Genomic DNA, 142764 nt, shown 5'->3' on the forward strand with positions numbered 1-142764 from the left:
ATTAAAGATTAACGTGAATAATTGTAGAAACTACTGGTTTAGATTATTACAAGCTATTAAAAATTAATAGCTTTCTTTTTAAATATTCTTACCCGGAATTCACAGTTAGCACGAATTGGCGGCGAAAATCCGCGCTAAATGTGATTGCAGGGTTACGATTATTTTAATATATAATAATAAAGTGACCAGCAATAGATCCTCTTTTTTGAGTATAGATTTTGAAATATTTTGCAATAATAGCCAGACATTTAAAGGGTGTCTTCAAAAATGAATCTTTGCCAAAAAAACGAATATCTGTCAAATATGACACCTATGGAATATTATTATATCATCCTATTTTATATTAGACACGGTATGTTCGCTTAGATCATCATTTTAACAATTAAAATGCAACAATATCCAATTATAATACCTAAGTATTGATTTCTATAATAAATTATAGAAATATATTTACCTTTATAGGACACACACTAACATAAAATATGAGGTTATGAAATTTAACATACCGCTTAAAAATGAATTTATTCCCAATTTACCAGTAAATTTTCATTATATATAAATTTTGCACTTGTTATAAGCTATTATTTTATATTTGTATAGAATTACATATTCTAATTATTTTATTAAAATCTAAAATAATATTCACTATATTATGCTTATGTTTACATTTTATTTGATATTAAATTTAAAATAATTTATCTTAAATAATATGATATATGGTATTGGTTCATAATTAAAATTATATCTAAAATGATGAATGTTGTAGGCTCAGTGACATATAATATTATGTCATTTAATAAGCTCATAGTTTTAATTTGCAAGTAAAAGTTTTTTAAAAAAAATATAGGCTTATCCTACTAGACTTCTTAGTTTATAAGATAGATGGACTGGCTGGTTAATGGCTTCATGAAATATCTTTTATATGGTCCCCAAGCATTTGGGACTTCACCCCAAGCCCCATTTGGTAGCCTATGGCTTCTTCTGAGTATGATATAATGTTCATAGATTGCTCCATTTAGAGTTCATTATAAATATATGTTACTATTCATATAGTCATTAATTTACATATAGAAATATAACTACTATAGATTTAGGTATATCATTTTTACATTTCATTTATTTAAATCAGTTATATGATACAAAATAAATGGCTGGTTCTGAATATTTTTAAAATAGTAGTTCTAATCTATATTTTGGATAATAGGTCCTGGCTCTTTAATTGGGCCCAGTTATAATTTAATCAATAGGCTTTGATATAAAAATCAACTAATATGTTTCAATATAAATGATCAATTAAAATGTTTATAATATATCATATAATAATAATAAAAAGATAACTAAAACTATAAGGGTCATGAACTATAACAATAATAAAAAACACAGTAAAATTTATATTATTTAGAAAATTAAAATTCAAATATACATTCAACAATTCTATAAAATATAAACATGCAAGAGTTCTAGGTTCAAATTATAATATACCATGCATTTATTTATTGTATTTTCTTTCTATTATTAATAAATAAAAGTATTTACTCATTTTTTTAGAGATCTGGAAAGCTCAAAATATAACTAGTTAAATAATTAATATAGATAAATTTATATTAAGTTGACTTTATTCATTAAAATAAATTTTTGAATATAGTTATATTTAGTAAAATATAGGGTTTATACTTTCACTAGGCCCTAATTAACCTCTAGATTTTTAAAGGTTATGTGACCAGTCCATTATAAATATTTTTGAAGAAAAAAATCATTTATTTAATTTCTTTTCTGAAATAGGTAATCGGCCCATAAATCTTGCAACATGGCTTGTTGACTGGGCTATGCTAAATCTCTAATTTAAAATAAAGCATAAATACTTTATTATGATAAGAAAGAAATCACCTAATAAAAGAACCTATGCCATATGTTTTAGAGTTTTTTTTTACATCTCTATATTTAGGTATAAACATTATTCCCCCAAAAATTTTAAAAATATTGTGATTTGACCGTCTCAATGACTAATTGCTGGCGTTATCCATGGAAAAATCTTCATTTTTATTTTATACAACTATATTTAGGTGTTTTAATATTAATAGTTTTGATAAAATTTTATTATGTAATGATATAACGTTAGTCCACTTGTTAAACAACGATCAAAATTTATTAAAATGCAATAAGACCCAATTATTTTTAATATATATTAACGGAATCACTTGGTCAAGTCCGATCTACTTTATCCTCCCAAGGACGGAACCACCTAGTTGGCTTTAGAGAAAACATGATCCATGCTGGATTCGAACCCAGAACTATCTGATTATGATATACAAACTGAACTGACAAGGCCACAGACGCTACTCAAAAACATTAAATTTTTTTGTAGATAAGGATAAAACTACAATGCTATCTATAATAATAAAACAAAAAATCAATCATGGTCAACTTTACACATCATAACCCAATTTAATATAAATGAATGAGTGCAGCAAAAAGCGACAAATGCCTACCTTATAGAGGTCTTAGCAAGTGGACAATTAATATAAATCTGCTCACTTATCAAGGTAGACAGTTGCCCAATTTTATCAAATCAATTCAGCGAAACTGTAATGTCGTTTATCGCTAAGGGATTTTATAGGGAAGGTATCCTAAACCAATTCCGCGATTTTTTTTCCGCGAAATTTATAGAAGACAATATTGATCGCTAATTTATTTCAGCTAAAACTTAACCGCGAATACTTTAAAAGAATACATTTTAGCGAAACTTTACGCGAACCCATTATAGCAAAACTTTTATCACCAACCATATATAGCGAATTTTCTACCGCGTATGTATTTGTGCAAAATCATTATCGCGAGCGTATGACCACGAAACAATCAATTTATTGCGAATGCTTATATTTAGGGGTGTATCGATATTTTATATCGGATCGGACCGATATTTCACCCATTTTAAAATATCGGTTATCGGCAAATATTATAAAATTTACCTATCCGATCCGATAAAAATGGCGTTTTTAACAAAAATAATATATTATAAAATTTAAAAACCCATTTATTTTTATAAATAAAATCGAAATCCATTTTTATGTTTAATTTTTTTAATAGTAATAATTAGTTAAAACATTCTGCCATATTATTATTTTTTTCGCATTCTGTTTATAAAAGTGTGCAATAATCTTTTCAGAATCTGTTTTTAGTGATGCTAGTGATATTGACAATCCCCATCACCGCAGACTGCTCTCTAATAAATTGGAAATTTTGGTATTTCTAAAAAGAAATCTCCGATATATTAATTTTAAATATTAATTTAAATATTTATTTCAAATTTCATATATATTTGTTTATTACTAATTATGTAAATAGATTAATGGTATTACTTATTATATAAATAAGTGATTTATCAATAAAAATATTTTATATACTTTTAGAATTGCAATTGAATTGAATTAAACTATAACTGATCATTATAATATATTAAATGACATAAGTTATGGTATAGTTAAATTATAGATGTTATACTAATAAAAAGTATATTAAAAATTAAAACCATTGGTATCTTTACAGAATACAAGATCAGATATGATATCGGATCGGTAATCGGCCGATATCAATTTAATATCGGGAATATCGCATCGGCCTCCAACAAGTGGTTTCGGTACACCCTTACATATATTTATAGGAAAATAACATTGATATTAATATACTCACAAAAGTTCCTTTAATCATAAACGCGAAATTTTTATGGATCTTTAGTTACCTATCTATTAAGTAAGCATCTGATATGATAAAAAATAAATTAACAAATATCTTTCTGGGCTCTTCTCATGCATGGATGTAAGTACGGAGAGGATATTTGGTTCAGTTTTTACTCCAATAAATTTACCCCCCCCCCCTCCAATATCAATTTTTAAAATGTGCTTTATGCCATTGAGTGTCAATTTGAGCAAATAATTTGAAATGCTTAGAAATTTTTCCAATCAAGATATAAAAATTATTGAAAGCTAAGGATTTTTGCTGATTTCTTAGATTATTTTTAAAAATTATAGAAAATTTTGCTAAGTAATTTTTTAAAATTTTCTTAGAATTTTTAAATTAAATCTTCCTTATTATTAAGACATAGAGTAATGATTAATTTGAAAACTCAAATAATCATGCTTATGCACTTTAAAAATAAAAGAAATATAAATTTCTGAGTGATATATTATATTTTCTAAGAAATTTTGGGAAATTAAAATGTTTCCTTATCAAAATCATCTTTTGGAAATTCAGTAAAAATTACTTTAAGTTGTTTTAATTCTGACTAATAGAAGAAAAATATATGCTCTAGCACTAACTTAAATGTACTGTAATTAAGAATTACATATTGGTTTAAGTTTCAGAATTAGTGGTTGTCAAAATTTGGCAAACTTCATATAACTTAATATTATATTTAGATTTATATCAAATTTTTGAACTAATATTTTCGATGTTTTAATGGTTTGTACGGGTTTCTCTATAAAAAAATCGCTATATTTTTTTATTGATATTTCTTCGCAGAATAATATTCGCCAATTCGCGATAAAAGTCTCTAAAAAATCCATTCGCGATAAAAGTTCCGCGAAAAAGTATTGCGTGATAAAAGTTTCGCTGAATTGACATGGAACCCAATTTATCAAGCCATTTTTTAATACTAGTTAACAGGAATTTGACGGGACTCAAAATTTTGGTCAAATTAGGGAGTTGCCAAAATTATTGAGAGTCCAAATTATACAGGTTTCTGTATATATAAAAAAAATTAATTTAAAATTGATTAAGATTATAAATTAATTTGAAAATTTTTTTTTGCTTATTTTTTGTTTTTAGAATATATATTTATTATATTTAATTCTACTCTCAAAAAAATTACTGCTTTTAAAAAAATATCGTTTTGCTCGCCACAATTAATTAATTTCGAAATAAAATTTATAAAATGGTAGGGAAAAATTTACAGGCAAAATGAATACGCCGAGGCTGCAGGCGATAAAAAATCACAACCCCGCCCAGAAGAGAACAATGCGGATGGTGGGGAAGAACCAAAATTCGGTGCCGGAAGCTCTTATTCACATTTTATGAGAGGCGATAAGAAACATAAATTTGAAAAGCGAGCTACCACAAAATCAGACGATAAGACTTGGATGATGAATCTTGGGACTGGAAAAAGTTTGAGAAGGTATAAAATATCATCGTTTGTCTTTCTTTTTTTCAAAAAAATATACATTGTGGCAAAAAATGCCGTATTACAAAATATCTGGATAATTTCAAAAAATAATTTAGCTGTCGTGAAGGAAATTTTTTTACCTTAATGAGATTTTCTAAATTTTAAAAAAGAAATATTAAATAAGTAATAAACTAAGCATTTCATATTCCTAACAGTTATATAATTAATCTCATGATAAAGGTTATTCTTAATTTTGTAATATTTTTTCTTCAAATTTCAAAAAAAGTTATAAAGGCACCAAGGAAGGTAACATGGGAGAAAACTCGTCTTATTACGTATTCATGCAATCTGCTGATGGTTCCGCCTTCGAGGCTTACCCCATATCTACTTGGTATTCCTTCACACCAGTACCAAAACATAAAACACTAGATTATGATGAAGCGGAAAACGAATTTCTACGGTTTTTTAAAAAAATTTATGTAACTAGATAATTTATAATGATGATATTTTGGGATAGGGCATTATTTACCCTGACCTGCAAAATCGAAATTTTTAGCCCCTAGCCTGCCTGAGGTCGTGGCATATTTTTAGATCGATGCCCAGTCAGTGGCCAGACCCGGGGCTCAAATTTTTAAAATTTACAGGTAAGACCTCAGACTCAAAATATTGATTTTATTCTCTATTTGATGTTATGCATTAAATTTAATACAATAACTTTGATAATTTAACGAGTTTAATCTCTTTTATTCTATTTATTACAAAATTTGATATGAAAATGAATAGTAATTATTTCCCACGAATCTTTTTAAAACTTTCTTATTTCTTGAATTAATTTTATAATTGTGATAATCAATCATACAAAAAAAAGGAAAATAAGTAGGAAATATAATATTAATATTCGAGACACCAGCCGAGCCTATAAATTAACAATGTACCTTTACGACACTGGGCTGGATTGGACCGATGGGTAGGTATCATACTTTAAAAATCTGCCCCAAAACCTATATGCAGTCATGATCATATTAGCATTTTAACCTAATTTAGCAATTTCAGTTACCGTCTCTTTAATAATTGAACAAATGAGCTACTAATTCGCTTAAAAAAATTTAGTTTTAAAAACACTAAAATATGGCATCGAAATATAGAATAAGATATGAAACGAAAATCTTCCTTTATAGTATTCCCGCTTATTATCCGCTTTTTTAAACTTACATTATCTCCTAAATATATGATAAAAGGAGGGATAAGGTTCTCAACTATTTTTCAATCATGATTCAAAAACGGTTGATGACATCGCAAGGCAAGCAGGATTTGATTAACGAGGAAGAAGAACTTAAAAATTCAGGCTTAAAGAATAATAAAAGGATCGCAGTCGACAAGGATCTTCTTACCATCCGGGACGTGGATCTAACAGAATTCGAGGCGGATGATAGAGAACATGATGGATCCGAATTAGATGGTTATTTTTTATAATCTATGGTTGGTGGTATTTTACTTTCATCTATTTTAACATCATGCTATTTTGGTAAACTTAATATGATAAAAACTATATTATTAATATATAAAAAAGACTATTTATATTTATTATGGGGTTCGAAGGTGGAGGAAACTCCTAAGTTGAAGTTTTTTTTTAGTTTTACCCACGAATTGTGGAGTTAGCTAAAATGATCTTGCGAATAAATATCACCCCCTCAATAATTTTTATTTTTGAGCGTTTATGTTATAATTTGAAGTGCTTTGAACATATGTAAAGAAAACTATACCGGATGGGCTCACTAAATAAAAATTGGACAGTAATAATATATTTTTAAAGAATTAAAATATTGTTCTATTTAGAAATAAGTAATAAATACAGTGTATAATATATATCTTAATAATAAAGATAATTGCTATTCTCTAAAATTCATAATTGTGTTAATATATAAAAGTGTGCCATACCCAGTATAAGTCATAGATAGGAGGGGGGGCATGGAAAATATGATTAGATAAACTTTTATGTTTTCATAATACTTTCATTTTGATATCTAGATGATAATTTGTTTTTATTTCTTTTTTTATAAAACCCTCTCCTTAAATTTATATTTTTATAAAATCAGCTCAAAATTATTTCCCTCTATTAAAAAAAGTGGATGAGAATATTCTAATAACTAAAGTGCTCCAATAAAAGTCAATTTGATTTAAATCACTTAAATTACCCTGATTTTTTTTAAAAAAATTAGTGATTTAAATCAATATTTTTAATAAAATTCTATTTGCTAAGTTTGATGAAAATACTTAATATTAGGAAATACAAAGGCTTAGATCACTAATAATTTTTATATGAAAAATATTAAATTGTACTAGTAATCATTACTTATTAGATAAAAAAAAATACTTGATTTATTTTGTATTTTCCTGTTTCAATTTTTGACATTAATTAATCACAATCTGGTGAGAAATTATTTAATATTCTAATTATTTTTATTAGTTTGTTAAATTTAGGGCTATGAACTCTTCTAAAAAAGGTTCTGGTTCAGGGTTTGCAGTATAGAAAAATAAAGACTTTTATTAGTAAAACAGAAACATCAACTTTATTAAAATTTATTTTACTATATTAGCATTACGATAAAATAAATACAATACAATTTAAAAATAATATTCTATTTATTTTTTAAAATTTCATAATAGAATTATCTTGATATCTTCCAAAATCTAGATGTTAAAATTAAAAGATCGATTTTTTATGCCTATCTTTGACGGTGCATTGCAATTTCATGGACTCGATATGTGTATTTGAATTTAATTGTTTAAAATAAGACTAGTTTTCCTAAAATATTTCTAAGTTTTTGGAATTATGATGAAAATACTTTACTGATGCTGTTGATTGTTCTACTATGAATTAAATGGTCCGGCTAACCATCCGTTATTTTTTATTATTATTTCATCAGAAAACATAATTTTATTAAAAGGATGAGATATAGCTTGGAATTTTACCATGATTTAAAGTATTAAAATAATGTTGATTTTCTGGGTGATGTGTTATAAAAATAACCATATAATAATAATTAAATAATAAACTAATCTAATTTAGATATAATCAAACTTTTTTTATTTTGTCAAATAACCAAACTTAAAAAATTATTAGATTGCTTATTTGATTGGTGTAATATCCTTTATTAACATTTGATTTATCCTCAGGAAAAAGGTTAATTAAACCATTTATCAATATATAATTTAAAAACTACTATCAGAAAAAGAGAGGAGAGGGAGAGTTTTAAATATGTTAATTTTTAGGGCATACTAAACGTGCCACAAACCTAATATCACATCACGATTATTTTAAATTAAGGGTATTAACGAATATTTTAATTTGGCTAATGCATCAGGGAATCCAATTGAGAAATAACGGTATTTGTTTTTGAAAATGAATGATTTTTTCCGAATCATTGTTATCTACTAGGTAAAATTTTTTAAACAGCTTACACATATCATCGAATTTTTGATTGACAGACGGCATTATTTGACATAGTATCAAATTAGGCAATTACTTATCAATGTATATTTTTTCAATAATTTCCTGAACTGTTCTCCTGAAACATTAACTTTTTTACTTAAAAAGAAATATTATACTAAGGTACAAAAAATTATGATGTATATTTTCTAATTTAAATTGTAACTCCTCTAATTGAAATATCTGGTTTAAATATCGCGATTTGACCGATACACGATTTGAAACCGAAATACTGTCTTGTTGGCGTTATACATAAAAAATTCTTCATTTTTGGTTTATACGTGAACAATAACGTGTTAAGCATTATCCTAATTAATTTTTTGAAAATATTATGATTTGACCGAATGCCGAGTCTAAAACCGACCACTTACTAAATATTCGATCGACCAAATTTGGTGTTAATATTATTTGGAAAATAATCATTTTTGGTTTAAATATCTATATATACGTGTAAATCATTATTCCAAAAAATATTTTAAAAATATCGCGATTTGACCGATACACGATTTGAAACCGAAATACTGTCTTGCTGGCGTTATACATAGAAAATTCTTCATTTTTGGTTTATACGTGAACAATAACGTGTTAAGCATTATCCTAATTAATTTTTTGAAAATATTAAGATTTGACCGAATGGCGAGCTCAAAACCGAACACTTACTAAATATTCGATCTACCAAATTTGGTAGTAATATTATTTGGAAAATGTTCATATTTGGTTTATATATCTGTATATACGTGTAAATCATTATCCTAAAAAATATTTTAAAAATATCGTGATTTGACCGATAACCGATTTGAAACCGAAATACTGTCTTGCTGGCGTTATACATAGAAAATTCTTCATTTTTGGTTTATACGTGAACAATAACGTGTTAAGCATTATCCTAATTAATATTTTGAAAATATTATGATTTGACCGAATGGCGAGCTCAAAACCGACCACTTACTAAATATTCGATCTACCAAATTTGGAAGTAATATTATTTGGAAAATGTTCATTTTTGTTTAATTTGAAACCGAAATACTGCGTTGCTGGCACTCTCCATGTAGAATTCTTCATTTTTGGTTTATAAGTTAACAATAAGGTGTTAAACATTATCCTAAATTATTTTTATTTATACCTATAAAATCAAATTTAAATTATATATTCTCTTCCCCAATAAATGATATAAGCAGTAATTATGATAATAAATCTTATAAGGAATCGCATGAATCTACACCTATAAAATCAAATTTGAATAATATAAAATTTTCCCCAATTAATGATAATAAATATACTAATAATCAAAAATTCACTAATTTTTCAATAAAAAACATTTTATCATCAAATTCACAAAATAAAATTTTTTACCATGCGATAGTAGTGATATCATCTTAAAAAAATCATTTATCGAGACTACACAGGTAATACAGCTTTTACTAGATCCTAAAAATATTTTAAATTCTATACCAATAGGTATCAAATATAATAAATATTATATAATTAATAATTCTAATAATATAAAAAATATTGGATATCGCAATGCATATGTTGATGATTGTGGTGCTTGGAGTAGTGTCAATCCAGTTTAAAAAAATATATTTATTTCTTAGATAAAAATAGTATATTAGGCCCATATGTTTTTAATAATAATTGCCTTTGCAAGTATACTAGGAGGAATAATAAACCTATATATGACATAATAATTAAATCACCAGATAAAAGTTACATGTTTATATATAATATATATTATACTTATTAAAGGGATGAAAACTATAAAAGAAAAATTAGTATTTTAAATAAATTTGATAATACCTCTAAACTTAATTTAAAAAACGTGTATTTAGTTGAATATCTAGGTTTTTATCCAGTAAATGTTATAAATGAAGATAAATATGAAAAAGAGTATATACGTACCCATCCAACTATTTTAAGGGAAATTGAGAAAAGTATTAACACTGAAAAAATTCCTAAATTATATAAAAATTTAATTATAAATAATGATTTTAAAACGAGTCCTCATAATATTAAGCAGCTCCGAAATATAAAATATAATATCAATCAAAAAAATAAAATAGTTTGTTCAAATAATTTTTCTGATAATATATTAAATATAATTTCTAATATTGAAAAGCACCCTTTTGTACAAAGTGTAATACATAAAAAAAATAAAATTACTTCTATTATTCTTTATACACCCTTAATGATAAAAAATATAAAATATATGTGTGCAGAAAATAATCCATCAATCCTTGGTTTCGATCGTACATTTAATCTCAGTGATTTATATGTTACGGCTTCAGTTTTTAAGCATAAGTCTATCAAACTTGGGTCTACTAATGACTATCCAATTTTTCTCGGCCCAGTTTATTTGCATGGGAATGTAGATTATCAAACTTATAATAATTTCTTTTCAGATTTAGAGGGAATTTTTTAAAAAAATCTAATTAATAAAAACAATATAATTTTTGGAACAGATGATGAAAAAGCTCTATATACCTCCATAAAACATAATTTTCCGAATTCTGTGCAATTATTATGCACAAGACAAAAGAAAATATTAAAAATTATTTGAGAGATAAAGAGGGAATTCCCGAAGTAATAAGAAATAAAATAATATTTTTAATTTTTGGTAACAATGGCTTGATATTTTCCAATTCTGATGAGATTTTTTTTGATAAACTTAATAATTTACGAAAATTTTGCGAAAATAATCACTACTATTTTTTTATAGAATATATTAACATTTATTTAGAAAAGAATTTGTACAATCATGTGTTTATTCCAATAATAAATAAAATTATAAGTGATTTATGGACTAACAACAATTGTGAGTCCATGAATCATGTATTTAAAAGTTATACAAATTGGCAATCAAGTAATTTAATTAATTTATTGATATAATATATAATAAAGTACAAATACAAGAAAAAGATCTCGAAAGAGCTTTGATAGGAAAAGGAGAATATTATTTGGCTGAGGGTTATAAGTCATTTCAGATAGTATCAATTTGGGAGAAATTTAGTAAGGAAGATAAAAAAAAAGAGGTAGAAAATTTAATAAAAGGAAGTAAAAAACGGGAAAGTGAAAATGTCATGTCATCATGCAGGGAATTAATACTTTTAAAGCCTAAAAATTCTAAAAAACCATGTCAAAAAATTAGAATAAAAAAAAATAGAACAGTATCAATAAAAAAAATTAAAATTGGAAAATAATAAGGCCCTAAACGTCGTACTCTTTTTCATATATATCAAATCAATTTTTTAATTTTACAATAGATTTTTGTATCGAAACAATGCTTCATCCTAATCATAGTTTAAAAAAAAAATTTATTCACATCGCATGCAAATATTAATTATTTTTTTAATTTTTATTCATATCGTCACAAATACCAAATTTTTTAAATATTAATTTTTTGTAACTTTTATTCATTCATATCGTCACAAATACCAAATTTTTTTAAATTTTTTTTATTGACATCGCATACAAATATTAATTATTTTAATTTTTATTCATATCATCACAAATACCAAATTTTTTAAATATATTTTTGTAACTTATATTCATTCATATCGTCACAAATACCAAATTTTTTTAAATTTTTTTTATTGACATCGCATACAAATATTAATTTTTATTCATATCATCACAAATACCAAATTTTTTTAAAATATTTTTTTTTACATAGCATAATTTAATTGATTATTCATAATTTCTATTTTGTTAAATATTTTTTAAAATATATGAGGAAATGATGATATATATAGATGAAAATACTAGGGATATCTGATCCTCGTTTAATTATATTTATTTTTCGCTTTTGTTTTTGGTATAATTATTGTATCAAATGTCTTTTATCGACATTAATTTAATAAAATTATATTTTATTTTTTGGATTAATATAATATTATATAATAGATAAAAAATAAAATATTTATTAAGATAAAGAATTTTCTATGGATAACGCCAGCAAAGCAGTATTTCGGTTTCAAATCGGTTATCGGTCAAATCACGATATTTTTAAAATATTTATTGGGATAATGATTTGCACGTATTTATAGATAAATTAACCAAAAATGAACATTTTCCAAATAATATTACTACCAAATTTGGTAGATCGAATATTTAGTAAGTGGTCGGTTTTAGGCTCGGCATTCGGTCAAATCATAATATTTTCAAAAAATTAATTAGGATAATGCTTAACACATTTTCACGTATAAACCAAAAATGAAGAGATTTTCTATGTATAACGCCAGCAAGACAGTATTTCGGTTTCAAATCGGTTATCGGTCAAATTGCGATATTTTAAAAATATTTTTTGGGTTTATGATTTGCACGTATTTATAGATAAATAAACCAAAAATGATTATTTTCCAAATAATATTAACACCAAATTTGGTCGATCGAATATTTAGTAAGTGGTCGGTTTTAGGCTCGGCATTCGGTCAAATCATAATATTTTCAAAAAATTAATTAGGATAATGCTTAACACGTTATTGTTCACGTATAAACCAAAAATTAAGAATTTTCTATGTATAACGCCAGCAAGACAGTATTTCGGTTTCAAATCGTGTATCGGTCAAATCGCGATATTTTTAAAATATTTTTTGGGATAATGATTTGCACGTATTTATAGATAAATTAACAAAAAATGAACCATTTCCAAATAATAATACTACCAAATTTGGTAGATCGAATATTTAGTAAGTGGTCGGTTTTAGGCTCGGCATTCGGTCAAATCATAATATTTTCAAAAATTAATTAGGATAATGCTTAACACGTTATTATTCACGTATAAACCAAAAATGAAGAATTTTCTATGTATAACGCCAGCAAGACAGTATTTCGGTTTCAAATCGGTTATCTGTCAAATCACGATATTTTTAAAATATTTTTTGGGATAATGATTTGCACGTATTTATAGATAAATTAACGAAAAATGAACATTTTTCAAATAATATTACTACCAAATTTGGTAGATCGAATATTTAGTAAGTGGTCGGGTTTGAGCTCACCATTCGGTCAAATCATAATATTTTCAAAATATTAATTAGGATAATGCTTAACACGTTATTGTTCACGTATAAACCAAAAATAAAGAATTTTCCATGTATAACGCCAGCAAGACAGTATTTAGTCATTGGGCCAGTTTCAAATCGGTTTTCTGTCAAATCACGATATTTTTAAAATATTTTTTGGGATAATGATTTGCACGTATTTATAGATAAATTAACCAAAAATGATTATTTTCCAAATAATATTAACACGAAATTTGGTTGATCGAATATTTAGTAATTGGTCGGTTTTAAGCTCGGCATTATGTCAAATCATAATATTTTCAAAATATTTTTTAGGATAATGTTTAACACCTAAATATAAACGTATAAACCAAAAATGAAGAGATTTTCTATGTATAACACCAGCAAGACAGTATTTCGGTTTCAAATCGGTTATCGGTCAAATCGCGATATTTTTAAAATATTTTTTGGGATAATGATTTGCACGTATTTATAGATAAATTAACCAAAAATGAACATTTTCCAAATAATATACTACCAAATTTGGTAGATCGAATATTTAGTAAGTGGTCGGTTTTGAGTTCGCCATTCGGTCAAATCATAATATTTTCAAAAAATTAATTAGGATAATGCTTAAAACGTTATTGTTCACGTATAAACCAAAAATAAAGAATTTTCCATGTATAACGCCAGCAAGACAGTATTTAGTCATTGGGCCGGTTTCAAATCGGTTTTCTGTCAAATCACGATATTTTTAAAATATTTTTCGGGATAATGATTTGCACTTATTTTTAGATAAATAAACCAAAAATGATTATTTTCCAAATAATATTAACACCAAATTTGGTCCTATCGAATATTTAGTAATTGGTCGGTTTTAAGCCCGGCATTCGGTCAAATCATAATATTTTCAAAATATTTTTTAGGATAATGTTTAACACCTAAATATACACGTATAAACCAAAAATGAAGACATTTTGATCAATAACGCCAGCAATATGTTCCTTACAAACTTTCTACTATTTTTCGCTTCTAAACCTACTCATTAATTAAATCTCAAAGAAACCTCTATTTTTTAAATTTTTTTTAGGTTTTTCACATGTATTTACACCCAAATACAAAAAAAGCACTATCCAATATTTATTCTGGTTTCCTAAGAATATATTTTCATATTTATGTATTTAACGTTCTCTTATGGATATAAATTTGTTAAATTTTGTAATTGAAAAATAAAATATAGGTTGTAATAAGCTAGTAAATATATTTTTTTTCCAATAATATTAAGTAAATATCAATTTTTTAATTAATTAAAAATTGATTTATGTAAAATAAAAAAAATGTTTTTGAAAAATTTTTTATTTAAAGATATTATATCATCAAATTATGATTGATTATGATTAATTGCTTTTTAGCAAGACAGTATTTAGTCATACCCTATAAAACATCAGAATCATAAGGTTAAAAAATATTTTGAATCGGAAAAAAAAGAAACCTTAATGTATATAGTCGTAATTGATTCTTAAAAGCAATTTAAAATCGATATTTTAGATGCAGCCTAAGCTGCCGTTATAGTTTTTATTTGGCTTTAGCTAATTTCTATTTATTAATTGGTAAACCTGATAAATCAGTAAGTACTAATCAGAAATTATATATTGGCGGACCTAGATATATAATTTTTGTTCTAGCATGATACCAATATTGGTAATTTTTTCTTTTGCCAATAATGCGTTTTCCTTTAAATTATCTACCAAGCGGGTTGAAGCACTAAAATATAATAAATACCCAGTATTTATTGATATAATTGTCAATGTTAAGTTAATGCTTCCAAAAGTTTTATAATTCGCTTATTAAAACTTTCATTCTCCATTTTAACTTGATGCCGATTATTGAAATTTTTTTCTAAATTTACTAATAATTTTTTCTCCCTTAAAATCGTCTACCAAACAGGTTAAAGCAATAAAATTTACTAGTTACGTTATGGTTTGATATAAGTTTCAGAATGAGTGTCCCAAAAGCTTGGCTCATTTCACGTTTGGAACTTAATATCTTAATAACTTGATTTCTTTTTTGGTTTGCGGTGATTTGGGAATTAAGCACCAAATATTAGTGTAATTTAGTTTTATATTTTCAATTCTCGGACGCCAATTTTGACAATTTTTTTTTATTTTGCTGATAGCCTCTTTCTTTATATGTTTATCAAACGGACCTAAATAGTATATATTTAAGCACCAAACATTGATAAAATTTGCAGAATAAATGCCTTCAGTCACATTTAATCCTTGGCCCATATATTGTTGTTAATAATTTGTTCCTTTATACTGGTCTAATACTGGTTAAAAGCACTCATATGCACTAATAAAACACTAAAAATTTGCATATATTTTAGAATTAGTGTAATTGTTGAACCAATTTAACGGAGATAATATAATGTGATATTATATATTTTAAAAAATCAAAATAAAAAAATTAATCATTAGTAAAATCAGAGGTAGGACCCAATCAAAGGCTCCGAAAATGAGGGCTGATGGGCGTATCCCCAAAAATATTTCATAACCCCCTGGATAAAGAATTTTTTTTTACACTAAACTACACAAAAATTACCATAAAATAGTAATAGCCAGTCATCATCCTTGATTGCATATTTATCAGATTTGTGTTGCAATAATGGTTCAATTATATTTTGAATATAATTATACGGTGAAATATGCATCCTCTTGAATTCATAGAATTTTATATCATTTATTATTTTAAATGTATTTAGATAACATTCTTTTTTATGTCTAATTAAATGTATTTAATATATTTGAGATCTTTCTTATGAATTATCATGGCTCTCATGAGTTATTATATCTTTTATTTTAATATCACTGTTCTCTATATACATTTTAATTTTGATAGTATATTGTTAAAATCAGAGACCTGCAGGGACCGGGCCTTATTTTAATTTTTTTAAATATACCCAGCCGGTCCTAAAATTTATTAAAAAACTAGGCAATATTTTTTAAAACCGAATATTTTAAATCGCCATTAATAATCTATAAAAAATAAAAATAATCAATTGTGTTTTGATATCTTTATTGTGTATTTTTTAATTGATACACATAAATAACTTTAATTTTTGTTCACCTGGATTAAATATTTTAGTTAAAGACTCATAAAATACAAAGAAATACACATATTGTAATTTATTTTCAAAGATTATTAATAAAATTATTAGATTGAAATTCAAAATAATATATCAAAATTCTAATGCCCAGGATGGCCCATTAAGGTTTTATGATATGTTCTGCTGCCTAGAATTTTCTCTAAAATAGGGAATAATTTTTTTTAATATTTATAAATTTAACTTAGTTAAGCAGATCTTATATAAAATAAGAGGAAATTGGCTCATTATTATTATTTCAAAGAATATTACAGAGATTTGCGAGGCTCAACCCAATTTTTTTATGTCTGAATTTTATGGCCCAAAATTTTTTATATACTAATTGCCCCACTTGTTTAATTTGTTGCCCGACCTGACCCGTTATAATTTTTTAAGGTTTACGGGCCGGGTTTTGCTGAACTTTGATTTCAGGTAAATAGTTAATAATTAAATTCATTTTTTTATAGTTCCATGATTATGTATCAAATTCATTTCAAAAAGTAAACATCAATTTTTTTTTCGCCAATCCATTGAACCCCAAACCTTCAAATTATCAACCCAACAAATCAATACAACTCGACTAGATGGCTATTAAAAAATTGTTTTAATTGCTATATAATATGACAAATGTGAATTGTGTTGTCACTCTACCTAATATACCATTACCATACCAGAGTGTCGTTCAAACACTTCTATATAATAAAAACACAATTCTGAATGTATTTTTTTAAATATTTATAAATTTAACTTAGTTAAGCAGATCTTAGAGGAAATTGGCTCATTATTATTATTTCAAAGAATATTAATCTTCAAAATCAGAGATTTGCGAGGCTCGACCCAATTTTTTTATGTCTGAATTTTATGGCTCAAAATTTTTTTATATACTAATTGCCCCACTTGTTTAATTTGTTGCCCGACCTGACCCGTTATAATTTTTTAAGGTTTACGGGCCGGGTTTTGCTGAACTTTGATTTCAGGTAAATAGTTAATAATTAAATTCATTTTTTTATAGTTCCATGATTATGTATCAAATTTATTTCAAAAAGTAAACATCAATTTTTTTTTCTCCAATCCATTGAACCCCAAACCTTCAAATTATCAACCCAACAAATCAATACAACTCGACTAGATGGCTATTAAAAAATTGTTTTAATTGCTATATAATATGACAAATGTGAATTGTGTTGTCACTCTACCTAATATACCATTACCATACCAGAGTGTCGTTCAAACACTTCTATATAATAAAAACACAATTCTGAATGTTTAAAGATAGCAATTAACTTTATTGCATTCACTATATTATTTCTAAATTGAACAACATTTTGTCTTTTAATTTTATTTACTGCTCATTTTTCACTATATTTAATACGAACATTAAGAACAGTTAGGATACACTCAAATAAATCTTCATTAAAAAAAAGACTAGTTAATATACTTAAACAAACCAAAAAAGTAGTTCATATTCTGAATAGATTGGTCGAAACATAAATTATTTTTAAAAATAAGACGAGCCAGGACACGGCCTTAGTATTTAGTAGTAAAAAATATTATAACTATTTTATAAAATTAAGATTCAGAAACAATTAAGGATGGTTCGAAAAGTAAACCCCGATCAAAGAAATTGCAACACAAAGGCATGAAAAAAAAGGAGGAAGAAGAAAAGGACGAAGAGCACGAACCCCTTGAGGAATCTGACGATGGTGACGTGGAAGGCCAAGAAATGGATTACATGTCATCTACTTCATCCGATTCCTCTTATTCGCCGACTGCCCCTAATAATGCCAACAAAAATATCGCGTAAATTAATGCTTTCATACTTTCATATGTTTTTAGAACGCATAAATGGTAGATTAAAACAATAGAGTTTGTCTGCTATTAATATCAAATATTTAAATTTTACGTTCTTCTAATATTGGAAGATTTGATTTTAAGCCTTCATTCTTATAGTATATCCAACATCATTAATGTTGCTTCCTTATTTTAATGCGAAAACAATAAGTATTTTGAGTAACTACCTGATACTTACCCTATTTTATTATCATCAATATTTTATATATTTTTTTACAATTTTTTATATTTCTTGAATGGATTTTCGCGAAATGTCATATTACCCTGAGTAAAAATGATATTAATACCCGTGTATGTAACCAAACTTTGATTTTACAATTAACTTAATCAACTCACTCCTCTAGTAAACACGATTCGCAAGTACGTAATAAAGATGACCCGAGTTTGACTGAGCCTATGGAAGAGTTGCAAGACTACGAGACCGAACTTATAGGAGTTGCTGATGAACTCGGCTTAAAAGAACTCCACTTCGATTCCGAAGATGATGATGAAGAAAAGGAGGGGATGGAAAATAATCTCGAAAAAGCTTTGTCTAAGAATGAAAATATCGAAAATGTGGGAAACACTGAACTTTTAAAAGTTGCGGAAGGCGTCGACATAATGGTTAAGTGTTTTCCAATATTTGTTTTAATATTTATTGTACATTTATTAGCTTTGGGCTCATAACATGGAAAGAATCGTTAAAATTAGCGAATTAATATCTCATTGCTAGAGGAGTATCATACATAAACTCCCCCTACCTTACAGATAACTTTTTATGGGCTCTTTCATATAATTCGAAGGGCCTTAATCTGCAAATATTTGTCATGCAGGGTTGGCAGGTATGTCTGATATGTCATTGGTTATTGCAGTCATATGTAATTAATTATAATGTCCAATAACGATATTTCATTTTTCTTAGTTAAAAGCAGGAATTCGAACCGAAGATCTAAACCTGTCTTAAAGATTATTATAAATAAAATTTATCGTCTTCTAGTTAATGATAATTCAATATATTTTTTTAAATATTAAATTTTATCAATTTTATATATAATTATAAAAAAAGCGAATTATAAAAATATACTTTAATGAGCTGAAAGTAAATGGAACAAAAAGCCCACAAAATATGAGTTCTTTTTCACCAAGTTATCTATTCACATAAACATACAGTGAGTGAGACGGAATGGCCTAAATTTCTATTTTTTGGTAATAACACCTTCAGCTATCTGACAAATCCTCAAGAATTACGTTAACTCGACAGATTAAAGATGCAGCCTACAACGTTTCTCCCCATCTTCAAGAGTTTAAGGGTCTCATGATTTTTTTAAAAATCTTCTAGTGAATAAAGACAAACTTATTTCAAAGAAAATCGACTATCTAAATATTAAAATATTTCTCAAATTGACTTCTACTTATGATTTACTAACTGACCCTGGTCTATATATAACTCCTTTCACATCTCTCTTCCACTTCAACACAAATCACTCAACAATCTTATTTGTTCTTCGGATTTAACTTCAGACGAAGTAAGGAAAACAATCCTATCTTTCCACCTTCAATCCGTTCATGGTCTTGATGGGATCAAACTCATATTCCTCCAGGATATAACCTACATTGATCAGCTCACAAACATCCATCCTTTCTTGAATCACAAGCTTTTGCCACCTAATCTTATTTGGGAATGTTCCCAGCTTGTCTCACCCATTCTCTTTGGAGCTAGATTTATTGCCTTACAGAAGCCTAACAAAGATATCAGACCAATAGCCATTGGTTCACCATTCCGCCTTTACATCCAGGATTAAGTATGAATTGTTCTTTAAAAAAAAGTACCCATTTATTTTCGTGAGCTAAATGTGATATATAATTATTTTGTTCTATGAATGAATTTATATAGCAATTATGTTCTTGAAATAATCCATCTAATATGATATCCTTAATATAAAAATATATTTAAACCTCGGTCAACTTGTTTTCGAAAAATAAGTTAAATATTGAATTGGGATTTTTTGGGGATAAAAGATAGGATTTAACAGTTTACTAATTTTTGTAAAGTCTTTCGAGAGCCGGTAATAATGATAGTGTTCTTGTTGAAACACTTCATAGAAGTTCTGACTACTCAATATTTTGAAAATCGCCAATTTTTCTTAAAACGGATACCCTACGTTTGTGGATCCAATGAATTCTGAACATTTCATAAAAACTATTTCCATGTCTATAGATAATAAAGCATGCCCCTTTCTTCCTGCATTGTTAATTGTATGACACAAGCAACTAAGGGGGATAATGTATTTATTCAAAATTAATTAATTCGGTCATTACACTTGGCCTTTTACCTAAATTCACACTCGCGTTATTGGCACAAATGGCTGTTACATTTGATAGTGAAAGATTAGAATTTTCAAGGTTCTGCACTAGCTCATGCAATATCCTTCGATTTCTCAGAGTGAGATGGATTTTTTTGTAAAAATTTACTTGAAAGGCCTCTTTCTTTATTTAAAAATAGCGCAGCATTATTGGGAATCTTTTAGTATTTTCATTATTTGATGCATCCACTAATAAAAAGGGATGATTTTCCTTCAAATCATATTAATTTCAGGACCTAGAATATTAACATTATTGAGACTATGTTCTTCCACATTTTATTTTTGCAACAGAGAAAATAGACAATGAATCTGTAGTGCAATCTGTAAATAAATAACTAATCAAATATTTTATCGTGTGATGGAATCGCTTCGGCTATTGCAGTAATATCTCACATAAATTATTTTAATGTATCGGATATTATTTGATGATTCCTTATTTTTTAAATTGGACATATTTTGCCATGTTGAATGTTCTTTTTACATCATGGACTCTTCTATGGCTGATATTAAATATTGTATTGCATATTATACAAATTGCATTTTAATTATTTTCTTTATTCTCTCTAATCCATAAATAAATGAAGTTCCAGGTATTTTTTATTACAATTTAAATTTTTCTTTGTTATTTAATGTTAAACATTTCTTTAAATTAATGGATAAAATTGAAAAAAAAAATGAAATATCTTAGGTTAAAATTTTATTTAACTAATCAATATTAAGATATATAAAATTGGAAAAAATTTTGAATAATATTTTTAAAAAATACAAGAATTGCTATAAACGTCTAAAATATACTTTTATATAAAATACTTTACTCACCTTCATATTAGCCTGCATTATCCTTCTTCAAGGATTTAGGTCTGCAATACTGGCAGCTATTCTTAAAGCTAATTATATAAGCTTCAATGGCAGTTTTCCCTCCATAGAACTTCGCTAGACTTACTTTTCCTTATTTATTCTTTACATTTTATGCAATATTTCATCATTAATTTTTTAAATCTTGGATTGTTTATTTTGTATATGAACTTTTTTAAACATTAATTTAAATATTTATAAATCAAAATTTTTCTTATTATAAAATTTTTTTAATGTTGAATTTTTTTTTAAATTTTAAAACGAATTATTATATAAATCATACTGTCAAAATACGTGTATTGAAAAAGAAAAGTTATTTATAATTTTAAAAATAAGCAGTTAATTTGAATAAAAAATTTGTTAAAATAATTGAAATGTTTAAATTGTAAAGGTAATTGGAAGTTTAAGTTGTAGTCAAATCAAATGACAATTATATGAAATTATCGATGATATGTAAATTTTAGTAGTATAAATAGTGAAATTGAAAATGTAATAATTCAGGAAAAAATAAAAGGGAAAGTTTTATAATTTTTACTTTGATTTATATTTTTACGTTTTATATGTTATTTTAGAATGATTTTGATTAACTATATTATTTTAATAAAGTAATTTGTCATCTTCAATTCTTGTTCATAATTATCACTAATGTTTTAAACAATTGGTGCCTTATTTATTAATTCTCAAAATAGTAAATTCTAAAAAAAGATGGAGAGGAGATTTATGAAATGACCATAGACCTTAAGACAAAGAATAAGAATAATCAAGATAAAGAAACAATTGTATCAATATCCAGGCAAATGGTTTTAGAAGAAACGGAAGAGCAAATTTAGTGGCTATCGTTAGTCTTAGAATAAACGGAAGAGCAAATTTTAGTAGCTATAGTTAGAATTACAAGAGATCGTTATCAGTATAAAAGATCGTTATAGCTAAAAGAAATTCATTATAAGAGATCGTTATCAGTACAAGAGATCGTTATAGCTAAAATAAATTCGTTACAAGAGATCGTTATCATTACAAGAAATCATTATCGGTACAAGAGCGTTAAGATACAAGAAGTAGTTATCGTATAAAAGATCTTTATTACAAGAAATCGTTATCTTAACAAGAAATCATTATCTTTACAAGAAATTGTTATTGTGACAAGAGATTGGTACCGTTAGAGGTCAGAATCGTTATAAGAGAGCGTTATCATTATTAGAGATCTTTTACATATTATGGTAAAGAAGTATTTAGGAGTATGTCTTAGAATCAGTCATCACCTCTATCTAGCTATCCTGTATTGGTAGTTCAGAATGGATTTAGGTGATTTAAGGGAAGGGGTGTCAAATACGTGTATTGAAAAGGAAAAGTTATTTATAATTTTAAAAATAAACAGTTAATTTGAATATAAAATTTGTTAAGATAATTGAAATATTTAAATTGTAAAGATAATTGGAAATTTTAATTGTAATCAAATTAAATAACAATTATATAGATGGTATGTAACTTTTAGCAGTATAAATTGTGCAGGCCATAGCCACGGGGGGGGGGCGGGGAGGCAGGCCCCCGCCAATTTTTGGCCCCCAAACCTGGTCCCCAGGAAAAATCTTTGGCATTTAAACCTGGCCCCCAGGAATCTTTGGCCCCCATAAATTTTTCTGACCCCCCCAAATTTATTTATTCAAAAAACATGTCTAGTTTGTAAATTCCTTTCTCTCCTGTTTTATTTTTATCCAATAATAAATCATCATTCATTCATATTTTATCATTTTCATGTGTGTTTGTGTATGTCATTATGTAGGCGCTTAATTACGTTTAAATTGTACTTATTTCAATGATAATTATTTTATTTATTATGGTTCAATTTCAATCACATTATTATTATTATATAACCAGTTATTTAAAACAGCGGTGAATATTTTAGAATTAGGAAGAAAATACTGAGATAACAACAATTTTGATAAGCCAACAAATTAACCGTAATAAGGTTTCGTTTAATCACAGGTGATCCAAAGCAGGCTTTTACCTTCGACTAAGAATATCAAATGAAATTTATCGATCGAATTGTATATCCATACATGGGTCAGCCCCCCTACCATACCTAAATATATTATTTTAAATTATATTTTTAATTTCTCTTCTTTTAATTATATATAGATACAGTATGTTAATTATAATTTTAATATTCTTTTCAATAGTATTTTCATCATTGTTTTGTTTTATTTTTATAACTGTGCATTGAAGTTTTTAAAAAATAAAAGTGATAATTTAATCTTTATTATCTTAAATCAATATATGATTTGATGCTATTTCTTAGCATACAGAAGCTACCTTTTAGTGGGATTGGTTCAACAAAATTACGGATGCTGCAACTGATGAAAACATAATTTATTCTTCTGGACTATTTATAGCAATGTTTTCATACACCATACAAAAAGATCCTGAATTAAATAAAATTATGAAATTTATACCTAAAAATGCCCAATATACATCACCCCAGATTCAAAAAGAAGTAATATCTATTATGGCAGATATGGTGCTTGAATATATTTCAGATAAATATAACAAAAGTGGGATGGCTTTATTTGTCTTAAGGCTGATGAGACAAAAGATGCATAAGGTTATGAAACTCTGAGCATAATTATTCGCTATATTTTTTTTCTGAGGAAGTCCAAGAAAATTTAATAGGAATTTCTTTCTGCTGAAAGCATTACTAATTGCATTTTAAAGCAACTTAATGAGTTAAATATTAATTCATTGAATATAATAAGCCAGGCTTATGATTTAGCAAACGTTATTTCAGGCCGAGATGAAGGAATGCAAACCCTATTTCAAAAATAATTAATAAAAAAAGTTCATTTTATACATTGCTACAACCACTTGCATCTAGTGGCTCAAAATTGGTATAGTATTATTGTCATTTCTAATTTTTTATATCCAATGCGTTGTATAATTTTTTAAGCGCTTTAACGTATCCTGTAAATATGCAGGCCATACTCTTAAGAGACTTTTAGACCAGAGGTGGACTGGTCATTTAGAAGCATCTTTCATCATTTATTATTTTGAGGCTATTGGTGAAGTATTATTTTACTTTTTTAATAGAACTCTTAATTCAGAGGTTTCCACTCACGATTCAGTCGAAGCCTCTGGTCATTTATCTCAATGCCTTAATATAAATTACGTTATATTAGCCATTATAATTTATGAGATATAATGACAATTGAATCCACTAAATAAGAATCAACAGTAGGTACTAATCTAGTAGATGCTAAAAATTATATTGATTTCACTATCAATATATTAAAAATAAAAGAATAATTCTGATTTGATTAGAATTAAGGCTGAAAAGCATTTAGCATCACTCCGCACAAATCATCAAGGGTACTTAAAACGCCTATAAATTTTCAGGATTTTTTAGTCGAGACCAAATTACAATTTGATTGTGGAAAAGACTCCAATTGGAGTTCTTTAAAATGGAATTATTATGAAATTATTATTTACTTTGTGTTGATGTTTTTTTAGATAAATTTTTACCCCCTTTGACCTTGATTATTTTATATCGGGTAAAATGGCCCGATTAGAATCATTAAACTTAAATATGGAAACGTTACATATGAAATGAAAATAGCTAAAGGATTATGCAGAAGTTAAAGAAACACATAATTTTGGAAATATCCTAAATATAGTGTTGCGTAATCGGCTAAAAACTACGCCTAAGCCTAATAAGTCTAAGCCTAAAAATCGGCTAAGCCTATTAGCCTAAGCCTAAAAATCGGCTAAGCCTAATTAGGTAAGCCTAAAAATCGGCTAAAACTAAAAATCGGCTAAGCCTATTAGCCTAAGCCTAAAAATCGGCTAAGCCTAATTAGGTAAGCCTAAAAATCGGCTAAAACTAAAAAGGGCTAAGCCTAATTAGGTTAAGTCTAAAAATCGGCTAAGCCTATATAAATCTGCTAAAAATTAGTCAAAATTCTGCATCGATGCTTAGTATTAATTATTATTTATTTATTTTAGTAAAATAATTTATTTTATTTATATTTAATGTAAATATTTTATTATTATCAACAAATAAACATGATATGATTTAATATTTTTTATTTATATTATTATATTTTGAAATGAAAATAAATTTATTTATTTGATGTTATTTTAATAAAAAAAATAATATGCTGCTATATTGTAAAATTGTAATATTCTTTTTAATATAATTTATTAGTGATTTTCACAATCTTCTTTATAAATACATCTTTTATTGAGGAATTATATTGTAAATTTTATTAGATAAATAAACAATCTTTTAGGTGAAATCTTTTATAATTTTTTTTATCATTTTTTTAAAATTATCTATTTTTTATTAAATGAGGTGGATTATATGAAACTTTTTTGATGATTTTATATGATCTTTTTAAGGATAATATTTTAATGTGACAATTGTCATAATCGTTATTTTATAAGTTTTTTGAATTTTTTTGAAGAAAATAGGTTAAAATAAGTATTAATAACATGTGTAAATATAAATTTAGTGAAGATGTACCAAAGAAAAGTGACAATTGTCATAATCGTTATTTTATAAGTTTTTTGAATTTTTTTGAAGAAAATATGTTAAAATAAGTATTGATAACATGTTTAAATAAAATTTATTGAAGATGTACCATAGAAAATTGACATTGTCATAATGGTTATTTTTAAAGTTTTTTGAATTTTTTGACGAAAATATGTTAAAATAAGTATTAATAACATGTGTAAATATAAATTTAGTGAAGACAATGAAAAGTGACAATTGTCATATTCGTTATTTTTTGAATTTTTTTGACGAAAATATGTTAAAATAAGTATTAATAACATGTGTAAATATAAATTTAGTGAAGATGTACCAATGAAAAGTGACAATTGTCATAATCGTTATTCTTAAAGTTTTTGGAATTTTTTTGACTAAAATATTTTAAAATATGTATATATAACATGTTTAAATAAAAATTTAGTGAAGATGTATTCTAGATAAGCGACATTTGTCATAATCATTATTTTTTAAGTTTTTTGATTTTTGTTGACGAAAATATGTTAAAATGAGTAATAATAACATGTTTAAATATTTAGTGAAGATGTACTATAGAAAAGTGACAATTGTCATAATCGTTATTTTTAAAATTTCTTTGATGTTTATGGGTAAAAATATAGATTGTAAAATTAAAATTGCCTGAGTATATGCCATAGAAAAACATATGGTAATAATAGATTCTTCCCCAATAACAGGAGCAAATTGGCATTTTACTACATATGTTCATCGGGTCAGAAATTAATATGCAAAATTTATATCATAATATCTAATCCTAAGTTAGAACTTATTATTTTTTTACCAATTTTCACCAGACAATTTTGTTTAAAATTTGGGTAAACTTTTTTTTCTATTTTAAAATCAATATCGATGCAAGTTAACTATTTTCGTCAAAAAAAATCAAAAAACTTTAAAAATAACGATTATGACAATTGTCGCTTATCTAGAGTACATCTTCACTAAATTTTTATTTAAACATGTTATCAATACTTATTTTAAAATATCTTTGTCAATAAAATTCAAAAAACTTTAAAAATAACGATTATGACAATTGTCACTTTTCATTGGTACATCTTCACTAAATTTATATTTACACATGTTATTAATACTTATTTTAACATATTTTCGTCAAAAAAATTCAAAAAACTAAAAATAACGATTATGACAATTGTCACTCATCTTAACTAAATTTTAATTTAAACATGTTTTTAATATTTATTTTAACATATTTTCTTCAAAAAAATTTAAAAAACTTTAAAAATAACAATTATGACAAATGTCCTTTTCATTGGTACATCTTCACTAAATTTATATTTACACATGTTATTTTTTAAGTGTATTCTGGATACCCATAGTTGATATTGAATTGTATTAAACGATAGAATAAGTATAACAAAATACTATTTAAATTATTCAAAATTTCTTTATTTCTTATAATAATCTTTTCCTTTAAAACTTTGACAATTTTTTTTAATGATTTAATTTTACCAAAAAAATATATTTTTTTAAAAAAATATATTATATAATAATTATTATCTTTTTACATTACATAATAATAATTCTTTTTTACCAATCAGATGTCTACAATCCATCTGATTGACATTTGGGGCTTATCTATATATATATATTTTTTTTTTACATACTAAGACATGTCACCCCTTTATGGGTCAGTGACACTCCTTTAACAAAAACGATGACGATACTACAATAATATAAAACAGATTTTACAAGAAATTATTATACTACAATAAGAAATTTTTATAAGAAATTTTTATAAGAAATTTTTATAAGAAATTACTATACTACAATAAGAAATCTTTATAAGAAATTACTATACTACAATAAAAAATCTTTATAAGAAATTACTATACTACAATAAAAAAAAAAATTTACACCTTCTTTCACTTGCTATTTGAGCTAAATTAACAGTAGATCCTCCCATAGTTCTTCCTTCTGATCAGTTGATGCCAGCATTCCGGTCGCTACCGTCAACGGGTTGGATTCAGCTGCTACAGGCGCTACTGGACTCATCAAACTCGCTGCTCGATGCTGTTCCATCACTGTCCGAATATTTACGTAATCCATTCTACTGACACTGGCCTCTTTGTTCACTAACTTTGCCGGCGTAAGCTGAGAATTATCCTTTCTTGGTCCGCTGATCGCACTATCGACGAATTCTCTGGCCAATCTTTTAGTCATCCCTTGTTGTGTGCCCCGAATATTCGTGTCTTGTGCCCCCAACGGTACCCAATTCTTTTTAAACAACGCCGGACATTGATTCTTCAAATGCGTTTCAGACTGGCAATTTAAACACCGCCTTTTCTTAATAAGTAAATTGCTTGATGTGGACGGATTCTCCATTGGGCGAATATCCACATTATTATTCAAATCCATAACATTAGGGATCAACGTGATCTGAAGATAGTGGTCCTGGAGATGTATTAATTTGTGTTGGGTTTGCACGGTTTTTTTATCAGACAACATTTTAAAGAAGAGGAAAAAAATATAATCTTATTCAAAAATGCAAACTAATTTATGTTTCTTTTTCTTTTGTTTCACAATTGGGGAAAAAAAAATGTTATAACCAATATTTATTCTTTATCTTTCCTTTTGTCTTTCACAACAACTCAGGATTTTAACAACAAATAATATAAATACTTATTGATCACAAATCCCAACCTATTTACTACAATTTGTAATTTTTATTTATTTTCCTTTCCTAACTTACAACCATACTCACATCAAAGTGAACCGTTCGTGAAAACAAAAAAAACAACTTTCTTTTTCCACTGACCATCCATCACAAAAATTTACATTTTTTATTAACTTTTTCTTTACTTTCCTTGAAAACAAAAAACATAATCATAAACGATTCCCTCGTTATACCATTTAATTACTTATATTATACTCCCATCACTCTACAATGAGGATACTCGAGTATATAAAATAATAAATAAATTAATAAAATACTTTCCTCCGATGGACTTTAATACCATTTAACCGAAAGCATAAATTACCAAAACACCCCCAGTTGTTCAGTATTCAACTAATTCATTAAGTTATATAATTTTGTTTTGTACTCCACTAATTTTATCAATTACGTGATTATTTAAATAACCAAAGGAATCTCTTCCTTCAAGGGAAAACAAAAAAAAATTGTCTTTGCCCTTCAATACCCCGAGACTCAATTATAATCCCGTATAATTATAGGATGTTGAGTTCTCCCTCCGAAATATAAAAATCCCTTTGTTTTCCAGGCTTTTCAAAGTTTCAATTAAGCATCCTCTAATGGATTCCATTAACACTTAATCACAAAGAAGCCTACCCCTATCTTTATGATAGTATCTTACTCCCAATACTACGCAAGTATCTTTATCAGAGTATCCCAAAAGAATCAATATTTTCATTATTCATATTTAACATATTATGCTATATTACTACAATAAATTTCATTATTCATCTTTAACATATTATGCTATATGATTCCAATAATCTAAGATTCTGGAAAAATAATCAGATAAGATTAATATTTAAGCATTTTCACATTATCTTTATCCTTTCTTACTTTCTCCTAACCTTACGTGATCATTATGTCTGATTACCGTTATTCCATTTATTAGCAAAATTTCATTTAATTTGGAACCAAGGTTTTCTACTATACGACCTTATTCCCTTTGTTATCAAACAAACGGGCCCATACAATTCTTCCCACAGGATATTTTATTACAATCTTATCAACCGAAGGTACACCAGTTCCATCTTTGGATTTTAAGAAATCCAACGGCATTCTGGTCCTTCTTCCCAAAAATAACTCCACCGGAGTAATTCCCTCTCGGTTTCTGGAATTATTATAATATAAATGGGCCATCCAAACATCATTACTTTCTTGTTTGGCCTTTTTAATCCAATTCGATAGCTACCATTCTCTCCGCCTGTCCATTGGAACTGGGATGATATGGTGGAGCTAATACGTGTTTAATTTCCATCGCATTACAAAAATCTTTGAAACTTTCACTTACAAAGGCCGGACCTCCATCAGACACTATTGTCTTTGGAATCCCAAATCTAGCCCATAACCTTTGTAACAATTTGATAACAATTCTAGTGGTTAATCCATGAACCTCTTCATATTCAATCCACTTAGAATATGCATCAACAACTAAAAAATACGACTTCTTGTTTAAGTCAAAGAAATCCACGTGAACACGCTCCCACGGCCTTTCAGGTCTCGGCCAATAACTGCCTATTTCCTTCCGGGGCATAACGGCACACGAATTACATGGAATACAACTCCTTGTAATCTTTTCAATATCATCGCTCATTCCAGGCCACCATACATACTCACGAGCCCAAGATTTCATTTTATCCCGACCCTGATGTCCTGCATGCAACAATCGTACAATTTTACTCCGTAATTTCAACGGAATCACGGCTCTATTACCCCGCATCAAACAATCATCCACTACGGACAATTCCTTTTCAATTTTTCTATAAACTTTACTATTATTTTTCCACGGTTCTTGTCCCGTCAAAAATAATTTTACTCGACCCAATTCCTTATCCCCTAAGGTATTGCTTTTAAGATCCTCCCAATTCGTAGGACCACCCTTTAACATATGTGATAAAAAACAAATTAATACCCTGTCTTCATTCACCATTATACTTTTGTTACCGTCAAGATCCCCTTCACTGGATCCTAACCTAGATAAAATATCAGGCAAACAATTTTCCTTGCCCCTGCGATATCTGATTTGCACATTAAAACTTCCCACCAGTAACAACCAACGTTGCAACCGGGGAGACAGCATTAACTCTTTATTATCTTTTTTAAATAAATGAATTAACGGCTTATGATCCATGTAAATTATAAATCTTTTACCGATCAAATATTCACGACATTTGGTTAATCCAAAGATAACCGCTAGGGCTTCTTGTTCAATAACCGAATATCTAGTTTCCACTTCCCTGAAAACTCTCGAAAAAAATATGATGGGTCTTTCCACATCATCCATTAAATGTAACAATGCACCTCCAACCCCCTTGTTGGATGCATCAACTGCCAATATGATCTCTAAATCATTATTAAAACATACCAAAATCGGTTCCTCACCAATTTTTCCTTTTAAAATATCAAAAGCATTTTTCTGTTCAATTTTCCACACAAAATGAACACCTTTCTTTAATAAACCATACAATGGAGATGCCAATTTTGCAAAATCTTCCACAAAACGATGATAATAATTTACCATTCCCAAAAATGATTGCAACTCCGCTTTATTGGTTGGCGGATTCATATTCGTTATATTTTTTAAATTTTTTTCCAGAGGTTTCACCTCCATTCCATTTATGCGATGTCCTAAGTAGATAACTTCCGTTACCCCAAGAACACTCTTTTCCTTGCTGGCCCTCAGACCCTTATCACGAATCCGCTTGAAAACCTCTTCCAAACGTTGATTATGTTGCTCTGGTGTTATACCAGTCACCAACACATCATCCATATAATAATAAACTCCTTCTAGGCCCTGGAAAACTGATGCCATAGTGCGCTGAAATATCGGCGCTGACACACTTAATCCAAACGGTAGCCTACAAAAGGCAAATAATCCTTTCGGAGTCGTTATTGTAAATAATTTATGAATTTCTTCTTTCAAAGGCAATTGCAAATAAGCCGAAGAAAAATCAACCTTGGAAAAATACTTGGCACCTTTTAAACTGGCCAAAATTTCCTCAATCCTAGGCAATGGATATTTTACCTCCACTACCCATCTATTTAACGTTACACGGAAATCAGCACATAGCCTTAACTTTCCATTCGATTTTCTAACAGGTACCAATGGTGTGGCCCACTCACTATATTCCACAGGAATAATGATGCCATCTCTAACCCATTGATCCAATTCTTCATCGATTTCCCTTTTCCACTCAAAAGGAACTCTTCGACAAGCCAAAAAGATGGGTGAAAAACCCTCTTTAAGTTTAACGTCTACTTGATAATCATTTAAACGTCCTAATTTTTCTTCAAAAATTATACCATATTTTCTAACCAAAACAGGTATAGCCAGATCGATCTTTTTTAATCCATCGATTTCAATTTCCATAAATTGATCCCTATCAATTTTACCATTTATTTCTGTATGATCAGAACTGATCCCTACCCTTTCAGGAGTTTCAATAAAATTATTATTACCGACAATCCTATTTTCATCGTTCAATAATTTAGATATCCCTTCTTTCTGAAGTTCATCTCGGATATTATCCGCCATTAAATCTCCTTTATCACTAGCTAATCCGCTATCAATAATAAATAAATTCCAATAATTATTATAGGGTCCAATTGTGGTAATCCAATCCCACCCCATAATAGTTTCCTCTGCTTTTCCCACTATCCATAAATCTAAACTTATGATAGTATCATTAAAAACCACATACCATTGAGTTTTACCCAAAACCTCAATTTCAGAACCATCGAACTGTTTTAAACACATATTTTCTTTAATAATCACGCCATTAGGCCAATATTTAAGAAAATTTTCACAAGACATTATCGAAATGCTCGCACCAGTGTCAAATAGCATATCAATATACCTGCAGTCAATTCTCAAGTTAACCCTAGGACATTGACCCAGTCTATTTATTCCATCAGTCCTTAAAATTTCACAAGTTTTAAAGGGCTGATCGCTATATATTCCCTCTGAAATATGCATTTCATTAAAATTTAAATTTCCTCCCAAATTCAACTCAGAATTTCGAGGCTTTTTACTAATATAACTATATTTTTTCATAATATCCCGAGGATATTTCTCCCATTTAAAATTATCAACATTTTTTCTATTTGTATATTTCACAATGCTCCCAGGAAATCCTTCCCATTTAAAAGCATTATTTTTCATTATATTCACATTAAAACTATAATCCGTTTTAACTTTATCTTCATGATAACAAACATTTTCATTAAAACCATTAAAATTATGAGAATCCCATCTCTTTTTATTATAATATACTTTCTTAAAATTTTTATTTCCCTGTATTCCAACTGCTATATGATTACATTTGCTATCATATAGTCAGCGTAAAGCACAATTTATAGCTATATGTCCCGTCTCTTTACATTTAAAACATAAACGAGACCCATCCAAATCCGATTTCAACGAATCAACTTTATTTACATCTAGTCCTGAAATCTTCCTTACGTTGGAATTTTCTCCACTAGATTTTTGCAATGGAAAACCCATTCTAAAATTCTGTTCCTTTACAATACAGGTTTTGGCATAATGACCCTTGTAACATCACCGATTACAAATTAGTCAGCAATAATTTTTGGAAAACTCTTTCCATTCGAAATAATTCTATCACCGAATTGTTTCTTATCCCCTTGATTATTCATACTAATCAACCTGGATACATCACTATAAATATCTTTAATAGATTCTTTTATATCTTTTAATTCCTGGAGGATAACCACTGATCTCTCCATAAATTCCAAACGATCATCAATATTATCTTTCATCGTTTCAACCATTCCTGGTTTGCCGTTCTTGATTTCATTTAAAATTCCATTTAAACTACTTTCCAAGTCCGAAATTCTTTTAAAACAATTAACAGACACCAGAGTGTCCTTTTTCCAATTACCATATACCTTGGTCGCAACCAAAGTACATTTTCCACATAAAAATTTCAAAAGTATATATATTAAATATAGAATTATTATTAATCCTAATGTAACTAAGTGATGACCTATATCCAATTCATTAAGGTTCTGATACAAGATTTTATAACCCATATCCTTAAAGATGGCAATTTTATTAAATAAAAGTAGGCTCAGAATACATCGAAATACACAACCATCGCATATTACAAATTTCTACTTTAAAATTACGTTATTACAAAAAGAAAAAATATTTTTCCAAACTACTTTGTTAATTAAAATTCACAAAAAAAAATTTAAACCACAAAAACGTTATTATTGCGTTGTGTCCTAAGGTAACCTATAATATGTAAAATAAAAAAAAGTTTTATTTTTTTACCTTAAAATAATGAATACCCTTGAATTTCCAGGTTCGAATCCTGGTCACGGCACCACTTTTTAAGTGTATTCTGGATACCCATAGTTGATATTGAATTGTATTAAACGATAGAATAAGTATAACATAATACTATTTAAATTATTCAAAATTTCTTTATTTCTTATAATAATCTTTTCCTTTAAAACTTTGACAATTTTTTTTAATGATTTAATTTTACCAAAAAAATATATTATATAATAATTATTATCTTTTTACATTACATAATAATAATTCTTTTTTACCAATCAGATGTCTACAATCCATCTGATTGACATTTGGGGCTTATCTATATATATATATATATCTATTTTTTTTACATACTAAGACAGTTATTAATACTTATTTTAACATATTTTCTTCAAAAAACTTTAAAATTAACGATTATGACAAATGTCACTTTTCATTGGTACATCTTCACTAAATTTATATTTACACATGTTATTAATACTTATTTTAACATATTTTCGTTAAAAAAATTCAAAAAACTTTAAAAATAGGGATTATGACAATTGTCAGTTTTCTATGGTACATCTTCACTAAATTTATATTTACACATGTTATTAATACTTATTTTAACATATTTTCGTCAAAAAACTTTAAAAATAACGATTATGACAATTGTCACTTTTCTATGGTACATCTTCACTAAATTTATATTTACACATGTTATTAATACTTATTTTAACATATTTTCGTCAAAAAACTTTAAAAATAGCGATTATGACAATTGTCACTTTTCATTGGTACATCTTCACTAAATTTATATTTACACATGTTATTAATACTTATTTTAACATATTTTCGTCAAAAAAATTCAAAAAACTTTAAAAAGAACGATTATGACAATTGTCACTTTTCTATGGTACATCTTCACTTAATTTATATTTACACATGTTATTAATACTTATTTTAACAAATTTTCGTCAAAAAAATTCAAAAAACTTTAAAATTAACCATTATGACAATTGTCACTTTTCATTGGTACATCTTCACTAAATTTATATTTACACATGTTATTAATTCTTATTTTAACATATTTTCGTCAAAAAAATTCGAAAAACTTTAAAAATAACGATTATGACAATTGTCACTTTTCATTGGTACATCTTCACTAAATTTGTATTTACACATATTATTAATACTTATTTTAACATACTTTCTTCAAAAAAATTCAAAAAACTTATAAAAGAACGATTATGACAATTTTCACATTAAAATACTATCCTTAAAAAGATCATATAAAATAACATCAAAAAAGTTTCATAAAATCCACCTCATTTAATAATAAATAGATAATTTTAAAAAAATGATAAAAGATTTCACTAAAAGATTGTTTATTTATCTAATAAAATTTACAATATAATTCCTCAATAAAAGATGTATTTACAAAGATGTGAAAATCACTAATAAATTATATTATAAAGAATATTACATTTTTACAATATAGCAGCATATTATTTTTTTTATTAAAAAAACATCTAATAAATAAATTTATTTTCATTTCAAAATATAATAATATAAATAAAAAATATTAAATCATATCATGTTTATTTGTTGATAATAATAAAATATTTACATTAAATATAAATAAAATAAATTATTTTACTAAAATAAATAAATAGTAATTAATGCTATAAGCATCGATGCAGAATTTTGACTAATTTATTTTAGCCAATTTTTAGGCTTAGCCCATTTTTAGGCTTAGCCAATTTTTAGGCTTAGCCGATTTTTAGCCTTAGCCAATTTTTAGGCTTAGCCGATTTTTAGGCTTAGCCTAATTAGGTTTAGCCGATTTTTAGGCTATACCTAATTAGGCTTAGCCGATTTTTCCACCTAAAATCTCGGCTAAGCCGTTTTTAGTCGGCTAAAATTAGCCGATTACGCAACACTACCTAAATATTATATATAAAAAAATATCATCACATTTAAAGAATTGAATAAATGCTACTCAGCAGCCATCTTCATTAGAGTACCAACGGCTTCTTGTGTGGCATCTTTCTCTACAATAAAGAGAGTTCTATCGAGCATTAGAGAGTCGATGAAAGATCAACGTAATCAAAATTTAGTATTGATGGCTTATGAAAAAGATAACATAAAATTTATCCTTTAATACATTTATGTTAAAATTTAAAAATAAAAATCGTCGTATTATATTATAGTATTATTTTGTATATTCATATTATAGTATTATTTTGTATTGAATGCTTAATTATTTGTTTACTTTAAAAAAATAGTAACCCCCTCAATTAAGCAATTGCCCCCCCCCCTCCTAGCTGAAAATTCCTGGATACGCCTCTGAAATAGTGAGTCGAAAATGTAATAATTCTAGAAAAAGAAAAGAGAAAATTATACGTTTTAGTTTTATTTATGTTATTTCAGAATGATTTTATTAGCTATATTATTTTAATAAAGTAATTTGTCATCATTCTTGTTCATAATATTCACGACTTTTTATAAACACATGTAATATTTATTTCTGATTCTGATGATGAAAATGATAAGGTTATGGAGATTATTGGAATAAAGATATGATCTTCTGAAATTTCCCAATATTTGGAGATTTATTTTGTTATTTTTGCTCAAGTACGTTGGAATTTAATTGGATAAGGCTAATGGAGCTATAAATAAATAGTCCCATACTAGAATTAGCCCCGTTTCTATGGAATTAGGGTAATTGCACTAGACCACTTTCCATCGGTCTAAAAAGTCCAGGTGAGGTGGATTTTAAAGCTTGTTGGATCAAGAAATTGCATTGGTTATGCCTGAGGATTCGGCCTTTTCGCGATTCAGTGTAAACTATACCTTCCTTGCTGTCTACAGGAGTTCTGCAGCCAGAGAAGATGTGAAGAAAGGTTATCGTACAATTAAGGCGGATTCCAGTAGCGTGTGTATTCTCATTGTTGGTGAGTTGGAGCTGAAGATTGCTAGAAAGAAATACTTTCAGAAATTCGTGCCCGGATTTATTAATTAAAGTAGATCAAACATTTTTATGGGCTTGTTTGAGCCGGAACGACCTATGCGAACCTCCAGGAATTACTATGATTTCCTCAAATTCTATTCCTCAACTTATGGTTTTTTATACTATTTTGAATAGGATATTAAATACCCTTAAAAATTATGTTATTTTAGATAAAAAAAAATTGAATATTAGAAAATATGATTGAAATTTCTAAACCGAATCTGTAGTTTGCTGAACCAATCTTGAACTGATCGACCAATTTTTTATAATTACTCCAGCGGAACTCGACAAAAAATTTCGTATGAAGCATTGTCAAGTGCTTCCCGCGTTTTGGTCATATACTCATTTATTTAATTTAAAACTTGTAAATCAAAAATAGAAATGATATTTCAAAAAATTCATAAATATAACTAATTTTATTATCATCACCATCACAATAATTCCGTTTATATATTTTTCTAACCTTTTTTAAGGGCGTTGGAAAAGATAAAAAAACAGGTTCAAAGAAAAATAAAAAAGTCAAGAAAGAACGTCCCGTCAAATACGCCAAAAATCAAGCAGAGTCAAATAAATTGTATAACGAAGAAATGATAGGTTTCGATACATTAATTTTTACATAAATAATTTATATATTAGGAATACAACATAATCTTTTGTCCTTTATTGATTCAGGGACGTATTGGGAAGTTTAGGACTCCCGGGCTTAGTGAAGGCTCTTTCACAATTATTTAATGTAAACAATAACTGTAAAAAAAAGCAATGCATTAAATAGGGTTGGCAAAAATCATAATTTTTTTTTATCTATTTGATTAAATCACAATTTTTTATATATTTTATTCAATTATAATAAAATTTAATTAATTTTTAAAATATACCCCAGAGGAAGATAGCCCCTCAGGCAAAGTTATTAAAACTTACATTAAAGATATGTTTAATATTAATTTAATTAACATTTATAGCTGACATATTTAGATTTTTATATTTCCTAAAATTAATTTAATAGGAATTTATTAGACCAAAAAATAATTTCAGGATTACCACAACATAAAATCATTTTTAATAATTAAATTTTTTTTAAAAATATTTAGCCTTCATATTTTTAGATGATTAGCTCCTTTAATATCTTTTTCCATTTTATATGATTCATACAAACATTTTATTCAATTTATATTTTGTGATATTGGCTTAAATTTTAGGGTCCATTGGAATGTTGGTCTTTCACTCTTTAGTTTACCCATCACTTCTAAACTCTTAACCTTGTTTCCTTTAGTTATTAGACCTTCTCATCGTATATCCATAGCACCTAAATCTCTTCACCATGATCTTTGTTTTAATGGGTACATTTCTTATCCTTTTTTGATGCCCCTGCTATCATTCTCAGCATTCTCAATACTGTTGTCTGTAAACTTCTCTCGTCTGATTCTTTGCTTGGCCATGTTTCCGAACTATATAGGATAGTTGACTGTATATTTCCCCTTATAATTTGTAAGGAACTCTTTCGTCAAAGAGCACTCATGATAAATTTCTCCACCTCAGTCATCTTTGGCTCATTTTTAATTTATTTCTCTTTCAATTGTGTCATCACTTTATAAATGGAACCTAAATATTTACAGCTTTCAATTGTCGATACCTGCTATTCATTTATGTCTATGCTGTCTGTTTCATCTCCACCTATTACCATATATTATGTTTTTTTCCTTGTTAACTTTTAACCCAACTCATGAATCTTTCCTTCATTTCTTTCTTTGTTTCAGCAAGTATTGCAATTTAAAATTTTATGTAACCATAGTAAAATGGGGTATAATAAGTTTTTATTTCAAAAGAAGAACTAGTAATTATTTGAAATACCAACAAAAAAGAGAATTGATTAAAATCTTAAAATTATTGATTAAATCGTGATTTAAATTAATTTGATTTAATCATACCAACTTTATTAAATCATAGACACATATCAACATCAAACATTTGCACTTAGCATTGAATTTAGAGATGATCTCCTTAATGTCGAAAGTTTCTTCCTCATTTCCGCCTCCACTTTATATATAATATTCATTTTGACTAGATTTACTATATCCGTATTTTAAGAAGTACATAAATTTTTCTAGTACCTTTTTATGCAACTATCAGAGACCCACGATATTATGATTTTAAAAATCTGGGCTGGGTTTAAATTAAAAAAAAAAATTATAAACCCAAGCCAGTCCGGACTTAAAAATTTTAAGGAAATAAAAATTTGGGCTGGATCTATTTAAAAAATTTGAACAGTTGGAAAGTCATATAATGGAGTGTTTATAATTATTTACTGTTCATATTTTCAATTTCCCATTTAAATAATTTGCATAGTTATTCGAGATGACGAAATTTTAAAAATTCCGGACCAGGCTCAAAAAATAACAATCCGGACTGAGCTAAAATAAAAAATTTCTAAAAAAAATCGCGGGCCAGGCTAAAAATAGATTTTTTTATATCCAGGCCAATCCAAGTCTTAAAATTTTGACTTATACAGGTTTTTGACAACTATTGAACTTTTATGAATTTTTGCAAATGAAGTTAGTTTGCTAAAATCTACCTTTGATAGAAAGGAATTTTTTTTCGTTTTGTTCCTTGATTATTTATTTTTCGGACTGATTATGATACTTACAAAAATAAAATGAGACGCACGACATTTTTTTAATTTTTATTTGATTCAATATAAACTACAGTAATTTTCACTATATAAAAATTCACAATTTTTAAAATAAAATAAAACAAAACGATTCCGAAAGAAAGAAAGAAAAATAACTTTTTTTAACATATATATTCTTTTCACGTCAATTATTTTATATATAATTATAAATAATACAACTATAATCATTCAATCAATACAACATGCTCCTCTTTTCCAGGTAAAATCTAGGGTACCATGTGACAATCTATGCGGAAAAATAACAAGAATCACAAATAATTTTAAAACTGCATATTATAATCGACCTTTAGTGATACCCTCATTGCTGTGCTGTTTAGGATCGTTCATATCCGCATTTGATTAGTCAAATCATCTTTGATAATATATATCTTAATTATTGATTGTTCATTTCAGCTTTTATACTAAGTTTTCCATTCCTCGGACATATATCTTGACATCGAACGACTGCTTATTATTGGACGTAGATATTTTGAATCTGATATTTTATATTGGACTCTATTGATTATCAAACGTATATTCTGCAGGCTTTGCTATCAATATTATTTGCCTTCACATGGAATTTGATTGGATAACGTAGATAATTAGATAGGATTTTTGTTTATACGATATTACATTCTTTACTTGACTACTGTGTTAATATTTTTTATCCTCGATCAACGTAAATTAATTAAATTTTAAATATATTCTTTTTTCTTCTTCCCAATTATTTACCCTTTTCAAAAGAATTAAGTTTTCTCTTATTTTTATACCAAGTAAACTATTAAACACCTTTTTTTAAAAAACTTTAATTTTTATTGAATCACCACAAATTTACACAACAAAATTTTCAAATAACTTTTCATAAACAAAACTACCATTATTTATTTAAACAAATAATTACTCTCTTTTATTATATTATTTATCTTCAACCCTTTTTTTTAAAAATTTCTCTCCTACCGAACAACTTATTAAATCAACGACCCTTATTTATTATTGACCTCTTGGGTTTAGACAGTTCCGAATTTCTACTTAATTCTAACGAAAATTTTAATCTTATTATCAACGGGAAATTACCACATAAACTAGCACCAATAATCTTTGGTGCTCGACAAATTGCGCTTGAAAAAGCTGAAAATCAAGTGCGCCCAATAGCTATTCGAATTTTTTACCGACGAACCATTTCAAAAATTATTTGTAATCGACTCAAATCTACAATAACCTTAAGCTTAGCTCCTTACCAAGTGGGATTTGGAGTAAAAGGAGGCAGCGAAGCCGCAATTCATTGCAGTCGACTAGTTTTATCCAACCTTAAACCTGAAGATTATATTGCAAAACCAGACATATCCAATGCCTTTAATTCAATTAATAGGAATAAAATGATCGATACCTTCTTGGAAACATTCCCTGACTACCACAATTACATCCATCTTAGCTTCTTCCTTACTCAAATTTAACGATTATATTATTAATTCTGCAGAAGGCCTCCAACAGGGTGACTCATTAGGACCACTACTTTTTGCTATACCCTTAAACACCTAATAAGTGATATTGCTCTTTCATGCAAACTCAATCTACACGTTTGGTACCTTGACGATTGTACTATATCGTCGACCATTTCTTCCAGAATTGTCTAGATATAATCAACAAACACTTTGATGAACTTAATTTATCCTTAAATATAAAAAAATGCAAAATTAATCCTTCTCCGCCTCCAATAGACACCATATTAGATAACTTTAGACGGACACCCTTACAAGATTTCAGTATATTAGGAGCCCCATTGGGAGGTGCAGATGGAGTTTTTAATTTTTTAATCACCTTCAATCACTATTCCCCAAATTATTGATATTAAAAAAATTACCCATCCATCAAACATATTACATTCTCAAAAACGCCCTTTTAATACCACAAATCCAGTATTTTTTAAAAACTTCTGGTGCCTTCTCTTTTGAAATTCATAAAAGAATATGAACAAAAGATACTACAAATGATGACAGAGTTATTAAACATCAAACTCGATTCTAACTCATAGCTTCAAGCAACTCTCCCTTGTAAATCCGGAGGACTAGGCCTAAGATCGGCATTAAGTATAGCCCTTGTATCCTTCATCTCATCAACCTTATCAGTAAAAAATATTATCTCGCAAATTATTACCATCAATAAAGATAATTTATTAGATGAAGCCTTACGTTGTTGGAATATACCAAACACCGCCCCACCAGATTCAATGAAACAAAAAGATTGGGATCAAGGATTGGTATCTCGTTCCTTGCTCAACTTGAGCGATGATCACCAATATAAATCCCTCCTAAGATCTTTTAATTTCAACAACTCTGGCCATGAATGGTTAGATTAATACCCCAGCATTTTAAATAACCAGCTAATAGATAACGACGCTTTTTGTTATGCAATCAATTTACTCTTGGGCGTACTTTCCTAAACCATTATATTTGCATTAAATGTATTCAATCGGCAGACGCATATGGGAGACACGATCTCCACTGTAAATTTATATCAAAAATCAGCCGACATGATAAAATAAATGCAATAATAGCTTCTTTTTTAAATAAAGCCAATTTTCCTTGTATTTTAGAACCTACATCCTCTTTAGATAAAAAACGCCCTGATGGCAAAACCGTTGTACCTTTTTTCATGTGAAAGCCTTTAATGTTGGATTTTACCTGCATTGATCCCATGGCTCCATCTAATAATGGAGATGACCCCCTTAACAAAGCCGAATCTCTAAAAAATATAAAATACTCACACCTAATGTGTGATAACCACTTTGTACCCATAGCAGCTACAGCAACCTGCTCTTTTAAACAAGTGGCTTTAGATCTATTTAAAATAATATCCAAATCTATAAAAAAAATCATACCTTTCTCCATTTTACAAACCTAAGCAGAAAATCGCCATATCTATAATTAGATCTAATTATCAAAAATTTAAAACATGGCCCGACCTCGCCATTTGATATTTTTCTTCTTTTTTTTAAAATGTTTTTTTCTTTTTAACTTAAACTGATATATGACATTTCCCTCATCAATTAATTCAAACCCTCTTACTAGCTGGGAAAATAAAAAAATTAATAAATACTCAATACTAAATAACTTTATTTTTCAACCCATAGTCATTTCAACTAATGGCAGTCACAATTAACATTTTTTTTTTTTTAAAATCTAGCACGTAAAATTTTTAACATTACAAACAAAAAACGCGAATCAATTTTTCTTAAACAAAAACTCCAATTATAAATTTTTAAACATAATTATACCTGTTTTTTAGGAAAATTTTTACTATAAGCTCTTTTTAGAGCCATCGATATTTTTAAAATATACATTCACTTTTAATATATATGGTGAATTCCATATCAAATCAACCATGGTTTCAACCCGACCCCCTTCAATTTTTCTTAAATTTTGTATACTGGTAGTATATACTATAACTAAGAAAAAAATGAAATTTTACCTTCCAACACTGTTTACCCGCTAAGATATGGCCGTTTAAAGCGCGGAAAAATGGTACATTTTAAAATGCACCTCATTTATTTTCAAATATCTCGAGAAATAATCATGTTAGAAAAATAATTTAAATTTTATTTTGTAGCTTAATAAAGGTTCTTTAAAATGACATAAAAATAAATATGATGGACATTTTATTAATATCGAAAACCGGATGTGTAAAACCGGAAATGGCCATAGAAAAAAAAGGTATTTTTTTAAAAAAAAATTTTTCTGTAGATATATATCACACTGCTTTATATTTGTACAAAATCCTAGACTGGGATGAACATGGGCTTAGGAGTTATCACTTTTTATATGGCTAAATTTAACATTAATATCATCATATTTTAATTTAATGAATAGTTATGAAATAATGTTAATTTAAAAATTATGTCTAAATGACAGGCCCTTAATTTTTTTTATCTTTATCAAAATTTTTGAGAAGTGGCTGGAATAATGAGCTTTGTTTAACACTTTAGTTAAATTTTGTCTCGAAGTTACTTGACAAAATAATTCTAAACATATTTATAACTTTATTTGCCTCAAATTGCATTACATATAATACAATATATATCATATATTATAATCATCCAAGGAATTTTAATAATATGACTTTTGTTTTCGTCTAGGGGAATAAAAGCTTGGAACTTTGTGTTCCAGAAATTCTCTTTGCTCTCAAAAACCTGCTTTCATGATGACTTTCTATGTTCATATATTCATTATTGCTCACAAATATATAATTTACGCCGTAGATATTATTTCTTGCATAGTTAAATAAATCTATTGTTGTCAATATGTGATGTTCATATGGACATTGCACGCTTGCTAGAGCTGCTAACCGTTTAGTAACGGCCCCCAAAATGTCGCATGGACTTTTACCTTGTGCGGTTTCAAAATGTCACTTAGCCTTTATCCCAGAATCATTTTCATGATTGTAGAGATTAATGAAATCTTTTATTTTTATATTGGTTACTGCTCCATCAGAAAAACAATAAATTTTAATACGATCAATTTTTAAAATAAATAAAATGCACATGCGTTGTGCTTTAAACAATCTGATATAACCACTAAATTTACAAGTTTTATTATGTTGTTCTTACGGTAATAAATTATAAAAGAGTTGATAGTGGCTTGATTATTGGTCTGATTACATCCTTGTGCATGGTTCTGCACTACAAATGCATAGTTTTCTGAAAGTCTACAATAACTAAGAATTCGCCAACGTTTAAATTGAATTTTAAAAAGTTTCGAATTAAAGATTATCGTGAAGCTATAAACAAATGAGGAATTTAATTGTTTAATTATTCAATTAAATAATCCACAAATTCGTCAGCGGATTTTGTCAGTGTTTCAAGGGTAGTTCGATCAACTGCTATCCATTGTTTGAATGTTTTATAATCTAGAATTCTCGTCAAATAATTTATTAAGCCTTTCTTTTAATTTTTAATATATGGGGGAAAATTTATTGTTGAATTTCAATTTTGGTAGATTATTTTATGCTAAATAAAATATTTAAAATTATTTTGTCAAGTAATTTTAATTTCGAGATAAAATTTAACTAAAGTTTTAAACAGCTCATTATCCCAGCCACCTCTCAAATTTTTTTTATAAAGATAAAAAAAAGTAAGGGCCTATCATTTAGACATAATTTTTAAATTAACATTATTTCATAACTATTCATTAAATTAATAATGATAATATTAATGTTAAATTTGTTCAATTTTAGCCATATAAAGAATGATAACTCCTAAACCCATGTTCATCCCAGTTTAGGATTTTGCACAAATATAAAAAGTGTGATATCTATCTACAGAAAAAAATTTTGAAAAAAATGCCCTTTTTTTCTATGGCCATTTCCGGTTTTACACATCCGGTTTTCGATATTAATAAAATGTCTATCATATTTATTATGTCATTTTAAAGAACTTTTATTAAGCTACAAAATAAAATTTAAATTATTTTCCTAACATGATATTTCTCGAGATATTTGAAAATAAATGAGGTGCATTTTATCAAGAATGTACCATTTTTCCGCGCTTTAAACGGCCATATCTTAACGGGTAAACAGTGTTGGAAGGTAAAATTTCATTTTTTTTTAGTTATAGTATATACTACCAGTATACAAAATTTAAGAAAAATTGAAGGGGGTCGGGTTGAAAATCGACTTTTTTTTGTTATATTCATTTTTTATTTTTATATAAAAAAAATATATATATATAATAATCTCCTTAATCAAACATGATCGTTTTCGTATCTTCCTAATGTATTTAAAATTTAAGGAGACTATATAGTGTAATGTTATTTTTTTGCTCTCTACGAGAGTCGTACCACAAACCTCCGCATGTTTTAAGCATGGACCAACTTGAATATAATTAAATTGAAAATATATATATATTAATTAATAGCTGATATTTTTAAAATTCTGCCGTTTATTACCATACTAGCTGACGAGGTTGAAGGGTAATTATTTAGTTTGTATGTATGGTACTAAATATACTTTATTAATAAATTATATATAAATATTAAAATTTAGGAGAAAAAGAGGTAAAATTGTTGCAATGTATACCGTGAGCATGTATTAGAAATATCAAAATTTAAATTTGTGATAGAAATCATATTGGATAAAATTTAAAATAGAGTGCTTTAATATTTTTGAATTTTAAATAGGTTATACATTGGCCTGAAAATTTTTTTTTGCAGACAGAGGCAGGCCTGATCAAAAAACCAAGTCCCATTCAACTTTCATAAAATTTTGCCATATATTTTTATTGAATGTCTTAAATTTAATTTTATATTTAGAATAAAATTTAGATTTGTGATTGAAATCATATTGTGTAAAATATAAAATAGAAATGCTTGAAAATTTTTTAATTTTAAATATGGGCTAGACATTGGCCTGAAAATTTTTTTTTGCAGAAATCGCCAGGTCTGATTAAAAAACCAACCCCATGCAACTTCATATTCTGATTTTATTTTTAAATGAATTATCACTTATTTTATTTCAGTTCTCAACTAACAAAATTATTATAGTCTTTGGCGGGCTTGAGAAAATCTTTCCAACAATATGGTTTTCAGAGATTTACCTATCTCCAGGCTTGGGAAAAAATTACAAAATTAAAATAGAAAAATTTTCAAGCATATCTATTTTAAATTTTACCCAATATCTATCACAAATTTAAATTTTATTCTAAATATAAAATTAAATTTAAGACATTATTATTAAATTACAATAGAAATAAATGGCAAAATTTTGGGAAAGTTGCATAGGAAGTGGTTTTTCGATCAGCCCTAGCTGTGTCTGTAAAACAAAATTTTGAGGCCAATGTCTAGCCCATATTTAAAATTCAAAAATTTTGAAAAATTTCTATTTTTAATTTTACCCAATATGTTTCCTGTCACAAATTTAAATTTTGATATTTCTAATACCCTCAATGCTCACGGGTTACATTGCAACAATTTTACCTCTTTTTCTCCTAAATTTTAATATAAAGCATATTTAGTACCATATACACAAACTAACTAATTACCCCTCAACCCCGTCATTCTTGACGGGTTATTAGCTAGTTTTATTATATTCTCTATATTATAATGTTAATTTTCAAATAATAATATTTTATCGTATTTGTATATGAATTTTAATAAAAAATTGAATTTTAAACACTTTTTTTAAAAAACTTTAATTTTTATTGAATCACCACAAATTTACACAACAAAATTTTCAAATAACTTTTCATAAACAAAACTACCATTATTTATTTAAACAAATAATTACTCTCTTTTATTATATTATTTATCTTCAACCCCTTTTTTTAAAATTTCTCTCCTATCGAACAACTTATTTAATCAAACATTACCAATTGCCTTCATCATGAAACATTTTTTTTAACATTCCTCAAATTTCTCATCATTTCCCCTATCTTTTACTATTTCTTGTTTTATCAATTTCTTTTAATTAATTACTTTTTCTTTTCCTTTAAAACACCATAATTAATTACCTTCACTTTTCCTTTTAACAGAAAATTTATTTCCTAACCCCTTTTTTTTCTTAAAACTTTTACTACTTAATCATTTTTATATTTAAACTTTACTATTTCTTGTTTTACCAATTTACCATAATTAATTACTTTCACTTTTGCTTTAAAAACAAAATTTATTTCCTAACCCCCTTTTTTTACAACTTTTACTACATAATACATTTTACAATTTTACCTCAACCCATGTGTTCACTTTTTTTTTTATATTTTATTAATGTAATATAACATTCTTAAATTCTACAATGTACTAAACATTTTTATTTCAAATGAACACCATTAGCAATTCATAGTTTCAATCTATTCTCTTGAAAATTTTATTTAAATTCAATTGAATTCACAACCATTATATATATTTCTATCCAACTTCCCAAATCATATTATCACGGTACATCATATAAGATATCAACAACCTTAACGTAACACTGAAGTTATTTTGAGCTTTAATACAATTGGCACTTGACCTCCATATCTTATTTAATTTATTCTCCAGATTTTATTTAACATCAATTAAATTTCATACTTTTTTACATATATATTTTCCACTCCTTGACTTACCACATACATTATCAAGGTATAACATAAAATATCAAAATGAACCGAAACGTAACCCAAAAGTACGTTGGTTTTTAACCTAACCTTTCCGCTTTAATTTTCCATAGTTTTTCACTATTCACATTTTTTTTAATTTAAATTTACTTTCATAACTTAAATAATTTTTGCAAAGCTGCCAAATATTGATTTCCTTCAATTTCATCCACTACTATCTTTTCAAATTTTTTTTCTTACTAATTTCGCTGGTATTAAGACAGGCTTGCTCTCTTTCAAATTTTATTTCTTTCGACTGATGATTATCCCAATATTTTCTTGTACCTTAGTTCCCTCTCCAGATATCTTCTCAATCTCTTAAATATTGTTAATTTTTATTAGTTATTTTTTCAATATATTTATTTTCCATTTTCATGTTACCACCAATCAAATTCCCTAATCTCACATTTGTATCATTTATATCCTCCTTATTCAAATTTTCATCTCCACATTTCATTTTTCCCACCGTACTCGCATTAAAATCCTCTTAGTTATACATTTATTCTTTTGGCATTATATTTCCACTTCCAAACTTATTCCCCCAAAATATTCCATAAATTATTAGGCGGTCCAATTTTCACTATCCAATTCCATCCCATTACCGTTTCTACCTCCTCTAAAACCCATAAATCTAAAAATTGAATCGTATCTCTTACCACTACTGGTAGATTGACTTTTCCTAAAACTACCATATCAGATCCATCAAATTGTTTAACCGTCATTCTTTCCTTTATTATACACTCATTTGGCCACAACTTATTCACCAATTTATATCTCATGACTGAGATTGTCGCTCCCGTATCAAGCAACATCACAATCTCTTTATTTCCTACGGTCACATTTACCCCTGGACATGAATCAAAATCCATATTGTTTACCAGTATCAAATTTGCTCATATCATTCAAAATATTTCTTCTAAATCATTTTTTAACAACGCATCTGATTTTTATCCCTTTCCATATTTATTTCATTATTTTCCACAATTACATCTGACATCATAACACATGTCACATTTATTTATTTTATGCAGTTTTCACTAACTTTATATATTAAACTCCTTACTCCTACTTTCTTCCCTTCTTCCCTTTCCACATCATTCTTATTTATAATATTATTTATTTGCCTTTGAGAATTTTCCAAAATGAAATTCCCTAATATTGCACCTTTCCCATCATATAGTTAGTGTTGTTAAACGGCTAAGCCGAGTCGACTTAGCTACGACTCGAGCCTAGTTTCTAGTCGATAAAACGGCTCAGACTCGAGTCGACTAAATGAGCCGCATTAGTCGACTCATTTAGTCGGCTCACTTAGTCGGCTCGCTTAGTCGGCTCACTTAGTCGGCTCGCTTAGTCGGCTCGCTTAGTCGGCTCACTTAGTGGACTCAGAGGTTAGCTTGAGTTTAATTTAAATTTAGAGTCAAAATTTATTTTTATGTTATTAGATATTTTAAATAATAATGTAGAATTTTATTTATTTATTTTTAGTGAAATAATTTATTTTATTTATATTTAATGTTAATATTTTATTATTAGCAAACAAAAAATTTTTTTAAATTTTATTTCAAATATGTTTTGATCTTATAATAAAAATGGATTTATTTATTTGATTTTTTTTAAATAAAAAAAAATTCATATTTTCGAGCTAAAAATTTTAAGCAAAAAATAATTTTTGAACAAAAATATTGAAACATATTTTGTTGATTTTTTTAATAAATTTTTAACTTTTTTAAGAAATACTTTTGTTAATTTTATCATAAATAAATAATCTTTTTAGGTCAAATCTTCTATAGTTTTTTTATTTTTATAAATATATCTATATTTTAAGTTTATTTTATTATAAGAGGTGGTTTTTCTAAATAATTTTTTTATTAATATATCTATATTTTAAGAATATATACTGGTTTTTCTTTTTCTAATTAATTTTTTTTATAAATTATTTTTTTATTAATATTTATGTCAAACTTTTTTTAATGCGACAATTGTCATAATAGTTATTTTTAAAGTTTTTCGAATTTTTTTGACGTAAATTGGCTTAAGCTTTGCTAACATGTTTAAATAAAATTTTAGTGAAGATGTAAGATAGATAAAATTGTCATAATCGTTGTTTTTAAAGTTTTTCGAATTTTTTTGACGTAAATGGGCTAAAATAAGCATTGCTAACATGATTAAATAAAATTTTAGTGGAGATGTACCATAGATAAGTGACAATTGTCATAATCGTTGTTTTTAAAGTTTTTCGAATTTTTTTGACGTAAATGGACTAAAATAAGCATTGCTAACATGATTAAATAAAATTTTAGTGGAGATGTACCATAGATAAGTGACAATTGTCATAATCGTTGTTTTTAAAGTTTTTCGAATTTTTTTGACGTAAATGGGCTAAAATAAGCATTGCTAACATGTTTAAATAAAATTTTAGTGGAGATGTACCATAGATAAGTGACAATTGTCATAATCGTTGTTTTTAAAGTTTTTCGAATTTTTTTGACGTAAATGGGCTAAAATAAGCATTGCTAACATGTTTAAATAAAATTTTAGTGAAGATGTACGATAGATAAGTGACAATTGTCATAATCGTTGTTTTTAAAGTTTTTCGAATTTTTTTGACGTAAATGGGCTGAAATAAGCTTTGCTAACATGTTTAAATAAAATTTTAGTGAAGATGTACGATAGATAAGTGACAATTGTCATAATCGTTGTTTTTAAAGCTTTTCGAATTTTTTTGACGTAAATGGGCTAAAATAAGCATTGCTAACATGATTAAATAAAATTTTAGTGGAGATGTACCATAGATAAGTGACAATTGTCATAATAGTTATTTTTAAAGTTTTTTGACGTAAATAGGCTAAAATAAGTATTGCTAACATGTCTAAATATAATTTCAGTGAAGATGTACCCTAGAAAAGTAACAATTATCATAATAATTATTTTTAAAGTTTTTTTAATTTTTTTGACTTAAATAGGTTAAAATAAGTATTGCTAACATATCTAAATAAACCTTCAGTGAAGATGTACCCTAGATAAGTGACAATTGTCATAATCATTATTTTATAATTTTATTGATGCAAATCGATAAAAATATAGATTTTAATCATGTTAATTTAAGCTCGCGTGTTGTTATTATGGCATTTATATAACAAATTGTTTAATTAATTAAAAAGTAAATGTTCATGAATTATAATTTTATTCATATAAATAAAACTTATATTTTATATATTCGTTTGTTTAAATCAATTTATTTTATATTAACCTATTAAACAATTAATTTAAGAATGTATATAAATTGTTAAAATTTATTAGATAGTGAATGATAAAAGTTATATATTTAAAATAAAATTGTACCTTTATATTATCATCATCTTATGCCTATAGCCTTGCCAGCAATACTTATTTTAGCCTATTTACGTCAAAAAAATTTAAAATTAACTATTATGACAATTGTCATTTATCTAGGGTACATTTTCATTAAATTTTTAATTTATCATCTTAGCAATCTATATTTATGCCCGTTTGCGTCAAAAAAATTTAAAAAACTTTAAAAATAATGATTATGACAATTGTCACTTTTCTAGGGTACATCTTCACTGAAGTATTATTTAAATGTTTGCAATACCTATTTTAGCCTATTTAGGCTAAAAAATTAAAAATATTGAAAATAAAAATAACGATTATGACAATTGTCATTAGAATTTATTTAGGGTACATCTTCATAATTTTTAATTTAACATGTTAGCAATCTATATTTATGCCCATTTGCGTAAAAACTTTAAAAATAACGATTATGACAATTGTCACTTTTTCAGGGAACATCTTCATTGAATTTATAATATAATATCTTTACAATATAAATTATATTATAACCCTTTTGTGTCCAAAAATTTCAAAAATCTTAAAAAATAACGCATATGACAATTGTCGCATTAAAAAAAAGTTTGACATAAATATTAATAAAAAATAGAAATAAATTAAAAAGGTATAACTAAAATAAATAAAAGTTAAAGAAAAATTTAAAAAATATTATGATTTTCTTAGTACATCTTCACTAAATTTTTATTTAAACATGTTAGCAATGCTTATTTTAGCCCAATTACGTCAAAAAAATTCGGAAAACTTTAAAAACAACGATTATGACAATTGTCACTTATCTATGGTACATCTTCACTAAAATTTTATTTAAACATGTTAGCAATGCTTATATTTTAGCCCATTTACGTCAAAAAAATTCGAAAAACTTTAAAAACAACGATTATGACAATTGTCACTTATCAAGGGTACATTTTCACTAAAATTTCATTTAAACATGTTAGCAAAGCTTATTTTAGCCCATTTACGTCAAAAAAATTCGAAAAACTTTAAAAACAACGATTATGACAATTGTCACTTATCTATCGTACATCTTCACTTAAATTTTATTTTAACATGTTAGCAATGCTTATTTTAGCCCATTTACGTCAAAAAAATTCGAAAAACTTTAAAAACAACGATTATGACAATTGTCACTTATCTAGGGTACATCTCCACTAAAATATTATTTAAACATGTTAGCAATGCTTATTTTAGCCCATTTACGTCAAAAAAATTCAAAAAACTTTAAAAACAACGATTATGACAATTGTCACTTATCTAGGGTACATCTTCACTTAATTTTATTTAAACATGTTAGCAATGCTTATTTTAGCCCATTTACGTCAAAAAAATTTGAAAAACTTTAAAAACAACGATTATGACAATTGTCACTTATCTAGGGTACATCTCCACTAAAATATTATTTAAACATGTTAGCAATGCTTATTTTAGCCCATTTACGTCAAAAAAATTCGAAAAACTTTAAAAACAACGATTATGACAATTGTCACTTATCTAGGGTACATCTCCACTAAAATATTATTTAAACATGTTAGCAATGCTTATTTTAGCCCATTTACGTCAAAAAAATTCGAAAAACTTTAAAAACAACGATTATGACAATTGTCACTTATCTAGGGTACATCTTCACTTAAATTTTATTTAAACATGTTAGCAATGCTTATTTTAGCCCATTTACGTCAAAAAAATTCGAAAAACTTTAAAAACAACGATTATGACAATTGTCACTTATCTAGGGTACATCTCCACTAAAATATTATTTAAACATGTTAGCAATGCTTATTTTAGCCCATTTACGTCAAATAAATTCGAAAAACTTTAAAAACAACGATTATGACAATTGTCACTTATCTAGGGTACATCTCCACTAAAATATTATTTAAACATGTTAGCAATGCTTATTTTAGCCCATTTACGTCAAAAAAATTCGAAAAACTTTAAAAACAACGATTATGACAATTGTCACTTATCTAGGGTACATCTTCACTTAAATTTTATTTAAACATGTTAGCAATGCTTATTTTAGCCCATTTACGTCAAAAAAATTCGAAAAACTTTAAAAACAACGATGACAATTGTCACTTATCTAAGGTACATCTTCACTAAAATTTTATTTAAACATGTTAGCAATGTTTATTTTAGCCCATTTACGTCAAAAAAATTCGAAAAACTTTAAAAACAACGATTATGACAATTGTCATCTAGGGTACATCTTCACTAAAGTTTTATTTAGACATGTTAGCAATGTTTATTTTAGCCTATTTACGTCAAAAAAATTTAAAAACAATGATTATGACAATTGTCATTTATCTAGGGTACATCTACATTAAATTTTACCTGTTAAAGAAACATATTTTTGCCCATTAGCGTCACAAAAAAATCTTATATGTTCAAAAATATACCTACCTATTATGATAATTATCATTTTTCCAGGGAACATCTTCATTGAATTTATAATATAATATATTTACAATATAAATTATATTATAACCCTTTTGTGTCCAAAAATTTCAAAAATCTTAAAAAATAACTATTATGACAATTGTCGCATTAAAAAAAGTTTGACATAAATATTAATAAAAAAATAATTTAGAAAAACCACCTCTTTTAATATACTTAAAATATAGATATATTTTAAAAAAAAATTATTTAGAAAAAGAAAAACCACCTCTTTTAATATTCTTAAAATATAAATATATTTATTAAAAAAATATTTAGAAAAAGCCACCTCTAATAATAAACTTAAAATATAGATATATTTATAAAAATAATATAAAAAAACTATAGAAGATTTTACCTAAAAGATTATTTATTTATGATATAATTAAAAAAAGAATAAAATTTTATGATAAAACAAAAGAATAAAATTTCTTCAAAAAATCAGCAAAATATGTTTCAAAAATATTTTTTGCTTAAAATTTTTAGCTCAAAAATATTAATTTTTTTTTATTTAAAAAAAAATCAAATAAATAAATCCATTTTTTTATAATCAAATCAAAACATATTATTTGCATTAAATAAAATATAAATAAAATAAATTATTTTACTAAAAATAAATAAATAAAATTCTACATTATTATTTAAAATTTCTCAATAACATAAAAATAATTTTTGGCTCTAAATTTAAAATAAACTCAAGCTACCCTCTGAGCCCACTAAGTGAGCCGACTAAGCGAGCCGACTAAGTGAGCCGACTCATGCGGCTCCTTGATCGGCTTGAGTCGGAGCCGTTTTTTACGACTACGACTCGAGTCGCAAGTCGTAAGAACTCGACTTTTTAACAACACTACATATAGTCATCCCACTGGACAATCCTTGGCAAAATGTCCAATATCTCGACATTTGAAGTATGTAATATTCCCAACATTCTTTCATCAAATCCTTTTTCGGTACTTCCCTTTCATTTTTACTATGTGAATCAAATCTATTCTATGAACATTTATTTCGCCCTTGTCCCTATTTTCCACATTTTTCACAAACAACCATTCTATGTGTATCCTCCACTAATTTATACGCTGGAATATAGCAACCCTCTATACCATGCCCCTTATTTTCGCATCTTTTAACAGCTGGTAAGGTCTTTTGAACTATCCTTTCATTAAAATCCCTGCTTATGTGGCCAAATTTTTCACAGTTGAAACACGTTTCATTCGATAACGTTTGATTTATTTTTTCCTTACAATTTCTGCTGATGTGGCCATATTTTCCACATGTAGAACACGTTTCATTTGATCCCGTTCCAATGGACCAACCCCTTCTATTCTCCCCCCTTTCTTCTTTATCTATAAATTTACGTTATATCTTTTATTTGCCTCATCCAATTTCTTCAATTTTTCATGCATTTCCATTTTTTCTTTCTCTTTGTTTTCTCTTTCTAAATTTTTCCTTTCAATTTTTTTAATATTTTCAATTTCTATTTCTATTACCATATCATATTTATTATTTCAACTTCATCATTTTCAAATCCCATATTTTTATTTTTCGTATCAATTTATTTTTTTATTTTTCAGTATCTTAAATATTTGGTTTATTAATAATAATTTCAAATTTTCTCTTTTCAAAAACGCTAAAGATATCCGTTTTTAATATTCTATTTTTTTTCATATTACTTTCATTAAATAATTTCTCCATCTCTTTTTTAAATTTATCAAATTTTTCATTCTTTTCTGCTTCCATTTGTTTTAACATTTTTATTTCTTTTTCTATACCAAAAAAAACAACTATACTCCATAATATTAAATTATCGCCACTCCAAAGTAAATACTTAATTGAGAAACATTTCTAATCTCAAAATAGTTATACGTTTTTATACTTTTTTTATTAAACATTTTAGAATTTTATCTTTATTTAAGATTTCTTATACTCAAGATTGATTCTTATATAATTTACAATAAACTGATTAGTAACTTATGATACTTACTAAAATACTAAAATAAAATGAGACGCACTACAGTTTTTTGTTTTATTTTATATAAACTTCAATAATTTTCACTATATAAAAATTCACAATATTTAAAATAAAATAAAACGATATTCCAAAAGAAAAAAATTTTTATTTTTAAGAAATTGTTATGTAAAACTAGAATAAAATTATCTATAATCTCGTAATATATCTTAATGTACTATATTTAATGTAAATATTATCTGGCAGAAGCATTTCTGTCAATTTATTATAAAATCTTTTTGACATTTTATTTAATAATTTAGCATATTTGCTATCTTCAAAACAATTTAATTTTAAACGTCTTGAAACTGGTTCAGCAACTATTCTTACAACTTTGAAATAAATATTCAAAGTTCTTGATTTACAAAGATATGCCAAGATTGTAGGATAACTTTGGCTAAAAAATATATACCTCGTATAGTGACCCTTTTTCAGGTTTACCGGGATAGGCAATTTTCCCTTCTAATCTCCTTTCCATTTTCCGCGATCCTGGGCATCACCACGGTTTAACCTAGTATTACCATCTTCGCTGTTATCTGTTCATCCTTTCTATTTCGACACCCTTGACTGGCTATCGATCATTATCAAATAGTAACCGTTATGTATTAAACCCATTATATCCATATGTGACTCGCTCCATGGGTCTTCCGAATAATAAGGCGCTCTGTTTCTATTGTACTCAGCACAGCTCATGTTAAGATTTTCTATTTTACTTTCCATATCTGGTCAGTAAACATTTACTCCAATATGTCCCTTGTTGAGTTATTGGATTATCATATAACGTAATGTCTCGCAATCACTATCCCTTCCTTCTTAAAATATACGACATCATATACTACATAAACGATTTCATTCTTGAAGAAGAATCTCAATACTACAGAAAGTACAATATCTTTCCTCCCTTTTTTTTATATACCCATGAATACTATTTAATACCCCCTCCCTCGATGTTTCTCCTTTGATGCTTATTATATTGAATGGAGGATCCTTGGTTGTAGTTATTACTATCGCTCCTTCTTTAAAATTCATTAGTTGTAATAGTTTCCTTGAAATATCGGCTATCTTTTCTTCATTTTTCCTATTCACGATTAGATACTCGTACCCTTATTACCCATCGATTGGAGAGCCTTATTCCTGCTTTCTGTTATGTTGTTTAAAAACTTGAACTCATGGTTAGTGATCTGGTAAAAGTTCTTTCATTTATATATTCTTTGAATTTGTTTTTCTCAATCATCGTCAAGGACCTGATCATATAGGCTATCGAGTGCCAATTCCCTATTTCCTTTTCATTGCAAAACTGCTCCACTTGCATATCCCTAGTCATTGATCACGCTTGTCTCTGCCTTATCGCTATAATAACATAATGTCGGATCTTTGGTAGGCCATATTTATGTCCCAAATGTGTTTCGTATTTCTTTATCTCATTACCAAGTCGACCAGTGGGCTACTATCCTTGCATAATCTTTTATAAACTTATTATATTAATTCATCAAACCGATAAATGATCTGACCTCTCCTTTCGTATTCAATGGTTTACATTTTAAACTGCTTCTATCTTGCCTACTCTTTTCTCACTTATAGTGTGTTCTAGGACAATTGGTGTTTTCTCTCAAACTCACTCTTCTCACAGGTTGCTTTTGAGCCCCACCCCTCTATTTTTCTACTTACTTGCTTTATTGGTTCATCATGTTCTAATTCTCCGGGGTTCTATTGATTAATTACATATTTTTAAATCCTTTGGCGTGATAAATAATCGAACATTTCCCTACATCGAATATAAGCGTCTTCTCGTCCTGATCATCTTGTGGGATATATTTCTTTTTAGCTCAGTATTCGAGTTATAATTATATTGAAATTAATTTAATCGTCCATTCTTTTATATGAATCTCAGATGAGTCTATTTAGTAACCCCAAAATGCTTTATCATATGCATCACTTATAAATGCATAATTTAAGCAGGTAATGATAGCACCTGATATAATCTGACCTTTCACTTCTCGTTTTATGTGAAGTGCACGTGCAGTCGAGCAAAAATTTTTTTTAAATATTAAAATATGCAGATATTATATAATCCATGAATGTGAATTGGAGGTCGCCCAATGCCTGAAGCCAATTATTTTCGGGCCGGGACGGATAAATTGTGTGCAAGCTGCGGAACCGAAGTTTTGAAATTTTCTTAAACCAAATAATTAGAAATCTATGTAGTTTTTCTTTATAAAAAATTATTACTGAATGGGCGGAACACTTATAGAGAATATATTTTACGAACCAAGGCGGGCAAGTTTAATCAGGGATTGGGCTGAAAAAGCTGATAAAAAATCCACTGGCTCGTATGGACTGGGTCGGACTGCGCCAACCTCTAATTTGAATAGTAAACAAATATTTTTATAAATTATTTATAATATTACCCAAAAGTTTTCTAAAAATCAAGATCTAATTATATAAGTACACTATTTCCAAATATGGAATTTCAACGAAATAAATAATCATGGGATAACGAAGGGGCTTTGAAATTTTTTGCCTTTATGACCAATTCCAAACAACGTTTTTTCAAAGCGTTCTACGAAGCAAATTTTTCGCAATATTTTTTTTACTTCCAAACAGCAAACGATTTTAATTATGCAGCTGATTTTTTATATTATAAAATATTTTAAAACATTTTTTAATAAATATGTGCATAAAAGTAATATATCTCCAAGAGACCAATGTTACTTAAAGCTAATATTATTTACTTACTCATATTTAAAAACCATTTAAAGTACCTGAAACCAGGACCAAATTATTTTCAAATAGTCTATACAAACAGAATAAGCAATGAAAATTTAGAGGGATGAGTTATCTAAAAAAAAAGATTAAAAGACTTTTATAAATAGAGGGATGAGTTATCTAAAAAAAAGATTAAAAGACTTTTATAAATAGATGGATTTTTATTATAATATTATTCATCAGATAAGTTTATATATTTTTATTATAAAATCTACATTAATCATAAATAATGTAGGCAAAATATCTTAAATATACATGTTTTACATAATTGAAATAAGAGATGCATTTAAGAAAATATAAGAGATAAAGATAGAAAATTTGTTGATGTTGATTTATAAAGAATGAAAATTATACTAAGTGCATTCTTCATAACTTTGTAATAAATAATTTGCAAGATCTTTATTTGTATATGTATAAAGTAATTGTTTATAATATTTCAATAAATACATGCAAATTGTATAAAATTTCTAAAAGTATGTAAAAAAATATTACGAAAACAACATAATATGCATCAAGGTACTGTAATTGTTTTATGATATTCTGGGATAATTATAATATCTGATCTGCTAAATATTCATTTAATTTAAAAAACTGATAAATTAGTAAAAAAAACATTTTTTTGGATTACTAAAATACGCATCTTCGATAAAATAATGATGTTTAATTAATTAAAGTTTATAGACAAAAAGATGTTAAGTAAACTCAACAAGATATGATGTAATATCAAACTATTTTGCCTTTTAGCTTATAAAATTTCTAATATTTTATTTGAATAATTACGTTTTCTGATTTAAAATAATTGCATAATTTAAGAAAAAAGTTCACTTCAATCGTATCAGACGCCATTTAATCGTTCATAAATATCAAAATGGTTAGATATTAGATGAAACTCAATCGTATGCTTTAAAAAATTGTTGTGTTTGGAAGGATAAACATGTATATTTGTTTTTTCTCGCTTTGAAAAAACGCCTTATTTGGAAATGGTATGGTAAGCTAAGCGAACTAACTTCAGTTGCAAGAATATATAAAGATTTAATACTTGGCTAAAAGGATTGAAGATTTGTTTTAAATATTTGTTGCAGATCTTAAAAATGTAGATGATGCTCAAGGTGTTTGCGAAGAAACTGTAGATAAACACATATCTGGATGTTAGATGAATTTATACCGCGTCCTAATACAGCTACTTATTAATCTATATATTGTTTTGTATATATTTTCTTTATCGATTACTCAAATTTTCTGAAAGAACATTCAGTAAGTTAAAAAAATATATTCGAATTTTCGAATCGAGTAATGGTATTATTTTTATTCATACGAATCTAATAATTCCTTTTCTTATTCATATAAATACGATTCATAGAATATTTGGTTCTAAAATTAAAAAAGTATAAAAATGGATCACTAAATTAAAATAATGAAAAGTTCCACTTGGAACATATTGAATATATAATTATTAATTTTTTAAAAAATTTCTACGAATAATTTATTTTTATATAATTTCGAATACTTACTGATAATTTCAAATATTTGTGAATGAATTCTAATATTTTCAAATAATTCGATTGAAGAATGAAGAAGCTAAAAATACGAGTTGAATATAGAATAAATTGTTTTAGGTATATGTAAATCTTAATAATATCGGTTGAGCAATTTTTACAGTTTTATCATAAAATACTGATTATTAAGAAATAACTAAATAGAAAATCAAAACAAATTTATAAATTGAATTGTATGATTTCGATAAAATTTTATATGAAGATTATAAAATAAAAACGAAATGGTCATTAGATTTTATACTACCTGAAGGGGTAAAAAGCGCACGAATCAGCCATGTTTATCCTTATGCAGTTTAAATTGCATTTCTATTATAACCTTATCATATTTAAAGTTCATGATAGTACAATATAGAACAACATGGCTATCATTTACTTAAAACGCTATATAATAATATATATTGCTATAAATAATTTAATGTTGTTACAAATACTAATAGCCACTTTACAACAAAATTTCTACAACCAAAACTACATTGGTTGGAGGGGGGGATTAATTTTCGTATTTCAAATGACTGAAATTTTTTTTTAAAGTTTTTAGTCGATTTAGTTAGTTATTGGACATTCTAAAATTGTCAATAAATATAAAAATACTTTTTACAATTATATTAAAAGATGGTGGCAATGTTTCTTCATCGGATAATAATTCATCTGTTAACTCTAATGGTTCCCTGTCTTCCTCCGGAACGGAAAGTAGTTCTATTTCATCCTCAACAAACGATTCCGACATTGAAATAGACGATAATAACATTCGATCGTCCATATTTTTACAGGTTACACTTATTTCCTAAATTTAATTTGAAATAAAGGTATATAAAAAGTTACAGTTTTGAATATATTTATACCATTTTGCTGATTTATACTTTTATTTTTGGGTGGTAAGATTTGTCGGAATAAATAAAATTTATGGCAAACGACAATAATTGGATTTAAAAAACAATATCAAAACCTTTTTTTATTAATTTTTTTGATTAGAAAAAAACAGACTCCTTTGCTGCAAATATTAATCAGAACCAAAAGGAATTAAACCAAGATGACAGTGCATTAATTTATATTACTATAAAACAAAACTATTCACCATTTATTTTATATTGATAAATCATCTCTTTTCTGTTACTTATTTATTTTTAATATTGCTTTTAAATATCTAGTGAAAAATATGAAATTATAAATGCGCATTGATATTATATTATGTTTAAGACATTGTTTTTAATTAAAATAATATCAAATTATAATCCGTTCCCTTTATTTATATAGTTTTGATTTTGGAACAATTTAATTTATAGTACATTATGTTTTTTGAACTTAGCTGATCATTTTAACGATTGTTCGTTTTAACCTAAATTTTTACATTTATAATATTAATTTTTTATAGCTAATATAAATTTTCCTTTGATCAACATAATTAATAAGAGAACAAAAGTTAAATATGAAAATTAGAGGAAAATTTCATTAATTTTTAAAATGCTACCATTTATATTAATAATTTTTTGCCCATTCATAAAAACCCAGATGTACTATACAAAAGAAAATATCCGTTCGAATTATCTGTCGATGAAATATCCATCTACCCCACTACATCCAATAACAAAGCGATAAAGAGACGCTCAGGTGATTCAGCAAATGATGACTCGTCTAACCTAGTTGATGCTACTTATTCTATCAATAACTTGACCTCTTCTGATTTGGATATAGTTTTGAACGCCGAAAATGTCAAGCGGTATCTGCAAAGAAGACCAATGACAACTAAAGAACTACTCCATAAATTCAAGAGCCGAGTCGGTACTAGAGAGCAATTGGCTGAACGCATGACTCTCATTTTGAAACAGTTAAATCCAGAAAAGAAGTTTATAAAAGGGAAAATGTATCTGTTGTTATGAAAATATCCTGTTTGCATTTTTTTGATAGAAATAAATATATTTTATATAATTTGGGATCATATTTTATAAATAAAATTTTATTGAATCTACACGATATGGTAAAATAAAATTTATTACTAAAAAAAGTATTAAAACATTTAACCCAATTTAGTAGGAAATTAAATTGCGCATAGTGTTTTATTTATTTACTAAGAATATAGCTGGAGATATTATTTCAATATATATGAAGGTAGCGAAGGATTTAATTTTAAAGAAAGTTTTGCTAAAAATATTGAATTATGATATTTTAAATACATTTAACATCTCATATGGCATGGCTGTTAGGGAATATGCCATAGAGGTATGCAAAGCCTGGCCCGTCCAATCCTGCCCGTTAAAACTTTTTTAAAAATTTTCTTGGCTAAAGCCGAAATTTACGAAAAGTCAGACCGGCTCGTTAAAATTTTACAAAGTCCGCAACCCCCCGATTTTTTTATGCTAATTTTCCGGTCATCACATTTATAATATCTGTGTCTTATTTTTTCCCAATCTCAATTAATGCGATTATGTCTTTCCTCTATGACTCTATTTTACAACATTTATAAATCATTGTGTTTGATATCTGTATTGTGTATCTTTATTGGATCATATCATAAATAACTTGTTTAAAATTTTATAAATTTACTCTATTATATATAGATGTATTTTTAGACAGCTTTTAAAATAAAAAGATAAGCAATCGAATATTTCAAAACAAAATTTCTCCGTAATTTCTACCTTTTACATAAAATCCTTCAAGTCCTTCCCTCCCATCAAGCTTTCTTCCTTCTCAAAAACTTTTTATTTATCCCAAAAATCCAACACGCCTTCCGCTCTGCCCCACTTTTCTTATACCCGGAAATTCTCACCCATATTGAATCAACAATCAAAGACTCTTTAGAAGGCATCCTTAATGTAAAATTCAGCCATAATTCTTGGATGCAGGCCTCCTTACACTCGAAATTTGGGGGTCTTGGCTTAAGATCACCCGTGTCACTCAGCCTTGCTGCTTTTTTAGCCTCAGAATCAAGCTCCCGCTTAATTATGCTATCACTTAACAATAATCGCACAGACCCCCACTTTCTCCACGCCCTAGCAATCTGGAAAGAGAATTCCTTCTCCGCTCCAATCCCCACATCACGAAAGCAACATGACTGGGATCTTCCATTAATACGCCACTCCGTTGAATATTTAATATCGAGTGCTGCTTCTAAGGGATCCCCATCAATCCTTTCACATTTATTATATCCCATTACAGTTGATGAATCCTTAACAGTTGATCATCTCTCTCTCTCCCACAACTGCAAGTTCCACAACTTTTGCCTTCCTTATCGGACTATGAATGGTTAGAAGCTTTGCCCAGCTCAAACTTAGGACTTCTCTTAACAAACGAAGAATTACGCATAGCAATAGGTCTCCGTCTTGGTTGTAAAATACTGGCCAACTCCACATGTACATTATGTTCCCAACCCGTTGATTGTTTTGGACACCATCCTCTTCATTGTCGATTCTCTAAAGGTAGACATTCTCGACACAGTGCAGTTAACGGCACCATTCTCCGTGCTCTACGCTCAGCTCAAATTCCAGCAACTCTCGAACCCTGTGGCCTCTCAACCGAGAATAATATACGTCCAGATGGGCTGACATTAATACCATGGAGTAATGGAATTCCATTAGCATGGGACTATACCTGCATCGACCGATTTGCTCTATCCTTTAATAAGAACTCATTCATGCGAGCTGATTACTCGAAAATTAATAAATACACTTCCCTAACAAATTGCAATCTCATACCAATCGTATCCGACACAACCGGGTCTTTTGGCAATCATGCCCTAACCTTCTTCAAAACCCTCGGTAAAAAAATCCGCGCCATCACTGGTGACCCTCAGGAAGGCTTCTATCTCAGACAGCGCATATCTATTGATATATGCAGATCTAACTGCATTGCCATCCATGCCTCTCTTTCTTGACCTCCTCCCACCCAACATACAATTTACTATTCTAATTATTTTATTTTTTTATTATACAGTTTTTTATATAGATTTTATATAAATAGTTTACATGACATTTTTAATATATATATTTTTTTAAATTACGTATATATGTTTTACTTTTAACGTTCAATGTATTAAATATTATAAAGTTCTTAATAAAAAGTTTATACCTTAAAAAAACATATTGTAATTATTTTCAAATAGTAAATCAAAGTATTACTTTAAATTCAAAAAAATATATCAAAATTTTGATTCCCAGGCTATATTCAAAATCTACGAAAAATCAGAGATTTGCGATACACTGCCTGATTGTTTATATATAAATTGTTAAGCCCGGCCTGGCCAAATTTTTGTTACTAATTGCCCGGCCAGAAATTTTTTTGTGTATACCTTGCCCTACACGATCCGTTTTAATTTTTTCAGAATTTTCCCAGCTCGATATTGATCTCAGCATTTTAGATATTATATTTTTTGTAATATTAAAGGTCAAAGTATGAAAAATAATTGATAAAAAAAATTTCTTAACTGTTGGTACAACATCGTTCAACCACATTAGATGAATAAAATGTAAAAAGTTGGTTGATTCCTGGTCTTAATTGCATTAGCCAAGACATACATGCAAAACATGTGGCTATCAATTTATAATTAGTCATAGTCTTACTATAGTATTGAATACCAAACATTTTAGAGCCTGCTAATTTATCATCAGATGAAAGCCGGGGCCATATGGTTTAACTTCAGTACTTTTGTCTTAAGGTAAATCCTTAATCTGGGACTTCACATGCATATTCCTTTCCAAATAATGTTTATTCGAATCCGGTTGATATTGCCTAGACAAAATATAAATATACTAAATTAATTAACAAATCTCTTCCCTTTGTCATAATCAAGCAGCTTTTAAAAAACATAGGAGCAAAATCAGAGCCATTACATCAGATCACGATAATTATTTTTCTAAAACACAAAATATTTAAAATAAATAAAATTATTTTAAACTATAATTATGCATATAATTTATTATGTGACCACACTTCCATTATTATATAGTCACCATTTTTTATATTTTATTTTTTAAATATTTGCTTTACAAGGATTTTAAACTGTAATGTTAAAAAGATCTCCACATAAAAAATGAAAATATAAAAATCACTTTATTTTGATATTAGAATTAGTGATCTATATCGAGTCTAATTTTTAAAGCCTGGCCCGAATTTTTTTAAAAAAAATTTGTCCGGCCCGGTCCGATCCCGAAAGAAATTTATTTATTTATCCCAAAGCCTGACCCGGTTTAGAATTGTGAAATCAATACCCATTGTAGCTTCAATACCGTATTGATAATATCATTGTAGATTCAATACCATAGTGATATTTTGGTATTGTAGAATCAATACCATATTGATTTTTAAGAGATGTTTTTATCGTTTCAAATATATTGGCGGCGATTAAAATTGTAAAATATTTATTCTTATATATTTTTTCATCGTTTTATATATATTGGCGGCATTAAAATTGTAAAATATTTATTCTTATATATTTTTTCATCGTTTTATATATATTGGCGGCATTAAAATTGTAAAATATCTATTCATTATATATTTTTTCATCGTTTCAAATATATTGGCGGCCATTAAAATTGTAAAATATTTATTATTATATTTTTATTCATCGTTTCAAATATATTTTAGATTTTATTCGTAAAAGTTAGGTTCGGTCATAAATTATTAATAGGTATTGATTTTACAATACTACACCGGAATAAAAATTATTTATCCTTCTTGTCCGGTTCGAATTTATTTAAATAGAAATATTTAATATTTCTTTTTATTGTAAAAAAATATTCCACAAATAAAAAAAATTAGCGCCTTGTTTCTTCAAGAATTTATTTGACAAAATGTAATATAATATTTAAAAATTTAAGCTTAGCCCGAAATTTTTAAAAAAAATATTAGATCCTACCCAGCCCGAATCGAAATAATTTTCTTTAAATGGACCCGGGGCTCGTTACGGGCCGGGCCGTGATTTGCAGATCACTAATTAGAAAAACTATTTATTAATCTATAATTTGATTAGAATTTTATTTAAAAAAATAGTTTATTATAAATTGAAATGAAATATTTTTGGAAGAATAAGAAAATTGAAATCAAATTGACATGAACATTAATTCTTTCAATATATTAATGTCAAATGAAATTTAATTTTTATAATAATTCTATATTCATATTTGATGATACAATTCTGGGATTCATATAGATAAGATTATTAAATTTGTAAACATATATATGGCTTGGGTGTAGTTCCCCTCATATACTTCATATCTGGGTTACAAGGTTTGTTGGTATCCTTGAGTAAAGAAATCGGCATAATTATATGGAGGATGGGCCTTCATATAATTCACGTACGCTCACATTTGGGCAGGTCTATGACCAACGTGCAAATAAAGATAAAGATTAGTACATCTATAACACTGTGTGACAAGAAAAATGGGAGAAGAAAATAAAAACAAGTTTTGGTGCAGAATTTGACGCTGAGTTCGAATCCGTTTTCCAAATTTTCCCTACACGTCAAGTTTTAAAAATATTACTGTATAAAGACAACTTTTCGAAATCTCAAAAATGGTAAAATATAGGTCTTTATACGGATATATTTTAAAAAGTATCAAATAAAAATCCCTGAAAATTTTCTTTATAAATTTACTAATTTTTATAATTTTTTATCGATTGGTTTTTGAGAAAAATGGTAAAGAATTTCGTTTTGGGGGTCTTAAGTTTTCAATTTAAATTACTATAAAAATTATTAACTTTAGAAAATAAATTTTATATAATTTTGCTTCAAATATGCTCAAGATTTTATATTAATTCTAATTATGTTTCATGCCATGAAAATTCAACCAAAATCTATAAATTAAAAACGTCGGTACAGATATTTTCGAACTTTTTAATTTGTACACTTTTATTGAATTTTCTCTGCATAAAGCATTTTTAAAGCAAAATTAAGGTAATATTTATCTTTTTTAGTTGTATTTAGTAATATTTTATGCATTTATGATCAATTTATACCAAAATCAGATATCTGTACCCACTTTTTTACTTTGTACTCTTTTTGAATTGTGCATTTTTGAGGCAAAATTCATTTAAAATGCAATAATTGGTAATTTTTTATTAATATTTATCTTTTTTAGATGTATTTAAGAATATTTGTATTTTTAATCAATTTATATCAAAATATATGATTTTCCAATGAAGTACCTTGAACCCGTAGTATGGGCAATAAATAATAATGCCAAATAACGAGTAGGAAGAAAGGAGAAGAATTATTTTTTTTCGCGCTTAATTTTTCATAAACATTTAATTTCTTTCATAAATTTTTTTTTATAATAAATATATTAAATGATATTAAAAAAGATTTTATAAATAAAGGTAAATTAAAAAATATAGGTTGTTTAAAAATTGAGTAAGGATTTTATAAAAAAAAATGTATAATAATAATAAGGAAGGTTTGCTGCAAAAATTAAAATATTTTTTTAGTTGTAGGGATCATTAGAACCGAAATTATAAACCTTCTAAAAGTGCTAAAGATGACCTTTTTGGCCACTTTAACCTAAAATAAATAAAAAACCTGACGTGCTAGAAAAAAACTGACAGCGGATTTAGAATATGCATAAAAAACTGTCTTAAAACATGTTTATTTTAGTTTCTCCCAAAAAATCGTCGAAATTTGTCACACAGTGAGTTAATGACAATCGACAAGCTTAAAAAGAAGTAATTTTTCATACTTTGACCCTTGATATCTCCAAAAATATAAGAGCTAGAATGCTAAAATTGGCCACTACTTAAGTTACCTAAGTTTATTTACAGAAATTTCCCATGGAATGGCCCTCATTTGCATGTCCCGGTTTGAGGTTTAAACTAAAAAAAATACGGACTAGGCAAAAAACTTAGAATAATTAAATTTGTAAATTTTTTCTTAAAAATTATGGGCCGGGCAACTTGTACCCAATTTTATTACGACTAAGCTGAACCTTTTTAAAGATCAGGGCCAGGCCTTGCTGGATCTTTACTAATATATTAAACAAATTTGATTAAAATAGAAAAAATGAAGATAATATCTAGAATATTATTAATTTAAAAAGAATGATTCTTTTTATTATTACAAAGATGAAAATTTAATTCAAGTCTTAATGATCATGGTTGTGAAGATGCGAAGTATTTTTATTGCTTTTTTGGAGTGCATTGTTTTCCACAACTTATTAATTTTGCCTGGGGTAGAATTATTTATAGAAAATAAGAGTATTTTTGATAATTTACAAAATTCATAGAACATAATTAAAAAATTGAAATATTTATTTAAGGAGCGAAATAGATCTTTGAAATTGGAATATTTATTATATATTATTATCACAATTATCAACTATATATATTTTAAAAAGAATAATCAATTAACATTTAAATTTATCTAAACGGGTAGAAAATAAATAAAAAAATTATATAAGAAAATAAAAAATTGAAATATAAACACAACAAAAACATATATTTAAATTAAGATATAAAATAAAATAATTTTTATGATTATAAAACATAACATTCTTTTGTTATACTTAAGTTTTTAAATATTATGAAATTTATGTTGAAAAAAAATATGATTAACCTTAAAATATGAAGATATATGCTAATTTAAAAATAAAAATACAAAGGTTCTAATTGATATTTAAAAATGAGTTTTATGATCGTGGTCGTGCAGATGCGGAGTATTTTTATTGCCTTTTTTGAAGTGATAATTTTTCCAAAATTGATAAATTTTGCTCTTTTCTTGAGGAGTCATGAAGAGACGAGCGAGCTCATCTGAAGTTCTACCTTGAGTCTCTGGCAGGTAGAAATAGGTGTAAAGCCAGAATAATGTCAACAACACTGTAAATACTAGGAAAACGTAATTGTTTAATTCCATCTGTTTAATTATACAAAAATTTGATATAGATTTATAATTATATAAATAATTGTGAAATAAAAAATTATAATTTTTGAAAATGGCTGCAGTATGAAAGCATATGGCTCCTTGATTACTATAGGATCCAATACTGGCTCTGGCCCATTTTTAAATAGAAGTCACATAATTTTGGCGCTCTTTACATAATTAATTTATTTCTATAAATATTGAGTAAAATTCAAGTTAATTTAATAAAAATAATTAATTTTTTATCTACTTTCCCTAAAGGAATAGTTCAACTACTGATTAGCTATTTTCTCAAAAATTATGAAAGCGCTCTATAGCTATATCTATTTTTTATAAATATATCATTACATAAGTAATAAAGGTCTAAAAAAAATATGCCTAGAAATGATTAATTATATATAATTTTATTCAATCTTTTAGAGAATTTCACCTAAGAAAAAATATTATTTTTCACCCAAAAACATTCTTCGCTAAGCAAAGTCGTTTCAATTGGAGAACTGGATAAGATTAAGGTATTATATTTTATTAAAAGGGGGTATTAAAGGAGGAAACTCATTTAGATGTAATAAAGTTTATTGCAAAAAATTAGTTATATAGTCATATTTATAACTGGCTATCTTCGACATATATATCATCAAAAAATTTTAGAATGATAGATGTTTTTATTGGATGATTTTTTTTAATGTTGATACTGATGATGATTAGATACATTTTCATAAGCCAATCTATGAATTAGCATATATTTTATTTTCCTATTCCCTTAGCTTCAACCATATCCAATTTTCTTAAATTAGGCAGATCAGAGGGGAAAATATTTGTCATTAACAGAATATTAGTGTCCTGGTTTCTTTTACCTATAAATGCAAAATATTGTTATAGAATCTATCATCAGATTAAATTTTGGGAACTTGTTTTAAGATTACTATTTTTAAACTTATTTATGATTGTGAATAAGATGTCATTATTTCTATTTCAAGTTTTAATAAATTAATGAATGCAAAAGTCTAAATGATTTGAATAAATTTATTTTTAAAACACCCATTATATTTATTCAAATTATATAGATTTTCTAGTCACATAATATCTTTTTCAAATAGTGTCCTTTTTATAAAACATAGTTTCCTTACTTTCTAATAAGACATGGGAAAGACATTTTTTGAAATTAGTCCCGATACCTACAAAAATACGAATCAAATTATTCGTTTTTCGGATCAAATAATTGTATTATTCATACGAATTGAATAATTCCTCAATCATATGAATTCTAAAAATATTGAACAATTCGCGAAAATTAATTCTTAAGATAATTATAATTTAAAAAAGTGATTTATAGATGTGGAAATAAAGTAAAAATAAGAGATTCCGCAAGAAAGCTAAAATATTAATAGACGAATAATATATTTATTTGAATAGAATAATTTTTTATTATTATTCGTAGAATACGAATCAAATTGAATAACGAAAAATTCGTATTTATAGGTACTCACTATGTTTAAAAAGGACACCATATGACTAAAAGTTATAAATAAAATAATTATATTCATCATTTTAAAATATTAATTAAATTGTTTTTTAAAAATATTAAATAAGTAGTGTTTTAGATAAACTACTCCTAATATAATCTAATACCTATTAAATTAATTAGCTATTTCTTTCTATAGAAAAGTAACGTCATTGCTGATCGTTACTCAAAAAGTTCAGCGCATCATTTTCAATAGTTACTTTATTGATCTAAAAAATTATATTAAATATTCATTTATACTTTATCAAATAAATGAATATGTTAAAGAAACTTAATGCAAACAACAACAAATTTAAAAGTTTTCCAGCAATAAACATAATGTTTAATAAAAGTTGAAACCCATCTCTGTATAGAGATATTTATTTCTATTTTGCATTTGATAATTTCTCATAATATAAATTATTTTAAAAAAGATATTGATATTTAAAAAAATCAAAGATCTTTATTATAATTGTTATTATTCATACTAATAAAATAATAGGAGTATTTAAAATTTTAAAGGAGGGAGGGGGGTGGGGTAGTTGGCTTTTTTACAATAAATTTTATGTATTTTAGATTCGTCTTTTATAAGCTTTTGGCCTGATTACATTTTTTAAATATAATTTTGGCTTGTCAGTTTTTTTGGAAATGATTTTCGAAAATTTCAATTATAGTCATTATTCTAATAAATTAGTTATTTTTTTTAAAATTATAATGACGTACTAATTTTTAGGGGATAGAGTGAGCATGGTAGTATATTTTAAAATTAGTTTTAAAATGATATTTACGAAAACCGATCGTAAGGAAGTGAAAATCCACCCCCCTAAATTGAGTACGCTGATATACCCTTGCAGAGGCGGACTGGCCATATCAAGTGGAAAATTTGCCCACGAAACCACGAGAAAATGTCGATATAGTAGATTAGAAAAAAAGGAGGCCGGGCTGATTAAAATTTATATACTTTTTTTCATAAAAGAAGATGTGAATTATGATTTTTCTCTTATCATATTCATATATTCTAAAGACTAACAATTATTTTTATCATGCTTATTTAGATATCATAATAAGAGATTTATTAAGGAATAGATATTGTATTTTATGGGTTTTTTTTTATTCTTTCAAAAAAGATATGATTCGAATGTCAAGTTTTGATAAATTTTATATATAAAATTTATATAATATTTGTGATAATAAAGTTTTAGATGAACAAAACTTATTCTAAATATAATCAGACCACAATAAATATTTAGCAATGAAAAGGAAAATTTAAATAATAGGAATTTCACTAGACGATACGAATTATATCAAAAATTAATTAAATGCTTAGAGATCATTTAGAGAAGGCTATTATTTTCAGGAAAAAAAAATAGAAAATGACTGAAACTTTCCCATAGATCAAATTTCAAAGGAAGAAGTACTCTATTCACTTTATTGTCAAAGATATGCATTAAAAAAGTTATTAATGCTGTTCCAGATAAAAATTAATTTAAAAAATGAAGTTAGATAGTTAAAGATTTAGTTTGCAAATATATAGTACACAAGACATCTTCGCTTATCTTAGTGAATTAAATAAAAGAATGAATACTATCCTTTTAAATAATTCATCCGGCAAAAGTAAGCCAGGCTCTAAAAAATAGGTGAAACAAGGTTATGGGCACGTGAGAACTTATTCCCGACAGCAGAATTGCGATACAGTAAATAAATGGCTTTAGGTTAAACTTCTACGATAGCTAAATCTTTGATTGAGAATATGTGCAAGCTTAAATAGTTAAATCAGCTATAACTTTTTTGAAATTTTTTAAATATTAGGTATTCTGTTCAAGGAAGATGTCCAGCGATGAATGAAAATATGTGTATAAAAAGATCGATTGGAAGTATTTCATCCTATGATCAAATTATAAAATTGAAAAAACGGACTTTGGCAAACAAAAAGTTATAATGAATATGCAATATTTGTATCCGAAGAAAGATATTTTTGAAAAGCAAGAAAGTTTCACAATTGAAAAAGTATGCAGTGACAAATACAACATGAATTTCAGTAATAATAATTCCAACCAAGTTCAATAACAAGTGGAATCATGCTTAATAAGTGCCTATGAGATTCTTTATCAATATAATTGCACATTACCAGGGTTGGTCACGTATTTGATAATTTAATGGTTACTGTCACTCAAAGAAGAAATTTAACAGATGAGTTACCATTTTTGCCTAAAAAACGGTTGCGTTAGATTTTATATGTGCAATTCTTAAAATAACATATGTGATTATCAGGTCATAATAGTCTTTTTCTTAATACATGTTTTCATCTAAAAAATAAGAAATAACCATGTAGAATAAGAATAAGCCATTAAAGGGAGCCCGGTTGAAGACCGGTTAAAATCGGATAAAATTGGGCATAAGGTTGAACTTCCCTCTCCCCACCTCCTCTTCAGTCCGCTACTACACCCTTGCAATTATAATATGTGAATACCTAGGGCTAAAGTGTTATTTGATGCGAAGATCTAGAAAAATTCATTCAATATATTTTTCTTCTATAATAACTTGATCCATCCTTTAAAATTCGCTAACTAAAATTTTTTATTTTATGATTAGGGCATACACTTCTAGAAACCCTAAAATTTGATTAAATTATATCGTTATTGAGTTATTTTTTAGGGCAGCCACTTTTAAATTTAAGACCAAAATTTTATATCAAAATAATAATGTTTACCATCAAATTTATTTGTTGTACTCATTAAGAAATAAACCATTGTAATAAAGTTAATAAAGATCTACTGTTATTATTATAGTTCCAATTTATGGTTTATTTTAAAATGATAATTCCCTTGAAATGAAGTATTTAATTCATATATTTTATTTAAGGATATTAATATATTATAGTAGTGCTGTAAACATTTCTAAAAAAATGAAACGCGCTCGCGTTTAAGTTCATAGACAAAAATCGAACGCGTTCCCTTTCATTCAAAATTTTATGATAAATTTTTTTTTTAATTTAATCTAATATAAATAAATGTTTTATATTTTTTAACACAATATATTAGCCATATTAGGCTGTGTCCAAAGTATCAAAAAAATTTAATCGCGCAATTTGCGCAAATCTAGCGAAAAAAAAATATAAGCCATTTTTAATGGAAAATTAAAATGTAGTCAAATTTCTATAAATACCAAAAAATGATTTAGGCCAAAATTTTAATTTTCCATTAAAAATGGCTTATATTTTTTTTTTCGCTAGATTTGCGCAAATTGTGCGATTAAATTTTTTTGATACTTTGGACACAGCCTTAAATAATAATATAGTTTTATATTGATAATATAATTATAAATACAATATAATTTATCAAATAAAAAGATATTTTTATTTATAAAAAATTTTTCTTAATAATTTTTAATAACAATTATTTTTCAAAATTTCCAACTGATAGACAGGAACGAATGGCAGTTAATGCAGCATTAGCTATACTAAAAACGCGATCTACAAGGGCGGATGAGGGGATTGCGGTATTACATTTAATAAACACCACTTTTAACGTGGGGAATTTATTAACATTTATTGTTTTGTTATTTGCTTCAATAAATTGAGATAAGTTACCCTCCTCCACCTTTCTCTACTTCATCATCAAAAAAAAGGATATCTCGAAATTAACAATTCTTGCATTATTATTTCTAGGTTTTCAATGCATTTTTTTCAATAAAGCTATAAGTTTATTTTTTATAGGTTCGTTCTGTGGAAGTTGTATCCATGGCCATTGAAGTTTGAATACTGGATGTATAATTGCAGAAATAACATATTGATCTTCATATATATGTTCAAATCTTTAAAAAAATAAAATATATGTAATTAATTTGATAGTGATATGTATAATACCTTTTATTAATCCCATTTAATACTGCGTCTATCAATGGTTGACCATATTTGAGGTCACTAATTTTTTTTAATCATAAAATAACTATCATTTATGTTTGGGTTAAAATAGCCCAAATGCATTTTTTTCTTCAAATTTAATGATTTTACTTAGTTATATTATATTATATAAAATAATTAATATTATATAAGCAAATGTCGTTTTAAATTGGAACTTGAAGATTTTGACACTGGTATAATACTTTTTGGGCACATTACACTGGCTAAGTATTGAATTAGTTCCTTCAATATAGGATGTTACTGTAAAATATTTATCATATTTGACCATGGTAATATTAATTCATCTGATTTTGAATTTTCAGAATCAGATGATGATGATGAAATAATAATATCCATACTTATGCTTCTATTAAATTAAAATATAAACAATAATATTCAGATTAATAAACTATAATAATGATGTGTTAAAAAAATTGAAATGTGAAAAACAGCTGATTATAAAATATAAAACTTTTTTCTTAATAAATTTTTCAAATAAATAAAAATAAAAAGTGTTTTTAAATTGAACGAACGTTAAATTCGAACGCGTTCGTCATAAAAAAAGGAACGTTTTTACGTTCAAAGTTCGTCAAAAATAAAAGGAACGCCGTTCAACATTTTTTTCAAAAACGAACTTCGTTTTGAACACGTTCGTTTACAACACTATATTATATTAGAGCTGATTATTTTAAACAAGATTTCACAAAATTGATTTTGCTTTATTGCAGTGTTACCTATTAATAATAATTTTATACCAGTGAATCAAATATTTAAATATGAGACATTTGATTACAATAAGTTTTAGAAATTCAGATTTATCAGAAATAAAAAATTAGTTATATAAATTCGGATATTATTGTTGATTGCTCTCTAAATAGATACTTGGAGAGGATATTATCAGATTATGAACTTTTAAAAAATGATCAATAGTAGGAACAATATAATATGAATTACGAAGAACATTGTTAATATAAAAAACCAATGAATAACTTAAAAATGATTTAGATAAACGATTAAACCATTCGAATATTAAAGAGCTTAGATTTTATTAAATAAAAATATTTTTAAAATGCATAAATAATTTTGAAAACAAGCTTGAAATTTTAACAAATATTATCAAATCATCTGTATAAGCTTTAATATATTAACATTGTTAGCTATTTAATTTGTAAAAAAATACAGTAAAGATACTTTTTAATTTTTTCAAATATTATATACACAATAAATATAACTCGTGTAACATTTCTTGAAGTGCCTTAAAACTCGAAAAGGGGAAAAATTAATACAATATAAATATTTTGATATATGTTACTTAACTCTTAAAATAAGCCAATTATCTCCAATTTTGAAAAATATATTTTAAAAGCTTCTTATCTAAATATTTTTTTTAAAATTATTTTAAAGTTTATATCTTTTTCAACCCTTTAAATACCATGTTTCTGTATATTAGACAGTAATATTTGAATCATATCTAGATACTTAACTATTGGACTAAAACCAACTTTTTTCGTAAACTTCCTTTAAACCTAGAAATAACGTTAAAAAAATTGACTGTTCATTTAAATTCTATGACCCTTAATCAGATCCTGGGTAAAAGAAAGAAGTAACATTGAAAACGGATTGATGTGTGTAATTAAAATGATAAAAATATAACTAATAATATTGGAAATAACAGCACGGCTATAAAGCTTGAAAGCCAATTAAAACACACGGATAAACTACACCCATGAGGTCTTGCTGCTTGTGTAAAAAGTTCGGTGGCTATAAACCAAGCTATTACGCCTATAAAAAATGAGAATATTTATTTGCATATCAAAAAAAACTTCGTATAAACTTGGTCCTATAGCACAAAATCCTACATAGGTGAATACAAAGAGTATCGCCAGATATGATGCCCAAGATTTGTCAGGTTTACTACCCAAAACTAACATGATAGTCAGAAAAATGCTGCTAAACCACATTCCACCTAATCCTGTTAAATAAAGGGTTCTTCTGCCAGCCCTTTCGATTACTAATGAAGATAGACCGCACAAAAGAAAATAAAGGACTCCTAAACCGATTGTAGCATAGATTGCTGATTGATAAGGGAGATCCGCTTTTAAAAAAAGGCTTGTTGAATATGACATGACCTTAAGGAAATACATAATTTTATTATAATAATTTGTAAATATAATATTACAGCACTTATTCCTGAGAGTTGTTGAGAGATGTGAGTTTCGCTTGCAATAATTAACGGTTTCCTATAAACTTGCTTTTTAATCATATCTGCCCATGTTACCTTGGGTAATCTTCCTTGATCCTCGTATTCTACTTTCATCTGTTCGATTTCATCATCAATTTCTTTACTATTTCTTAATCGATAAAGAGCTATATATTAAAAATATATAGATATATAAAATGATATTCAAAATAACTTCGATTACCCTCAAAAAGTAAAAAATAATTTAAAAAAAATATCTACTACTAACATAAAAGAGAATAAGTTTCCTTAATGAATGACAAAAGAAAAATATAAACGGCAAAAGAATTGACTGCATTTTATCCTTATTACATAAATTAGCAAACTTATTTATTTAAACTCTCAATAAATTTGGAGTTTGGTCATGAGAATATCGATATTATTCAAATTTTTGCAAAATTTGGTTAGCTACCTTTTGTAAAATTTAAAAATAAATAATGGATTGTTGAAAGGTACCTAAAGTTGTGCTGAACCATTTGGTATTTTAAATTTTTTTCGCTTCAATCGTTTTAGCCAAATTGTATTATTTTTTAAAATAAGATAAATTTACTAAATATTTTCTTAGAAAACTATATTGATTCAAACTGGGAATCGAGCTAGGGATCATATGCGCTTCATTCGGGATGTATACTTCTGAGATTCCATGCCATTTAAAAGTTGCATTTTTTTTTGTATATATTATAAACCATATATGCCAGAGTTGTCGGGTCTCGTCCCTCACCCCCACCCATCAGCTTTAGGCTCCCGTAATTTTTTCCACAACACGCACAGAACTTCTCTACCGAAAATCTCCTAATATCTTAAAAATTCTCCGACATTAAATTTTTTTTTACATTTAATCATAATTAAATTATAAATATTAAATTATAAATATTAAATTTAGAAATAGTAGATTTGTTTAATGTTAACTAAAAAGAAATTATCAATAAAAAAATATAGGAACGGTGCTCTCTTTCTATTAGAAGTTAAATATTTAAATTATAATGATAAATATGTTTTAACCAATAACACGATATACGAGCACGACATTTTTCTTAAACTTTGGAGGGTAGCAAAAAATGTTTTGTACTAATTTAAATTCAAGTAAAATTAATAAGTATTACTTTTAAATAAAAATTTTCAAAATTCAATTAAAAATGGCTTATATTTTTTTTTCGCTAGATTCGCACAAATTGCGAGATGCAATTTTTATGCAATTTTTTGATATTTAGGACACAGCCTTATAGATAAGGCAAGACATCTACCCAATATTGCTTATTTGATATTTTTTTAGAAAATATGATATTTTATCGCGAAATATTCCTTTTAACAAAAATCGCTTTAATTCTAGATATCCATCATATAATATATTATTTAAAATAAAATGCAAAAAAACGCTTTAATAAGCTCTATATAATAAATAAAATACTACTGATTTTGTAAAGTATAATAAAGTAACAACTATAAAAAAAAGGGGCAAATAAGCCCTATCTCTTCACCCGTCCAAGATCTGCAAACTTTATCCACTAATTTAAAAATGTTAAGCTGGAAACCCTGTATGTAGCTGTGGCAATCGAAGCAAAGAAATGCAAAATTAAAATAATATCAAATTGTTCTTTATTTTATTTTGTCTTTTTATAAAAAAATTCAATTTACAACTGTTTTAATGTAAATCTTTGGAATATTATTATTTTTGTAAATTAAATTTAATTTTAATTTTTTAGTTGAGAAAAAATACAGAAAAACTTTTAAGTTTTTAGCATAAAATATAATATGTAAGAATAGAAATATCATCAAATTTTTATTAATGGTAATAATTAGTGCGTAAATGTTACTTCAAAAAGAAAGTCGTTACTCATTACGTAATTAAAGAAACGCATTACCGTTACTCGTTACCTTGTGAAAAAAGAACTTAATGGCTATTCAGGAAGTAACACTACTTGTTACTTGAAAACTTAAATATTATATACAAAACTTCCTATATATATATAATAATATAAATAAAATTATAAAAAATAATATATTATAAGATGAGATCTTTGTCATATTATTATTTAAAACTATTTATTTTTAAAAATTATTTTGTTTAATATTTATCAAATTTATTAATATTCACCTGATTTTATATATCACGTGTGGAACTCGTGATCTCTTTATCCCAAGAAAGTATAAAAGGGATTAAATTTTATCATTATCATGACTTTTATGACTTTTTATTTTTTTTAATATATTTTATCAATAAAATTTGGAGTTGAAAATTTATTAATTTTAGTTTTAGAGTTGTGTTGGTTAATTGTTAGAGTTATAAAATGGCGTTGTACTACTAGTAGAATTTATAGTATATAATTTTCACAATAACGGTAGTTTTTTTTATTGTATATAATTATCATAATGATGCCATGACCGAAACTTACGGGGAATGTGATAGCGTTGCATTAATATATATTAAAGCAGTGAATTTTACCTAGAGATATGGGAAAGTTATAGTGTGGTTAGTTTATTGTTGTAAAGGTATTGAAAAAAAAAATATGAAATTTGGGTTTAAAAAAAGTATTGTTGAAATTTTTGAGTTATTAATACATAATTATTGAAAATACAGTGTACAAATGTTTTTGAATTAAAATGGAGAGAACGAAATAAATTGAAAGCGCAAAAAGCGAAAGTGAAATACAATTGTGGGAGAGATTTATATTAATAGAGAAAAGATAAATATATATTTGTGAAATCAATGACGAGGGATGTAATGAGAGTGGAATTATTGGTTTCGAATTTAGAAATGAACGTAATATCTTTTTGTGTGATGAATATAAAATAATGAAAATCATCGTGCGAGACAAATATTTAGAAATTTCAAAGATAGTGCGTTGGTGAATAAAGAGAACGGTATAATAATGCGCTAAGGTAATTAATTTGTGTAGGAGCCTTATAAATTAAAAGCGAGAATCTTAAATTAACGAGTGTGAAAACTAATGTAGCGGCGAAAGTGTAGAATAATATTGCGAAATAAAATAGTGTTGAGTATAAATTAAAAAAGAGAAAATGCAAGTGCTGGAAAACATATTTTAATATGTAGCTGTGTGGCGAAGCTAAAATTTTTTTCAAAATAACAAAGCGATCGAGTTCACAAGAGATAGCAATTTAAAAAAAAAAAAAAGAGGAGTGAGATGAATACTAAAGTTCCATGTCAATTCAGCGAAACATTTATCGCGAAACACTTTTTCGCGAAACTTTTATCGCGTGTTTATCGCGAATGGTTTTTATAGTGTAACTTTTATCGCGAATACATAATAGCGAGTACTATTCCGCGAATGCAATATCGCGAAACAAATATCGCGAATTTTTTAGAGAGAAACCTTTATCGCGAAACCTTTAATGCGAATACATTACCGCGAAACTTTTATCGCGAAACATTTTAAGCGAATACATTACCGGGAAATTTTTATCGCGAATCAATAATCGCGAAAATTTTATAGCGAAATCTTTACCGCGAAACCTTTAAAGCGAATACAATACCGCGAAACTTTAATCGCGAATCAATAATCGCGAAAATATTATAGAGAATTTAATATCGCGATAATTGCTAATAATGACTAATTTATTTTGAATCATTTTTTTATAATTATATTATTTGAATAATATTTTTTTAATTCACATAGTTTGTAATTTTCTTTTAACCTTAAAAAATTTATATAATGATTAATTAACTTAGATCTGGTTTATGAAATTTGTTATTGAAATACACTTTTTCGCTATCCTATCCTTTCCTTCGAACTTCTTATTTTATAATAATCGCGCACAAGGAACTCAGCTTTATCAATATATTAATCATTGAGTTTATTAGTTAAATCTTGATATTTATTGGCGAAATTGATATCTGGGTAGCATTCCTATTTATTGTCTGATGACTTAATATTTATAAATTTATCAATCAATTTTGGCCAGGGTTAGCAAGTCAGTCAAATGACTAGATTTTGACGGGTCAATTAACGGGAGAATATTTGACCTGGTCAAGTGGTCATATATTCTATAAGATCTGAATATAAAAATATGTTTGAAAAAGAAAAAACGATATAAATACATGTGAAATGTGATCACAATGCTTATTGAGTTCCTAATATTAAGGAGAGCATTTTAATCATAGTGAATTTAATGAAGTATGTAATATAATAAAAGAATTAGGCATACAAGGTGGTGATCAAAATATTTCCAGTTATATCATAAATTTCAGAAATAAAAGCGGCTTGTTTAATAGAAAATCATGGGAATAGCAGTAACTTCCATAAGAAACAATCAGATTTCAAACTCAAGCAGTGGAATTAGCTTTGACCACCATGGCCATTAAGAGAAGTGACATTACTAACAATTTCTAGATCTACTTCTTCTTCAGAAAGAAATTGGTCGATTTGTGTCAATAATCTTACTAAAACAGAAATCGATTGAAGATTTAGACAAAAAGAAAATTGATTAAAAAATATTAAAGAAAATGATGATATTCAATATAAAATAATATTTATTTGATTTTAACTATATTTGACCGGTCAAATACACAACCGTGGTTTTGGCAGTCACATTCTTAAACAGTGTAGATGAATAAAGTCTACAACATTATTGTTTAGAATATCAATTTTGAATGGCAATTCAAAAATAAATTACATCTAAGTGAAATAAGGGATTTCCCCAATTTAAAATATTTATTAATTTTATTATTTTACGATCTTTATAGATATCTTTTTATCTTTTCTGTTTATTTGAAGGGGGGGGGGGAGGAGGCGTGATAAAATTTTTAGTATAATAACTCGGCATTAATTTCAATTAATTTGAATATAATATTTTGATATGGGTTCTTATTGAATCTTAAATAATTTTAAAATATAATAAAAAAAATAGCTACACTAAAAATTAACAAATAATTAATGACATATTTGATAAATTATAACTATTTTAAAAAAAAAGTATTGCCGAAATTTCAAAAAAAAATTTTCTCGTCTGGCTGCTGCCATTCCTTTGGTTATAAATTATAAATATTTTCCCCATTCTTTCCTCTTTATTTCGGAGTCTTATAAAATATGTTATCAAGCAAAAATAAGGAGATCTTAACCTTTAAAAATTATTTGTTCCGCCTGGATAAAGTAGTCTCAGATACTAATTATTATAGATGTATCAATCAAAATATTTTTAAATGTCCCGTACGACTTACAAAAAAAAATGGTAAGATAAAAGATAATAAAGAAATACACAATCATCCAGAAAATCCAATCGAAATGGAAACCAAGAAAATAATCAATTCAATTAAGAATGAAGCTTTGAATAATACTATGGAAACTCCAAACTTTATTGTGGCGAAACACGTAATACAATTAAGTGATTCTATATCAATTGCACTACCATCACCGAATCTTATGAAACGTATAATTCACCGAACGCGGAGTTCAAACAGTTTTGCACCTCCGAATCCTAGCAGCCTTATTGAGCTGGTAATTCCGCATGAATATTCAATTACAGATAAATATGAGGATTTCATACTTCATGATGATGGTCCGGTAAGATTTTCTATAAATTTTTTGAACAAATATAACTAAATCCTTCATTTTTATTGTGATAAGCTGCCCGATAAGAAACACTTTATTATAATTGCTTATTTATTTATCATGTGTGTCAGGTTCCCGACCGTGTTATCATATTTGGAACAAGAAAAAATTTGGACTTCTTAGCTTCATGCGAACATTGGTTTTCTGATGGTACATTTAAATCGTTGCCACCTTTATTTATGCAAATTTATACAATTCATGGGATTACATATAATAATGTTTTACCTCTCATATATATATTGACCAATAGAAAGGATTATGAAACTTATAAAAGAATATTTACTATTATAGGTGACAACTTAATATCAACTCCAAAAAAAATTATGACGGATTTTGAAATGGCCAGTTTAAAAGCTTTTAATCAAGTGTTTCCCAATTCGCAACACAAATGTTGCTATTTCCATTTTGGCCAATCCTTTTGGCGAAACATTCAAAAATATCCAGAAATATCGCATAAATATAAAACAGATGTAGAATTTAATATACAACTTAGAATGATGGTTTGTTTGGCGTTTGTGCCACCCTTAAATGTAGTTGAAACATTTGAATTACTAATAAACTCCGAATTTTATTCTAATAATCAATTGTTACTTCAGCCTCTAATTGAAACTTTTGAAAAAGCTTATATTGGTAAAACGTTTGGAAGAGGCAGACTACCTGCTTTGTTTAATATTGAACTCTGGAATTGTTACCAATCAACACTGAACGGGGAAGCGAAAACCAACAACGCGGTTGAAGGGTGGCATAGATGCTTCAGTTCCCTCCTAACAAGTTACCATCCAAACATGTGGAAATTTATATCAAGTTATCTATATATCTATTATTTTAAAATGATTTAAAAAGTATAAAGATTTACTAATAAACTATATAATTTTTTCTAGGCTTAAAAAAACAACAAGGGTTGACAGAGTTAAAAATTGCTCAATATAATTCTGGTGAAACACCCTCTACCCAGAGAAAAAAATATCGAAATCTACATGCGAGGATAGTAACAATTGTTTCTGACTTCGAAAATCGATCAAGATTAGATTATCTTAAAGGAATCGCTATTAATATAACATTGAATGTTTAATTTTTTAAATTCTTATCTACAATAATAAAAATTTTGTTTGTTTTTATATAATAGTCTCAAAATTTTTATATTTTCATTATTTTTTTGTGACAAAAATATAGGATACTTTGGTATAAAATTTAGCTGGTTACATAAGACTCATTCATCAAGATACAGATTTTATGAGGGTATTTACAAATTCTTTTATATGTGTGTGACCAGGGTTGCCATGCCTCCCCCCATCAGTGGGAGTCTCCCACAATTTTTTAGTTTACCCACATACATCTCACTCCCACAAAACTCCCACAATTAGAAATCTCCCACAATCTCCCACAAAAATCTCCCACAATTTTTTAATTTCTCCCACAATTTTTTTTTTAGCATTTTAATGTTTTTAATATATAAATAATAATTTTGAGAGACAGTATTTGATTATTTTTATATTTTTAAAATAAATTTTGAATATTTATTCGAAAAATATGTCTAGTTCTTTTATTTTATTTTTCCGCTAATTTTAAATTCTCCATCCAATCCAATCCATTCGACATTTTCAAAATTTGAAGTTAGAATAGTATGGGAAACTAGTGCTTTTTTTATATTTTTATTTATATATACCATGATAGTTATCTTCTAGGTGAGATTTAGATTGTTTTGAGGTTAAAGCACTAGTTTCCAATACTGATGTTGTTTTTTGGACAATAAAATGTTATAATTAAATATATAAAAAGAAAAATTATTTTCAATATAAATTGCTTATGTACTATTATATATTAAAAAATATATTATTAATATTAGAAGTAATATTTTTAAAAATTAGCAAAGAAAGTGGAACTCATCTTAGAAAATATTATTATCCTAATCATCTTTAATCTAAGCTTAAAAAATCCTAAATATTATACATATTTTATATTTTTATTTATATATACCATGATAGTTATCTTCTAGGTGAGATTTAGATTGTTTTGAGGTTAAAGCACTAGTTTCCAATACTGATGTTGTTTTTTGGACAATAAAATGTTATAATTAAATATATAAAAAGAAAAATTATTTTCAATATAAACTGCTTATGTACTATTATATATTAAAAAATATATTATTAATATTAGAAGTAATATTTTTAAAAATTAGCAATGAAAGTGGAACTCATCTTAGAAAATATTATTATTTTAATCATCTTTAATCTAAGCTTAAGATATCCTAAGAGGCCGAGTTAATGGTTAAACAAAATTATAAAATGTCATGCCAGGATTTTTATAAATATCTTAATAACGACGGTAAACGTTTAGTTCCATTATTTAAATCTCATATAAAATATAATTAACTATAACTATTTGACTTTCTATATTTTATAAAATCTTATTTATACATTTGCATAAAATCAAATAAATTTATTTTTTACATTGTAAAATTAATATTTTGAATATTTTGGCAAATCATAAAAATAAAGAAGCATTACAATCTCCTCAAACATGACATCATATTAAATCTTATTAATAATTATCCGATAATAGTAATATTCTTACTTTGGTATTTCTGTAGCATAATTTAGTGAGCCTTTATTAAATTATATTCTTCTGATTGCAACTGCATATTAACAGCATATAGTAGATTTCCTATATGTAAAATTCCTAAATATACTTCTGCCATTTATTTTTGAAAATTATTTTCAAATACGACAGCTTTTATAATCTATTTATTTTTTAAAGGTTTGTATTTTAAAATTCTACGATGGCGCGTATTAGAAGGAACCTGTCAACCAACATTATGCTGACTCAATTCTGTAAATACACTCTGGTTTTTGCCAAATTCACTGAGGAATTATCAGATCAGAAAGCTACCATGCAATTCATTGGTAATGCCAAATCTGCCATATTTACCATTATATTAGGTTAGCTATGTCTTTGGATATTTCATATCTGGAGAAAATTTTTTTAATAGTTTTATTAAAATGACATTAATTTTGTTGAAATAGGGGGGGATCAAGGGAAATGTTTTGATATCTCCTTATTAGATGCATCTGTTAGAATTGCATATGTTTGCACATCTTTCAAATCGTCAAGAATTGACCTTCTGGATTTATATCCTAAAACATTGTTGATAGCCTTGCTCATTTTGTGTTCTACAAAGTATTCTATTCATTTATATTAGTCGTTAAATATTATGGGGAAAGATTCTACCAACATTGAGATGTTGAGTAACTCTCTGAATGTTGTAGTGCATGATAGGTATTTACCATTTCCGCAACTGTAGTTGCATCTATATTATTTCTTATTTTTGAAGAATATTTTTGTTTTGAAATAGATGTTGATAGAATGCCCTGTACTGATTTATGCTTTGAAGATTTTTGATACCTCAAAATATCATATTCCCTTCCCCCATTTATTTTTTTACATTGTAAAATTACAATTTTTTATAAAATTTTATCTTGTTTACATTCTTTTGTATTTTAAAAAGATCGTTGGTTATTATTTTTAAACAAAATTAATATATTATAATAAATCAATATGTTTTTTTAATAATAAAGATAGTACTCTAAGAAATTTTGTGTCGTACAGTAATTACCTATTTTGAAAAATAGTTGGGTATTTTATTTTGGAAAATAGTTAACTATTTTATTTTGAAAAAGAGTTGGATATTTTATTTTGAAAAATAGTTAGGCTATTTTATTTTGAAAAAGAGTTGGATATTTTATTTTGAAAAATAGTTGGCTATTTTATTTTGAAAAATAGTTGGCTATTTTATTTTGAAAAATAGTTGGCTATTTTATTTTGAAAAATAGTTAACTATTTTATTTTGAAAAATAGTTGGCTATTTTATTTTGAAAAAAAGTTAGCTATTTTATTTTAAAAAAAGTTAGCTATTTTATTTTGAAAAATAATTACCTATTTTATTTTGGAAAATAGATTAGATCTTATATTTATAATAAATAATAAGTGGATAACTAAGTCAATTCTAAACCCAATCCTTTGCAGGCCGAAGGCCTGCAAAAAAATTTTTTTTAGCAATTTCTCCCACAATTTTTATATTTCTCTTACAAAATACCTAATTTCTCCCACAATTTGAAAATTTTGACCTGGCAACCCACACAGTCTTTCTCTACCACATCAATCCCATGATTAATATTTCAAAAATAACTACCTTTCGTCATGCATTATAAAATTATTTTAAAATTCATATCCCTAGCCCTTGAGTCATATAGTTGTTTCCCCTTACAAATATGATCATTTTTGATGAGCAACATTATTAGAAAAGTACTATTTTTTAAGGATATTTATTCTATATGTAAATTAGATATAAAAAAATATGACCTAAAGGGATCTATTAAAATAAGATGATACCTGCTAAACCATTTCCTATTTTAACTTAAGAAAAGGACTGCGGAGAATATAATCAGGGGCTTGTATACATATCTATAAATGATATCAACCCTCTCAAAACTTTTAACCTCCTGCCAAATATAAATAATTTAAAAAAAAAATACCTTTCATCCCTTTCCAATTTTTCAAATAATGATAATTATTTCATAACTAACTATCCCCCCTCTAATTTCAATGATGCTCCTCTAATGAGTTCGCAGTTCAAGTTACGATATTGACCTTGCTATAAAAATTTGGAAAAAAATTGGTTGTATTAATTTTGTTATATAGCTTTAAAATTTCTTAAGGTTATTAATTATTTAAATATTGGAATTTGGTTAACTTTTTTTAATATACTATATTCTCATTTGATTTGATAACAATGTAAATGAGCTTGGGTGGCTTCATGTCATGTCATGAATAATAAAACTAAAATACATCATTTTTTTGGTTATATTTTTTTAAAAATTATTTTCTAAATTTTTTTTATTAATAGTTCAACCTATTCGCGGCTTGATGAAAATAATTAGCTATCCTAATTGTTTTAAATTTTACCATAACCAATCCATCTCATTTTGATATAACATTTTCCAAAGTTGCCGCAAGTTATGTCATCTGTCGGAAAAGTTTCCAAGCTTAATTTTCTTTTGTATAAAATATCGAGTTAGCCTTTTATCTTTATCCTCATATTTTGAAATAAGGAAAAAAGTTGATTTTATAGATAATGATAATTTCATTTAATTTTTTTATTATAATTGCTTTCTTTAGATTCTTTGTTCAATCTAAATTTGATAATTTTTGAAATTCTAATAACTTTTGGTTCATACTCAAAATTTTCAAATTGAGGGAGATGTGGGAGAAACATGAAAATTGCGGTAGAAATATAAAAATTGCTAAAAAAAATTTTTTGCGGGCGGCCTTCGGCCGGGATTTTGAATTGATTTAATTATCCGCCTATTATTTTTTATAATTAGTTATATAAATACAAAGTCGGTAACTATTTTTCAAAATACAATAAAATCTTGATTTATTAAATTATATTAATTTATAAAAAAAACCAACGATCTTTTTTAAATATAAAAAACGATTTTAATTTTACAATTAAAAATATATTTTAAGCGAATGTCCCTCAAAACGACCACAATTGGAAATCTACCGTGTGTGTGTATAACATTATAGGGATAGGCGCTTAATTATCAAGTATCACGTTTAAATACATAATAAGGTACTCCAAAATAAGATATAATACAGATGCAGCTACAGTTGCGGCAATTGTACTTATCTTGTAGTACAACATTCACAGAGATACTTATCATCACAATGTTGGTAGAATCTTTTTTCCATAATATTTAACGACTCTAATAACTATACTTGTAGAACAAATGAGCAAGGCTATCATTAATGTTTTAAGACCTAAATCCAGGAGGTCAATTTTTGACGATTTGAAAGATGGGCATATATATGCAATTCTAACAGATGCATCTAATAAGGGATTTCCCTTGATCTTCCGCTATTTCAACAAAATTAAGGTCATTTCAATAAAACTATTAAATTTTTTCCCCTCAAATAGTGAAAAATCCAAAGACATAGCTAACCATATAATATCAGATTCGAGATGATCAATAAATTGCATGTCAGCTTTCTGATCTTAAATGCCTCAGTGAATTTGGAAAAAACAGAGTGTATTTACAGAAGCGAGTCAGCACAATGTTGGTTGCGATATGTTCCTAATACCGGCCATCGATAAAAATTTAAAATTTTATAAACCTTTAAAAAATATTTCTTATAATGAATGGCAGAGGTATATTTAGGAATGATTTCACATGTAGAATGTGCAGTTGCAATCAGAAGAATCTTAACAAAGATTCACAAAATTATGCTACAGATGTGTCCATCTTTACAGTTAAAAATTGACAATAAATTTTATGGCGCCCTTGCTAAAACATAATTATATTTTATTTGAGATTTAAATAATAGAACTAAATGTTTACCGTCGTTATTGAGATTATAAAATTCCTGGCATGACATATTATACATTATTTAACCATTAGCTCGTTCTCTAATGCTGTTAAATCCGATTTCTCTCCTTTTTTCCAGGCAGTCCTCTTCAGGCTAAAAATGCGCTCGGATGAGGCATTAGAATGAGGTAAGGAGAAGTTTTGGCGAATCATAAAAAATAGAGAGAATTGAAATCTTTTAAAACAAGACATCAATGTCTTTCGGTATTTTTAATATATTTATTAAATTACAAAAACCTTAATTGATGGTTTCTGTTCCAAGGTCATAATATTTATACAATTGTAAATAGAGTTATTAAAATAAAATTTTGATTGTAAATATTCTAAAATTGTCTTAATAAAAATATCTGCTTTATTTAAATATGTATTAATTAGAGTATTATTTGAACATTTTAATATAATATTTTTAGCAATAGCGTCATAAAATTTATTTTCAATTTTTAAATATAGAGATGAACAGAGCTGTAGCATAATTTTGTGAATCATTTTTAATAAAGAATATTCTGATTGCAACTGAATATTAACTGCATGCAGTAGATTTCCTACATGTGAAAAGAATCCCAAATATACTTCTGCCGTTTCATATTATAAATTTTTTTTCAAATTTTAGGACAGCCTTTAAAATCTTTATTTAAGAAGTATTTTTTTAAGGGTTTGTAAAATTTTAAAATTCTATCGACGGCAGGTATTAATGACAACCACCTGATAGGTATATATCGCAACAACTCACACCATTCCAAGTCAGACCACTTCACCAACTCTTTTAATTCATTAACTCTTTTAGTTGAACTAAATTCGTTAAAATATTTCATCACAATTATTTCGACATCCACAGACAGTACATTCATTGCCTTCTTGCAAGAACTATGTAGTATATATGGCATATACAGCCAATTGGTAATAATTCATTTGTGCTGCCTCAATTCGGTAACTTTAGTTTTTGCCAAAATTTACAGAGGCATTATCAGCGCAGAAAGCTGGCATGCAAATCATTGATAACCTTGAATCAGCTATATTTACCCTTATGTGACTAGCTACATCGTTGGATTTTTCACTATTTGAGGAAATTTTTTTAACAGTTTTATTGAAATGTTCTTATTCTTGTTAAAATTGCAAAGGATCGAGGGAAATGTTTTAATATTTCCCTTATTAGATACATTTGTTGAACTACATAATAGATGTATACGATTTCCGCAAATATAGTTTCATTTTGAGAATATTTTTGTATTGCAATCGATGTTGATATACTCCCCTGTACTGACTAATATTAATGAAATAATGTTGATTTATTATTGGATAAAAATAAAACAGGATAGAAAGAAATTTACAAACTAGACATGTTTTTCGAATAAATATTTAAAATTTAATTTAAAAATATAAAAATAATCAATTAATGTCTCAAAATTATTATTTACATATTAAAAACGTTTAAAATACTTTTTAAAAAAATCGCTGGAGAAATTAAATTGCGGTAGATTTTTGCGGGAGATTTCCAATTGTGGTAGTTTTGCGGGAGAGAGATATTTGCGTGTAAACTAAAAAACTGCGGGAGTCCTGCTGATGGGGAGAGACATGACAACCCTGTTCATACTTAAAGGTTGCTATTGTCTATTTCTCTTATTAAAACTAATTTTTGTTTATTGACTAGAAAAACTGATTGATGGAATAGTAAGTACTAATCTGGCATTTCTATGGTATGAGCTCACCCAAAAATATTTGTTTTTTTCGCATGTTGCCAATCGTGGCAATTTTATCTTATTTTGTCGAAAAATTTTCTACCAAATGAATTGAAGAATCAATGTAATAAATTTCAATTATTGATTTAAATTCCAGATTAAATGCTTCCAGAAATTTGGTTGGTTTTACGCTTTAATGGGAGATATAGATTTTATTTCTCTTATAGTACGATTACCTTTTTGTGTGTAAAAAAATGACTATAGAATTAATAAATATTAGCGCAAACCAGCTATTTTCCATTCTATCAATAATGCCAAATTAGGCAATTTTTCTTATTTTGCTAATAAACTTTTTCTTTATACTGTCTATTAAACGAATTAAATTATAATTAATACGGAACATCGATAAAATTTTCTGAATAAATTATTTCCGTCGCTTAAATCATAGATTTGCCAAAATTTTGTTACTAATAGTTTTTTCCTTTTACGAGCTACTATACTCGTTTAAATACTCAATTGGTACAAATAAAGCAAGAAATAATGATATAATTTACAATTAGTTCGTAGAACTATTCAGCAGCCAAATTTAACGGCGCTGATATTAAAATATATAAATCTTGTCTATTCCTCTGTGATACACAAGTTGAAGCATATAAAGTTACTCAGAATTATCAAACTATTATGGTAATTATAGATATAAATAGCTTAAACCTTTGATTTTGAATGATACGATCAAGTTAGAATATTTAGAAAGAATTAAATAAAAATGTAAATATAAGCCTAAAAAATATCTAAAAATTTATTTTTAATTCATGAGTTTAATGAATATGATTAGGCGAAAAAATTTTTCTTCGGTCTCATTTGATTTATTAGAGGCCGAATTAATGGTAAAGCAGAATTTTGACATGAATTGCGAAGAGTTAAAATTTATTTCATATATAATAAACTTTTAAATAAAATAAATTCCTTCCGATAAATATGTAGATTTGGATCTAATTTTTATATATTTTGACTTTATATTCAAATTCAAATTTAAATTTGTAAATTATAATTTGAAAAAAATTATTCACCAATATTTATATATAAAAGGATTGCAGTTGTCGCGCTTTCCCGCTTTTTATCCTTTAGTCATTAAAAATCCCACCTCACTCTTAGAATATGGGAGGTATGGCCGGGCCTAAATATTTTTGCAATTTACAAAATGAGAAAATTGAATAAGACACTTTTATTTAATATAATTAAAATATAGCCACTTTTTATAATTATTTTTTATTATCCTTCATTTATATACTCCTCTCAAAATTTAGAAAATGTTTTTAACAACCCCCCCCCCCCCCCACCCTTGTCGTGGTAAAATATGTAAAAGTAAATAAATAAACACTCCCATTTTGCCCTGATTTCCCGATATTGGAATATCTTTATTTTCTATTTATTTTCAAAAAATCCTGATTTTTTTAATTCCATTTTATTAGAAAAAATGAGTAAAATTGCTTACAAATTGAGTAGAAGCGTTTAGCGATGTTTTCACAAAAACGCTATGATTTAAATTGAACTGGTGTTATTTTAAAAAATGATGAAAACTATTTTACGTTATTTAATTTTTTTTTTATATTGTTTAGTTTGACTTGTGAAATCAGCAAAAATAAAAAACTAAAATAATTGAAGATCTAATGATTTATTTCCATAATTTATTCTTCATAAATATTACAAATTTATGTAATCTAGAATATTTTGAACTTTTTTTTTGATTAATCATAACTTTGCATTTATTTCTATTTATTAAAATGCGAATAGAAGAAAAAGGAAAGGTCATAATATTCAAATGAATTAGTTACTATTATATCAAAGTTATATCGATGCGCATTATCTCAAAATTGTAATTAGGAGGCATTAATTATCAGTAAAATTTTCTATAATTAAAATAATCTGAGAAAATCAATAAAAAATTCTTAGCTTTCAGTTTATTTTTTTTATCTAGATTAGAAATAAAGTATTACTTTAAATGACATAAAGCACACTTTTAAATTTTATGTTGGGGGGGGGGTTAACTTATTCTGCTAAAAACTTAACCCAAAGTGTCCGCTCCATACTTACAACCATGAGTGAGTGAGACAAGGAAGACTAATATTTTTTCTATCACATCAGATAGAGGTTACATGTTATTAAATAAACAATACGTAATAAAATATTCTTAAAACATTCGCGTTTATGATTTAAGAAACTTCGGTTAGTAAATTGATATTGAATATATCAATTTCACTTAAAATGAATTCACAATTTTCGCGGTCATGCGCGTTCGCGGTAGAAAATTCGCTATAAAAGGTTCGCGATTAAAGTTTCGCTATAATGAGTTCGCGATCAAAGTTTCGCTAAAATGTATTCGCTCTAAAGTATTCGCGGTTTAGGTTTCGCGGAAATAAATTCGCGATAATGAGTTCGCGATCAAAGTTTCGCCAAAATGTATTCGCTATAAAGTATTCGCGGTTAAAGTTTCGCGAAAATAAATTCGCTATAAAGAGTTCGCGGTAAAAGTTTCGCTAAAATGTATTCGCTATAAAGTATTCGCGGTTAAGGTTTCGCGGAAATAAATTCGCTATAACGAGTTCGCGATCAAAGTTTCGCTAAAATGTATACGCTATAAAGTATTCGCGGTTAAGGTTTCGCGGAAATAAATTCGCGATAATAAGTTTGCGATATTGTCTTCGCTATAAATGTTTCGCGGAAAAAAATTCGCGGAATTGGTTTCGCTATATTACCTTTGCTATAAAATTCCTTCGCGATAAACGACATTCGCGATAAAAGTTTCGCGAAAAAGTGTTTCGCGATAAAAGTTTCGCTGAATTGACCTGATACGGAATACTAAGGGGTTAAAATAAAAAGTCGAAGGATAAAATAATTTTAAAAAATGAGTTGGCTCCAAATCGGAAAAATATTCACGAAATTAAGATTGGTAATAAATATTATGTGAGGAAAATGTTTCTTTATAAAAGGGGTTTCTTAAAAAGAGTGATGATTTACAAAGAATATAATTAAGATAGAGGAAGATGCTAAAAAAAATTTTTAAAGGAGAAAGATATTGAATATTTTTTTACCTTAAATTTGGAATAAAAATATGAAGGAATAAAAACATGATGGAATATAGAGAAGATTGGGTTGATAAAAAAAATTAATTTTGGTGAAAGAAAAAAAAATTAATTTGGAACGTATTTTTGGTTAATTGAGTAGAATATAACAGTGGGTTGGATAAAAATAATTTTTTTAAAAAAAAGCGGATTGGGGAGTATTCGGGGGGACTCATTGGGGAGTATTTGGGGAACTCTTGGGAAGTATTCGGGGAGGGGGGACTCATTGGGAAATATTCGGGGAACTCATTGGGGAATCGGGAGATTGGACTGAAATATGTGTATGTGCGTTGAATTTTAAAAGGAGAGATACAAAGGAGACGTTTAAAATTTCCGTAAAAGTTTAATATATTGAAATGAATTTTAAAGGGAGAGATACAAAAGAGTTGTTCGAAATTTGTGTAAAAGTTCAATATATTGGAATGAATTTAAAAAGAGGAAGAATACAAAAATGGTGTTTAAAATTTCGGTAAAAATGTTAATAGTATTAATATAGGAAATTTTGACATTAAAATATGTGTAAAGTGCTTGAATATTTTTTAATATATCAACGAATTATTAGACGGTAACACGGTGAAGTAAAAAGGAAAGTGAACGAGTTGATCGAATCAAATAGAGTGAAGGGATGAAGATCGACGATCATATGTGAAGAATTATTTTGTATTACCAAGAAAAAGTAGAAGAGGTATTTTTGAAAATAATAAATAAATAAATCAAGAATGTGCCAATGGTCATAGATTATCAACTCGCAAAAAAAAAATTGGTGAAATATTTGTTCAAACTCAATAAAGACTACGGAGACAAATCGTTAACGTTGGGTGCAAATTGCTAAAATTCGTTCAAACTCGGGTACTACGGAGAATCACTAACGTTTGGTACAAATAACAATATTCGTTCTAACTCGTTGAAGATCACGGAGGCAAATCATTAAAGTTGGTTGAAAATAACTTATATGATATCATAAACTATGCAGCCAATTCTTCAGCGAAACTATTGGGATTGGGAAAAGGAAACCACTATATTATCAAAGATATGGGAAAAGATAAATTCATGGGGTTCTTGTGAAATATTATGGAATTCTATATTATTCAGAATAAGGAATCGAATCGGTTACGTTAAGGAAAAATAAATGTTCTAGAAAATTTTGAATCGTATATGATGGTTAAAATAAAATAATTTAGAATTAATGATAATTAGTAATCGACTCAATATAAAGCTGAATATTTGACACGATTGAAAGAACCTATGATGAATTAGATTTCTAAAGTATGCATATTCTAAAGTCACAAAGGAGCCAACAATATGGGGGTCGAATGAGCTCATTTATGGAGGGCCTGTCATATTATTATATAAAATTATTTTGTTTAATATTTATCAAATTTATAAATAGTCGCCTGATTTTATATATCATGTGTGGAACTCGTGATCTTTTTATCCCAAAAAAGTATAAAAGGGATTAGATTTTATCATTATCATGACTTTTATGACTTTTTGTTTTTTAAATATATTTTATCAATAAAATTTGGAGTTGAAAATTTATTAATTTTAGTTTTAGAGTTCTGTTGGTTAATTGTTAGAGTTATAAAATGGCGTTGTACTAGGTAGAGTTTTTTATAGTATATAATTTTCACAATAACGGTTAGTTTTTTTTATAGTGTATCAGTGGCGTATCCAGGATTTTCTTATAGGGGGGGGGGGAAATTTTTTGGGGGCTTCGCCCCCAAACCCCTTTTACCTGGCCTTCGGCCAGCTTTCCCCGGCCTTCGGCCGGGTCTTATTTAGCTATAATTATATTTCTATTTTTAACTATTATTTACTAATTCGTGCTTATGGATAGGATATTACAAGCCTCTTTTTTATTATTTCAAGTTAGGTATATTATATTTAATAAAGTTTTTTTAAATGTAAAGGTTTATTTATGTGTAAAGTTGAAATAAAGTGTAATGTCATTTTTTTTTTAAATTTGCTTTAAAAACTAGCCTCAGCTTAAATTCTCATACAATATAAGTAGAATATAATTTTTTTTATTGAAAATATTAATAGTAGTTAAAAATATTGACTAGAAAATAATTAAATTAACAAGTTTTTTTTAACTTCTTATCAAATACAAGATTTTTAATTATTTCGTTTGTCTTTGGAACCAAATCTCTGCTAACCCATTTAGCCGAGATTCAGTACTTCGTAAATATGTTTTCAACCTTCTCAAGTTGGAAAAAGTCCTTTCATTCGTACATGTTGTAATAGGCAAACATGCAAGAATATAAAACAACTTCGAAATATTAGGAAATTGAGCCAAGGTTTCTTTACACCGATTGAGCGCATCAATAGCATGCTCAGGTAAAATAGCTAAACGTATAAATATTTATACCACAATTCGAATTCACTGATTAAATTTATTTCATTATCAATCTCATAGGAATAAAATTTTTCTAAATATTTAATTTTACCAATAGTGGCATTAGAAAATGAAGAAGGATCTTTGGGTAATAAAACTTGAAGATTGCTAAAGACTTGTTTTTTATCTAAAACCCGTACTTTTATTTGCTATAAAAAGGTATCTAAGAATGGGATGAAAATGGATATTTTATAATATTCTTCAGTTGAGCCAATATTTATTTTCATCTCAATAATGGCCTAGGTGCTAGACGAGGTTTAATTAGTATTATATCATAAAATTTAGCCTTCGATTCAACGTCTAGATAAATATTATGAAAATATTTATCTACATTCATTCTTATTGTATCTACCTGTTCATGTATATTTTCCAATGTTCCGCCAAATCAATAACTTGAACCAAATCTAAATTTGGTTTTTGTAAATTTCTACAAAGTAGTGAGCTAAAAATAATTTATTGATGCAACTAGCAGCAATGATAAACTCTGATTGATCAATTGAATTCAATAATGATATCGCTGCTAACGACACATTACTTTTTTTCATGCTCAGCCTTATTTATAAATTATCGTTTGATTTTAATCTCTTTGACTAAATATTTTTCCATTTTATTAATATTTTTGAATTATATGTTGGAAAATTGATATTCAAATATTTGTAAAATTTTGATTGGTGGGGGGGGGAGGGAATCTGGGGGTGGGGGTAAAATTTATTAGCTTAAAATGATATTTATGAAAATAGTCAAATTTGCGATGGGGGGGGGGAAATTTCCCCCTTTCCCCCCATTGGTTACGCGCCTGTAGTGTATAATTATCATAATCTTTTTATAATAAAATTTTTTCTATATATAATATAAATAAAATTATACAAAAATAATAAAGATATTTTATAATAATTTATTATTTAATTGTAACAACAATTCATTTTCAAAATTTTGATCAGATAAACAAGAGAGTGCTCAACACATCTTTTACCCTGCTTAACACAGGTTTAACTGGCGCAGAGGTTGAGAGAGTTATATAATTATAATTGGTGTAATATATAAAAATTAAAGAATAATCATTATTTTGAAAGAAGCTTAATAGATTACCTTCAAAGAATCTTCATTCAGATCCTTATCAAATTTTTTTTTATCTTTATCAGAAAATAATATGGTATGTGTGTTGTTTTTAAAGGAATAAAGTCTGCTTTTTCTTTGTTACTATATTTTCTCAAACTGGAAATAATTTAGCTTTCTACCTTCGTTGACATATTTATAGGGCTAATCTAATTTAAATAGCGGGTGAATTATTGCTGACAGATGTGTTCGAATTTATTGAAAACAAATGTAATCAAAATATAAATTATAAACGATATTTCAACGGTATATCTTTTACCTATGTCTTGCAGGATATCATTAATATGTGGCTTACAAAACTTGAAACTATTTTAGCAATTTTTTTAAGTTTTAATATTAAAATAATTATCGTGGGAGTGATATATCCCAAATGCTCTATTATCAAAAGAGCAGTAACAACAGGTTCCATAACATATAAAATCATATATATACATATCATATTTTTTTAATTAACACTAACGGTACTATATATATGAATGACTTGTCATTATCTGAAAATCTCTGCAATTTGGATATATTACAATTCGTCAAATGGGTTATTCCTTAATAAGACTATTAATTTCACGGAGTTCTAAAAAAGAGTTCCATCTTGTTTCAGATATTTTTCCATTTTTTTGTTAAAAATGGCTGCACAGTGTCGATTCATGTTTATTCCACAATTGAGGAAATATTTGATTTGGGAAACAATTTTACAAAATGCAGAATTTGTACTCTTAATTTTTTTCTTGGCCTAAAAAATGTTTCATGTTGGGGCCAGGGCTGGTCAAATCATCTTCATCTGCTACGATTAACATAATATTTTTTTTAATTATAATATTAGAGAATAATAATATAAATTAACAATTGATTGATTCATTATTAATTAGATTAACAATCTTGACTGAAACTTTAACAAAGAAAATAAAATAAAAAGAATTTTATGTTGCTCTGAAAATGTCGGCTAAATTATTTATAAAATTTTAAAAATAAATATAAATAATTTATTTTTCCCATTTTTTTTAAGAAAAAATTTTAAGTAACGAGTAACGTTTTGCGTTATTCAAAAAAAAGAAAGGCGTTACCGTTGCTCGTTACCTCTAGAAGAAGGTAACGAATGGCGTTTCTTTCCTTCAAAAGAGATAACGCTGTTAGTAACGATGTTACTTTTATGACTTTACTTTACAGCACTAGTAATAATAGATACATACCTTTTTTAGCATCTTTTTCTTTCCCTCGATAAATCAATAGATATCTAGGACTTTCTGGCAACAATGGCAATATTATTAATTGCATAATTGCTGGGATCACGGATAAAGCTAAATGATGATTATTATTTAAAAATGTGTAATGCATGGGATAATTATTTAAACCAAATAGTGTAGGCCACCCATGATCAGTTCCCAATGCATGCGGTAAACCTATGATCTGGGATAATAGAATTCCGAAACTGAGTGAAACCTGGTGTGCAGAACACATGGCACCCCTGATATTTACTGGAGAAATTTCTGCTAAATATATCGACACCGCACTAGATGTTATGCCTAATTATTTTATTTTTCAAATGATGTTATTTGGCAAGCAGAAAATAATTCCTCGGAAAAAAAACCGGAAAAAAAATCCCCGAAAATAATTTCCCAGAAATAATCCCCTGGAAAATAATTCCCCAGAAAAAAAATCCCAGGGAAAAATATCCCCTTGAAGATAATTCCTCGGAAAATAATTCCCCGGAAAAAAAATCCTCGTAAAATAATTACTTGGAAAAAAATTCCCATAAAAAATTATTTCCAGAAAAAAATTTGCCCTTTTAGATTTTAAATTAAATTTAGGGGAATGTAAATCCCCGAAAAAAATAGGAAAAAAATTCCTCGAATATTTTTTTTTAAATTATCAAAAATGACCCTTCAGCTAAAATAACGAAAATATTTCTAAAAAATTATATTCAGTATTTTCTGAATGTTGAGTATTTATTCTCGCGTTTTAGGATTTTTTTTTGAGTATTATTTCTATTTTAATTCTAAGACATATAGGGCAATAAAATATGAGAGTTGATAAATCGGTTGGTAGCTTTGATACTTTATAATTTAGTAGATAGCATAAAAAGTATAGATTTGTGACATCTTGGAAAGAAAACATGATAGATTTTTATAGAAATAGATGAAAATTATGGAAGAGGTTTTACAATTTAAAATTGAAAAAAAAGTGAAAACATTGTTTCATATATCATTTTAATTAATTATTTCTTTTCTGTAAATTTTTAAAAAAATTAAGCAAAATAATAATTATAAGATTTTAAATATAAGACTCATTGTCATTGCTGATAATCACCTCTGAAATAGATGTTTATTGATTAAAATGGTCAGTATTTTTCATTACTTTCGGCAGTTATTTAATTTAAATTGGACAGTAAAAAATATAATTTAGCAAGTTTTATATTGATTTTGTATTCAGCCAGTTAAATTCTTATAGTATGCATTAAATACTTCAGTAAAATAATTTTTATCAAATATAAACCAGGTTGAATTGGAAATTTCCTATTTCGTCACAGAATTTATCATTTAATAGCCCTTCATTAGCATTAAAAACAAAAAAGGGCGCTATTAAGAGTTGGTAAAAGTCATGCTATTATTTTTGCCAACTAATGACAAACATCCAATTTGTATCATAGAACACAATATATTTTACATTCTAAAAATTATCAGAAAAAGACTTCATATTGTGCATAACAAAATTACACCAAATGAAAAATTGGCCAAATATTTTTGAAGGCAATTGCGAAAAGCCTCTTAGCTCCTACTGATTTAAATTTTAATGTATTTCTAAAAACTTCATGGAAATGATTACTAATTTGTGCAAAAATAAATATTTTAAAATAAAAATTTGATTTTCAATAAATAACTAAAAGTTGATGAAACTGTGTAAAGGTGAACTAGATTTTAAGTTTTATTATTTAAATCCTCAAATCTTAGAGTGAATTTAAAAAACATTTTGATTTAATTAAAGTAGTGCAAATCCGGGTCAAAAATGGTAAGAATTTATAAATCCGGGCCAAAATAAAAAATCTAGCTGGCCATTATCATTACTTAGTTTATAATAATATTTTGCTTAATATCATAGAGACTAGGTATCCAATTCGTTTATTTTATAAATATTGTTTTGTTTAATTTTCACTATCACCAAACCTGGGTTCGGAATAAGGCCATAACATTATATCTTATATTGGTTAGGGTTAATTAATAATAATTTAAAAATTAGGTTAGGTTTAATATTCATTAGTTATTATTTATAATTTTGTTTAACAATTTAGGAAATTTTTATTTGAAAAAATTTTACAAGAATTTCTTTTATTTTGTTAATCTTCTCAAAAATTTTTAATATTTTATTTTGAGTTTTTTTCCATTTTGTAATTTTCTAAAAATAATTTAATATTTTATAGGATCAAAAAAAAAGGGGGGTAATCATTTTCCGGGGAAATTTCTCCCGTGGAATTATTTTCTGTGAGAATTTTTTTCCGAGGAATTATTTTCCAAGGGATTTTTTTTCGGGGAGTAATCTTATGGGGATTTTTTTCGGGGAAATTATTTTCCTAGTTTCATATTATTTACATTATAATTTCTAATAAATAATTAAAACCACAATTAAATCCTATTAAGAGTCTAGATATAATAACCATTTCAAACGAGGATGCAGTCTTAGCCGTTATTAACAAAATGGCGGCCAAAAATGTGATCGAGTTATTGATGAGAAGTGTCTTTTTGCTAGTGAATAAGAATAAACAAACTTAAAAGATTATATTACCGCCCAAATTTATCACAAAAGTAACCAGATGTCAATCCTCCAAACAAACCGCTGACATTATATATTGAAACAGTTATAGCCCAGAGCACTGTAATTTGTGAAGGCTTCATGGGTGTTTGGTGTCTTTCATAATGCGTTTGGTTATACCAGGCCATTACTATCTTTTTATTTATTAACTAAATTTTGTTAATTATTGATAATTAAACTTTTTGTGGAGCGTTAACAACCCCGATAGCCCATCCATATTGAAAAGAACTTAGTGATATGGCCACAACAGTCAATAAAAGCATGGCGGTTACACCCTAGTTTTTACATTTTAAACGAATAAGATTATATTTAGGTACAACTTTTTTTTATATAATATATTTAATATGAAATTAAATGCTCAATACTTGTAAAAATAAATAAGATGAACATACCTTTTTTTTAACGTGTAATTCGGTGTCTTCGTCTAATTCCTGAGGATTGGTATCCATGATGTTATTGAGGATATAGGTAGGAACCGCCGGTTTATAAGATATTTTCCTTTTTCGGCTCATAGATACATCTAAAGATCCTTCCCGGATTATGTTTTTAATGTATTCGTTTTTTTCTTCCAAATTCTCCATTTTGCTTAAAGCAGGAAGAGCGAGAGCCGAATCTTGTTTCCTCAAAAAACTAGTTTTTTTCTTAATTATATCGCCATCACTGGCCACGTTACTTAATCTTTTTTGTTTAAAGTCCTTATAATTATCATTTACCACTTCGTGTTCCTGGATATCATCTTTGTCCATAAACTATATTTAACAACAAAAAATAGTTTTTCATTTATAATGTAAATTATATCATAAATATGGATAAGTTATATAGGAAGAGATTTACTAATTTGTTTTTTCTTATGTCGATTTACAAATTATATTGTAATTATGACTAAAATCCAAATTTTTTTTATAAATGCACTATATATAACCTTTAAACCTTGCTTATAGCTTTTTAAAACTTTATTATCAAATATTTTTATTTTTTGAATCTTAGTCTTAGGGCTATTTTTCAATAAAATATTTTTATTTATTTATTTAAGAATAGCAAATTATTATTTTAATCAACTGTGTTTTAATTTATCATAAAATTTGAAGAGTTTTCAAGGGTTGATAGCATATTTTATTAAAATAAATATGAAAAACGGATCGGGAAAAACTATAAAAATTGAATGAGAACGTTTAGATATTGATATAAATAGTAAATATTTATTTAATTATTATTATGTTACAACTTACAACTAATTTTTATGATGAATTTGCCAATATTTTTATAATTGTATTTTATCTTTACCTAAAAAATAATAAAATTGATTTTCAAACAAAAGAATGGTATGGGGAGTTTAGGATATTTTAAATCATTTTTTTTATGAATAAAGGAATAGTTGTATTTATATATTAAAAACGTATAGCTATAATTGAAAGGTTTTAAATGTTTTAATATAATCCACAAGATAAAAATAAGTTCAGTTACTTCCTAAAAAAACCTTAAAAAAATGATGAACGCAACAGACGTTCCACACTTTCTAGACGATAACCATGATAATAATAAAAACATTAGCACACGCAAAATTTCTAAATACAATAGGCCAAGACTAGCCACAATAGATGTATCACCTAGGAAGCCCTCCTCGCTTAAAAGTATATCCGATCGATTTGGCACCGATAAAATGAAAAAAAGAGTCACACTGTCCCTAGCCACTCTTAAAGATATCCCAGAACATGAAGTTAATTTGAATCCGTCCCTAGAAAATATTAATGTTAGTAACTTTACCGATCAGGAACCTGATAGTATAAATTCCCAATTCTTAAGACAAAGATCATCAAGAAAATCTATTCCCAAAGCGGTGCTTAATAATTTAATGAACACTACGCCGCAGCAATTGGACGAAAATACACATCTCCATGTTAAAAAAAAGGTAAATTTAATAAAAAAATACCTATTGCATCTCTTTTCTTGCAAGCATTTTTAATATTTGGTTTTGAAATATTATTTTGACTTATAAAAAGGGGGGGGGGATCATAGTAAATTTTTTTATTAAAAAAATACTTATCGCATCTCCTTTCTTGCAAGCATTTTTAATATTTGGGTTTGAAATATTATTTTGACTTATAAAAAAAGGGGGGGGGGATTATAGTTAATTTTTTAATAAAAAAAAATCGTGCTCTTTTAGGTTAGATTGATAGACTGGTAAAAAAACATCTGGACATTCTGTTTGCATATTAATACTAAGCATAAATATTTATAAAAAATATTTAAATAAGGGTGTAACATTTATGCTAGCGATTATGGCTGTTGTAATCACCCTAAGCTCTTTCCAATATGGTTGGGCAATCGGGGTAGTGAACGCACCCCAAAAAGTATTTTTTTTATTAAACAATTATTTTAAATAAATCTTATTGATATAAATTCAAAAAAAATGCAATTATTTCTCTTTGTTATGTATGTATAAAGATAGTCACAAATTGGTACAACCAAACTTACTATAAAAGGTACAACAAGTATATGACGCCATCTCAAATAACAGGATATTGGGCATTAACTGTGGCTATCGCGAATTTGGGGGGGTTATTTGGTGGTCTTTTGTCCGGATTTTTTTGTGATAAGCTTGGAAGGTTTGGTTAAAAAAATTTAAATCATCTTTTATTTCACGTGATGGTAGAATGAACTTAACAAACATTAGGGGAGACCTGGGGAAAGTGGCTGACAAGGTATTAATGTTAATATGAATATCTTAACCCATGAGTTTAAGCCCCTGTGCTTTGTGTGAATGTGTATATTTTTATATGTAATTTCTTACCTATGATTATCTTTTTTTTAATGTTCCTAGTTTGATATAGTTTACCCAAAACCCGTTTTTAATTTAAAAATTATAAAAATCATCTTCTAGTATTTTTTGCCATTAGCAAAATATATTCCTAATAATTAAAAAAATTACAAATGTTCCTTAAAATCTTAACTATAAAGTAAAATTTATTGGAAGTAAATCAGGTTATTAAAAATAATATAATATATATATTTTGGGGTAGAGTTGCTATGGGTAAAAAGATTAGAATGCTTGCTCGAATGAAGCTGCAAAAAATTTCTAAAATATTAAAATCTACTCCTTATAAAAAGAAATTATTGAGCAAAAAAGGCACATTAAGCTTATGTGTTATAAACAATATGAAAAATACGCAGAGGTAAGGATAATTTAATTATACATTGCGTCCAAATTGGGATTATTCCAAATATGTAATTTGAATCATTTCTTTATTTACAATTAAAAATAATCAATTCATGTCAAAATTGTTTAATTAAATTATAAAAAAAGAATATTTTGCTGTTCATTGACTTTATTATTAAAAATAAATTTAAAACAAAGGTCATTTTAAAAACAATTAATGATTATATCATGTTTATAATTTTTTTTAAAGAAAACAACCAAATGAATAAAAAAAATTAATTAAAAAAAGAGATCGCCTGAATAACCATGGCTTGTTTGAAATAGAAGGCTACATTATGATCACCACTTATCTTAATTTTCTCCCTAATTATGTGATAAATTTAAGAAATTTCTCAACAAAAACATCAAGAGTATTAGAGACAATGGGATAAAAGTTAGGAGCGATGTCTGAATATTTGTTTATTTTCAAGATTTTTACCGAACTAATTGCTGAGATATTTCTGTTAGATTGCGCCTAAAATCGATGCTTGTGTAATCCCAAGCTACTGGAAAACCAGAAGACCAAGATTTTCGGCTGATACCGTCGGATCTTCTGTTGGTGTTTGGGCACAACTGATTGGACTCTAGGGTATTTGGAATACTGGCCCTTTAAGAGTGTTTGAGATTAAATTATTTATGTTTGTATGCCGCAAGCAGGGGCCTTTGGAATATCTGCAATGTAAAAATTAGTGTCCTTTGGAATTAAATGGTAAAGAACAATTAAATTTAGAAGCTTGCGTTATACCGTAGCCAAAATCAATCGGAATTGTAAAATTTGTCATATTTAAAGTAAATAATCATAGATCTTAAAAATTATATATGTATAAATCTATACTTTTTTATATATATTAATAAAGGTAATGAATTGAGCTGCACGTTGTGATTTTTAATTTTGTTCTGTTGCTTTTAATTTTTAAATATGGACTGTTATTCACAACATTCCCTATTTTTTGTTTTAAATTATAATATAGAAAGGTCCTAAAATTATGAAAATTTATGTTATTAATATTAGTGGTATATATTTATGTTTTTATAAATAAGGCACTGATATAAGTTATTATAAAAATAAAATAGAAACTAATCTATAAACCTTCGAGGCAGGTAATAAACAGAGGAAACTTGAATTTATTTCTAAACTATCATCATAAAGATGAAAATCGTAACATTATTGGCTAGTAAAAAATTTAAAAAAATATGTATTCTTTGTATTTTTACGAAGGTATGCTTACCAAAAATAACAAAAAATAAATCTAGTTGGTTACCAAAGAAATTTTTTAAATTAATTTTTTTTTATGTATTTACTATTTTATATATCTTATACTTTGGGGATTGAGAATATGTTTTATTGGTCCAGAATGGTTCAAATAGTATGTAACTTATTCAAGTATGAATGAAATGTGTTCCAATCTTTCCTGGTCTTCCCTAACTACTCTACAAATTTCAGACAATTTTTTGTGTATTTTTTGAATTTATGTGGAAAAAAAGAATTATTCATAGAATTTTACCAGCAAGGGTTTCAAATCAAAATTTTTAATAGTATTTTAATATGTTATGCCCATATCTTTCCCCTATAACCTTTTCTTCTTCTTTATATACTTATACATATTGTACATAATGGGGAAATCATAGGGACTCGGAAGGTCCTTATTAATAATTTATTAAGGGTGATACAGTTCCAGCTAAAGTATCCTTACCTACTTGAATTTCAGGCAATATTGCCATAAATTTTCGAACTATACTCTTTATTTATTTAATTTATAAATATAGATTATTAAAAGATACGTAAAGGTTTATAGTAAATTGTCTGAAATTTATAGGTGCTCAGGTTATAATACATTTCAGGTTAAGTCTAATTTTCACATTTAAATATTGTTCTTAGTAATTGATATGAAACAGAGAGATTCAAAATTCCCATGAATTCCATATCCGAACACGACATATATTTGTTTAGTGCTCTTTTCCATTGTAAATTTTTTAAATTAGAGATTCAGTTTTAAGTGTCTAAGTTATTCCAGAAAAGCTTACCACATTACATATTCCCCTGGTTTCATTGATATCTATCCACTTCTATTTTTTTTCGTTAAAATATATAGTTAATTTAAAAAAGAAATCATGAACACTCAAATTTTAATTTTAAACCGTTGTTATTATAATATAGCGATATATAATGGTCATTTTTTATATTAATGATTTAAATGATTAGTAATTAAAATATATATGATTTAAAATATGTAACTCTGCTCAAAATTGTTGCTCTATTTTGCTAAAATATTATTTTTGCCAAGTTTTTTTTAAAGTTTTTACGTCACCATTTCGTAGCTAATATTCTTCATGGCATTAAATTAATAAGATTCGGATATACATTTTTGGCAAGTCGATTTTCATATAAATATAAACTCGAATTATTCTTCAAATATTGTTCTAGGTAGCTACTTTTTATGATTTCGTTTGAGTAAAATTCGATATGTTTTTAATAGGACTGAGATAGGGAGATGATTAACAAATTGATTTTATGCTTCTTGCAAGGTTTTTATAAAGAGCTGTTTGACAAGGATATCTATCTTGCTGAAAGGTATAAATTCCTGGATGTTGTAATAAACAAATATTAGGTCAGTTCTTAGTTAAAGATATCTTGATATTTAAAAGGATTTATTATATAATTTATTAAGAGAATCTATCTTAGACTTTTTGCATTCTTACCACCAAACCATTAACAGTTTTGTGATGATTTAATCATGTTGACGATTAAATTAAAACCCATTCAGATAAAAATATTTTATTTGCAAAAATAATTAAAATAACATATTTACTTTTAAAACTTGAAAGAAAATGTTGAGATAAACATTATAATTTTTAAAAACTTTCAGTAATTTAATTTAAATTAAAATTTCGAATAATTCTTTTTTAAATTTGCGACAATTTTAATTTTAAACTTAATAATTTTTTTTTAAATTTATAAAAATTTTTCCTATTAAAAACTATATTTCTATTTTTTTTAAATGTTAAATTTTACTATCGCTAGTATTTTGAATCTATCTCCATCATTATTTACTAACTTTATATCATAATTTTAGATACACCTAATGCAACTTCATATACTCTCTAGGGGCTATCTGAAATAGATACCAATGTTATTCACCTACCCTATCAATTTCCTTTAGATGTCTAGCATTACAAATAGATGTTAATATTCGAATATTCAATAGCACCCAATTATATATCCTATTCATCTAAGGAAAAAAAAGGTAATTGTAGGGATGAAAAAATGGAAATGGAATTGGCTAAAATATGGCTGAGCAAACCAATTGATGACCAGCCCACTAAATTTATCCACTGGTTCAGTTTACCATTTCGAACGGGAAACATTTCCTGAATATTACGACGACCCTTTATCTGATTATATAATAAAACAACGAGGTCGGAAGAAGAAAGACAACACAGAACTCCAATCGAAGTTAACTAAATTGTTTGGTAATGAAGCGGCTATACTATTAAAAACATAATAGAACATTTACCGCCATGTCTAAGGTTGAGCGAGTCAGCTATATCAAGATGCATCAAATCAATAGGTTGGAAAAGAACCCGATAGACGGAATTCCCCAGATGTTATCAATATTCGTAAAGAATATAAAAATGATGTACATGCCATATTCTATTTAGATGAAACAGGTTATTCCCATGTCATTTCCCACAATGAATGGGCACCTCTGGGTAAGAGGCCATCCGTCAAACTCCCTCCTTCAAAGGAAATGAATAGGTTTGGTGTACCATAGGAATTAATGGTTTCAAAAAATACCATTATAGACAAATTTACTTGGATGAATTATCATTCATTTTGCTGTTGAATTCACACAAATTATGAATAATGCGCCTTTTCATCGTGCCTTTATAATAATAACTCAAAATTACCAAAATATAGCATATCTTCTACCTTATTTCCATCAACTAAACCCAATTAAAAAATTTTTTGGAGTTTTGAAAAATCGATATCAATCTATATATCCCAAACCAAATAGCAGAATCCATATAATCGAGGCAATTACTAGCCTGCTTAATTTCACTAATTATGATTTCATAGTCTTCTACTCACATCGATATATCGAATAGGGAATCCGATCCATTCCTTTGAACGACTAATTTAATAGATAATTACCCTATTTTATTATATAATATATATATTTTTTCGTTATATTAGGTGCAATACAAATAGAAAGATATTATATTTTGATTTTTTATATAAATAAAATAAATATATAAATAAAGATTTCACACGTCATTTTCGAAACTATAATATAAGAAAGGTAAATTTAATAAAAAAAATAAAATAAACAATGAAAAAATATTAAAAATTATCATAATTCTTAAGTTTTACCCAAAAAGAAATTGTGTATTTTTTAACTCATTCAAAAAGTCTTCAAGTTTATAGATAAAAATTAATTTAATAAAAAATAACCTCGGTCATAAAAACAAATTTTAAAGGAAAGAGAAGATTATCTTAAATATTTATTATTTTTGCAAACAAAATATTTTTATCTGGATTTTTTAATTTAATCATCAACATGTTTCATTAAATCATTACAACACTATATTATATGGGAACTAAATCATTGACCGGTAAGATTCCTATCCAACCAAAAATTTATTTAGGACAAATAACTACAAAAATTGTTTATTATCTTTCAGCTTATAACTTTTCCTATTTCATTGAAATATTGTACTTTTTCATCCGTAAAATATAAAATAAATTTGATCGAATTCGGTAGCATTTTTACAATATTGGATTGGACACCCATAAAAAAATATACTCGGATTGGATCGGTTAGATAAAATTGTGAAAATTTTTCTCTATAGGATCGGACCTGAAAAAATAGATAAGATTTTGCGGTCTAATGGGATAAACGATTCTTGTAAGTAATAGGATGTAAAGTGTCTACTTATGCCTTTTCTATTTCATGTACCAAAATCTCTATCAAATTTTGGGTCGCGTGTTCTCCAATTGCTCATTTGTCCAATTTATAAATTTTAAAGCCTAATTTAATTTTTTATTGGTTTATTGATGGCGGATATATTTGTACATATGTAATAATTTATAACAGACTTAGGCTGTGTTTTGGTTTGTCTTACTTTTGGTATTTAATTACTTCTTAGTATAGGCTAAAATGCTTTGTGCTAGGAAACCTATTTTGGGTGGCCGTCTATTAAGTAATAAGTCCTAGGACACGTTATTTAAAAATTAAGCTATAAATAATTAGTTACTTATTAATATCATATATTATGGCGTGTCCCACATCGACTAATTACAAAATAGCCATCTAATTAGCTGGCTTTTAAGTATCGACTAAATAACCAAAAAAAATAGAAGCAATTAAAATTTTAAGTATGCCACTCAAATTTTTTATAATAATTGTACAAGATAGAATACTATCTAAATATTTTATTTATAATTAAATTATATTTTAGATGAGCAAACATGCAAATATACACTAGAGTCATATCCAATCTTTCTTGATTGCATATTGTATATCTTATAGATGATTTATGTTACATAATGGCTCAATCATATTTAGAATATAATTAAAGATTGAAATGCTCATTTATATTATCATTTAATAGTTCATTAAATAAATTTTGAAACCATCCTTTATCATGTCGATCAAAATATATTTCATTAATTTGAGATCTTTCTTGTGAATCAACATAGGCTGCTAGATATAGATATAGATATATATATAACGAAACGGTTCCATGAATATTATTTATTCTATTTTGAGTTATCTGAGAGTAAAGCTAAAGAAATTGAGAGTATACTAGTTATTAAATTACAGATAAAGCAGGTGATAAAATTACACATTAATAATGTGAACTAGAAAATGCAATTGTTTTTAATATTAAGCAATGCTATTTTTACTTTGTATCATTTAACGTTAGGCATACATTACGTGTATGTTATGCTTAAAGTCTATCTTTTTTCAATTTACATTAAAAAAAAATCTAAAAATCTGATGAGTATTATAAATCAAACGTTAGTATAATGAGAAAGAATTTCAAAAAAAATTATAATTGGGATAAAAAAGTTACGATTATGATGGACATATCAAGCAGGTAAAGCATATACTCTTTCCCAATGATATATATATTACCTAGACTGACGATTCATTCATTAAAAGTGTACATCAATGCAAATCAGCTGGAGACGCCATCTTGGTCACACTAATCATTATTAAAATTTTAAACGAGAGTCTTATTTATTCCTATATCTGATGCAAACTTTATTAAAGAATTACCGGATCATCGATATAATAAGGAAGCAAGTTATCAATTTAATAATAAACATGAGAATAATTACTATAAGTGTTACCAAAATGGCGAGTCCAGCTGATTTGCTTTTAACGACGCTTAAAAATGCATTTTAATGAATGAATCGTCAGTCTAGGTATTATATATGTCATTGACACTTTCCCAACCAATAAAGCATCTAAATGAAAATATAATATTTATTTGTACCTAAAAAATACATAAATAACAAATAATATTAATTTTAATTTGTATGTAATAATTTTATTGGAACTTAACTAAAAAATGTGCTCTTTTAATCGAAAAATAAATTAAATATAATTGATTGTAATTTTCAATTTGGGATATCATATAAATTTAATCAATGAAATATATTTAATAAGTAACATAAAGGTAACAAGTTAACTAGGCCGTTATATTTTAAAAATGCAATTAATTATAGTTACATAGCATATTTTATCAAATTCTAAAGTAACTAGTGATAACTAAATTTTAAAAAATTATACAGTTCCAATATTATTTTAATATTTTATATCAAATTCATTTTTTTTAAAAAAAGAAAATTTTTCACCTTACACGATATTTACCCTAAATTTTGGATTGCTAGGCAGACATTAATAGTACGAACTAATTAACTATTATAAATAATAATATGGTTTTAATTTGTATTAATCAAATGAGATTGGTTGTTAATCTACTTATTATATCATTATTATATCAGGATATGGTAACCCTGTATTCACAGTTAGCGCAAATTCGAGTTTAAGTATAAAAAAATTAATATAAAATTATAATATTTATAACATATTTTGCTATTTTGCCGCGAATTCGCGCTAACCGTGAGTGCAGGGTATTGCAGACACTTTAATATTAAAATAAACACAATTATATTTGTTTGTGCATAGAAATTATATTTATTATAAAAATATATTAAATATTGTATATATTTCATATTACTAAGCAGAACTTATTCTATAATTATGTTATTTACTATTCAATTTTCTATCTATTTAGATCTAAAACAAAAATTATGAACAAATAAGATACATGCAAAAAAAAAGATTGGCTTCTCCAAGGCTTTTAAGCAGGGTTATGCATTTGACCGGTCAAATATGGTCAAATTTAAATAAATGTTTCTTAAAACAGTTTAAATATAATAGTAAAAAATGAATCTCTATGTAATATTAAATTATATTTTTTAAATTCTATAATTAATGTTTCGTTCTCCATGGCAGAGTCTTGTTCTTATTTATATTCAATATTATCATTTTCTTTAATATTTTTGATCAATCTTAAATGATATACTCTTACCAATTTTCTAGTTGTATAGATCTTCAATCGATTTCTCTTCTTCACATGAGTATTACCCCAAACAGACCAATTTCTTTCCGAAAAAAAAGTATATATAGGAATTGTTAGTAAGATATTTGACCCTTCTCTTAATGCTCAAGGTGGGCAGCCATGAGCCCAAAATCTGATTGTTTTTAATAAAGTTACTGCTTTCCACATACTTTGGCTCTTATATATTTACTTCTGAAATTTATGATATAACTATAAAATATTTTTATCATCTTCACCTTGTAAAATGCCTAATTCTTGTATTATATCACATGTCTCATCAAACTCCCTACTAGTAAGCTTCCCTTTATATTGGCGATCCAATTAATAATCAGCACTGTGAGCACATGTATTTGTATTTTTTTTTCTTTTTTAAACGTATCTTGATTTTTTTTTCTTCAAGTAGAAAAATTATAAAATCATGACATGATTAAATTATTTTCCAAATTATAACATCACTTTTTTTAAGTGGGGAAAGGTACATTTATCTCTTTGCATTTACAACAATAGACAGATAAATGTTAAAGAATAGTTTAAAATTTTTCGTCCAAAATATTTCTTCATTTAATATATTATTGGTAATTTCTTTCTGACAGAGCTTTCTTGAACATTTGTATTTGCTCCTTATATTTGACGATGCTCATTTTGTTTAGATAAATGTACATAATGGTATATAAATTGGCAATTAGAAATTTTCTCAATATGCTTTAGCAAAATTAATATATATATTTATATATTGAGATCCAATCAAATTAATAATGAGAAACGTTCTTTTATTTTTATATTTCAAAATGAAATTCTAATATTTTAATATGAATTTTATATTTATATATAATTTATATTTAAATCGATACCTTGATGATACAATTATATTTTAAATAAATTGTAACCGTAATTAGATTGATAAACATGCTTTTAATACATACTAGTTATTAAATTAATACATTTATTCACCAATACCGGTCAATTGACATACTTGCCAACCCTGCTTTTAGGTATACTTTTTTTTAAAAAGACGAACTTGTTCTTACTTAAAACAACCCAGAGTGTCCTAATTCAAAAACTTTTTAACCTATATTAAAAAACAATTAAGTATCCAAATTAAGTCCACCCAGGACACAGCCTATTATAATTATTTTTGAATTTGAAAATTATTGTAAACTAAAAATTAAGGGTGGGCGAGTATCAATGGGGAAAAGATAGTAGAGGAGACTGGGTTGGCCTTGGCACACGTTGTGTGTTAATTCAATATTTATAATCTAAACTATTGTTGTAGGAGTATAAATTAAAAACGAATATAGATAATTATGTCATACATCAATTGGCTTAAAAAAATTTAAATATTTCTTATTTTATAATTTTTACAGAGGAATATGCGTTAAGCATACCAAAAGTAACAAATTATAAATGCAAAAATGTATAAGATTTATAATTGAAACTTAATCTTAAATAGATTTTAAGAAATTTTAAACCCTATTTTTTTGATTTGACAATATTTTAAATGTATTTATAATATTAGAGGGTTTGTTCATAGTTGTTCCAAGTAACGTTGGTCCTTTTGATTAATGCATATCTATAATGTAGATAAAAACAAATGCGAATTATTTAAGATGCTATTTATCAATTTAAAATATTGATTTTTAATATAATATACTTTAAATGATTTTTCTTAATTTTTTTTTACCGAAATTTCAAAAAAATTTTAAATTAAATTTAATTTGTTTGATTATTGATTGCATATTATGATATTATCACAGCGTCTACATGAGCGGGAGGGGTAGGAACAATTCGCATCCTATTTTTTGAGGGGGGGGGGTAGGGGGCAGGCTGCTTTAATGGGGGTAAGATAAATTTTTTGGGGGTTATCTATTAATTTTTGAGATGAAATAGGACAAAATTTATTGCTGTAAAAATTAATACTTTTATCATAGAATTATTATAATACAATTCATCGACCAAATCTATATATTGCAAACAATCATTCACTTGTTTTCCAAATAAAACTTTCTTTCTGTTATGCTTTTAAATGTAATTTAAAAGGTTTAGATATTTCAGCAAGCTCATAATGCCATAATAATTAATTCATTGTAAATAATGGAGGTTTTAATTGAATTTATTATCTAAAAAATAAATTCTTTATATTCACAAAATATCGATAGTTGGTAGTAGAGATAGATTAATTAAAGTTATCCTTTATAAAGTCTCTGAAAAGAGTATCAATAAATTAAAAAGGTAAAAATAATAATAGTAAGACATCACCGCCGAAGGCGACGTGATTTTTAGGGGGGTAGGCAAAGGTTTTTGAAGGGGGTTTGCATCCAGTAAAAATCCTGTCGTGTAGACGCTGTATTATCAGTAAATTATATCCTTTAAAACATCTTGTATTATAAATGTATAAAAATATCAAAAAAAATTTAATATTTAGACCCTTATTTCATTTGTGGACCATTAATCACTTATTGTTGGACCAAAGTACCGAGAGTACGGAAACGTCGTTCTAAAAATCAAATTAAATTTTCTAAGTATAGTTTTTATAAACTGTATAATAAATTAACTGTTTCAAATAGCTCATACTGATCAGAATGGGTTTCCAATATCTAAATTAGTTTGATGTTATGGAATTAAGGTTTATGCCTACCTTAATTAAGGACATGTACACTTATAAATATTATATGAAATGACATAACTAAAAAACTTTTATAACATTTTTTTTTATTATTATGAAGAAAAAGAACACTAATGATAAACAACACGCTGACATTTCTTGCTGGAATTCTTATATTATCCGCTAAACCTGCCTCTTCTTACGAATTAATCATACTTGCTAGATTTTTAATCGGATTCAATAATGGTTAATTATAATAAAATAAGCAATAATTTATCTTAGCATAATCAGGCACCACTCTACCATGCACATATTTCCCTCTAACCATTAGAAACCCCAAATTTTTACAAAAAATGGAAATGAGATCCAGATCAAAATTAGTAAATTCCCCTAAACGATTTACATTTTTATCCCCACCCCATTCCCTTCTATTTTAATAACAATAGAGTCTTCATAACTGCATATACACTTCATTTCCAATGACGATTTTGTGCTATACCTCTTCCCCCTCCCGTGCCATGGTAAAAGTGTCTGTGCATGATACAGAAAATAAAAACTTATAGTTCTTACAATTTGCCAGAAAATATGTCTATTAAAACTTTCATAGTTATTTTCTAAAATAAAAAATATCAAAATATTGAATAAAAGTAAAAAAATTATATTCAATCAATTATTTTCAATCCATATAAAAAAAAAATCTAAAATTAATATTTTTTTTGGTAAAAAAGTGAATATTGATTTTAGCACAAATTAAAAAGGTAATGCCTAGGGCTTAAACAATTTTAAAAGATAAAATATTTTTAAAAAAATTCAAAGTTATATGAATGACAATAGAATTCAAATAATTTTTATTTTTTTACTAGAATGAATATTAGTAGTAAAAGGATTTTTTTTCGAATGTCATTTCCAATCTTGGTTTTAACCATTTTGAGAGATAAGCGAATACTCCGAATGTTTAACTATAAATTTTATTTTATGGCCTTTTTTTTCTCTAATTTACATTTTAATATCCATCGGAAAATAATGCGTCAAGATAATTCTAATAGGAACTAATAAAATGCTCAAAACACATTTGAAATAAGAGAAGTATTTGCCTGTCCAAACATTTCCTGAGAAATGTTTATAAAGATTTCTATTAACCTTATTTATGATTTTATTGAGGAAAAAAATAAAAAAATATGCCTCTAATCATAAATGATCTTATCCATTGTTCAAGGTCAGTTTAGTTAGGTTGTATGAGTATAGAATAGGAATATGAGGAAAATAATAAAATTACTGCAAGGGGAGTATCAATAATAAAGTTATAAGATTTAATCGAATATATCAATATTTATGAGAGGCGATAGCTTAATTGATTTTCTTGATATGCACAGTAGATTTCAATTATGATTATATGAACACATTTGTTTATTTTTAAATGATAATATTTATTATATTATTTTTGAATTGGCAGATAGTTTAAACTCAATTGTAACTTACTATACGATCTATTTATATTTAAATATTGATCTCTTCAGAATTCTCTAAACCTTTCCCCCAAGTCAATGAAGTCGATGACTAAATACTAGGAGTGTGCCCCCCCCCACCATCCCTTGAGATTTCAATGATACAATTGTAGAGTTGAGCAGGTACATTTAATAATGGATTCAGAAACTTCTTTATAATATATCAGATACAATTATCTTATTAAAAAATTGAAAAGGTAAAAAATATAAGATAATAACTAAATTAATAAAATTTAGGTTATTAAATTTCTAAATCATCATATTCAATGAAAATATGCTAAAAAATATCTCTAAGGAAGTGTTCACAATATTCATAAATCCAAGGGACATTATCAAACGCTATGCAAACTAAATATATTGTATCAAATATAGAAAGATAACATCTTATTTTATTTTGTATAATGGGTAAATTCTTATTTTGTATAATTATATATTTTTATTCTTTATTTTTAGTGTTGTTAGCCCGATTTGAATCGGTTTTTTAAAACGTGTCGATTAAGATTTTAACCAAAATGATATGTAATCCTAAAAATTTTGCTCATAGGTGACAGAAAGGTTTGGACCTTTATTTATCAAATTTTAAGGCTTATGCAGTGGTGTCCCGTTTTATCCAGCCCTTGGCCAAGTTTATATATTGTTGATTTTCGGTGGTCTTTATATAATCTCTGTTAAAGTTGGCTGAACAAGCCCTAATTCTAAAATATGGGAATGTTTTGTGCTTTATTAGTATCTGACTTTGACCATTATAGTAGCCAGTATAAAGAAAAAATTATTAGTAACAAAATCTTAGCCAACCTTAAGTTTAAAAACTGACTGAAAGCATTTATTCTGTAAATTTTATCAATGTTTAGAGTTTTTGATTTAGAAAAAAAAAATCCCAAAATAGATAACTTGTTAAAATGGAAAATATAAAAAACTACTTATCTGGCGTATGCTAATATTTAATGCCTGACTAGTACTTTCAATTCCTCACTTAAATATAAGAACTAGGAGAAAAAACTGAATTATAAACAAAATGAAAACTATCACGACACGCTCTATGCCTGAAGTGAGCTAAGCTTTTGGGAACACTAATTCTGAAACTTATACTACGCTATTAATAGGGCTTTATTAGTATATAATATTTTATTACTTTATTCTGATTGGTAGTTGGTTTAAAGAGGAAAAGAATTATTAGTAAATTATTGTCAAATTTAGCATCATGCCAGAACAGAGAATATAAAAGTTGTAACTATCTTTCTTTAATTAATAGAATTATGAGCCAAGAACTAACTATGATATCACTTTCAAGTGTAAAGTAGCTAAATATCAGAAAGTATTATCCCGGAAATTTATATCAATAATTAGTGCGTATCATACTTCTTTACTACTTCAATTGGTAGATAATTTAAAGAAAAACATTTTTGGCAAAATAACAAAAATCGCCAAAATTGGGATCATGATAGAAGGAAAATTATAAAAGTGATGAACAATATGTGGTACATGATTAGTACAACTTTCATCAATCAGTTTTTTACAGTCAATAAATAAAAACCAGTTATAAGCGAAATAAAAATTACGGCACGTATTAGCCTGAATCTTAAATATCGAATTTTAAATTACGATTTAAAAATATATTTCGTCTGAATACATTAAGGTTTCTTTTTCCCTAATTCTGGATATTTTTGAATCTTACAGGGTTTCCCATTTAAAAAAGGAAAAGTCCCAATCAAAAAAGGAAAAGTTTCAATCATAAAAGGAAAGGGTCCGATCAAAAAAGGAAAAGTGTCAAACAAAAAAGGAAAAGTGTCAATCGAAAAAGGAAAATTCCCAAAAGGAAAGGAAAAGTGTCAATCAAAAAAGGAAAATTCCCATTCAAAAAAGGAAAATCGTAATTTTTTTAATTTTTTTTAAAAAAATTATAAATTTTACAATTTTTCTTAAATCTTTATTTATTTTTGTCATTCCTTCTTAATTTATTTCTAACTTTTTGCGATTTCTTTACTTTATTTGTTTTCAATTTATTTTTCTACTATATCTTTTCTCAATTTTTCTTCTTCTCATTTTTGATAATTCTTTTGTATTTTTAAAAATAATTTATAAATTTAGGTCCATTTTTTAAACAATTCTTTATGCTTTTTTTTCATCATACATATGTCGTAATTTTTAAAGGGATCATAACTATCCGGGATCTTAACGGGATTTCCCTTTAAAATTTCAATTTTTTAAAGGATAAAGAACTATACGGCATTATCACGTTTGAACCATGATACAGAAGAATCTTATTATAAAAAGTGTTTTCCGCGCGTTTCGTTTTTTAAGTTTATTGTTATTCATTAATTTTCAATGTTGTTTTTTTGGCTTTATGAAATAAGAAATGTCTAATATAGGGTATCAATCGATGCCTAATCAAAAGATCTATTCAACTGGAGGGGCGAGTCTAGGTCTGGTGGGTCAGGAATATTTTTCCAAATTAAAATATCTATTTGGGTATCAAATAATAGCAAGTTTTGATATCTTTTGACTGAAAGTCTTGATTCTTGGTCTTGATGGGTATGACATAGTCTGGGGGGTGAATGGAGGGGATAGGGTGTAAAAAATAATTTTTTTTGATATGGGTATCAAATAAAAAGTAATTAAAATATTTTTTTATTGTAATAATAATCACTCATAGAGGGCGGGTCTAGGTCTTGGGGGGTCAGGAATATTTTTATCAACACAAAATATCGATATGGGTATCAAATAAAAGCTAATTTTAATATGGTTTGACTAAAATTATTCATTTTTTGTCTTGATGGGTATGACTGTCAGGCCCTCAACATATTAACAAAATGTCTAGTTGGATAGAATTTTCAGAAATAAAAAAGAATGAAGATAAAATTATTTTTTAAATCTTTTTTCGGTTCCAATCCTGTTTGCAGTGTTCTATATTTAATGCGTATTTCCATAGCTATTTTTTTTAGTATCGATAGCTTTAGCGTGCTACATTTTTTTAAAAAAGAGCTCGTTACTAAATTAATAGCAAAAATTATTATAATAATTTTATAATTAATTCTAAAATAATAATCTTTTTATTTAATCTGTACCAAAATTATTTTCATTATCAATATCTACTGTCGACATTTAAAATTTTTTTTTTTGAAAAATATATATACAATGCATATTTTTAAATATAAATTTAAATAAATAATATAAAAAAATTTTGATTTTAGAATTAATTATAAAATTATTATAATAATTTTTGCTATTTATTTAGTAACGAGCTCTTTAAAAAAAATGTAGCAGGCTAATGCTATCGATACTTTAAAAAATAGCTATGGAATAACGCGCTAAATAAGAACACTGCAAATTATATATTTCAAGTTCAGGATTGGAACTAAAAAATATTTTAAAAATTGTTTTATTTTCATTCTCTTTTATTTCTGTAAATTCTATTCAACTAGACATTTTGTTAATATGTTGAGGGCCTGACAGTCATACCCATCAAGACAAAAATGAATAATTTCAGTCAAACCATATTAAAATTAGCTTTTATTTGGTACCTATATTAAAAAAATTTATTTTTTACACCCCTCACCTCCCCCCCCCCACCCTTATCCCCCAGACTAAGTCATACCCATTCAGACCAAAAATGAAGACTTTAAGTCAAACCATATTAAAATTAGCTTTTATTTGATACCCATATCGATATTTTGTGTTGATAAAAATATTTCTGACCCCCCCAAGACCAAGACCCGCCCATTATGGGGAAGAGATTGACTTCCAGTTGAATAGATCTTTTGATTGGCTATCGATTGATACCCGATATTAGACATATCTTATTTCATAAGGCCAAAAAAAAACAACATTGAAAATTAATGAATAACAATAAAATTAAAAAACGAAATGCACGGGAAACACTTTTTAAAATAAGATTCTTCTATATCATGGTTCAAACGTGATAATGCCGTAAAGTTCTTTACCCTTTAAAAAATGAAAATTTTAAAGGGATCCCTTTAAATCCTGTGAAGATCCCGGATAGTTATGATCCCTTTAAAAATTACGACATATGTATGATGAAAAAAAAACGTATAGAATTGTTAAAAAATGGACCAAAATTTATAAATTATTTTTTAAAATACAAAAGAATTATCAAAAATGAGAAGAAAAAAAATTGAAAAAAGATATAGTAAGGAAAATAAATTGAGAAAAGATACAAATCAAGTAAAAAATCGCAAAAAGAGAAATAAAATAAGAAGGAATGACAAAAATAAATAAAAATTTAAGAAAAATTGAAAAATTTATAATTTTTTTAAAAAAAATTACGATTTTCCTTTTATGAATGGGAATTTATTGACACTTTTCCTTTCCTTTTGGGAATTTTCATTTTTTTATTGACACTTTTCCTTTTTTGTTTGACACTTTTCCTTTTTTGATTGAACCTTTTCCTTTTTTGTTTGACACTTTTCCTTTTTTAATCGGACTTTTTCCTTTCTTTTTGGAAATTTTTCTTTTTTGATTGACACTTTTCCTTTGATTGAACCTTTTCCTTTTATGATTGACCCTTTTTTGATCGGACCTTTTCCTTTTATGATTGAAACTTTTCCATTTTTGATTGGGACTTTTCCTTTTTTGAATGGGAAACCCTGTATGATTCTAGAATTTCAAAGATGTTATTTTTTCTTTTCGGTTTACTTAATAAATATAGAAGTAATTTAAATCTCATTATATTTTAAATCGAGTTATATTTTCAAAAATTTGATATAAATCTAATATTAAGACGCAGTTCTAGTTGAAATAGGAATAAATTAATGGTTTTAACATAATAAAATTGACAATGTATATTTTTTTAAAAAAGGAATATAACAAACTAGAGAAATTTTTGCAAAATAATTTAAAATTTATTTAAAAAATATATTAATAATCAAATACTATAGATCAAAATAATTATTTATAAATTAAAAACTTAAAAATAGTTGTTTTTTTAAATTTAAAGCATTTATATTATCAATTTAGTAAATTTTAAAAAAAATCATTTTTTATGGGAGGGGGATGGGTTGAACCATTAACCCCCCCCCATACCTACGCCACTGCTTATATAATATTATTTTGGCTAATCTTAATAGGGCAGTTTCTAAAAATCGACCCAAATCGGGGCCGTTTAACAACACTACTTATTTTTTATATAACCATCATATATAATTTTATATTTGGGATAAGGAATCCATGGGGATTCAGGATTTCTCGATTTTATATCATTTATTAAGAGTGTTTTTAAATTTAGTCTTTGAAAGGAAAAATATTCCATCATATATAATGTAGCTAACCTATAAATTTTAGACAATTTTTGCAAAGAAATTTTGTGTTTCTTAATTTATATCAAAAATCAATATAAAAATGAATATAAATTAACCCTTCAATACTCCGGTGGGGTATATGAGACCCCAGGCTTGCTAGAATTGATATTATATAAAAACGGCTTATTATTATGATCTGGAATCTTCAGTAGCTTTCATCAAATATATCTTAGAATCTATATTCCAAATTTTATATATTTTGGCTGAATAGTTTTTAAGTTATAAACATTTTGTGACTGATTGGGGTTTATAAGACCACACCAGAGTAAATACGTAATTTTTTTTAAATTTTTTTTATAATTATCTCATTTTCAAATTATTTTTATCATTTATTATGATTTTCACATATTCTGAAAGTAAATATAATAAATTATTTAAAATGTAATATTTGATAATACTTTATTAAAAAACAAATTTTCACAAATTTTTCATTTACAAATTATAATTAAAAATATATATTAAAAATGAATTAAAAAATATATATATAAAAGAGAAATGAGATAAAAAAAATAAAATTTAAAAAAAGGGTATAAATAATCACCCAAGAGAAGAGTGAACGCTTAAAAAATTGGACCGGCAGATTTCCAGGGAAATCTGCTGACGAGAATAATTGGGGTCCCCTGAGATCTTCCTTATTTTTTCCCTATAGTTTTGATGAAATTGAGAGCATCACTTCCGAACATGACTAATTGGTAACGATTGGGATAAACACGGTGTTGGTGAGGCAAGCATATTTTTTTTAGGATTTCGGCCTTTTCGATGGCAGAAAATGAGAGGTTGGACTTGGTGGCATAATCGACATAGGTATAGTCTCAAGCTAGTGGGAGACCATTGGTCAAGGGAATGAGAGATATGCCATCGGAGCGTATGGCATTTTCGTTTGAGAGACCCACTGGTTCGAGGGTGGATGGAATATTAACTTTTTTAAGAGCAGCTAGGAGGATGTTGTTAATAGATTTATGACGCGGTTGTAGCCGATGGGAGAACTTGCAGTGTAAGGGATGCTAAGCTTTCGATTCGATGGGATGGCCACAGTCGATGCAAATGGAGGGAACCAGGCATTACAGCCAAGGTGGAGGGCTATGGAAATGCGTAGCTGTTTGCCAGTCAAGAGGAGGCCAAGATTGGAACTGGGGATTTCCAACCATTCGTAATCTGAGCTTGCATGTAATACTAAATTATTGGGATTGTCCTCAAAGGGCCTGTTCAAAATAAGATATTCAACGGAACGGGCGATCAGAGGAGCATCCCAGTCTTTCTGAATGCTGGAAGCGGGATGACAAAATGTGGGTGAGAAGTTGCTGTCCTAAAAGGTGAAGGCCTGCAAGAGGTCAGTATCTAAAAGAGTGGATCCATTATCGATGATAGATTATGCAAGGCTGAGAGGGAAAGTTGTATCAGGGATCGAATACCAATACCACCAGACTTGCTGGGAAGGGTGGCCTGAAGCCAAGATGAATTGAAAAATTTAAGGTTTAATATGTTTTCAAGAAGACTCTTTGGGTTTCATGAGAAACGAGCAAGTCGCGGCATTTAAAGATCGGAGAGGATCTTAGGGCGTAAAGGATTTTAGGTATTTTGAAATAATTTTTTATTAAAAAAAAAGATTGATGGGCTGGGAGGTAATTAAATAATGTATTTAATTTGGATAAATTGTTAAGGGATTTGTTTAAAAATGTTTCGATGGCCTTTTCACCTACTATGTGTGATCCGAGGTATGTCATCTCGTCTCTGTTGATGACGTGATATGCCATGTCTGAAAGGATAGAAGTGGGATTAAGGAAGCAAATCTCACATTTGGCGAGGTTGAGAGATAGTCCTGTTATATGAGAGAGATACTCAATGATGAGGGGGGGGGGTGGACATGATTGAGGAGAGGTTACCCGAGACAATGCTGTCATCAAGATACAAGGAATTTAAGGTAAGGTTAGATTTAGTGCAATATCATTTTTCATATATTTGAGTTGGATATGAAAAAATAACATTATTAATATTATCATATCCAAAGAATGAAAAGGACGTCATAATGCTGTCAACTTTGCACCATAATAAAAATTTTGTACAAATGATGCAAGCAAGCCTGAAATTATAACATTTTATAATATGACTAAAGGTAGGTTAGATATGGTGCATTGAAAGACAAAAAAATGATACAATTTTAAGCAGGTCTTACACACTTCTAAACATATTATCAATTAATTCATCATATAGCAGCACAAAAATATCCACTACAAGAAATAATTTCATATGTAAAATGTCAATTGAACTTATTAAGCCTTACTTAGAAGTAAAACAAAATTATCAGATTGTCCTTACTTTTGAAGGAATCTATATACAATATATTAGGCAAAGTTCAAAATTATATCTTATCCACTCAAGAGGAATATGCAGTATGTGTCCTAGCAGTAAAGATGGGAAAACAAAATGTTTTTGTCAAATATGGGGAAAAAAGTTATGTTTGGAGCATATTAATACTTTATGTGATAAGTCAAAATTAAGATATTTCAATGTCCTATATTTTTTTTATGTTTGCATGTATTAGTGTAAATCATGTTTTATATCGAAGAATAAATATCAAAATAATATTATAATGATGATATGATAGATAAATTATTTTTTCAATTTAATATTTAAAATTTAATAAAAGTAAAACCTTTTTTAGAAAATTTTGGCACAAATTAATTATCCTCATTATTTTTAATCTAAGCATAATAAATTAAAATAAATATTTTATCAAGTTTAAGGTTTGTTCTATCTTATATCTAAATATTAAACCAAAATATTAAATACAAAAGGAGATATAACATTTTAAATTGGGGTCTATTAAATCCCACCAGAGTACTAACGTCATTTTTTTCACCGGAGTATTGAAGGGTTAAGGTTTAATTCAAAATTCCACAGTAATATTGTCTGAAATTAATAGTGTTGTTCCTCTTTACTTACTAGAATACATTTCCGATCAAATCAGATTTTTCAAATTTAAAAATATCCCTCAGTAATTAATTTGAAATTGAGAAATATCGAATCCTCATGCATACTATAACTTATGACATATACATACATAATATTATTCTGAAAATTATTTTGAAAATGGTTGAACATAATCTCACTTTTTGCTAAACCAATAATATATCAGATAATATGTTCTTTTTTTCAGAAAAAGTAAAAAGTTATGATAAATTAGGCAAAAGTCTAAGTTAGGCAAATGGTCCTAACTGTGTCCAAATTAGGCAGGTATAAAAATATTTATTTATTTCAACGAGCTGACAGATAAATTCGAAAAAATGACAAAATATCATCATATTTTATGGTTAATTTCTCCAGAGGATTCCAAATTTTGAAATCGTTTATAAATATTTTTTAATAAACTAAAACAATAACAAATATGATATTTCGAAAGCTATAAAAGAAATATAATTAGAATATCATTTATATAAATATAATTAAAGGCCAAAATAGACATAATTTTATTATGAATTTATAAATAAAATAATGTTAACAGAAATATAAAAAAGAATTTTATATTTTGTCAAAAAAATAAAGAAAATGCAAGAACCTTTTAAAAATAAAGCAGTATAAAAAATGTCAAATGGATACACAATGATATAAAAGATCTGATATATTAGTATTTGCAGTACTACCCAACTCTGTATAATTGCATCGTATAAAAATAAAATAAAAAATATATAATTTTGATAAAACATATTATCAGAGTGAAGCCTAATGCACATATCACGAAAATCCATTAAACTATTTCCTTATCCCATTGGCGTACGCAGCGGGGGGTGGGGGATATCTTTTTCAAAAACTTTATTGTTTATATTAATTTATATTTGTTAATATTTATTCGTATCTCATATTAAATATATATTTAATTAGATTTATTATCACATTTATCTACTAAATTATTTTATCAATTAATTTCGATTTCAAGTTTTCCGGCGTAATATTTACTTATTATTTTCAAATTTTTAGTGGCGTAATATTTATCTACCATTTCCAAATTTCTAGTCAAATAATAATTATTTCTGAAACTTCTTGTCCAACAGGGAAAAAGAAATTGCAACCTTGTCCAACGAGATAGAGTCTCCGCTATCAAGCAGTAACAGCTTTTAAGGAGTTAGAATAGCCAATTATTTGCTATTACTGAAATATCACAATGGCCTGAAAGAAATATTTCCTTAGAAGCAAAAAAATTATTGGATTCAATGCTTATTCCAAATATTATTTCTCATTAGAATGTATTATTTAATTATACAACTATTTTAAGTATTACTTTTCAAAAATATGACATTGACTTGATTAAGAAGATAAGAATAGCGGAGAGCATTTTATCAGAACTCAAGGAAATTAGGGCTAATGTTGATGAAGAATTTCATATTTTATTGTTGAATCAAAACAGAGCTATACGTGTTTAATATTTGTCTCCCTCGACTTGTAGCAAGGCAAGCTCATCGTTAAAACATTAATATAGGATCAGTAGAAGAGTATATCTTAAATACAGATACATTTATAACCCAAATAATTGAATTTTTAATTCATCATGCAGCACTTACTAATCTGCAAATATTACTTCCAAAAAAGCCTTCTCAACCTTTTTCAGATGTTGATAGAAAAAAAAAATTTGTTAGATTATGAAGATGTTAAAGTATCTTATGATGCCTTACTATCTGAATAACTATGTTTATGATTAACTATGGTTGATATAGTCCCAAAAAATGATATGGATGCTCTGCATTATTTCAAACACATTTTAGATTAAATTCCCAATGTATTAAAAGGGTTTATAAACTCTTCCCATTAGTAAACTAATGAGAGAACATTCTTTATCTATTATAAATTGAAGTGCACTTATCGTTATTGGGAGCAAGCTCTCTTTACCATATATCCATCTAGGGCTATTTCACGTGCCCACCCACTTGTCTCAATGCAGCCTTCTCAACTTACTTTAGCCAGATGAATTATTCTGTTTTACCCAATCATCCATCCTTTTATATGATTTACCAAATAAGTTGCTAGTCTGTTCAATTATCCAAGTAAATTTTTGCCTTCAATATTATCCCATGAATCACATATACAGAGATTTAATATGTGACTATAACATCCAATATAAAAAACGGAGCCTCTAGTCTAATAAGAGCATGCAACCCAACAAATTCACCCCGCATATTTGCAGCACTATCAAATGATTCTCCTATTATATTTCTCATTTGAATTCCATGTTTTAAAAGTATTCACTCAAGATATCAAAAAATCCTTTTCCAGAAGAGTTTGTAACTTTTGTAAGTGCGAAAAGCCTTTCTGTTATTTTGCCATTATATATGTATTGTAGGTAAATGGTTGCTTGATCATAAACGCTAATGTCTTGAGTAATATCCATTTGCAAACTAAACCGTTTGTTACCAATCTCCTTTTTTTATTAAATTCCTGATTTGATCAAGAACAACATCAATAAAAAAGTTGTTTTTGACAACAAAGTTATGAGTGAATCTCTTCTCTTCGATTTTAGAGAGTTTAAGCTTTTCTTTTCTACGTTTTCTCTTTAAAATAGCTTTCTCTATATGATCTTTGAATATTTAATCATTTTTTTATATAATACGAATCATTTTCTGGAAATTTCCAATTCAAATTTTCATTTTTAAAGTGGCTAAGTGTTTAAGTAGCATTTGATCTTATGTAAGGTAAGTTTTATCTGCCTAAAAAATTTTTATCTCCGATATTTGTTTTATTATGTGGACATTGTTATAAATTTGTCGATTTTTTCCATTTAATATTTTAACACTAATTCAATTATCAAATGACTTGTTTTTGATGCTCTGAGGTAGGCCTCGACTGCACTAATATGAACTCTTGAATTTCATGTATTTTAATTACTAAATGCATATGTCAAAAATTTGTTGAGCTTGTTGTGAAAGTATTTTCGCATGCTGCAAATGCCAGGCAGATTGAGCAGTGCTTTATTGCATATTGGTTTTATTATAACACATAAGTTAACATTCAATTAATTAACATTAAAAAGAAATATTGGAAAATCAAATGATCAAAAATTTATTTTATTAAAATTATTATACCTGGGTTTTATTTAATTTCAATGAATTAAAAACAAGAAACACAATCATAAATATTGGCTATATTACTTCTACAATAAATCAATGTATAAATATTTAATATAATATATAAATCAAAACTTAGCTTTCGCTCTAATCAAACTCAAACGGAAGCTTTTTCGCTTCATTAGAAAAAAAAACAAAAAAAGCACGTGGTAATGATGTATCAAGCGACCTTATTGATATTCTATGCATTAAAATATAGTGAACAACATAATTCTTAAAGAATGTGATATTCAAGTAATATAGATATCATTAAAAATAAATAAATGATAAGAGAAAATAATGTAAAAATAATAAAAAAAAATTTCTAATCGGCCTCTTTTTTGATATTTTCCTCTGATCGGCCTCAAAAATCGACATTTTCTTGCGGCCTCGTGGGCCAAATGCTCACTTGGTCTTATGACCAGTCCGCCCCTGTAAATGCAAATATAGCTAACACCCATCCTTTAACCAACCAAAAATATAATTTTTAAAAAACTACTCGATGTTCAATATAATGCTAACTTCAAAATCATTTATCAAAATTTCTAATACAAACAAAATAATATATTTAATACCTCACATATGAGTTGAAGAGCCACCAGACAGCACAGAAGTTAAAAATAAATTTTTTAATAAATATGTAAATGGATTCGTGATAGTGCTTACAAATTAAACGTTGACTTTTCGAAGAGCATTTTTTTTTAAATTAAAGAATTTTAAAATTCTTAAACAGAAGCAAATTATTATAAGTTTTTATTCTAAAACCCAAATTGCTGTGTTACATTAAATATTGTTTAACGCAAAATGATTCTCCAAGATGGGAGATGCCAATTATTATTTGAAATGCATTATTTAAAGAGAAAAAAACTTAACAAATATATAGTAATTTCGAAGTGCTGCTATTTGAAAAGAAATTTATATATAAGCGAAAAATAAAATAAATTTAAATATATTTAAAAAATAAAATTAAAAAATGAGTATATTTAATAAACTATTTTTAAAATATTTTGGCCCACAATATTACATTATTTTTATTTAAAATATGAAGCTACAAATAATTAAATTTGAAAATTCCAACAAAAAATTATATATAATTATTATCAAATATATTTTTTCTCAAAAATAAAAATATATTTTAATAATTTGTTAAATTTGGTTAACTGCTCTAATGTAAAATTTAAATATATTGTTAAAATTTAAAATTGCATCTAATGAGAAGGTGATTTATAATAATTATTATCATCTTTTCTTATGTAGAATTTTTAGAAGGTACAAAAAAATAATTAATGATACTTGAGAATTAGACATATATTTGAAATTTTAAATATTGTATTTTTTAAAAGACTTCTTAATTTTTAAAAAAGATATTCCTCTTTTTTTGCAAAAAAAAGCACACACACTTTACTTAAATAATTGGATATAATTTCATATCTCAAAATGAAATTATAAGATAAAATTTTAATATTTAAACTATCATTGTTGTAAAAAAAATTTCTATTTTACATTCTAAAACACATTTATTTATCATAAGGATATCTAACTATACTATTTAATTTATTCAATTGCCCCTACTTAAACAAACATACATTTGAAACACAGAGTATGGGTTTATTTTAAACCATATTTTACGGTGTAATTTTTAAAATGATTTTGAAACAGATTAAACACATAGGAGAGATCAGGTTTATAAGTCAGGTGTTTTGCTCTTTATGATATAATTTTATTTTATTTTTATTTCATAAAATTAAACTAATTGTATTATTGAATAGCTCATTATTAAACTAAAAAATATAAATAAAACAGGGGTGTTCTACCGTGGTTCTATTTAGAATTAAATAAAAGTCACGCTTTTTACTATCAACTAGACCTGTGCGCCGACGGCAATTTTATTCACACCGAAACAGCCGCCGTTTGAGTTCATCGGCGCGAGCCGGCTCGCCGCCAATTTTTTTTATGGCGGCGGCGCGGCGTGTATAATTTTTAGAATGCTGTTTAATTATATATATATTAAATTATTATTATTTAAATTTGAATACATTAATAAAATCAACATATGAATTGTATTCTATTGCAATATATAATAGAATAGTGCATGACAAATCCCCCCTCCCCCCAAAGCCAAAAAATGCAGATGCCGGATATATTTTTCCAAAATATTATTGTTTATATTAATTTATATTTGTTAATATTTATTCGTATAAATATATATTTAATTACATTTAATTATTATATTTATCTACTAAGTTATTTTATCAATTAATTTCGATTTCAAGTTTTCCGGCGTAATATTTACTTATTATTTTCAAATTTTTAGTGGCGTAATATTTATCGATCATTTTCAAATTTCTAGTCAAATAATAATTATTTCTGAAATTTCTTGTCCAACAACAGGGAAAAAGAAATAGCAACCTTGTCCAACGAGATAGTCTGCCATCAAGCAGTAACAGCTTTTAAGGAGATAGAAGGGACTGCTATTACTGAAATATCACAATGGCCTGAAAGAAATATTTCCTCAGAAGCAAGAAAATTATTGGATTCAATGCTTATTCCAAATATTATTTCTCATTAGAATGTATTATTTAATTATACAACTATTTTAAGTATTACTTTTCAAAAATATGACATTGACTTGATTAAGATGAGAATAGCGGAGAGAATTTTATCAGGACTCAAGGAAATTAGGGCTAATGTTGATGAAGAATTTCATATTTTATTGTTGAATCAAAAGCAGAGTTATACGTGTTTAATATTTGTCTCCCTCGACTTGTAGCAAGGCAAGCTCATCGTTAAAACATTAATTTTTTAAATAAAATTTTCAGGCCCGGCCCGGATTTTTTTAAAATAAATTATATTTATTTTTGATTTTTATAGCTAATAATAACGATTTCAAATATAGGCTATTTTAAAAAATACAGCCGGATTTTATGTTTTTTTAAAATAATTCAGGCCCGGCCTAGGTATATTTAAAAAATTAAAATACTGTCCGGCCCAGGGGCTGGGCCTGTAGGTCTCTGAAAAACTTACCAAGAAGTACAACATCTGAAAGTAGATTGAAAGGTTTGGATCTTTTGAATATTCATAGGCATTTGACGACAAGCAAGGATGAGATAATTGAAAAATTAGGTCAATCACAACGAAGATTGGATTTTATATTGTAAATATATAACATACAAAATGCAATTATTCCTAAGAAACATTTTGTGTAAAGGCTCAAAAAATTCAAATTTCTATTTTGGGTCATTGAAGTGATTCTTTACATATAATTTTTTTATAATTCACATTAATTTAAAATTGAGTATTAGAAATAGTTATTAGTCCTAATAAATTTATTGATATTTTTAAAAAACAATAATATTTCTTAAAAATTTTTATTATCCCCCCCCCCTCTCTTTATTCATTTTATTTTAATATATTTTTAATTAAACTTATAAAATATGAAATAATATAAAGAAAAAAAAGCAATAAGTAATATCATAATAGGAAATGGTCTGAAAATCATTAAACTAATGAAAATGTCCTTGCTATCAAATTAGACTATATGTGTTCGTTTTTTTTATATCAAGCCTCAGTTTTTAATCTTACCATAATTCTGAAATGATAAGGAAAGTTTATATATATAAAAGAGTATATATTTAATGTCCTAAAATCTTCTAAATTAATATCTTCATATTTTTTCAATTTAATGAATAATATTGCCCACAAATGATTCGGATAGTTTTTAATAAGAAATGGGCAGTAGTAACAGTATTTATTACTTTGGGTAGTATTTAATTTAAATGCTATATAAATCATCTAATAGGTATTAGCAAAATAGTAATCAATTTTCAATTTTTTTCTTGACATTTGGGATCTTTAATTTTTTTAAATTAAAATATTGCAAGTGTTCGACTGATTAACTTCAAATAGCTAGGCACACTGTAAATTCTGCAGATATATATTATTTTTATTAAATTTAATAATGAATATATATTTTAATAAAATATTAAGAATAATTTAAATAAGAAAATTAGAATATTTATTTCGTAAGGTGTCATATTTGTTTAAATTTTCAATTTTCAAATGATTTCCTGGGCGAGGTTAGAGGCAAAATTAGATAGGGTTAAGGTAAGTATAAAAGATCGCTAGATATGGGTTAGGATTAATATAAAATATTACTTAATAAAATTGGTCGTTATTTAATAATTTGTCCAATTCAGCTGATTATAATGAACCATTAATAGGGGAGAGCGATTGACGGGGTAATAATGTTAACACGAATAACAAACCCTTGAGAATAAAGACAGTAAAGATGATTTTTAGATTTCATTTTTTATCCATATTCATCTTTTGAAAATCTTTCTCGGTTTGACATATTTTGCCAAAAAACCGTTTTTACCCAAAAATTATAAAAATCACCCTCTAGTTTTTTTTTTGGCTTAAGCAAAATATATTAAGGCTCAGAATTTAAAATTTTACATGTTACTTAAAGCCATGGATATAAATAAAATATATCGAAAGTTTATAGCTTAACTAGAAGTCACGCAATAACGATTTGTATAATATATATAACCTTGGGGTAAAGTTGGTGTGGGTAAAATGGTTATAATGTTTTGTCTGATTTAAGTGGTAAAAAGATAATTTTAAATATTAACGTCTACTCCCTTTGTGCAAAAAGAAAAATTAATAAAAAGTTTGTTTTATTTTGAATAAAATTTTATTAATAGTAGCAAAGGGTCAGAATAATTGAAATGTACATAATTTATACCTGCAGCGCTCGCAGTTTACCTAGGCGTAATGTATCAATATAAATATAAATTGTATTTTGTTGATTTGGGTTTAAGCTCCAATTTATTGTAATAGATTAAATAGATAAACGATTTTGTAAAAGTATATATGGATAATATATATTTACTTATTGTAAATATATTATATATTTTTATATAAAAATAAATCACTTCATTTCATTTGGCGACGATTATTTTTATTTAAAAAAAAAAGAAACTAAATAAAAAGGTTAAAATTATAATAACGAAGACAAGAAGATATTTCTTAAGATAAACGAAGAAATATCAACTTCTACTCAATTCCATATTCCAGGATTCGTCAAAGAAAAAGTTAATATTCAGGATTACATATATAATATAGAACTCATTTTCAAATTAAAAATATTGTTGATCAAAATAAAAAAAAGATTTGTTATTAGCATACATAGGTACTGATAACTTTATTAAAATTAATTTTAACTTTACTTGATAGTCTAGAGATTAAGGATATTTTTAGTATTTTCCTATATCGCAATAATTTTTATAATTTAAAAAGAGATGGAGAAACTATTATCTATTATTCAATCAAATTGAAGAGTATTTGTTCTTTCTGTAATTTTAAATCGCCGGTTGATGAACTCTTAAGAGATATTTTTAACTTAGGATAAGGTTGCCTGAGCTGTACAAAGAACTTCGGTCAAATTATACCAAAGGAAATATCACTTTTGAAGATACTGTGCCTTTTATTGGAGAAGGAAACCCAGGCAGAAGTTAATAAAATAATTAAACATAAGCCTACACAAGGTTCCAAAAGTGCTTACTTTAGGAATAATAATTATAATAACGCTAATAAATTCAATAATAATAATTATAATGCTAACAGATTCAACCATAATAATTATACTCCTAATAATTATAAATCAAGTTTTAAACCTATTTCAACCAAAAGAAAGTAATATGATTTCGGTGGGGAAGAGGAAACCACATAGCGAAAGAGTTGCAGTTTACTATGGATTTCTATCCATGCTGCGTGTAATGTGATAGAAGAGGGTCGCATAGGCAAACCATCATTATGGCCTGCTTATAAACTAGTGGGATATAACCATATCAAAATCGAAATATTGGGTAAATGTTTAGTGGAAGTCGAAATAAATTTCAAAATTTTTACCTTTGGGTAGTTAAAGATGAGAATTCTCTTATTTTTGGAATGCCTTTTCTTAGAGAATTTTATGTAAAACTTTCGGAAGAAGTTCGGATTAATAATATATATATGAATTTTTCCAGTTTAAATACTATTGTTTCAAAATTTCCTAAATTTTAAAAATAAAATTAGAACAAATAAAATTACAGGAAGCTTTCATCAAGATAAAACCAAACACAGTGCCGATTGCGCTACCGGTGAGAAGAATACCATTTCCGTTGCGTCGAACCGTTGAACTGAGTTAGACAGACTTCTAGACAAAGGCGTTATCGAGAAGGTGGATCCAACAACAACTCCAATCACTTTGGCTACGCCAACGGTTAATATCTTAAAGAAATCCGGTGCCGTGCGGATATGCGGAGATTTTTGTTTAAAAATCATCAAATATTTAGCGTTAGATAACAATTTACTATAAACTTTCGTCGACCTGACAAATAGGATCCGGGTGGTAAAATATTTTCAATGATAGATTTAAGAGATGCAACTTTACAATTCGGAGTTAGTTCAGAATGTAGGGACCTTTTAGTAATTTCGACTCGTGTCGGTTATTACCGATACCAAAGAATCTCTTTTGAGTTGACTAGGGCTCAGATAATATTTCAACGATTTATGCAAAACCTATTAAAGGGAATTCCTATGGTTAGTGTATTTTTAGACGAAGTAATTATTGCATGCGAGAATAATTTTGATTATATAGTTCTAGAAGAAGTATTAAGAAGATTTGATAAGGCTGGACTGACAACGTCGACCGATAATTAAAATTGGAGAAATGTCAGTTATTTATTTAGGTCATGTTATTGACGAATTCGGAATTCACCCTACAGAAGATAAGATTAATGCCACAAAAAATTATAAATATGTTCGTTTCTTAGAATTGAATTATCATGAGTCGTTTATAAAAAATTTACATTCTATCCTATCGTGATTTCTTGTGACGCCTCCAAAGATGGTCTAGGAGCTGTTATTGCACAACGATTTAGTACTGACCAGGAGAAACCAATTGCTACGCATCGAGGTCACTTTCGGCTGCGGAAAAGAGTTACGCCACCATTGATTGGGAGGCTTCGGCGATCATGTCCGCTATCGAGAAATTTTATCAATATATTTATGGAAGACATTATATTTTGGTTACGGATCATTTCAAATATATCTAAGGTGATAAAAGAGACAAATAAAATAACAAATAACCGTTTAATACGGTGGGCGACGAAGCTATTAAATTAGGACTATGAGATAATTCATAGACCTGTTATCAACACAAATGTGCCGATGCTCTGTCCCGTTTGGGGGTAGGAGAAAAAAATAATGAAGTTACAAAAATATTCGAAGATGAAATTAGAGAAATAATAAAAATTAATTTAATAGAAGATTTATCTTTCACTCACAGTAAATTCGTAAGTGAAACGAGCAATGATATCCAACTGAAAGAGATTATTAAATGATTTAAAAATCATTTTTGATCGTGATGATGAAGAGTTCGTTAAATGCTGCAAAAGTTGTCAGGAAGGAAGACCGACCGGGAGCCAGAGAAATGCCGTTATACAATGGGAACATTCCTACCGACCTTGGGAACGAATACACATTGATTTGACAGGGCCGTATCTGTAAAGTATTGGTCGTATACGCTTATACACAATGGGTTTAATTTGCAATTTTAACACATATTAATCTGGCGAGTGTAATAAATAATCTGTCTAATTATATTGCTAGATTTGAGTTACCTCGCTACATTGTCTCAGATAACGGTACTCAGTTTACAGGATCTGAATTCAAAACGTTTCTTTTTAAAAACAACATAAAACATTAAGATCGGTCCCTTATAGCCCTAAACGGATGGTTTAGCTGCGTTATATATGTTTCTATGCTGGAAGGAGAGGTGGGACTCCGGACCATTTAAATTTAGCAAATGTTTTAATTACTCACAGAAATATTCCAAATGCAGCTACAGGAAAGTCCCCTGCCAAAATGATGATTGGAGGGCTGCTCAGGACGACGTGATGAATGAAAATTTTCTACGAGGGAAAAACTTAAAACGCATTATGAAAACAAAAATATTATAAAGATAAGAATGTTGAGCCCCGTGAATTTGAAGAGAAGCAAAAGGTTAGGGTGGAAAACGAAAGGACTGCGGGATGGCATGAAGGGACAGTGGTTCAACGGAAAACTGCATATTGTATAATGTTGAGTCTGAGGATATTATAAAAAACAAGCATGACGACCAACTGAGGAATGCTCATGTACAAGCTAAGGAAATACTCATAACAATGACTGAGGATTTGGAAAATGCAGAACACAATGGAAATACAACCCTTAAAAAAAGTTTCGAAACCCCATTACGTTATCATGATGAATTCAATTTGTAGTGGGGAGAACTGTAATGTATTAATATAAATTGTATTTTGTTGATTTGGGTTTAAGCTAAGATAAACGATTTTGTAAAAGTATATTTGGATATATATTTTCTTATGTAAATATATAATATATTTTTATACATAAATAAATCACTTCATTTCACTAAGCATTTTTATCTGCATCAAACCTATACCGGAATTTAAAAAAGAATTAATTTTTTTTATAAAAATATTTAAACCGACTACCTTGGGTAAGTTGGCAAGACCCTTGGGAGATTGCAAATATCAACATATAAACACAAAAGGTTTAATTTTTATTATTATAATAATGAACACATATTTTTTACAAATGATAAATATTTTTTTTAAAAAAAATTAATCTTCACAATAGGGGCATACATAAAAAAAATCCTTCCACAACTTGAATGTGCCCATTCGTGACATTTGTTACACTTTATCCAGTTTTCGCGTTTTTTTTATTATGGTTATAACTTTTACAGCACATTACCCAATTTCAATTTCTTATAAATTATTTTATTTTTTTATTTTTAAGATTTTAAGAATTTTTTTCATATGCAATTTATTACTTTTTATTTGCCATTTTACCCTATGACGTTTAGCTCCTAGGGTAGTGAGTTAGCTATAGAAACATTTCTAGATGACTTAGAAACTTCGGACTAAATTTAATCTCTAGTCTAGATATTGGACAATTTGGCATAGAAATTTCATAAAATATGAAGAAGTAATCTTTCCGCGAGGCAAAAATATTTAAAAGAAAAGTTATTGAAAAAAAACTAAAAAAAAATTTTTGATGGATATTTTTTAATAAAGAGCTCTCGTTACTAAATGAATGTATACTAGATAGTATGTATAGAAATACATCTTTTGCACAATTTATAAGTTATAGCGTTTGCCTTTTTACCCCAGCTGCTTGTTTGTCCTCTATAACTTTTTGATTTAAAACTAGATTGATTCTTAATTAAATCTTCTTTTTTTTTTAATGTTTAATATTTTATAAATATAGCCCCAAAGAAATCATAGCTTTTGTTTTATAGTGTTGTTAAAATTTAGAAAACTAAATAGTTACTACCAATTTCCTTAAAAATATAACTATTTACACTTACTAGATACATTTTTCATGTAAGTATCTATAGTTATATCTTGGAAGCAACTTGTTACATTGCAAGTTACTTTGTTAATTATTTATATAACCCATCAATTTTATATAAATATTTAATTATACACAAAATAATTTTGCGAAATGAAATAAAACACTATCTGTTTAAGATGTTTGCACTAAAAAAATCCGCTATATAACACAAAAAAGGAACTCTTTATTCGTTACTTAAAAACGAAAATATTATATATAAATTTTCCTTTTATTTATCTTTTTTCCCATAGATAATAAAAATAAAATTATATAATATTATAAGTACATTTTGTAATAATTTTTTTATTTAAACAACAATTGATTAATATTTAGAATAAATAAACAAGAGTGCTTAGTGCTCACAACTTTCCTGTGCTAAAAACTGTCGTGGAGCAGAGAATAGGATTGATATTCAATAGTGCTGTAAACGTCACTGTAAAAAAGAAACGCATTAACGTAACTCGTTATGTTTGAAAAAAGGAACGCGCTACCGTTACTAGTTTCCTTTTTTAAAAAGGAACGCGCGTTACTGACTATTCAAAAAAGTAACGGGTTACTTAAAAAATTAAATATTATATACAAAAATATATTTTTTTTCTTTCTAATATAATATAAATAAAACTATACAATGAATATATATATAATAGGATAAGACCTTTTTATAAAAAAAATTTCATATATATAATTATAATATAAATAAAATTATACAAAAATAATATATTATATATAAGATAATATCTTTTTGTAGCAATTTTTTATTTATTTATAACAACAATTGATTTTCAAAATTTTGATCACAAGAGCGCTTAGTGCTCAACACAGCTTTGGTCATGCTAAACACAGGTTCAATTGGCGCAGAGGATGGGAGAGTTGTAATATATTAAATAAAAATTCTAATTCAAGAATTTATTAAAAATATTTAAAGAATTATCTTTATTTTGAAAAAAGCATAATAGATCACCTTCACAAGGATTTTCATTAATTTCCTCATCGAAAAAAAAAATGTATCTTTATCAGAAAATATTCTGGTATGTGTGATGGATAAAGGAATTAAGTCTGCTCTTTTTTTATCAAGATCTTTTCTCAAACTGGAAATAAGTTCTAGCATTCCATTGTTGACCTCTAATTTTATCCGGGGCAAACCAATTTCAATAGCGGGTAAATTATTGTGGATAATATATAATTTTTATAGATGTGTTTGAATCTATTGAAATAAAAGATAATCAAAATATAAATTATAAGTAATATTTGACCTGTATACCTTTTATCTATGCCTTCCAGGATGAATTAATTATCGGTTTACAAAACTTGGAAATAGTTAAAGCAATTTTTTAAGTTATAATATTTATCGTGGGAGTGAGATATCCCAAATACATTATTTCTTGGCTCTCTAAAATTGAAAGAGCCTTTGCAATCGGTTCCATAACCTATAAAATCATATATATATATACATATCATATTTCTTAATTACATACAATATTCATTCAAGAATGACTTGTCGTAATCTGAAAATCTCTGTAATTCAGATTTATCACAAGATTGTTCAAATTTTTGGCAATTCTCCTTAATAAGACTATCTATTAATTTCATGGAGTTATAAAAGAAGATTTCCATTTTGTTATAACACCGGTTTAATCAGATATCCTCCAATGTTTTTCTTAAAAATGGCTGCACAGTTTGAAGATTGCCCATGTTTATTCCACAATAGCTTACACTTATAAAATGTAATTTTTGAAATGGTTTTAAAATGGATATCGTTACCTGCCTTTTCAACGTCAACACTTGCAATGATAATTAAAGTGTGTGCTAAACAAGAATGATGCTTAGGTAAGTATAAAATACTATCATTAGTATTTTGATTTTAAAATAGATCAAATAATGGCAGAGGAACTATCTCATCATTCGATTCCTCTTCTTGTTCATACACTCTAATAAATATATCATATTTACTTTAAAGCTTTTATATAATTTCTATATGTGGTAAAAATTTCAAAGATTATTTTTGCTAGATAGTCAAATGTATGTTTTTGGTTTAGTCTTTTACAAGCTAAGCAGGCTGAAACCCTCTCAAGAGTGTCTGGGTGTAACCAATGTACCGTTATCCCTAAATACGAACTTTTTAAAAGGCAATATTATCAATCTATAAAATATATATTTTATATATCGATGATAAGCTGACCAAGAAACCACAGTTATACAGATAATTTTTGGGACACACGATAAATTCACTAATTTCTTTGCCATGGTGTCAAATGCTTTGTTAATTTTTAATACAAGGGTATGCCTAGATATCACATTTTTAGTAGGCTGCAATTTTTTGATAATATTAAAAAATGCAGTGCTTTCTACAAAATAAAATAGTTGTAATTTTTCAATTACAAAATTAAAAACTAATTCATCAACAGCTGATTGTGTTTTTTTTTATCTTTGATGTAGGTGGATTCTGCATTTCAATGAGTGAATTGCTTGGCTTCAATTTTTTTCTTTTTATTACTACTCAAATGTTCATTAATCTCAGTCTATAATCTTTTAATTAAAATTTTATTAATTACTTTATTTTTTATTAAAAATAACTTAGCTTTTTCAATAATTGAGGATAAATTTATTAATAATTTAATTACATTTTTTAATCCCTCACTAAGCTTATTGTCAAGGAAAACATTAAATGTTGAAATTATGATTGCCAAAGATAATTTTTCAATTTATTATCTTTTTCAGAATTATCATTTAAAAATGAATCAGGGAAAAATATCTAGGTTCAGTTCTCTAAAACCATATTGTTTCATAGTTTTATTCTGTATATATGTATTTAAAAATACATATTTATTTAAACAGAGTTTTTTAACAATTTGAAGTTAAACCAATAGCAATATTAAAACAAGAAATAGAAGATAACCAATACCAATATTTTGTTAATCTTGGATTTTTAATGTTGGTTCCAGCCATAATTTAATTGCTTATATTTTAATTTAATGATTAAGCTTTTCAAAATTTTATGAAATAATACATCTTTTATTGGTTATTTTATAATACCGAATTTAATATTCTATTTTAAAGTAATGTTTAAAATAATAATATATTAATTCATCTTTTTACTTTAATATGCTTTTTTAAGTTTGAACCTATTGACATTGAGGTAGAAATATCTGCGTTGGGACATAATTTACATTTACAAAGTGTAGACTTTGCACCCTTAACCCTTTACCACATGATGTTTGCAATAAGTTAGAAAAAATTCGCAGGTATTCCCTTTGATATATTAATCGATAATTGTTCAAAATTTTTTTTTTTAATTTTACTATTTTTTTTATTTTGACCATAATAATGTATGTTACATATAAGTCACAAATTGTATTTCACAAACAATTTATTGTATTTTATATATTGGTATGAAATAAAATAAAACAGTATTTATTTCCATGGAAACATAGCGCGCATTGGCATTTCGAGCATTTTACATGTGTAACGCCTTTACATAGTGGATTTTGCACCTTTGATGATTCTGGTTCTGTTATTGGTCTTTTTTCAGAATCATTTTCCTGCCCAGAATATAGTTCAAAATCATAGTTAAATCCTGATACACTGCATAGAATGAAGAATTTAAAGCTCCATTTATATATATTGTTTTAAATGTATACGAGCTTTAGTTGAGCAAATTTTCTCATCGATTGATAAGCATTCCTCTTTAGGAATTGTACGAAACCTATCTTGAAAGTGTTTCACAATTGAGACTACTTTTATAAGCCTATTATGGCCTGGTTGACCTTTTGCTACAAAATTATTATTGTCATTAAAATGAAGAATGGATAGAATGCTTTCAAATTTAGTGATAGTCATCGTCTTTAGATCATTGCCAATTACATTCCAATAGTCTCTTATGGATGGTAATTGGACATGAAAATATTAATCCCAATGAATTTCCTTAACTCCATTGTAGAAATTTTTATAGGTTTGTTAATATTTTTTATTGTTGCATATTTGGTTGATTCGAGAACTACTAAATCTAGGAAATTATCATTCAAAAAAAACATTGATAGAGACTATGTAAAGCCAGTATCTCGTTGGATAAAGTGGATTTTCCATTGAATTTTAGATAAATTTTAGGGATTTTTAAATTTTTTTCCTTCCATCTCTTCGTCTATTTATAATAGTAAAAATATCTGAAAATATTGAATTATCATCCTCAATATCGTGGCCATCCTTTAAAAAGCTGTCATCAGAAGAATAAACATATGATGAAATCATATTAGAGTCTTATTAATAACACACATAAATTCGATTAATAATTAAATTTTTTTTAAATATAAAAAAGGAAAAGAATATAGGAATATTTTAGTTATCTGGTTCATATTTTTTTGAAAAATAATATTTTTGGGATTATACTTACTTTTGGAATTATTACACTCGAAGCCAAAGACGAATTATACTCGAACCTGAAAACGAATTATATTCGAACCAAAGAAAAATTTTACTCAAACCGAAAGAAACAAAATCTTTTATTTTTCAAACACTAAAATCTAACATTGAATCAATAATAAAAAAATATATCCAATACATAAAAAAAACAATATTATTTTCTTAAAATTAATAACAATAATAATGTACATATACCTAGAACAAATATCAGAGTTTAATATTAAAAAAATGTAATTAAAAATTACGAAAAATCTCAATTTTGAAATATAGGGAACAGCTGACATTAAATACTCGCACTTTAAATAAATATAAGAATTTCTATTTAAAAAAATGATTTTTATATAAAAGGAATGTTACTTATAAGACACAATTAAGGGTCAGAAAATTCACTATGTGACTGATTAGTAGTCATATGTAATAAAGGGATATGTTTTAAATTGGGGTCAGGGAAGGATTAAATCATCTTCATCTGAAGAAGTAAGTACTATGGACATAATATTCCTAAAATAAATTATAAAATAGATAATAATATTATTATTAGCATTTACTTTGAATTTTGATTGAATATTAATTAGAGTAACATTCGACTGAAAATTTAACAACGAGAATTTAAAATAAAAATGAAGGAATAGTGGTTGATATGAATTAAAATATCGTTAAATTATTCATATCAAAATATAAATTAAAGTAATTTCATAGTACAATAAAATATGTTTTTAGTTTTTTAATATTTTTTTAAAAAAATTTAAAGTAACGAGTAACGTTTTGTGTTACCGTTATTCAAAAAAAGAAACGCATTACTGTTACTCGTTACCTTCGTTCCTTTTCTTCAAAAAGGTAACGAAGTTAATAACGTTACTTTTTTGGCGTTACTTTACACAAATACTTAATAAATAAACAAATTTAATTGGGGGAGTTAATAATAAATATTTAAAGTGATCTTTATTTTCAAATAATCTTATTAGATCATTTTTACAATAATCTCCATTCAGATTATCATCCATTTTTTAAAATCTAATACAGATTTTATTCTAAATTCATTTTACCTTCACATTCTTTTTTATTTTTGGTATTTGAAATAGATCTTTATTTATGTAAAAAAAGGTTTCACACTATGGTCAGGATAAAATTATATCATCGTTATCTGATGATATAAGTGCTATTGACATATACTCTTTATAAAATAAATTATAATATTAGAGAATACAAATTAAAATACCTTGAGTGATTCAATATTAATTAGAATCTTGACTTTATAAAATTCAAAAACAAAATATAATAAATAAAATAAAATGAAGAACTTTGGTAATTGATCTGAATTAAAAAACTCGGCTCAAATTATTTATGTAATTTAAAAAAATATAATTTAATATATAATAAAATAAATTCATATTTTTTAAGAAAAAATTTAAAGTGACAAGTGACTTTTTGCTCAAAAAAAACGCGTTACACGTTACTCGGTAAATTTTGAAACAGATAACTCCGTTATTTTCATCTATGTTAATTAAACCACTAACTTAACATATTTTAAAGCATAAAAAACAAACTATAGTAACTTGTTTTCATTACATTTATAAAAATTGAAGTAGTTACAGTTTACTAGTTATTTTTCATAAGTAACTAGTTACCATTTTTTCGCAAGAATGTAAATATTACTGAAGAAA

At 26.7% G+C, this 142764-nt stretch overlaps 2 protein-coding genes across 3 annotated transcripts; one reads left to right on the forward strand and one right to left on the reverse strand.

Annotated features, from left to right (window-relative positions):
* The first annotated feature begins 291 nt into the window (after positions 1-291).
* Positions 292-62274, forward strand: LOC135923018 (general transcription factor IIF subunit 1-like). Of its 2 annotated transcripts, XM_065457606.1 has the most exons (11): positions 292-416; positions 463-538; positions 4938-5170; positions 5445-5618; positions 6397-6617; positions 18365-18590; positions 18986-19244; positions 37868-37988; positions 60926-61083; positions 61286-61349; positions 61823-62274. In XM_065457606.1, exons 1-11 carry the CDS (start codon positions 388-390, stop codon positions 62188-62190), a joined length of 1929 nt encoding a protein of 642 aa, XP_065313678.1. In that variant the 5' UTR covers positions 292-387; the 3' UTR covers positions 62191-62274. The 2 variants fall into 2 exon arrangements, with proteins under 2 accessions (XP_065313678.1, XP_065313679.1); XM_065457607.1 differs by lacking the exon at positions 61286-61349 and having other exon boundaries at positions 61823-62039.
* A 6635-nt stretch (positions 62275-68909) lies between these two features.
* LOC135928136 (solute carrier family 2, facilitated glucose transporter member 1-like) lies at positions 68910-101158 on the reverse strand. Its single transcript, XM_065464502.1, has 8 exons — positions 101075-101158; positions 100869-101029; positions 100704-100828; positions 98282-98614; positions 76734-76921; positions 76389-76683; positions 76209-76336; positions 68910-69146 (listed from the first exon to the last, which is right to left on the reverse strand). The coding sequence occupies exons 1-8, from the start codon at positions 101156-101158 to the stop codon at positions 68910-68912; spliced, it is 1551 nt and encodes a 516-aa protein (XP_065320574.1).
* Between the last annotated feature and the right edge of the window lie 41606 nt (positions 101159-142764).

Source organism: Gordionus sp. m RMFG-2023, chromosome 1 (genome assembly GCF_954871325.1).
Source record: "Gordionus sp. m RMFG-2023 chromosome 1, tfGorSpeb1-WG-v2, whole genome shotgun sequence".
Classification (NCBI taxonomy): Eukaryota; Metazoa; Nematomorpha; class Gordioida; order Chordodea; family Parachordodidae; genus Gordionus; species Gordionus sp. m RMFG-2023.

Excerpts from the sequence above, each read along its gene's own strand:
- LOC135923018 (XM_065457606.1), top strand. The coding sequence starts at position 388 with ATGCAACAATATCCAATTATAATACCTAA. Across the intron at positions 19,245-37,867 it reads CGGAAGGCGTCGACATAATG|GGCGTTGGAAAAGATAAAAA; the intron begins GTTAAGTGTTTT and ends ACCTTTTTTAAG. Across the intron at positions 61,350-61,822 it reads GGAATTAAACCAAGATGACA|ATGTACTATACAAAAGAAAA; the intron begins GTGCATTAATTT and ends ATAAAAACCCAG.
- LOC135928136 (XM_065464502.1), bottom strand. The coding sequence starts at position 101,158 with ATGCTTTTATTGACTGTTGTGGCCATATCACTAAGTTCTTTTCAATAT. Across the intron at positions 100,829-100,868 it reads TTTTGTGATAAATTTGGGCG|CAAAAAGACACTTCTCATCA; the intron begins GTAATATAATCT and ends CTTATTCACTAG. Across the intron at positions 76,337-76,388 it reads ATTTTGTGCTATAGGACCAA|GCGTAATAGCTTGGTTTATA; the intron begins GTTTATACGAAG and ends CATTTTTTATAG.